Genomic DNA, 144,179 nt, shown 5'->3' with positions numbered 1-144,179 from the left:
GCAATTCAAATCTATCATCCAAGGCTTTCAAGCTGGGGAAGCTCCCATCTATAAATAGATCCCCCATCCTCCTAATTCCTGTCTTTGCCATCTCCAGAACCCACCATCCAGCCTACCTGGTACAAACCGATGATTATTATAAATCGGGGTACAAACCGATGCTCCCTCCACTTTCTTGTATCTCGTCCACTGCCCCCAGATTCTCAGAGCTGCCACCACCACCACCAGACTTGTGGCGTATCGGGCGGGCGAGAACGGAAGAGGTGCCATTATCAGTGCTCCCAAACTTGTGTCTTTACATGACGTTCGCCTCCATCCGCTCCTGCACCGACCCCTCCCCCACTACCCACTTCCTACTCATGGCTATATTAGCCACCCAGTAGTAATTGCAAATGTTCGGCAGCACCAACCCAACTTCCCCCTGACTGCGCTCCAGCAACACTTTCTTCACTCGCGGGGTTTTACTCGCCCATACAAAGCCCAAAATAATCTTATTCACCCGCTTGAAAAAGGCCCTTGGGATGAAGATGGGGAGGCACTGAAAGACAAACAGAAATCTGGGGAGGACCGTCATTTTCAGGGTCTGTGCCCTCCCCGCCAGTGATAGCGGGAGCATTTCCAATCTCTTAAAGTCCTCTTCCATTTGTTCTACCAACCGGGATAGGTTTAACTTGTGCAGTGCCTCCCATTCCAGGGCCACCTGGATTCCCAGGTATCAAAAGCTCTTTCCTACCATTCTAAACGGCAGCTCTCCCAGTCTCTTCTCCTGCCCTCTTTCCTGGATCGCGAACATCTCACTTTTCCCCATGTTCAATTTATACCCCGAAAAAATTACCAAATTCCCCGAAGATCCGCATAACTTCCCCTGCCCCCTCCAACGGGTCTGAAATATACAAGAGCAGTTCATCTGCGTAAAGCGAGACCCGGTGTTGCCTCCCCACCCCCCACCCCCCGAACCAGCCCTTTCCATTTCCTGGAGGCTCTTAAAGCCATGGCAAACAATAGCGGGGAGAGGGGACACCCTTGCCTCGTCCTTCGGTGTAGTTTAAAATACCCCGACCTCAGCCGGTCCGTATGCACACTTGATACTGGCACCTGATAGAGCAACTGCACCCAGTCAATGAAGCCTTCACCAAACCCAAACCTTCCCAGTACCTCCCACAGGTAATCCCATTCCATCCATCGCTACCACCAGCTCCATCTCCCCTCCTGCTGAGGGCATCATAATAACATTTAAAAGCCTCCGAACATTGGCCGTGAGTTGCCTGCCCTTTACAAATCCCGTCTGGTCTTCCCCTATCACCCCCGGACACAATCCTCTATCCTTGTGGCCAGTATCTTCGCCAGCAGTTTGGTGTCCACATTAAGTAGAGAAATTGGCCTGTATGACCCGTATTGCTCCGGATCCATCTCCCGTTTCAGGATCAATGAAATCGAGGCCTGTGACATTGTTGGGGGGAGAACTCACTTCTTCTTGCTTCGTTAAATGTCCTCACCAGCAGTGGGCTCAATATCTTGTTGAATTCCACCGGGTGGCCATCCGGCCCCAGGGCCTTGCCCGACTGCATACCCTCCAGCCCCTCAATTATTTCCTCAGCCCTTCCACCAGATCCTCATCCACCCTCGGGAACCTTAACTCACCCAAAAACTGCCTCATCCCCTCCACCCCAGCCAGGGGTTCCGACTCAGATAATTTGCTGTAAAAGTCCTTAAACACCTCATTCACCCCACTGGGTCGAGGACCGTAATCCCACCTCTACTCTCCCTATCTCCCTGGCCGCCTCCCTTTTTCAAAGCTGATGCGCTATCATTCTGCTTGCCTTTTCCACATACTCATAAATCGCCCCCCTTGCCTTCCTCAGCTGTTCCACCGCATTCCCTGTAGTCAGTAGCCCAAACTCCGCCTGTAACCTCCGCTGCTCCCTCAGTAGCCCCACGTCTGGGGCCTCCGAGTATCTCTTGTCCACCTGGAGTATCTCCTCAACTAACCTATCCCTCTCAGCCCGTTCTGCCTTTTCTCTGTGGGCCCATATTGAGATTAATTCCCTTCTGATTGCTGCCTTCAAAGCTTCCAAAACCGTTGCTGCAGAGACCTCCACCGTATCATTTGTTTTGGTAGTTTTGGATGGACTTGTTCACCTGCCCACAGATCACTTTGTCTGCAAACAACCCCACATCCAGTCTCCACAGCGGGCATTGTCCTCTCTCCAAACTAACTCGTAGATCCACCCAATGCGGGGCATGATCCGACGCTGCGATTGTCGAGTACTCAGTATCCACCATCTTCGGTATTAGAGCCCTGCTCAGAACAAAAGTTGATCCGAGAATATACCTTGTGGACATGGGAGAAAAAAGAAAACTCCTTCGCCCTTGGCCGTGCAAACCTCCATGGGTCTACTCCCCCCATCTGCTCCATAAACCCCTTCAATTCCTTTTCCGTGGCTGGCACCCTCCCTGTCCTGGATTTTGACCGGTCCAATTCCAGATAAATGACTGTGTTAAAATCTCCCCCCATGATCAAGTTATGTGACTTTAAGTCTGGGATCTTACCTAACACCTGCCTCATAAATTCCACATCGTCCCAATTCGGAGCAAATACATTCACGAGTACCACCCGCACTCCCTCCAGCTTCCCACTGACCATTATGTACCTACCCTCCGTGTCTGACACAATTCTCCCTGCCTCGAATGCCACTCGTTTATTGATCAGGATCACTACCCCCTGGTCTTTGAGTCCAGCCCTGAGTGGAATACTTGACCAACCCACCCTTTTCTCAAACTAGTCTGGTCTATAGCCTTTAGGTGTGTCTCTTGTAACATTGACACATCTGCCTTCAGCCCCCTCAAATGCACAAACACACGAGCCCTCTTGGCTGGCCAATTCAACCTTCTAACGTTCCACGTAATCAGCCTGGTCGGGGGGGCTTCCCGCACCTCCCCCCCCCCCCCCCCCCCCCCCGCCGACTAGTCATCACCCTTTTTTTCAGGCCAGCCTCCAGCTCGCGTCCCCGGCCTCCTCTAGCTCCCCCCCTCAGGCATTCGCCGTCCCCGACCTCCCATTTGTCCCCTAGTAACAGTTCCTCCCCTGTCAGCAAAGCAGCTCCCCCCACCCCCTCCCACTCCCTCCCCCCCTGGTAACAGCACAAGAAACCCAACCCCCATATCAAGCTCCAGCTTAACACTTGCTCACCCCCCACTGTGCTTCTGTGAGTCAGCTGACCTAACTGACCTGATAGCTCCCAGCCATTGCACCAAACAGACGGTCTCCCCATTGTTCTCTCCCCTCTCCCCCACTTGGACAAACATATTCAAAGCATCACATTGCCCAGTAAACAAACATCAGAAAAAACAGTGGAAAACAACCACAGAAAAAACAACCACAGAATCACACCCCCCTCCACAGAAACCACCCCCCCCCCCACTCTACCCAGCTCCCAGTAAGACAAAATTAACTTTAGCCATCGAAACAGCCCCTTAATGCACATAACACTACTTATTCAAACCAGCACAAAAGTGGTTGTCAACAAATCGCCACTGCAGTCCTCTCCCCAAGAATTCAGTGTCTTTAGTTCACATCCAGTCTTTTTTCCCTGATGAAAGTCTGGTGTTTCGAAGTAAAAATCCTGTCCCTCATATGTGACCCACAGACGGGCTGGATACAACATCCCGAACTTCACCCCCTTCTTAAAGAGGGCCGCTTTTGCCTGATTTGCCAGCTCGCCTCTTGGCCAAATCCATGCCCAGGTCTTGATAAATGCACAGCTCACAATTCTCCCACTTGCTGCTCCATTCTTTTGTGGCCCACCGCAGAACGTGTTCCTTGTCCAGGAATCAATGCAAACATATCACCATCGCCCTCGGCGGCTCGTTCACTCGGGGCTTCTTCGCGAGGGCTCTGTGCGCTCTATCCACTTCCAGGGGCCGAGGGAACGCCTCAGCCCCCATCAACTTCTCCAGCATGTTCGTCACATAAGCCCTCGTATCCGATCCCTCACTGCCTTCAGGGAGGCCGATGATTCTGAGGTTCTGCCTCCTGGACCTGTTCTCCAAGTCTTCCAGCTTCTCCTGCATTCTTTTCTGGCGGTCATTCATCATCTCCACCTTGGTCTCCAGCACGGTTAGGTATTCCTCATGCTCGGACACCTTTTTCTCCACTTCCTGGATCGCACGTCCGTGGGTTTCTTGATTCTGCACCACCTGACCAATCGAAGCCTTGATCGGGTCCAGCATGTCCTCCTTAAGCTTGGCGAAGCAATCTTCGAAAAACTTCACCAGCTGGTCCGGCGACCACTGTGCCATCTCCCCGCAGCCCTGCTTTCCCACATTGCCAGCTCTGCTTGCGTCTTCCTTGTCGAACTTTGTCTTCTACACGTCCACTCCTGGTCCAATTCTCCAGACACTGGAGGGGGATTTCTCCTCACCGTCTCACTCTTCACTGATTTATCCAATAAAATCCAGAGAAAAACGGGAGAGAAAGGTCCAAAAGTCCATCACAGGCGGGAGCTATCTAATGTGTGACCTACTCCTCCATGGCGCCAATGGAAGTCACAGCTACAATATCTGACCATCTACTCCTTGTGGACAAGCCAGACTGGTTCATATACCTTTTTTAACTTTGATTTCTGGACTCACTTCTCATTTCCACTGTGCGTATATGTATGTTGCGTTTTATTTTTTTCTCTTGCTTTGTATCAACCAATAAACTCACTCTTTCTTTAATTTGGGTGGTACAGTGGCACAGTGGTTAGCATTGCTGCCTTACGGCGCCGAAGACCTGGGTTCAATCCTGGCCCAGGGTCACTCTGTGAGGAGTTTGCACATTCTCCCCGTGTCTACATGGGTCTCATCCCCACAACCCAAAGATGTGGGTAGATGGATTGACTACGCTAAATTGCCCCTTAATTGGGGAAAAAAAGAATTGGGCACTTTAAATTTTAAAAAAAACAAAAGTCTGGTTAAATTTGCTCCTTTTAAAATATTTTAAAATATGTTTGGACTGGGAACAGGTATCCATGAAGGAAGGAATCTGTTTTTAATTAACCTTAAATAAAGGTTAATTAAATTCAGCTTGAAGGGCAGCGAGTGAATCCCTCCTCGATTGAGAGCATAACCATTTCAGGTATCCATTCTGAAATCGTATCAAATTGGGGACCTTGCCCAGGGACCAGTCAGAACAAATTTTAGAGAGATCCATGAAGTTAAGTACCGAGGAATGGAGGTGGAAAAGGAGGTCCCCATACCAGAGTACCTGTACGAGACTTAAGTTATCTTAGCCCCTGCCTGGGTTTAGGTGTATTTTCAATCCTGGAATTCGAGGGATTTTAAAGCCAGGGCTGGCTCGTATATTTAGCATTTTATATTCTTGTTTCTTTACATTGTTCCTGACATTTCATATTTAGTAAGGATGCATTTTACTGCAACCAACACAGCTTGGAAGCTGGGAATCTCTTTTGAACATTTCCTTAACACTGTATGAATTGGATGAGAAGACCAGAGACTGTAGATTGGACCAGATTCTATCCTTGAGATTAATGCCATGCTCCCCTAGATGGGAGGTGAACGGTGTTTTCGGGCCAGGGTGGCTTCAGCCATCTGTTATTAGGTGACTGGAATTGAGTCAGTGTATTGGGAGAGTGAGGGTGAAAGTGGGTGCTGCATCGCCTGCTTTTAGACAGTATGAGACCTTCAAAACACTGAGAAATGGACTTTGAGACGTGTGCACACGTCTCCGAGAGGAGGTCTGCCAAACGCCACTTTGGTTAACATGACCTTTCACCTAACAACTGCTGACAACATACAGAGTAGCAGACTATGACATATGTCAGTGTGAAACACTGATTTAACACAAGCACTGCCATTTTTCAATCCCACACATTCGCCTCCACCCTGTTGTAACCTTGCACAGCAAACACAACCTTAAATGGCATGAGGGACCCACTCCACCATCACCATCGTTATTTAATAGAATAATCAATTATTTCCAGTTTAGTTGCTGGATTATGTCTTCAGAATATTATGTGTGTTTTTGGAGCTTTTGTATGTTTGATTAATGTTTCATTCGTCAACAGGAGTGGTCTAGTTCGTACTGCGGTACATTTTTGTTGATTTAGAAGCTCATGTTGAAACATGCTCCTCCCACATTTGAGAGGCTTCTTAGGCCTGCCAGATGGAATTGAACATGACTGGGAGAATGAAGAGAGGTCAAAGAGAGCAGAACAAGCTGCTGGAAGAAGGGGGAGACCATCTCTGCCAAGGGGCTTTCGGGAGCAATTCTAAACCTCAATGTTGACCAATGTTCAAGGCCCCTTCACTTCATTGTGACTGAAATTTGCCAACTGTCACAGCAAACTCAGAGCACAGCTTGTAAGAGTGACTTCTATGTGTCTAGCTCTACACCGGAGGATAATTCATCTAATTTTCTATTGCCAAAAAGTAGTAGGCAGAGCGAGCGTGAGAATTAAAGGCTGGGTGTCAATGACTGATCGCATATTGCTTTGCATCCCCCTCGTGTGGAGCTCCGCTATTTCCTGAACAAAAAGACATTTCACTCCTTCAAGGTGCAGCTGCTGTGTAACCAAAGGCAGTAAGTACATCATGCAGATGATTGTCTATTATCCTGGCAGAAGTTACAGTACTTTCATTCTGTGCCTTGGAGTCATTATGGCACAGAAGGAGGTAATTTGGTCCACCAAGTCCATGCCAGCTCTCTGTTGTGTAATGCAATCATTACCATTCCCTCATTCTAAACCTGTTGTCCTGCAAGTTTATTTCTTTAAAGTGCCCATCCTGTTTCCTTTCAAAATCATTCATTTTTGCTTCCATTATCCTGATCGTGAGGTGTGTAAAATACAAAATGGTATTTTAAGTAAGACAGGCTGGATGGATAGCGGATTGGCTGACTGGCAGAAGGCAGAGAGTGGGTTAAAGGGGTCTTTTTTAGGATGGCAGCCGGTGACTAGTGATGTGCCTCAGGGGTCGGTGCTGGGACCACAACTTTTCATAATTTTCTTTAACAATCTGAAAGAAGGAACTGAGGGCACTGTTGCTAAGCTTGCAGATGATACAAAGATATTTAGAGGGACATGTAGTATTAAAGAGGACTGCAGAGGACTTGGACAGGCAAGGAGAGTGGGCAAAGAAGTGGCAGATGTTATACAATGTAAAAAAGTGTGAGGTTATGCACTTTGGAAGGAGGAATGGAGGCATAAACTATTTTCTAAATGGGGAAATGCTTAGGAAATCAAAAGCACAAAGGGAGTTCGGAGTCCTTGTTCAAGATTCTCTGAAGGTTAAGGTGCAGGTTCAATCAGCAGTTAGGAAGGCAAATGCAATGTTAGCATTCATGTGGAGACGGCTAGAATACAAGAGCAGGGATGTACTTCTAAGGCTGTATAAGGATCTCCTCAAATTCCATTTGGAGTATTGTGAGCAGTTTTGGGCCCCATATCTAAGGAAGGATGTGCTGGCCTTGGAAAGGGTCCAGAGGAGGTTCACAAGAATGATCCCTGGAATGAAGAGCTTGTCATATGAGGACGGTTGAGGACTCTGGGTCTGCACTCATTGGAGTTTAGAAGGATGAGGGGGGATCTTATTGGAACTCACAGGATTCTGCGAGGCCTAGATAGAGTGGATGTGGAGAGGATCTTTCCACTTGTGGGAAAAACTAGAACCAGATGACACATCTTCAGACTGAAGGGACAATCCTTAAAAACAGAGATGAGGAGGAATTTCTTCAGCCAGGGGGTGGTGAATCTGTGTAACACTTTGCCGCAGAAGGCTGTGGAATCCAAATCACTGAGTGTCGTTTGTTGTGTTATGCTGCTTCGTGTAGCATAAGCTGCTTCCTTGATGTATGCTTTGACAAAGGAAGCTCCAGACTATGAAATAAGTTCAACGTGTTTATTGAACTATTAACACAGTTCTTAAATGAGTTTGACTCTGCTAATCTAGTTGTAGTAACTCAGTCTATCTTTACCACCCTGCGCTAAGCCATGTGCTGGGTGTGATGCTGTAGATCAACCCTGATGTACTCTCTAGATGTCTGTCTGTGGAAAGAGACAGAACATTGGTGCCCTGTCCTTTTATATGGGTTGTGAAGTGCCCCCTTGTGGTAATGCCACCTCTGGGTGTCCTGATTACCCATTGGTTGTGTCCTGTTGTAATGACCCATTGGCTGTATGTCTGCATGTCATGACATCTCTGGTGCTCCCCCTAAGTGGTTACTTAGTTGTAGTGTATTTACATTAACCCCTTGCGTATATACAGTGATGCTTTAAGACAGAGATAGATAGGTTCTTGATTAACGAGAGGATCAAGCTTATGGGGAGAAGGCAGAAAAATGGGGATGAGAAAATATCAGCCATGATTGAATGACGGAGTAGACTCGATGAGCCAAGTGGCTTAATCCTGCTCCTATGTCTTATGGTGATAAAGGGTTAATTGAATGAAGAGCAAATTGAGAACAGCTATTGGGAAGAACATGTTTATAGAAATGGTGAAAACACAAGAAATAGAAGCAGGAGGAATCCATACAGAATCACAGAATAATACAGTGCAGAAGAGTCCCTATGGCCCATCAAGTTGCACTGACGCATGAAAAACACATGACCTGTCTGCCTAATCCCATTTGCCAGCACTTGGCCCACAGCCTTGAATGTTATGACGTGCCAAGTGCTCATCCAGGTACTTTTTTTTTTGCAAAGCATATAGAGAATATAAAAACAGGAACAATCCATAACATCAAACAACAACAAGCACCTCATAACATATTAACAATACACATAACACGATAACAATACAACAGGAGCCCCCAACATATACAAATATGAGGCCAATGCCCTCAATGAGAAAGAAAATAAACATTTTTATTTCTTAGTAAAACAAAATAATGAACCCCCTTAATTGTCAACAAAATTACTATTGCACACTCCCCCCCCCCCCCCCCCCCCCCCCCGCCCCGCCAACCCCTGCTGACGATTTAGTAATTTTCGGAAAAGTTGATGAACAGCTTCCACCTCACGGAGAACCCTTCATCCGAACCTCTAATGGCGAACTTGATCTTCTCCAAATGAAGGAACTCAGCAAGGTCCCGCACCCAGTGCCTGCCGGTTCTGTGTCCCGCCAATTGAGCAAAATTCTCCTTTGTGTCAGTAAGGAGACGAATGTCACGTCGTCGGTCCCCTTACCCACCATGGCACCAGGGTCCTCAAACATACCAAAGATAGCTACCCATGGAGAAGGCATGACCCCCACCACCAGAGACAGTACATCAGTAACACCCTTCCAAAACCCCACTAGTTTTGGACAGGACCAGAACATGTGAATATGTTTCGCTGGGGATTCGGCACATCAAGTACATTGATCAGCCACTTCAGGGAAGAAACAGCACAGCCAAGCCAGTGACATATGTGCTCTGTACACAACCTTAAGCTGTATAAGACTGAACCTAGCACAAGAAGAGGCAGCATTAACCCTACGCAACGCTTTCTCCAAAATCCAGCCCCGCACCTCACCTTGTAACTCTTCTTCCTATCTCTGCCGCATCGAGACTTCCTCTCTACTGGTCAACTCAGCATACACATTGGCTTTCTTACCCCCTCAATCTCAACATCCGAGAGGAGCCTGTCCTGTAGACCCAAGGGCGGTAACACTGGAAATCAAGGCACCTCTTTGCTCAAAAAAGCCCTTACCTGAAGATACCTAAACTCATTATCCCTGGGCATTTGAAAGGCCTCCATCAGCTCAGTTGGGTGCGTAAACTTCCCACCCAAGAACAGGTGCTCAAAGTAGTGGATCCCCAAGCAGTCCCATTCCCTAAACCTGGCATCCAAGCTCGCTGGAATGAATCTGTGGTTGCCACTAATCGGAGCCTTCCTACACATGCCCTTCAAACCAAAATGTAATCGCCACTGGTTCCAAACCCTCAAAGTGGAAACCACCACTGGGTTGATGAATGCCTACCCAGCGGAAAAGGAAGGGAAGCTAAAACCAGTGCCCTTAAGGAAGTCCCTCTACACAAGGCCTGCTGCGCTCTGCACCATAGCGACCCCTGGTCCAACAACCATCTTTGGACCATAACAATCGTAGCAGCCCAGTAGTAATACTGAAAATTGCGAAGGGCCAGGCCACCCTCCCATCTACTCCCCTCCAGACAAACCCTTTTAATACAGGGGACCCTCCCCGCCCACACAAAGCCCAAGACAAGTCTATTATTCTTTCTGAAAAAGGTTTTGGGCAGAAAGAATGGGAGATTCTGAAAAACAAAGAAGAACCTTGGTAGGATCACCATCTTAATAGTATGGACTCTTGTGTTTGTGATTTTGTTGAAATTTGATGTTGAAAATTGTTAAAATTATAAATGCCTCAATAAAATATTTTCTAAAACAAAATAGTCTGGATTCTTCCTGACAAAGATAGAGGCAGACTGTCCCACCATTTGAGCTCCTCTTTCATCCCCTCTACTAAGCATGTCAGATTGAGTTTGTGAAGTTGAGCCCAATCCTGCGCCACTTGAATCCCCAAATAGCGGAAGCTCTTACAAGCCAGGCGAAACGAGAACCCATTCAAACTCCCCTCCCGTCCTCCGGAGCCAATTAAGAATATATCACTCTTTACCTTATTAAGCTTCCAGAGAAGGAGCTGAATTGATTCAGAATTCTTAGGATCTTATCAATAGACTCCAAGGGATTGGAAACATACAGTGGGAGGTCATCCGCATATAAGGAAAACCAATGTTCCACTCCCCCTCTGACCCCATCTACATTCAGGAGGTAAATTGGACAGTAAAATCTGCATTGCTCAGGATCCTTACCCTTTTTGTAGATAAGGAAGATGGAGGGCTGCGACAGCGTAGGGAGGAGCGATCCCCTCTCCAGTGACTCACTGTACATCCATACCATAAATGGGCCCCAGTAGTATACCAAAATGTTTCTAAAACTCGTCTTAGGCCTCCCAAAGTGCCATGGGAGGCCTTGGGACATTCTCCACATGTTTGCGTGGGTTTTGCCCCCACAACCCAAAGATGTGCAGGGTAGGTGGATTGGCCACGCTAAATTGCCCCTTAATTGGAAAAATGAATTGGGTACTCTAAATTTATAAAAAGAAAAAAAGAAAAAAAATCTACACACCTCGTCACATGTTCAAAAAATTCAATCAAATTTGTTAGGCATGACCTCCCTCTGACAAAGCCATGCTGACTCCTGATCAAACTTTGCCTCTCGAAGTGGAGATAGATTCCCTCCTTCAGAATTTTCTCCAATAGTTTCCCTATCACTGACGTGAGTCTGCTCTATCCTTTCTTTGATCCAAAATGGATAACCTCACACTTGCTTACATTGAATTCCATGTGCCACAAATTTGCCCATTCACCTAGTCTATCAATATCTCCTTGCAATTTTATGCTATCATCCAAGCTGTTTACATTACCACCTAACTTTGTATAATCAGCACATTTTGATATATGACTTTCTACAACATCGTCCAAGTTATTAATGAATGTGAATAGAGGCCCCAACATAGTTCCCTGTGGTACACCACTAGTTCCCTCCTGCCAATTAGAGTAATTGTCCATTATCCCTGCTCTCTGTTGCCTGCCACTCAATCAATTTCTATTTTTAATTTATTTATTATTGTCACATGTATTAGTATATAGTGAAAAGTATTGATTCTTGCATGCTGTCCAAACAATGCATACTGTACATAGGGATAGGGAAGGAAGGAGAGGCTGCGGAATATAATGCTACAGTCATAAGAAGGTGTAGAGAACAGATCAACTTAATACGAGGTAGGTCCATTCAAAAGTCTGATGGCAGTAGGAAAGAAGCTGTTCTTGAGTCGGTTGGTACGTGACTTCAAACTTTTGTATCTTTTTCCTGACGGAAGAAGGTGGAATAGAGTGTGTCCGGGGTGCGTGGGGTCCTTAATTATGCTGGCTGCCTTTCTGAGGCAGAGTCAATGGATGGGAGGCTGGTTTGCGTGATGCATTGGGCTACATTCACAACCTTTTGTAGTTTCCTGCGGTCTTGAGCAGGATCCATACCAAGCTGTGATACATCCAGAAAGAATACATTCTATGGTACATCTGTAAAAGTTGGTGAGAGTCGTAGCTGACATGCCAAATTTCATTAGACTTCTGAGAAAGTAGTCGTTGGTGGGCTTTCTTAACTATAGGTCTGCATGGGGGACCAGTACAGGTTGTTAGTGATCTGTGCACCTAAAAACTTGAAGCTCTCGACCTTTTCTACTTTGTTCCCATTGATGTAGACACGGGCAACTACACTTCCTGAAGTCGAAGACAATCTCCTTCGTTGTGTATTTTTTTTCAAAATATTTTATTGAGGCATTTGTAATTTTCACAGTTTAACACATTAACCTTTCTTAAATAACCACACGGGCCGACACATGCAAAACACTGAAACGAACAACAAACAGAAAACAACGCCCTCTACTACCCCTGCCCTACTCATTAATTAATATACTAAGTTCCCTGACCTTATCTAACATTGTCATGCCTTCTGATTTCCTCCCCGCTCCTTCCTCCCCCCTTACTCTGACGCTCAATTTTCCTTGAAGAAATCGATGAACGGCTGCCATCTCCAGGCAAACCCCTGAATTGATCCTCCCAAGGTGAACTTGATTTTTTTCCACTCTGAGAAACCCTGCCATGTCGCTGACCCACACTCCTGAGGTCAAGGACTCCGAGTCCCTCCATCCCAGCAAAATCCGTCTCCGGGTCACCAGGCAGGAGGAGGTCAGGACATTGGCCTCCCTCCCCCACCTTGGCCCCTGGATCTTCCGATACCCCAAATATTGCCAGTTCTGGGCTCGGAGTCACCCTCCCTTCCAGGACTTCTGACATAATGTCCACAAATCCCTGCCAGAATTCCCTCCGTTTCGGACATGCCCAAAACATATGCACATAGTTTGCCGGGCTACCCCCACACTGCCCACATCTGTCCTCCACCTCCTCAAAGAACCTACTCATCCAGGCTGCCATCATGTGGACCCAGTGGACCACCTTGAACTGGATCAAGCTATGTCTGGCACACAACGAGGATGAATTGACTCTCTTCAAGGCTTTTTCCCACAGTTCAATTTCTATCTCTCCTCCCAGCTCCTCTTCACCTCTCTGATAGGGGCCCCTTCCCACTCCATCAACTCCTTGTATATCTCCGAAACCGTCTCCTCTCCAACCCCTGTTTTTGACATCACCTTGTCCTGTAGTCCCTCAGGGAGAGCCAAGGAAAGCTCGGAACCTGCCTCCGTACAAAGTCCCGCACCTGAAGGTACCAGAACCCGTTCCCACCCGGTAACTCAAACTCCTCCTCTAGTGTCTCCAAAGTCAGAAAGCCCTCCTGGATGAATAGGTCCCCAAATCTCTCAATCTCTGCCCGCTGCCATCTCTTAAAGCCCCCATCCAGCCCCTCCGGGGCAAACTGGTGGTTGTCACAAATCGGTGACCACACTGACGCCCCCTCCAATCTCATGTGCTGCCTCCATTGCCTCCACACCCTCAGGGCTGCCAGCACCACAGGGCTTATAGAGTACCAAGCCTGTGAGAACGGCAGAGGTGCCATTAGCAAAGCCTCCAAACCCGTACCCTTGCAGGACTGTCATCTTCACCGTCTGGACCCTCCCCGCTAGCATCAGCGGGAGCATGTCCCATCTGCGGAAGTCCTTATTCATTTGAACGACCGCTTTGCCCAGATTTAACTTATGAAACTGCCCCCAATCCTTAGCCAGTTGAATCCCCAGATATCTAAAACTCTTCTCAGCCACTTTAAAAGGTAACTCCTTCAGTCTCCTTTCCTGCCCCCGTGTCTGGATCACGAACATCTCGCTCTTTCCCATATTTAACTTGTAGCCTGAAAATCGCCCAAATTCTCCTAATATCTCCATGATTTCGGCCATCCCCCCATTGGGCTGTGACATAGAGCAGCAAGTCGTCCACATAGAGAGAAACCCTGTGCCCCCAACCCCACCTCACTATCCCCCGCCAGGCATTCGCTCATCTAAGGACCATTGCTAAGGGCTCTATGGCCAGGGCAAACAGTAATGGGGAGAACGGGTATCCCTGCCTTGTCCCCCTACAGAGACTGAAGTATTCTGACCGGACTCAGTTAGTTCTTACATTTGCCACCGGTGCCTGATACAACAGCCGGACCCAATCCAAAAATCCCTGTCCAATCCCAAGCCTGACTAAAACATTGCATGGGCACTTCCACTCCACCCGGTTGAAAGCATTCCCCACGTCCATGGCTACTGCCACCTCAACATCGTGCCCCTCCGCTGACATCATTATAACATTATGAAGCCGTCTAATATTGGACGTCAGGTGCCTGCCCTTCACAAATCCCGTCTGTTCCTCCCCAATTACCTCCGAGACACGGTGCTCTATTCAGGGGGCCAAGATGTTTTCCAGCAATTTATCATCCACATTCAAAAGGGAAATTGGCCTGTACGATCCACAGCTCTCCAGATCCTTGTCTCGCTTCAGGATGAGAGATTGATGCCTGTGATAACGTTGGGGGAAGCACTCCCAGCTCCTTGGACTCGTTAAAAGCCTTGACCAGAAGTGGCCCCAGTTTCCCAGAAAACGTTTTATAAAATTCCACTGGGAATCCATCAGGTCCAGGGGCCTTGCCCGATTGCATCGCCCCCACTCCGTCTATCACCTCCCCGAGCCCAATTGGGACCCCCAGGACTTCCACCAGCTCCTCATCTACCTTCGAGAACTCTAGCCTCTCCAGGAATTGATTCATACCCTCCTCCCCAACCGGGGGTTCCAAATCATATAGTCAACTGTAGAATTCACGGAACACGTCGTTAACCGCCCCCAGGTCCATCACTACCTTCCCCCTCATGTCCTTTATTTTCCCTATTTCTCTCGCCGCCTCCTGCTTCCTCAGTTGATGTGCCAGCATCCTGCTAGCTTTCTCCCCATATTCATGTATTGCCTCTTCTACTCTCATCTGTTCCTCCACCGTACCTGTGGCAAGGAGCCCAAATTCCATTTGGTGTCTCTGACGCTCCTTTATGAGCCCCTCATCCGGAGACTCCGCATATCTCCTGTCCACCTGTAAGATATCTCCTACCAACCTGTCCAGCTCCGCCCTTTTAGTCTTCTCCCTATGGGCCCGAATCAAAATACATTCCCCTCTAATTTTTTTTTATAAATGTTTTTTATTCAGTTTTCATGTTTTATATTGAACAAATTACAAATTGTTAGAGAGAGAAAAAAAAACACGCAAAAATTAACATATATATTTACAGGTGAGCATCTTCGTAGTAATAACTGTGGCCTCCCCCTCTTTGCCGGCATACATATTTTACATTCCCCAACATGTTTATTGGCATTTATTTAGTTTGGTTTTGGGCCTTAGCTAGCCATCAAACCCCCGTAACGAGCCCGTAGCCCCCCCCCTCCCCGCCGGCTACCTTCCCCCGACTATTCTTCCTCTTGTACGTTGGCCACAAACAGGTCCCGGAACAATTGCATGAATGGCTCCCACGTTCTGTGGAAGCCGTCGTCCGACCCTCGGATGGCGAATTTGATTTTCTCCATTTGGAGAGAATCCGAGAGGTCGGACAGCCAGTCTGCAGCTCTGGGCGGTGCTGCTGACCGCCAGCCAAACAGGATTCTACGGCGGGCGATCAGGGAGGCAAAGGCAAGGGCGTCCGCCCTCCTCCCCAGGAATAGATCTGGCTGGTCTGAAACCCCGAAGACCGCCACTATTGGGCATGGCTCCACCCTCACCCCCACCACTTTGGACATAGCCTCGAAGAAGGCTGTCCAGTACTCCACAAGTCTGGGGCAAGACCAGAACATGTGGGCGTGGTTGGCCGGGCCTCTTTGGCACCGCTCACATCAGTCCTCCACCTCCGGGAAGAACCTACTCATACGGTTTCTCGTTAAGTGGGCTCTATGTACCACTTTTAGTTGCGTCAGGCTGAGCCTTGCGCACGTGGAGGTGGAGTTGACCCTATGCAGTGCTTCGCTCCAGAGTCCCCACCCTATCTCCATCCCCAGGTCGTCCTCCCATTTCCTTCTTGTTGCGTCCAGTACGGTGTCGTCCCTATCTACCAGTCGGCCATACATGTCACTACAGTTCCCTTTCTCTAGGATACTTGCGTCCAGTAGGTCTTCCAGTAGTGTCTGTCGTGGCGGTTGTGGGTACGTCCTTGTCTCCTTTCGTAGGAAGTTTTTGAGCTGCAGGTACCGTAGCACGTTCCCCCTGGCTAGCTGAAATTTCTCTGTCAGTTCGTCCAGTGTTGCGATCCTGTCGTCCGTGTATAGGTCCCTGACTGTCAGTGTCCCCCCGTCCTGTCTCCACCTTTTGAAGGTGGCGTCAGTCAGTGCTGGTTTGAACCTATGGTTGTTGCAGATGGGAGCCTTGTCCGACATTTTGTTCAGGCCAAATTGCTGCCGCAGTTGGTTCCAGGATTGGAGGGTGGCTGTCACCACTGGGCTGCTGGAGTGTTTTTTGGGTGGGGATGGGAGTGCTGCCGTGGCGAGGGCCCGGAGGGAGGTCCCCATGCAGGAGGCCTCCTCCGCACGCACTCACTCGGCTTCTGGCTCCTGGATCCATCCCCTTACTCGCTCGGCTGTTGCCGCCCAGTGGTAGAATTGTAGATTCGGGAGGGCTAGCCCCCCCCTGGATTTTGTTTTCTGTAGGACCTTCTTTGGGATCCTAGCATTTTTACCCCCCCATACGAACGCCATGATAAGTTTGTCCAGCGCTATGAAGAAGGCCTTGGGGATGTAGATCGGAATGGATCTAAACAGGAAGAGGAACCTGGGCAATACGTTCATTTTGATCGTCTGGACTCTTCCTGCGAGGGAGAGTGGGAGTGTTCCATCTTTGCAGGTCCTTTTTTACTTCCTCCGCCAGGCTGGTGAGGTTCCATTTGTGGATCCCTTTCCAGTCATGGGCTATTTGGATCCCCAGGTAGCGGAATTTATGTTGGGCTTGTTTGAACGGCTTGTAGCCCGAGAAGGCTCCAAACTCTTTCAGGAGCGCGATGATTCCGTCCATGCTGCTTTGTGGGTCCGAGATGTAGAGGAGCAGATCGTCTGCATAGAGTGAGACTCCGTGCTCTCTGCCTCCCCTTCGGATCCCCCTCCAATTTTTTGCTGCCCTGAGCGCAATTGCTAGCGGTTCGATTGCTAGTGCGAACAGCAGTGGGGACAGTGGGCATCCTTGTCTGGTGCCCCTGTGCAGCTGGAAGTATTGGGAGTTGGTATTGTTGGTCCGTACACTCGCCATGGGGGCGTTGTATAGGAGTTTTACCCACGCGGTGAACCCTGTTCCAAGCCCGAACCGCTCCAGTACCTCTATGAGGTATTTCCATTCGACTCTGTCGAAGGCCTTTTCTGCGCCCAGGGAGACGATCACCTCTTGTGTTCTCTCCCCGGAGGGGGTCATTATCACGTTCAGCAGGCGCCTGATGTTCGAGATGAGCTGTCTACCTTTGACGAAGCCCGTCTGGTCCTCTGTGACCACCTCAGGTACACAGTCTTCTAGCCTTTTGGCTAGGATTTTGGCCAGTATTTTGGCGTCTGCGTTCAGCAGAGATATGGGTCTGTATGACCCACATTCCGTTGGGTCTTTGTCTTTCTTAGGTATCAGCGAGATTGAGGCCTGTGCTAACGTGGGTGGCAGTGTGCCCCTAGCTAGCGAGTCTGTGAACATCTCCCGCAGGTGCGGGGCCAGCGCTGTCGCAAATTTTTTGTAGAAGTCCGCCGGGAATCCGTCCCGTCCCGGCGCCTTCCCCGTCTGCATGGAGCTGATACTGTCCATGATCTCTCCCAGTGCTAGTGGTGCTTCCAGGTCCCGTTTCCTTTCCATCAAGGAACCGGTTCATCCCAGCCTTCCCCGTTGGGGGCTCTGAGGTGTACAGCTCTTGGTCGAAGGCCTTGAAGGTTTTGTTAATCCTCTCTGGTTCTGTTTCATTCCCCTCTAATAACCGCCTTCAATGCCTCCCACACCAGCCCAGCTGCTGTCTCTCATATGTCGTTGTTCTTTATCTGCCTCGAATGGCTTCCCTCACTCGCTCAGATGTCGTCGTTCGCTAACAGCCCAGCATCTGATCTCCACTGCGGGCGCTGGGACTTTCCCGTGCTTGCCCGTAGGTCTATCCAATGTGGCGCGTGGTCTGACACCACAATTGCTGAATACTCAAGTGTCCTCCACCCACGCTAACACTGTTTTATCCAGTACAAAGAAATCTATCTGGAGTATACCTTGTGCACATGGGAGTAAAATGAATACAGTATTCCTTGCTCCTTGGCCTCCCGAATCTCCATAGATCAACCCCTCCCATGCGCTCCATGAACCCCCGCAGTTCTTTCACCATTGCTGATACCTTCCCTGACCTAGAACTCGACCGCTCCATTCTCGGATCGAGGCCCATGTTGAAGTCACCCCCCCCCATAACTAACCAGTGCAAGTCAAGGTCCGGGATGTTTCTCCTTCATTTTGTTGACATTGAGGGAGAGATTATTGTCATTGCACCAGATTCTCTATCTCATTTCTGTACTCTGTCTCGTCATTGTTTGAGATCCTACCCACTACGGTGGTGTCATCAGCAAATTTGAAAATTGAGTTGGAGGGGAATTTGGCCACACAATCATAGGTGTATAAGGGGTATAGCAGGGGTGTGAGGACACAGCCTTGTGGGGCACTGGTGTTGAGGATGATCATGGACAAGGTGTTGTTGCCTATCTTTTCTGATTGTGGCCTGTGGGTTACAAACCATGTAATTTCCTAACTATGTCAATAATTTGCTCTCAACTCTGTGGGCTTCCACCTTAGTTAACTGTCTCTTCTGTGGGACTTTATCAAATGCCTTCTGGAAATACATATAAATGATATCCATAGACACTCTTGTCGGCTCCTGCTTCCTCAGCTGATGCGCCAGCATCCTGCTGGCTTTCTCACCATGTTCATATATTGCCCCTTTTACTCTCCTCAGCTGTCCCTCCACCTTACCTGTGGAAAGGAGCCCAAATTCCATTTGGAGTCTCTGACATAGATAAAAGGGGCTGTTTAGCACAGGGCTAAATTGTTGGCTTTGAAAGCAGACCCAGCAGCATGGTTCGATTCCCGTAACAGCCTCCCTGAACAGGCGCCGGAATGTGGCGACTAGGGGCTTTTCACAGTAACTTCATTTGAAGCCTATCGTGACAATAAGCAATTTTCATTTTCATTTCATTTTTTCATTTTCATTCCCCTGTTCACTACCTTTGTCACCTCTTCCAAAAATTCCAATAAAACTAGTCAGGCATGATCTTCTCTTCATTAATCCATGCTGGGTCTCCCTGATTGACTGAAATTTTGACATGATCAGCTACCCTATCCCGAATAGATTCAACAATTTCCTCACCACAGATGTTAGGCTAATTGGTCTGCAATTCCCTGGTGGAAGAAAATGTGGGAAACATTTAAGTGGACAAACCTGCCAGATGCGAGTGGAGCGAGATGTGCAGTTTTACAATCCAGAGGGACGATACCTGAATCTAGGGAACCCTGAAAGATTATAGTTAGGGCATCTACAATATGTCCCCTACTTCCTTTTTCATCTTAGAAGGAAGCCATCAGAGATTTCCCAAATCATCCTCTTTCCCCAATTGTATATTTTTATCCCCAGATGACTGTAGCACAGTGGTTAGCACTGTTGCCTCACAGCACCAGGGTCCCGGGTTTAATTCCCACTTGGGTCACTGTCTGTGCGGAGTCTGCACATTCTCCCCGTGTCTGTGTGGGTTTCCTCTGGGTCCTCCGGTTTCCTCCCACAAGTCCCGAAAGACGTGCTTGTTAGGTGAATTGAAAATTCAGAATTCTTCCTCTGTGTACCCGAACAGGCGTCGGAATGTGGTGACATGGGGATTTTCGCAGTAACCTCATGGCAGTGTTAATGTAAGCCCTTCCCAGACACTTTAATCAAAACAAGCTTTATTCTAAGAACTTAGTTGACATTTATATAAGCGCATAGCAAGAATTTTTATCAATTACAAACATAAAGACACCCCACAGCTACAATAATCTATGTATAACACTTAATGAATTCCCCCTTAACTGTTCCAATTCAAAAATAAAATCCCATAAGCCAAAAACCCCCTTTCAAGGGTGTGGCCCAGCTTTCTGCATTCTCACTTGAATAAGACTGGCTTTCCCTGAGAGTCTGATCTCGTCACACCAGCAGGTGTAAATCCTTTTGGAAAGCAAACTGTATCTTTTATGTTACCAAAACAGCAGGTAGCTATAATCAGTGTTTTTTTTACTGGAACAGATATTTAAAATGAAAATATAGAGAGACAGGCCTAAACACTTCTTTCTCCTGTCTGAGTCCATAGCAGTCCAAATGTGAAAGCGAAACCAAAACCAGCTCACAGAGCCGCAGCCTAGCTCCACCCACAAAATGACATCACTGAGGCCATGTGATAAGACAAAAACCTTTCATAAAGAGACACTCCCATGACACAATAATAAAGATTATTATTTTCCTCTCCCACACAACAAAGATTGTGTTCTTTGTTCACTCTCCCCAGTTCTTATAACTTCCTCATCTGGCTGTTTTATTTCCCTCTCTCCTCTTACATGTTTCTACCTGTATCAATTGCAGGGCAGTTTTCTCTCCATCTCTTACTCTCCCTATCCAACCTTCTGCTGCTTTTTCATGCATAGGCTTTATGTCTTGTTCCCCACCTGTTTTTTCTTCCTTTCTCCTTTCCTCTTAATTATTTTCATCTCTCACTCCTTGCTCTTAAACCCACATGTTGCTTTCTGGCAGTTTATTGACCTGCTCGCAGGATGTCTCATTTTCTCCTTCTCTCTCTACTCACCTGTTTTTTATTTCACTGAGGGTTTATCAATCTTGTTCCCTGCCTCTCCGAGCAACTATTTTCTATTCTGTTTAGTTCCCTGGCAGGTTTCTTGCCATTTCGCTCTTCTACTCCCTCACCACCCTCCCGTGCCTATTTCTTTCAAATGTTTTATATCCCCCCCAACCAGATTGTTTACTACTTTTCTCCCCTTTACTTCTTTATGTTTTCTAACTTACTTTTTTTCTCTCTAGCTATTTTCTACCTGTTCTCCCTGATATTTCTACCACTTTTCTGAAGTTCACGTCTCTCTTCCTGCAGTTGTTTTAAGCGTAAGACTTTTTAATTCTTTCATGAGATACAGAGTGTATGGCCCATTGAGCCTGCTACAATATTTAATACAATCATGGCTGATCTTGGGCTTTACCTCAATTTTCCTGCCTGTTCCCCATAACCCTTAATTTCATGAGAGACCGGGGCCGGGATTCTCCCCGACCCAGCGGGACAGGGGGTCCCGACAGGATGGAGTGGCATGAACCACTCCGGCGTCGGGCCTCCCCAAAGGTGCGGATTTCTCCGCACCTTTAGGGGCCAAGCCCTAACCTTGAGGGGCTAGGCCTGTGCCGGAATGGTTGGCGCCCCGCCGGTTGGCGGGAAAGGCCTTTGGCGCCACGCCAGCCGGGGCCGAAGGGACTTCGCCGGCCGGCGGAAGTCCGCGCATGTGCCGAAGAGTCAGTGGCTGCTGACATCATCCCGCATGTGCAGGAGAGGGGGTCGCTTCCGCATCCGCCATCGTGAAGGCTATGGCCAACGCGGAAGGAAAAGAGTGCCCCACGGCACAGGCCTGCCCGCCAATCGGTGGGCCCCGATCCCAGGCCACCGTGGGACACCCCCCCCCCCCGGGGCCAGATCGCCCTGCCCCCACCCCACCAGGACCCCTCCCACGCCGCCAGTCCTGCCGGTAAGGGAGGTGTTTTGAGTCACGCCGGCGGGAGAGGCATTACTGAAGCGGGACTTCGGCCCATCGCGGGCTGGAGAATCACCGGCAGTGCCGGAGACTTCGGGAGCGGGATTCACGCTGCCCCCCGGCGGTTCTCCGACCCCTGCCAGGTCGCAGAATCCAGCCCCAGAAACCTGTCTAACCCAGACTTTAATATATTCAATGATGGAGCATCCACAATTCTGTGGGGCAGAGAATTCTAAACAGACACAACCTTTTGAGTGAAGTAATTTCTCTACATCTCAATCCTAAATGATCTGCTCCTTGTAAGCCAACTTGTGACAATAATAAAGATTATTATTATGCTAAAGCTGTGTCCCTTTGAGCTGAATCCTCAATCAGCACAAACAATCTCTCAGGACATCAAGTAGTTTAGATTTGTCACATTTTAGTCCCTTAATTTTCTCAGATACTTTATTCCTGCTGATATTAATTTCCCTAATTTTCTCATTTTAGCTCACAGCTTACTCTCTACTTCTGGTATGGAACTTGCATCTTCTATTGTGAAGAAAGGCACAAAATATTTGTTCAATGCCACTTCCTCATTCTCCATGGTAATTTCTTCTGCCTCTGCTTCTAAGGTGCGAGCATTTATTTTAGTTACTCCCTTCATTTTTATATACTGAGAAAACCTCTTGCGGTCTGTTTTTATATACCTAGCTGGTTTACCCTCCTATTTTACTTCTTCCCTTTTATCAATGTTTTGGTGATCCTCTGCTGGTTTCTAAAACATTCCCAAACTTCAGACTTGCTACTTTTTTACAACATTATAAGCCTCTTCTTGTAGTCGAACACTATCCTTGACTCACTGAATGAGCCACAGATGGGCCCTTCTTGCTGGGTTTTTGTTCTTCAATAGAATATATTTTTGTTGAACATTCTGAATTCTTTCTTTAAACGTTTCCCACATTTACTTCCATACTTCATAGTCTATTTACCCGATTAATCTTAACCAGCTCTCCCTTTGCTGAAATTTTGAAACTTTGTTTAAGTTTAAGCAATGTTTGGAACAAGCTGTCAGATAAGGTTCAGAATCAAATGCAGTCAAAAGGCAATTGGCTAGTTGCCTGGAAAGTTGACTTGGACAGTCAAATGAGTTTCTCATCCCAGACTGTTCTTCGGGTTGCTGAGCCAGGCTGGTCTAGTCTGTGCTCAGTGAGCCAGGGTGACACACGGATTCTGAAGTTAGTCACAGTGGCTGGAATTCTCCGTTCGTACCGGCGGGATTCTCCGGTCCCGCTGCAGTGGAGTTTCTGGGTGATGGGATGAACTGAGATTGGAGAATCCCCATCCAGGTTTGTCCTACCAGGGAGAGAAAGGTCAGCTCGGGTTCCTGCTCCTACTCACTACCCAGTGACTGGTTGGAACTATATGTATGATGTCACCATGAGACGACATAGACTGTGCCAGACTTTGGGTCTGAGCAGAACAATTGAAAACAAGTCTTACAACACCAGGTTAAAGTCCAACAGGTTTGTTTGGAATCACTAGCTTTCGGAGCGCAGCTCCTTCACCAGGCGACTCACCTGATGAAGGAGCTGTGCCGCGAAAGCTAGTGATTCCAAACAAACCTGTTGGACTTTAACCTGGTGTTGTCAGACTTCTTACTGTGCTCACCCAGTCCAACGCCGGCATCGCCACATCATCAAAAACAACAGCAACTAAAATTTATATAGCACTTTAATGTAGTAAAACATGAACTAAAATTCTTCACAGGAACATTATAAAACAAGATCTCACACCCGAGCCACATAAGGAGATATTAGGTCAGGTGGCCAAAAGCTTGCTCACAGAGGTAGCTTTTAAGAAGGAGGAACGAGAGATAGAAAGGCAGAGAGAGGTTATGGAGGATATTCCAGAGTTTAGGGCCTAGGCAACTGAAGGCATGGTCAAAATGGTGGAGTGATTAAAATTGGGAATGCTCAAGATAAGGGGTTGTCAAATAAGTAATCTGATAACTTAGCAACGGAGAAGATTGTAGTGAGAGATGGTGTCATCAGTAAACATGTAAAGGCTAATGCTATGCCTTTGGATGTAGTCTCCAAAAAGCAGCGTGTAGGTGAGAAATAGGAAGAGGCCAATACCAGATCTTTGGGAGAAGCCTTTGTAAGTGAGTCTCTGGCTATGATTAATTAGATGGGTAAGAATGGAACCAGGGGAGAGCAGTCCCACCCAGCTGGACAACAGTGGAGGAGGGTGGTGTGGTCAAACTGCGTCAGAGGCTACAGACAAGTTGAGAAGGATGAGGAAGGATGGTTTGCCTTTGTCACAGTCATAGAGGATGTCATTTGTGACTTTGGTAAGTGTCATTTCAGAACTCTGCAACTAATAGGTCATGTAAGTGGGCACTCAGTGCTTCCCAGGAGGCCTCCAGTAATGGAGGCTATACTGTACTGTAAAAGTAAACAGTGATGTACCTGGCCTCAGAATATATCATGAGAAGTCTAAAGGGAGCTTTACTTTGTACTTATTTTGACCTGAGAGCGTTCAATGCCAACAATGGGTCCAACAAGTGGGAAAATATTGTATTCTTCACGGCTTGCATTTCTCAAATTATGGACTGAAAAGTTAAAAATAGTGCATTTGTCTATGTAGCCTGGAGAATATCTGAATACATATTTGCAAAATTGTGAAACTGTTCAAAGTGAGACCTGCATAAATATACTTAAATCTGGGGATGCAGGTAGCTGTCTCCCTTTTCCCAATTTCTCAAAATAGATTTGGTCTGGGACTGTCCCTGGTCTTTATTTCTTCACAATATACTCAGGGTAGGACTTGACTAGGCACACATTTTATAATGTGGGAAGGGTAGGACTGTCCCACTGTTATATTTTAATATGAGAAATCAAATATCCTCACAGTGAGTTTTCCTCTATACCTACAAAGAATTATACATTCTCAAATTGTGGTGCAGCATATAACATAAACAGATATCGAGGACGAGATTTTCCACTCGCGGCCACCCCAAGGCCGGATATTCCCACCCAAGGTCAAAGGAATGGTCCATCAAATTTTCAGACCCACCCGCTACAATTCCCACAGGAGTTTCCTCTCGAGTAGTCACAATAAATTTGGCAGATGATTGTCAGAAATCCCATTTACACACTGTAAATAGGGTTTCAGCCAACCTGTCACCAAAGTTAGGGTGGCTAATTGGGAGAATCTCTGAGAACATGAGGGCAGCACGGTAGTATTGTGGATAGCACAATCGCTTCACAGCTCCAGGGTCCCAGGTTCGATTCCGGCTTGGGTCACTGTCTGTGCGGAGTCTGCACATCCTCCCCGTGTGTGCGTGGGTTTCCTCCGGGTGCTCCGGTTTCCTCCCACAGTCACAAAGATGTGCAGGTTAGGTGGATTGGCCATGATAAATTGCCCTTAGTGTCCAAAATTGCCCTTAGTGTTGGGTTGGGTTATGGGGATAGGGTGGAGGTGTTGACCTTGGGTAGGGTGCTCTTTCCAAGAGCCGGTGCAGACTCGATGGGCCGAATGGCCTCCTTCTGCACTGTAAATTCTATGATTCTATGACCAGTTTGAGTATTTTGTGTGATATAATTTGCCAAGATATGTTCCACAGACCCATATCCAAACGAGGGATTATCCATTAAAACAAAAGTAAAATAATGTGAATGCTGGAGATCTGAAATAAAAACGTCTGGAAATAGCACGCCTGGCTGCATCTGTGGCAAGAGAAACAGAGTTTAGGTGCGCGATTCAACTAATTGGGAACAAAGTCCCATAGCGAGCACTTGACAGCATTGTGTAAGGGGCCTCAGCGGGGAACGTGCAGCCGAGGCCGCACATGGCCACGTTTTGTATACTGAAGAGCTCCACTCACCAGAATTTCCTCGTGTAGTGAAAGATCAGGGCACCATTAAAAATGGCCCCCAAAGCTTTGCTCCCATCTCCCACCCCCCAGAGCCCAAATGCACTATGGGAAGGTCTCCAGACCCCCAAGACTCACGAAGGGCACTCCAGCCCGATCACGCATGCACACAACATACCAGCCTGGCACCTTGGCAGCGCCAACCTCGTAGGTCCCAATGCCAACTGAAAGTAACACCTGGGAACCTTGGCAGTACTAGGCTGTCACCCAGGTGGCACCATCAGGGTGCCCAGGTGGCAACAGCAATGCCAGGGCAACACCCTGCCCAAGGGGCATGCAGCTGGGGGGGGGGGGGGGGCTCCGATCCCTGGGCGACCCCCACGAGTGCCATTCCATCTGCTCCCTGGGTAGATCTCGGGAGTGGGGTCTCCCGACTTTTATCGGCCACGCTGCACTGCGGAGAACTGACCTTCAGGTGCAGTGTGGTAATTTGATCGTGCGCAACGTTTCAACTCCAATGTGACTTTTTGACTTGGGATAGGTAATAATAATAGGGATTATTCATTATTAATGTAAATAGATATCTTTATCTGGTTTTGAGAGCATACTCTTGCTTTCCATAACCAATAACAATATGTACTTCACTAAGAGTCAGAAACACAGAATCCAGAGCTGTCACATTTAATCCCGCAACCCGCCTTCTGCTTATATCAAATTGTTTTTTGAATTTACTTCCACCTCTCTTTCAGGCAGTGTATTCCAAATCATAACAAATATCTCAAACGTTTGCACTGCTTGCTGAAGAAAACTGCTGTCTGTGTCTTTGCTCCAATATGTCCAGGCGCATCAGGACATTCATCTCCGACTAGTTGGAATTCTCTGAATCTATTTGTATTAGCTCCACTGAAAAAGGAAGGAAAGAAGGGTCAAAATTGAACGTTGTGTGAGAATGGACACTCAAATACATCACAAAATACCAACTGAATATGCAACGGCACCAATATTAATGGGGAGATGACAAGCTTAATGGGGAGCCCAGTGATGGAAGGACACGGAGGCCCTGTCGGGCCTTACTTAAATAAACACGGAGTAGTCATTTAGTAGTTGGAAGCTGTGGGGATGGTCCCCAGGAGAGGGGTGGGGGTGATGGGTGGAGAAGATTCAGGTCACATGAGTAATCAGGATGGAGAAGGTCTTGGCACTTTCACCTGAAAACCAAAGGTTTCCCTTTGAGGCTCTTGAAAATATTTCTGCTCCTCCAGGCCCTAAGAAACTTCAAAACAGGCTGATTTACAGAATTAACTAGATCTTTTCTTTCCAATTCATTCCTCCTGACATGTTTCTCTTACCTGGCAAGCAACAGCATGAGACTGCACCCACTAGGTGGGTAAGAATGCATGACTGTGATAATGATATTATTAGGCCGTGAATTTGATCCTAATCATAGGTCCCTGCCTGCTTTTAACAAGAGTCTCGTCCAGTGATGGAATTGCTGCTGTGAATTTTACACCAGCTAGGAATGCTGCAGATTGAGGATGTATTACATGATTCCAGTTTTTAAAATATATATATTATTCCAAACAATGCAAAAAAATACACAAACATATAAAAGGGGCTAGTTTAGCACAGAGGGCTAAATAGCTGGTTTGCAATACAGAACAATGCCATCAGCGCAGCTTTGACAAAGAGTCATCGGACTCGAAACGTTAGCTCTTTTCTCTCCCTACAGATGCTGCCAGACTTGCTGGGATTTTCCAGCAAGTTCCCATCAGCGCAGGTTCAATTCGCATACCAGCCTCCCTGAACAGGCGCCGGAATGTGGCAACTAGGGGCTTTTCACAGTCACTTCATTAAAGCCTACTTGTGACAATGAGCAATTCGTATTATTAAATCACTCAGATATATTACAGTTTGTCATTTTTTATTTCTATAAACTAACTAATATAACCCCGAAGTTCCCGGCCCCCAAACCTGTCCCTCCCTCCATCCCGCCCCCCCTTCCCCCACACCCCATCCCCCAATTTCTGCCAACAATTGGAATGACCAGCCTCCACCTTGAGTAAAACCCTTCCTCCGACCCCCTACGGGCCTGTTTGATCTTTTCTAGTCACAGAAATTCTGCCACATCCCCCAGCCATGCAGAGGCCCTGTGTGGCACAACCAACCTCCATCCAGCCAGCACTCATCGCCGGGCAATAGGAGAGGCGCAGGCCAAGGCGTCGGCCCCCTTCCCCTCTGGAAGCTCCGGCAAGTCAGACACCCCAAAAATCGGCACCAGTGGTCAGGGCTCCAACCTCACCTCCACGATTGCTGACATGGTCTCAAAAAATAAGAGCCAGAACTCAACCAATTTTGGGCAGGCCCAGAATACGTGCGAGTGGTTTGCCAGCCCCCTTAAACACCGCTCACACCTATCCTCCTCATCAGGGAAGAACCCACTCATGCTCATTCAGTCATGTGGACCCTCTGGACTACTTCAAATTGTATCAACCTGGTGCAAGAGGATGTAGAGTTTATCCTATATAATATCTCACTACAGGCTCCTTCCTTCCAGCGTCTTCCCACTTCCCGTTTATCTCTTCTAACGGAGCCTTCCCCATCTCCAGAAAACACCCATATATATCCGAGATCTTCCCTTCCCCCAGCTCATCACAAGATAACATCCTATCCAACAGCGTGTGACTCAGCAGCTGGAGGAACGAAGAGAGTTCTTTGCGAACAAAGTCCCGCATATATCTAAACTCGCTCCCCTCGGAAATTGGTATTTTTCCTTCAACTCCTCCAGTCCTGCAAACCTATCCTCCATAAACAGATCCCTAATCCTCTGAGCACCCACCATCTTCCATATCCTGTACGTTGCTTGTATCCCAGATGTGCAAATCTATGGGGCGTAATTCTCCATCCCGCAGCATCGTTTTCTGGTGCGGCGCGATTCCCGTCACGACAGCCAGCCAATGGGGCTTCCCATTGTGGGCAACTCCACACCATTGGGAAATCCACGGGCATAAGTGCACTGTCGGCGAAACAGAGGATCTCGCCGACGGAGCATCCAGCCCATGATTTCCGCAGATTGATGACAGTACTGATATGCCCCCAATCTGAAATATGCTTAAACTAATTCCAGATTTCAAGAGATGCCACCAGTACCGGGTTTGTTGTGAATTTGGCCAGGGAAAACGGAAGAGGGGCAGTAATTAATGCCCCTAAACATGACCCTACACAGGAGGCCTCTTCCATTTTCCCCCACCCTGACCACTCCTTCCCCCCACTACCTTCGCACCTTCTCAATGTTCGCCACCCAATAGTAGAACATTAAGCTTGGTACTTGCTAGCTCTCCCAAATGCCATCCGAGAGCAGAAAGGCTCTCCGAATCCTGGGTGTCTTACCTGCCCACACAAAGGCAGAGATTAACTTGTCCATCCTAACAAAAAAAGAATTGGGGAGAAAGAGCAGGAGGAACTGGAACACAATTAGGAATCTCAGCAGGATTTTCATTTTGACCATTAGCACTCTCCCTGCCAAGGAAAGCGGGAAGGCATCCCGCCTCTTCAAGCCCCTTTCACCCCCTCCACCAGACTGGCCAAGTTCAATTTGTGCAGCAGGGCTCGATTATGAGTCACCTGAATCCCTAGAAAGCTAAATTCCGTCTTGGTCGGCAGCGTACCCAAATCTGTTACCCTACCCAAGGGGTTCACCAGAAATACTTCACTCTGGTTCACATCGTACCCCGAGAAGGTTCCAAACTTCCTCAACAGCCCCACACATGATAGAGTGTCTGAAACGTACAATAGGTCGTCCACATAAAGGGACACCCTATGCTCCTTGCCCCTATCTCAATACCTCTCCACTCATTTGATGACCGACATGCGATGGCCAAAGGTTCAATTGCTAGCACAAACAATGGAGACAATGGACACCCTTGTCTCATGCTCCTATATAGCTGGAAATATCCTGAAGTCACCTCATTAGTCCTGACACTCGCCGTTGGAGCAATATATAAGTCTCACCCAGCAGATAAGCGTTAGCCCAAATCCAAATAGGCCCAGAACCTTGAAGAGGTCTATGTATCTCTCTCTGTATAGAACAAAGAAAATTACAGCACAGGAACTGGCCCTTCGGCCCTCCCAGCCTGCACCGATCCAGATCCTTTATCTAAACCTGTTGCCTATTTTCCAAAGATCTACTTCCCTCTGTTCCCCGCCCGTTCATATATCTGTCTAGATGCATCTTAAATGATGCTATCGTGCCTGCCTCTACCACCTCCGCTGGCAAAGCGTTCCAGGCACCCACCACCCTCTGCGTAAAAAACTTTCCACGCACATCTCCCTTAAACTTTCCCCCTCTCACCGTGAAATTGTGACCACTTGTAATTGACACCCCCACTCTTGGAAAAAGCTTGTTGCTATCCACCCTGTCCATACCTCTCATAATTTTGTAGACCTCAATCAGTTCCCCCCTCAACCTCCGTCTTTCCAATGAAAACAATCCTAATCTACTCAACCTTTCTTCATAGCTAGCACCCTCCATACCAGGCAACATCCTGGTGAACCTCCTCTGCACCCTCTCTAAAGCATCCACATCCTTCTGGTAATGTGACGACCAGAACTGCACGCAGTATTCCAAATAAGGTGCCCTCACTCCACCTGATCGAAGGCTTTCTCTGCATCCATCTGGGAACATGACCACATTCATGAGTTGCCTGATATTGGCCGACAACTGTCGCCCCTTAAGAAACCCAGTCTGGTTCTCGGAGGTGACCTCCGGCAAACAACCCTCCAGGCGCCTCACCAACACTTAGCTAGCACCTTTGCATCAATGTTCAGTAACAAAATAGGCCTATAAGACCCAGAATCAACTGGATCCTGGTCTTTCTTTTGGATCAAGGAGGTCGACGATGCCTGTGCCAACGTGTCCAGCAATTCCCCCGTGACCAAAAGCCATTGTACATCCCCAATAAATGCGGTGCCAGTGGTGCAGCAAACTGCTTGTAAAATTCCACTGGGAAACCATCCTGCCTGGGTTCTTTCCCGATTGCATGGAACTGATGCACTCCATTACTTTTTCGAGTCCCAACGGCATCTCCAACCCGTCCCCTCCCCCTCTCTACCACCGGGGCATCCAGCCCATGTAAGAATTGCTCCATCTCTGAGCTCTCCTCCAGGGGCTCTGACCTATACAGCACCCGATAAAATACCTCAAATGCTTCATTAATTTTGTCCAGAGCCGTCACCAGCCCTTCCCCTTCATCTGCTTTTCAGCTGCTGAGCCAATAGACTGCTGGCCTTCTCCCCATACTCATAGAATGCTCCCCGTGAGTGACGTAGTTGGTTCACCGCCTTCCCACTCGATACCAAATCAAATTCTATCTGTAACATCTTTCTCTCCACTAACAGCTCCTTTGCCGCGGCTGTGGGTTACAGCAGGTCCACTTGGACAACTGAGTCGACCAACCTCTGCCTGTCCACCCTCCCAACCTTGTTCCTATGGGCCTTATATGAAATTACCTCTCTCTGAAATCTGCCTTTAGCACTTCCTAAAACAAAGAGGGCAAGACTTCCCCATTCTGGTTGAACTCTGCACAGTTCCCTATGGCCAAGGCTACCTTCTCACAAAACTCCTTGTCTGCCAGGTGCGCCACATCTAACCTCTGTGGGGGTCGCCGGACTCGACCTGTCTCTAGCCTCACAGCCACATCATGTGGAGCATGATCCGATATCACTATTGCAGTGTACTCAGCCCCCACAACCCCCGGGAGTACCAATTTCCCCACCACAAAAAAGTCTATTCGGGAGTATACCTGATGCACGTGGGAGAAGATGGAAAATTCCCTTTCTCCCGGATGGCCAGACATCTCCGAGTCCACCGATCTGCTCCATAAACACTAACAATTATTTCTCCATCCCCAAAGTTACTGAGGACTTGGAGCTCAACCTGTCCATCCTTGGGTCCAAAACACAGTTGAAATCACCCCCATGATCAACTGATGAGAGTCAAGATCGGGGATGGATGCCAATACCATCTTCATGAAATCCGTGTTGTCCCAATTCGGAGCATATATGTTGACTAAGACTACCTGACTCACCATCACAAATCATACCCCCGGATCCGTCACAATACTGGCTGACATAAAGGCCACCCTCTTGAAAAACAAGATCGCCATCCCTCTCAACTTTGCATCAAAATTTGAATGGAATGCCTGGCCCACCCATTCATCCCATAGTCTCACCTGATCCCTAAACCTCAAATATGTCTCCTACAAGAATATTACATCAGCTTTCAAGCTCTTCAAATGGACAAACACCTGGGATCTTTTGACCAGACCATTTAACACCCTTACGTTCCACATAACCAGCCTGACAGGGGGTCTCTGGAACCCCCTTCTATTAGGATCCACCATATCCCCTTCATGAAGAGATCCAGCCAAATCCAGGTCACCTTGGTTGCAGGCCCACCGATAATGGCCGCCATCACCACCTGCACTCAAATACAACCACAAAGAAATCTGCTTCACGAGCATTCTTCCCCTCCCTCGGCTTCCTATCCACCATCTCTTCCACCGTCACCTCTCCTCTTTGAACAGTCACCCCACCCAACCAACTCCCAAAAACACCCCACCCCCCAACAATAAAATCCCAACCACCCAAGGCATGTTGCCTCCCCTCACCAACTCCTCCCCCACCCCCAAGCTACACGCTGCAGCCCCCTCCCTCACAGTGTTCCCATTTACTAGCATCCCCACGAGCATGATGACTGCCCCCCCCTACTTGGAGAACAACAAAAAAAACCCAACCCAAACAGCTCAAACTGCCCCATCCAAACTAGTGAAACTGGGACAAGCAAACCAATGCCTCTATTAACCCAACTCCCATTGAGAAAAAAAAGCGGAACGCAAAGTATACACAACATCCACCATTGTGAAGAACCAACACATGAACATATGAAACCTCCAAACATTCAAATAACAACAACATAATAACTGTACATAATCACCATCTCCCCCATGGTTCTCCCCAACTATTCTTTCACACAAAGTCGTTCACCTCCTCCAGCATATTAAAAGTGTTCTCTGTTCTTGAACGTGACCCAAAGTTTTGCCAGTTACAACTTTCCAAATAGAACTTTGCTCAAGAGTGTGGTCTTGGCCTTGTTAAAGCCCCTAATGTCCTGGTAGATTTGTATGGAGTTACCCACCCAGCTACAGTCTCACGTGGTCTTTGCTAACTTCAAGATTTGCTCCTTCTCCAAATATTTATGCAACCGAATGATTACCGCCCGTGGCTGATCCTCGCCTCTCAGCTTCTGGTGCAGCAATCTGTGGGCCGGATCCATCTTGGGGGGTTTTGTGAAGACCCCCCTCCCCGACCAGCTTCCCAAACATCTTCACCACATATTTGGTGGCGCTCGTATCTTCGATTCCCTCTGCAAGTCCAAATATCATTTATATGAATAATTTAGATATGAATGTAGGAGAGTTAATCAGTAAGTTTGCAGGTGATACGAAAATTGGTGGGTGGTAAATAGTGAAGGGGACAGCCTTCGATTACAAGAGGATATAGACGGGCTGGTCAGATGGGCTGATCAGTGACAAATGGAATTCAATCCAGGTAAGTGTGTGGTGATGCACTTGGGCAGGACAAACAAAGCAATGGAATACCTGATAAATTGCAGGACCCTGGAAAGCACCGAGGATCAGAGAGACCTGGCTGTGCATGTACACCCGGTCCCTTAAGGTAGTCAGCACGGTGGATACAGTGGTGAAGGTGGCATATGGTATACCTGCCTTTATTAGCCGAGGTATAGAGTTTATGAGCAGGGAGGTTATGCTGGAATTGTATAAAACATTGGTTAGGTCACAGCTAGAGTATTGTGTGCAGTTGTGGAATCCACATTATAGGAGGGATGTGATAGCACTGGAAAGGGTGTAGAGGAGATTTACCGGGATGTTGCCTGGGCTGGAGAGTTTTAGTTATGAAGAGAGATTGGATAGACTTGAATTGTTTTCCTTGGAGCAGAGGAGACTGAGGCGGGGAATGATTGAGATGTATAAAATTGAGGGGGATAGAGAATACAGGAAGAAGCTTTTCTCTTGGTGGAGGGATCAATGACCAGGGACATAGATTTAAAGTAAGGGGCAGGAGGATTAGAGGGGGTGTGAGGAAAAACCTTTTTACCCCAGAGAGTGGTGGGAGTTTGGAACTCACTGTCTGAAAGGGTGTTGGAGGCAGAGACCCACATAACATTTAAGAACTATTTAAATGTGTACCTGCGATCCCAAGGCTATACAAGGCTATGGGCCAAGTGCTGGAAAATGTAATTAAAAGAGTTAGGTGGTTGTTTTTGACTGGCACAGACGTGATGGGCCGAAGAGCCTTTTATGTGCTGTATGATTTTAACCTCAGGTTTTGATCCCTAGATCGATTCCCCTGGTCATTCACGCTGGCCCTCAAAACATGTTGGCCACCAACAGCATTGCTATTTCTCTCTAAAGAGACAATCCAGTCTCTGTGGTCCGAGATCACTCTCTCCACATCCCGAATCATCGCGCTTTGCCACTCCAGCTGCTACTCCATCCTTTCCATTGCCGCATGAAGTGGAGCTACTGCTACCTCAACCGCCTTAGATAGGTCTTCCCGCATCTCCGGCCTGTGCTTCTGGAATTCACCGCCATGTTCCTCTTCACTCCGCCACAAGGGTCCTCTGAATCTGACGCAGGGGCCTTGTTCGAATTTTGCCTCGTGTTATACCCTGAGACATCCAACACCGGAGAAGAAACCAACAAACCCCACTTGCTTTCTCTTTCTTCCCACCGCAACACCTGTCTACCAGGTAAAAAGAGCCAAAAACCAAGTCTCCAAAGCAGGAGCCACCTTGTGTGCGACTGATCAGCTCATGGCCACCAGCAGAAGTTCCACGAGTCCAATATTTTAACCTACCCCACCACTGCCCTGTGTTAAAATTAAAGCCCTACCAACTGACAATAGTTTTCAGACTTCCATCACCTCATGTGTTCATAATGTGGCCACACTGGTAGAGCATTAACATGGAAGTCCTTCCAACATACACCAAAGGCAGGCAGTAAGAGTGGGAGATATTCCTGGTCAGCTGCGTGATGGAAAGAAAACTGGAGACTCTACCATCACTATCCATACCTGCAGGCTACACTATGCATGTAAAAATGGGTGTGGCCACTGTAACTCTGACTCAGGCAGCACGGTGGCACGCTGGTTAGCACTCCTGCCTCACAGTCACTAGATCCCGGTTCAATTCCGTCCTTGGGTGACTGTGTGGAGTTTGCACTTTCTCCCCGTGGCTGCGTGGGTTTCCTCCAGGTGCTCCTGTTCCTCCCACAGTTCAAAGATATACAGGTTAGGTGAATTGGCCATGCTAAATCAGCCCTTAGTGTTGAAAGATGTGCAGGTTAGGTGTGGTTACAGAGATAAGGCAGGGGAGTGGGACTAGGTAGGCTCTTTCAGAGGGTCGATACAGATTCAATGGGCCAAATGGCCTTCTTCTGCACTGTAGACATAGAACATAGAACATAGAACAGTACAGCACATACTATGGTTCCTTAAGGTGCCGATTGGCTCAGTTGGCCTGACAGCCAGTATAGATCGGATTGGTGGCAATAGCACAGCACCATTTCGGCTAAGGTGGATTCCTTGCCCTACCTATGGTGGAGGATGTAGCGCTGTTGGTCAAACCTGCCTTCGGGCAGAGAACCAGAGAAGATGACAATTTTATATAAAAAAGGAATAAAACATTCTGTCTGACATTTAAGACCCCAGTGTTTAAGATATAGAATCATCATGCTCCCTGTTTGTTTTTGCTCTAAAACAGTCATTTATTGCCATTTCAAAAAATGTAACATAATTTCTGCCCCAAAATTTGTATCTTTTTAATTTGAACAGCAAACGTAAAAGCTGCTCCTGTCCTGATATTCATCACATTCCCCATGCAAGGATTGAGATGCACAGTGAACTTATTCAGATGATACTCATGGGGCTGGTTCAGCTCAGTGGGCTAGACAGCTGGTTTGTGATGCAGAACAAGGCCAGCAGCACGGGTTCAATTCCTGTACCAGCTGAGAATTCTGAATTCTCCCTCTGTGTACCCGAACAGGCGCCGGAATGTGGCGACGAGGGGCTTTTCACAGTAACTTCATTGCAGTGTTAATGTAAGCCTACTTGTGCCAGTAAAGATTATTTTATTTATTTATTTTATGCATTGATAACACCTCATCACCAGCCAGCTGTTGCTGAGTGGTATCAGCAGTTTTCTGAGCTGTGGTCACTCAATGAACCATCACTGTGGGAGAGCAAGCAAGGGTATGACAGGGCTCCTCAGCCATCTGAAAATCCACAGCCAACACTGACATTGCACTTCCACCTGGACATCTGCAACGAAGAAGCATACTCGACATGAGGGAATGCCACTGATAATGCTGAACCTGTCAAAAGGGCTCACTCAGAACTTCAGCTGGTGTGCTCAATGCTAATGTTGTGTTCAAAACAACCTGCTCATGCCCTGCACCAGAAATTTACATTGAAAGAAAGAAGTGGAGTTTATCTTGCCCCTTTCACAATCTCGGGCAACCCAATGCACTTCACAAACAAAATGCTAACATTATAACTTTGTAGACACACACTTCAATCAATTTGAAATGAACAGGGTCCAAAAGCAGCTAGCCAGTCAAACGATTAGGGAAACAGCGATTGGTGATATTTATTGAGGAAGGAAGTTTAGCCAGCACACAGAGAACTCTCTGCTCTGCATCACACATCGACAGAGATTCTTTACTAACACTTGATTGGATGATGGGCCCTTGATTTAACATCTAATCTGAAAAAATGTTACTCTTGGCTGCAGCACACCTTCAGGTCCTGCTTCAGATAACATGGTCAAAAACTGGAAGGGGGCTTGAAAACACAAACTTCTAACTTGGAGTGCTACCAGCTGAGACAAACCGGCACACTCATTAGCTCATTGTGGGTATTTCAAATTGTTTCCCCCATAGAGCCAGTCTGCATCATGTTCTTCTATTTTTGCTATCAGACAGCATTGACTTTATACTGTTATTCACATCTACTCTAAACTAATCCTTTGTTTCTTTAAAACTAAAATTACCACTTCCATGACACCTTTGTCATTTACTCTCTTCCACCCTCTCACATATCTTTGACCTTTTCTTTTGCTCCATCTGTCATTCCCCTCCTTTTTCAACAGCATAAAACCCATCACATTCCTATCTCTATTCAGTTTAGAAAAAGAATCGCATTGGACGCAAAACATTGGCTGTAATTCTTTGGCTGTTTGATGGCAGCGGGATTCTTTGGTCCTGTCAGTAAACCCCCCCCCCCCCCCCCCACCCCCCGCACGTGGGTTTCCCGGCAGCGTGGGGTGGTTTGAATGGAAATTTCCATTGACAGCGGCTGGAGCAGAGAATTGTACGGCACGCTGCATCCTGCCACCAAGATACACGTGGTTGGGAGGCCAGTGGATCCCACCCCATTATCTCTATTTCTCTCCAAACAGAAGGTACCAGTTTTCCCAGCTCTTTCTGTTTTTATTTCAGGTCTCCCACGTCTGCAGTATTTTGCTTTTATTTCAGCTCATCGTGGTCAGCTTGGCTCAGTGGATGAACTTTTGTTTGGGTCAGCAAGTATTTTTTAATATAAATTTAGAGTACCCAATTCATTTTTTCCAATTAAGGGGCAATTTAGCATGGCCAATCCACCGATCCTGCACATCTTTGGGTTGTGGGGGCGAAACCCACGCAACACGGGGAGAATGTGCAAACTCCACACAGACAATGACCCAGAGCCGGGATCGAACCTGGGACCGTGGCGCTGTGAGGCAGCAGTGCTATCCACTGCGCCATCATGCTGCCCCTGGGTCAGAAAGTTATCAGTTCAGACTGCATTCCACAAATTCAGGGCACAAGTTATGCCAACACATTGTCAGAGGTGGCAACATCTGGATGAGACATTAAGCTGTCTGGTCTCTGCTGTTCATTCAGTGGACATAAAAGATTCCACCGCACAATTCTATCTTGAGCAGTGAGTTCTCCAGGATCCTGGTCAAAAGCTATCCCTCACCAACACCAACAAAACAACACAACTGGTTATTAATTTCACTTGCTATATGTGGAATCATGCCGTGCAAAAATTGGCTCGTACTCAAATGACAATAATGATTAACTCATCAAACCTAATTCACTGTGGACTTCCGGTGGTGTGTGTGAGCGGAGTGGTCATGCTGGAGAGGGGCTCCCGCTAGTCTGTGGCATTTTGGCGTTTTCCGGGGGTTTCCCCGTGGTTTCGCCAGTTGGGATTTCTTCGGCCGCTGGGGCCTGAGGAACGGACGCCGGGTCGGGCCGGTTTGGAGCCGGTGGGGACCCCTGTGACTGGAGGAGCAGGGGCATCGAGCCCAAAGCAAATGGCGGGGTAGGAGTGTGGCCTGAGGCGAGGCCTGAATCCAGTGCAAAAGTAGAGGGGGAGCAGCGCAGACCAGGCGGCCCCCCGCTGAAAGTGCATGTTTGGGAAGTTTGAACTCTGGTCCCAGGTCAAGAGATATTTTGGACTTTGGTTTTTGGAATTTTTTTAATTTAAAAATAAAATTTTAATGTCATTTTTCAATTTTTCAATTTATTTATTTTATTATTTTATTATTTATATCGAGATTGAAGAAGAAAAATATTAAGTGGTTAAGGGATGCCAAAAACAGCTGTGAAGGAGGGAGGAAACGCAGGTTCGCCGCCAAATGAGAGGACCAGTAAAAGCGCTGACAAGATGGCAGATGCCAGACCGCGTGGTGGGGCCGCACTACTTACAGTGGAAAGGATGACCGAGGTGATGGCTGTGGAGCTGGAGAAGCAGCACATGGAGGTGTTGAGGAAGGAGATGGCGGTCGCACTGAGATCATTGGTGTAGGGGGCAATCGCCCTGGTGAGAGTGGATGTGGCAAAGACATTGGCCGAGGTGAGAGAACAGGGTGAAAAGATGAAGGAAGTGTAGGAGACCATGTTGCAACACAGTGACCAGCTCACCTCAATGGGAGACAAACTACAGAGGGTGGTGGAGGTCAACAGAGGACTCTGAACAAAGTTCGAGGACTTGGAGAACCGCTCGAGGGGACAACATCTGAGAATTGTGGGCTTTCCTGAAGAGGAAGAGGGCTCAAGGCCAACTGAGTGCTTTGCCAAGAGGCTAGCGGAGTTGATGGGGGAGGATGAAGACCCCTCCCGGTATGAACTGGACCGAGCTCATTGGTCGTTAAGGCCGAAACCCAAAGTAAACGAGCCGCCGAGAGCAGTAATTATCTGCTTCCATAAATACCACATGAAGGAGGTGGTGTTAAACTGGGCAAAGCAGAAGTAGGAGGTGCAGTAGGATGGTGCTGGCGTGCGGATTTACCAGGACCATACGGTGGAGTTGGCAAAGAGACGAGCGGCGTTCAGCCGAGTGAAGGCGGCACTGTACAACAAGGGGCTGCGATTTGGTATGGTAGACCCGGCAAAGCTGAGGGTGACATACAATGCCAAAAGTTTTTATTTTGAAACTGCGGAGGCGGCTGAGGCGCTCGTGAAGGCAGAAGGCTTGGGACAGAAGTGAGGAGCGGATCTGGAAGAGAGATCGTAGATTGTGATTGGGGAGCTGGAAAATGTATAAATGTTATAACTTACTTTTTACTGACCTGCATTGTAACTTACTTAGCTTCACATTGTTATAGAGTTTAAGTTTTGTTTGGTTTAATTGGCATTTTTACTCCTTTTTTTGTTGCAATGGCTATATGTTATTTCATTGAATTGCATGGGTTAGATTGTTTTTCTTTTTCTTCTGGGACTGGGTGGGAGGGGACAGTATACTTCTTTGGGGGAGAGAGGGACTACCTGCACTAGCTAACTAAAGTCGCCTAGTGAACGGAGGTGAGGAGAGAGGAGGGCTGCGGACATTGGAGCCTGGTTATCAGGTTTCAATGGGCCTACGAGGCAAGGGGGGGAGGGATCGATACTGGGTGAGGTTTCTTCGAGAGGAAGTACAGGGGGGATTCTGGGAGGGAGGGAGGGGGTTCGATGTTAACAATGGATAGGGGCGGGTCAGGCGCATGGGGCAGGGCCCAGTAGTATGACAATGGTGGATAAGAAAGAGGGGGCGGGGTGAGAGACCCCGAGTTAGGATAGTCACGTGGAATGTGAGGGGGCTGTGAGGCCCAGTTAAGAGGTCAAGGGTGCTTGCACATCTTAAAAGTTTGAAGGCCGACGTAGCAATGCTGCAGGAGATTCACTTGAGGGTGAAGGACCAGGTGAGACTTAAAAAAGGGCTGGGTTAGTCAGGTATTTCACTCTGGACTTGATGGAAGGGCTTGAGGAGTAGCGGTAATGGTCAGTAAAAGGGTACGCTTCCAGATGGAGAAGGTAGTGGCAGATCAGGGAGGTAGATATGTGATTGTGACAGTGGCGCTCGTGACACTGGTAAGTCTATATGGTCCCAATTGGGACGATGTGGGATTCGCAAAGAAGGTGTGAGGGGCCATCCCTGACTTGGACACACATGAACTGATAGTGGGGAGGGTCTGTAATTTGGTGCAGGAGCCAAAATTGGACAGGTCACGGCAGCGCCTGTTGGCCCTGTCCGGGGGGGGGGGGGGGGGCAACAACTCAACTACTTCCACAGGCAGTGCATTCCATGCCCCCACTACTCTCTGGGTAAAGAACCTACCTCTGACACCCCCCTATATCTTCCACCATTTACCTTAAATTTATGTCCCCTTGTAATGGTTTGTTCCACCTGGGGAAAAAGTCTCTGACTGTCTACTCTATCTATTCCCCTGATCATCTTCTAAAGCTCTATCAAGTCGTCCCTCATCCTTCTCCGTTCTAATGAGAAAAGGCCTAGCACCCTCAACCTTTCCTCGTAAGACCTACTCTCCATTCCAGGCAACATCCTGGTAAATCTCCTTTGCACCTTTTCCAAAGCTTCCACGTCCTTCCTAAAATGAGGTGACCAGAACTGCACACAGTACTCCAAATGTGGCCTGACCAAGGTTTTATACAGCTGCATCATCACCTCACGGCTCTTAAATTCAATCCCTCTGCTAATGAACGCTAGCACACCATAGGCCTTCTTCACAGCTCTATCCACTTGAGTGGCAACTTTCAAAGGTCTATGAACATAGACCCCAAGATCTCTCTGCTCCTCTACATTGCAAAGAACCCTACCGTTAACCCTGTATTCCGCATTCATATTTGTCCTTCCAAAATGGACAACCTCACACTAGTCAGGGTTAAACTCCATCTGCCACTTCTCAGCCCAGCTCTGTATCCTATCTATGTCCCTTTGCAGCTGACAACAGCCCTCCTCACTATCCACAACTCCACTAATCTTCGTATCATCTGCAAATTTACTGACCCACCCTTCAACTCCCTCATCCAAGTCGTTAATGAAAATCACAAACAGCAGAGGACCCAGAACTGATCCCTGCGGTACGCCACTGGTAACTGGGCTCCAGGCTGAATATTTGCCATCCACCACCACTCTCTGATTTCTATCGGTTAGCCAGTTCGTTATCCAACTGGCCAAATTTCCCACTATCCCATGCCTCCTTACTTTCTGCATAAGCCTACCATGGGGAACCTTATCAAATGCCTCACTAAAATCCATGTACACTACATCCACTGCTTTACCTTCATCCACATGCTTGGTCACCTCCTCAAAGAAGTCAATAAGACTTGTAAGGCAAGACCTACCCCTCACAAATCCGTGCTGACTATCCCTAATCAAGCAGTGTCTTTCCAGATGCTCAGAAATCCTATCCCTCAGTACCCTTTCCATTACTTTGCATACCACCGAAGTAAGACTAACTGGCCTGCAATTCCCAGGGTTATCCCTATTCCCTTTTTTGAACAGGGGCACGACATTTGCCGCTCTCCAATCCTCTGGTACCACCCCTGTTGACAGCGAGGACGAAAAGATCATTGCCAACGGCTCTGCAATTTCATTTCTTGCTTCCCATAGAATCCTTGGGTATATCCCGTCAGGCCCGGGGGACTTGTCTATCCTCAAGTTTTTCAAAACGCCCAACACATCTTCCTTCCTAACAAGTATCTCCTCGAGCTTACCAGTCTGTTTCACACTGTCCTTTCCAACAATATGGCCCCTCTCGTTTGTAAATACTGAAGAAAAGTACTTGTTCAAGACCTCTCCTATCTCTTCAGACTCAATACACAATCTCCCGCTACTGTCCTTGATCGAACCTACCCTCGCTCTTGTCATTCTCATATTTCTCACATATGTGTAAAAGGACTTGGGGTTTTCCTTGATCCTACCTGCCAAAGATTTTTCATGCCCTCTCTTAGCTCTCCTAATCCCTTTCTTCAGTTCCCTCCTGGCTATCTTGTATCCCTCCAGCGCCCTGTCTGAACCTTGTATCCTCAGCCTTACATAAGTCTCCTTCTTCCTCTTAACAAGACATTCAACCTCTCTTGTCAACCATGGTTCCCTCACTCGACCATCTCTTCCTTGCCTGACAGGGGCATACATATCAAAGACACGCAGAAGCTGTTCCTTGAACAAATTCCACATTTCACTTGTGTCCTTCCCTGACAGCCTATGTTCCCAACTTATGCACTTCAATTCTTGTCTGACAGCATTGTATTTACCCTTCCCCCAATTGTAAACCTTGACCTGTTGCACGCACCTATCCCTCTCCATTACTAAAGTGAAAGTCACAGAATTGTGGTCACTCCCTCCAAAATGCTCCCCCACTAACAAATCTATCACCTGCCCTGGTTCATTACCAAGTACCAAATCCAATATGGCCTCCCCTCTGGTCGGACAATCTACATACTGTGTTAGAAAAGCTTCCTGGACACACTGCACAAACACCACCCCATCCAAACTATTTGATCTAAAGAGTTTCCACTCAATGTTTGGGAAGTTGAAGTCACCCATGACTACTACCTTGTGACTTCTGCACCTTTCCAAAATCTGTTCCTCCACATCTCCATATAGGTGGCCTATAGAAAATTCCCAACAAGGTGACTGCTCCTTTCCTATTTCTGACTTCAACCCATATTACCTCAGTAGGCAGATCCTCCTATAACTGCCTTTTTGCAGCTGTTATACTATCTCTAATTAACAATGCCACCCCCCCCACCCCTTTTACCATCCTCCCTAATCTTGTTGAAACATCTATAACCAGGGACCGCCAACAACCATTTCTGCCCCTCTTCTATCCAAGTTTCCGAGATGGCCACCACATCGTAGTCCCAAGTACCGATCCATGCCTTAATTATTATTGGGCAGTGAATGTGGAGAAGGTACAGAGCTGGGTCAGATGGGTTGACTCCCAATGGGTCAGAATGGAGGGGAATTTAGGTAGGGGGTCAGGATTGAAGGCGCTAGCGACAACGCCGCTCCCGACGGCCCCGGGGAGATACTCAGGGAGTCCGGTAGTAATAGCTTTGTTGAGAATTTGGAGGCAGTTTCAACAGCACTTCGGGTTGGGGGCAGGGTCAAGGGAAATGCCAATTCGGGGGAACCATAGATTTGAGTCAGGGAAGTGGGATGGACATTTTCAGAGATGGGAGGAGAAAGGAATTAGAACATAGAACATAGAACAGTACAGCACAGAACAGGCCCTTCGGCCCTCAATGTTGTGCCGAGCCATGATCACCCCACTCAAACCCACGCAGACTCCACACAGACAGTGACCCAGCCGGGAACCGAACCTGGGACCCTGGAGCTGTGAAGCATTTATGCTAACCACCATGCTACCGTGCTGCCCGTAAACTAAAAGATTTGTTTCTTGTGGGTCATTTTGCGGGATTGAAGGAGCTGGGAGAGAAGTATGGGCTGAAGGAGGGGGAAATATTTAGATACATGCAGGTTCAAGACTTTGCCAGAAAGGAGATACAGGGCTTCGCAGTAGAGCCGGCTTCCACATTGCTGGAGGAGGTGCTGACGACAGACGGACTGGAAAAGGGGGTAGTATCGGCGGTTTACGGGGCTACTTTGGAGAAGGCACCACTAGAAGGGATCAAAGCAAAGTGGGAGGAAGAGTTGGGAGAGTATGGAGGAGGGGTTCTGGTGTGAGGTGCTCCGGAGAGTGAACGCCTCCACCTCGTGTGCGAGGTTGGGGCTGATACAGTTGAAGGTGGTGCATAGAGCGCACCTTACAAGGGCGAGGATGAGTCGGCTCTTTGACGGGGTAGAAGATGTGTGTGAACGTTGCGGGAGAGGTCCCACAAACCACGTTCATATGTTTTGGTCCTGTCCAAAGCTGGAGGATTACTGGAAGGAGGTGTTTAGGGTAATCTCTAAAGTGGTGCACGTGAAACTGGACCCGGGCCCTCGGGAGGCCATATTCGGGGTGTCGGACCAGCCGGGGTTGGAAATGGGCACGGAGGCAGATGTTGTAGACTTCGCCTCGTTGATCGCTCGAAGGCAGATCCTGTTAGGGTGGAGAGATTCTCCACCTTGTGCCCTGGTGTGGCGGGGGGGACCTGCTGGAATTCTTAACGCTTGAAAAGGTGAAATTTGAACTGAGGAGAAGGATGGAAGGGTTCTACAATTCATGGCCGTTATTCATTACGCACTTTCGAGAATTGGATCACATCGAACATTAGGGGGGTTGGGGGCTGGGAGGAGACGGACTGTATTTGTTGATGGTGACTATGGGTGTTCCTGATTCCTTGGAGTCATTTGTTTACGTTAACATGCGGGCCAATGTTTGGGGTTTTGTGGGAAGATGGGATCGTTGTTATTGATATGGGGATTGACATTATATTCGTTACTGATTATTGTTGGGTGTAATTTTGGGAGAAAATGTAAAAAAGGAGAATAAAAAAATACTTTAAAAAAAACCCTAATTCACTGTGTGGTGTATCAAAACATCCTGTGACATGGACTGTTATAAATGTAAGCTCCTTTTTTCATGAAGAAATATTGTAAAAATCACCCAAAAGTAAATAAGATTGGAGGAAAGAATGTGGAATCACTTTATTGATGGTATTTCTAAAAAGGTTAAGAATGTCAGCTTACCTATTGTATCTGGAACAAAGGATTCCGTTTGCTTTCCATCATCCTCGACGCACGAAATGACATTTTCTATGCGAGGGGTAGGGCTGTGGACCCAATAGTTGGAAGAAGTGCTGGAAGTTCCCTCTACACTCTTACCTGCCTCCTCTTTCACACACTGTTTAGTAGGAGGTTGTGTTTCCGTATCTGCATCTCGTTTCCTTTTGTCGCAGCATTTTCGAGAAGTGTGCTCCATGTCCTGAAAAAATAGGCGATTGTTTCAGTGTGTTATGGACAGAACATTCATGTGGAATCAGCAACTTTCCCAGCCCCGTATTGACAGCCAAACCTCACCTTTCCCAGGCCCCGTATTGACAGCCAAACCTCACCTTTTGCCTTTTCCATTTATCATGTCACATTCCTAAAGTCAAAGGCAATATAAAATTTACAAATTATGCGTCATAGTAATGGTTTCAAATCCCAGGGAGCGCAAGTCGAAAATGAGGAAAATGGGAATAAGTAGGGAAGTTCTGGAGGGATGATGGGAGCGGAAAAGAGCAGAACAGGAGGAAAGGGGGTAAAGAGAGGATTGTAAGGGGGGGGGGACCTGCGATGGTGTCTGACCCGCGATCGGGACCCACCGATCGGCGGGCCGGCCTCTTTGGCACCGCGTACGGAGGCTGGAGCGGCATGAACCACTCCCAGCACCATGGTGGCTTATAAAGCAGACCAAGGCAGGCCAGCAGCTTGGTTCAATTCCCGTACCAGCCTCCCTGAACAGGCGCCAGAATGTGGCGACTAGGAGCTTTTCACAGTAACTTCATTTGAAGCCTACTTGTGACAATAAGCGATTTTCATTTTCATCTAATGGTCGCATTCTGGCTCAAACGCGACACAGCGGTAAAACTGCACCCATAGTCACTTTTTTGGGCGCTGGGGGGGTTACTCACTGATTTAACTTACACGTACACTTAGAATTATTTTCATCACTGGGGAGCTGAACTGGGGACTGGCTCCTCAGAGATCAGGCCCACTTTGAAAGGGTGCCCCAATCTCAAAGTGTGTTTGAGAGTCCATGGGGAATGTCACCCACACAAACATGAGCACTGCCCTACACCTCCTAAATGATGGCACCCCACTATGGGGTCGCTGAGGGCACCCCTTTTCAGACCTTCCCACACACTCTTTCGGGTCCCCCCGTTCCAGGAACCCCACCCTTCACCCCTCCACCTTGCAGAGGCCCCTTCATACCGACCCTGCACCCCCTCCCGCCATTCATACCGGCCTCCACCCTCCTTTCATGGGAACAGGCCCCCTCAGGTCCTGACCCTTGGCAGTGCCACTCAGGCACTGACTGGCACCCTGGTCAGTCAGTGACCAGGCTATTTGCAGTGCTATCCAAGCACCTTGGCAGTGCCTGGGTGGTAGTGCCATCGTGTCATTCTAGGAGTGCCAAGGTGCTCACATTCCAGGGGGAGGGCCAGGGCCCACACTGCCCTATCCCTGACCACCAAGGGACCCCCCCGATGGCCCAGGAGACCCCCAGGTGCCATGACGCCTGGTCTACGTTTGTGTGATCCAGTTCTAATCAGAGCCCGCATGATCGCTCTCTGGGGAGCCACTTAGATGATGGGAGGCCATTAGATAGAGGGTCCTCCCTGTTAATGGGATGAAGATTGACTTTAACTGGTGATAGTTGGTTTCCCGCCACGCCGCAGCAGGATGCGGTTCTCGCCAATGGGAGCTGGCTCGTTAGATTGGAAGTCGATCGGCATCTGCCGCGGTTCCCGATTTCAGACTCTACCGCGATCTAACTGACTCGCTCGTATTCATACCGGGCATAACGTAGCCATTAAATCACGCCCTTAGTTTGATAATGCTCCTGTGAAGCAACCTGCAGCATTTCTACGATATAAATACAAGTTGTAATTGTTGTTGAGATCAGCACATTTAAGGATGATCTACAGGGGCGAAGGCGACATAGTCATAATGGACGGATTTTCTGGCCTTCATGCCGGAGGGATTATATGGTCCCGCTTTCAGCGCATCCCCGCTACAGGTTTTGCGGCAACAAGGGGTACAGTTCAACTGGAAACCCTGTTGACAACAGCAGGACAAGATCCTGCCGCCAGCCACTGACAAGCCGCCCTGTGCCGCTGCAGAACACACGGCGGAATGAGAGTTAAATCCAGTCCAATGTCACTGGACTAGTAATCCAGGCTAATGATCTGGGGACACGGGTTCAAGTCCCACCACGCAGCTGGTGAAATTTGAGCTCAGTTAAAAAATCAAATATAAAGCTGGTCTTAGTAATGGTGACCATGGCAACTATTCATTGATTGTTGTAAAAAAACTAACACCAATTAGGAAAGGAAATCTACCATCCTTACCCAGTCTGGCCTACATGTGACTTCAGGCAATGCCATTGACTCTTAACTGCCTATCATGACACTCGGTTAGGGATGGGCAATAATTTCGGGTCTTGTCAACAACACCCATATCCCATGAACAAATATAGAAAACTGGGAGTACAAGACTCTGGGCCAAAATGTCAGTTTCCAGAGAGCCAGCTATGGAGAACCAGCATTTTCTTCCATCAACAATGGGACAGCTAGGTGGCACGGTGGCACAGTGGTAGCACTGTTACCTCACGGTGCCAAGGACCCGGGTTCGATACCGGCCCCGGGTCACTGTCTGTGTGGAGTTTGTGCATTCTCCCCATGTCTGCATGGATCTCACCCCCACAATTTGTGCAAGGTAGGCGGATTGGCAACACAAAATTGCCCCTAAATTGGAGAAAAAATATTTTGATACTCTGAATTTAGAAAAATGGGAAAGCCTTTCCAGGTCAAAGTGCATTGGAGGAGGAGGCAGCGTTAGGGCTTCCCAATTATTGAGAAGTTTTGAAATATTTTGTTTTTCTTCATTTGGTTTGTTTTTCTTCAGTAAGGATTGGGTCCATGTACTGTCTCTGATCACTTCAATCATATTACAAGTTTATGGGGGGGGGGGAAGGAAATCTGCCATCCTTACTTGGTCTGGCTTACATGTGACTCCAGATTCTTAACTGCCCTCTGAAAAGGGTAATTAGTGATGCCAACATCCTATAAAAAATGGCAGATTTCCTTCTCTAAATTGCATTCGTGAACAAGTAGGTTTTTATGACAATTGATGATATGGTCACTATTACTGAGACTAGCTTTCAATAGCAGATTTTATTTGTTAATTGAATTTAAACGCCACCACAGTGGGATTTGGACTTGTGTCTCAGAAAGAGCCTGTGGATTACTATTTCAGCGACAGTGCCACAATGCCATCATCTTGTTTTTTGCTGTTAGAGGCAATCACCAATTTTGCTACTCTTAAATCTATTTTATAAGACCATATTGCAAAATAACATAATATATTCTAATAATGATATATAATCATCTCTTTACCATATTGTGTAACATTGATTTAACATACTCTGTAATAATGATACAGTGGCACAGTGATTTGCACTGCTGCCTCACAACACCAGGGACCTGGGTTTCACTCCGGTCTTGGGTGACTATGTGGAGTTTGTACATTCTCCCCGTGTCTGCGTGCGTTTCCTCCGAGTGCTCCAGTTTCCTCCCACAGTCCAAAGGTGTACAGGTTAGTTGGATTGGACAATGCTAAATTGTCTCTGAATGTCCAAAGATGGTTAGGTTACAGGGTTGCAGGCATAGGGTGGGGGAGTGGTATGTTGTTCTTTTGGAGGGTCAGTGCAGACTTGATGGACAGAATGGCCTCATACTGCGCTTTAGGAATTCTATGATATATATTCAGCTCTTTACCAAACTCTAATAATATTCAGCTCTTCACCAAACTCTGTAATAATGATATATATTCACCTCTTTAACATACAATGTAGGTGTCTTGTGTCCAGACAATCTTATCTTCCCATCTGGAACAGCTTCTGGTCTCACTGGAAAGGAATAGTTTAAACAGATGTATCAATAATATTAATAAATCAAGACAAACACATCAACAAACTGATTAATATCTATTTAATTATATAATTCATTCAAAACCATTCTTGCAATGGACCATGTTACCTAACTGAAGCACAAAGTAAAAACACACAAACATTGGGAGTATAAAGTTTCTTGCACAATAACTATAGATTGAGAATGGATGCACACAGCTGTACTCTTCTCAATTGATCATTAGATTTTTTTCGCCAGCAGATACCTTACTCTTAAGTGTCTATGTTACCTTCAGACTGTAGCCTTAACTGAAAGCCAAACACTATGGATAAGAGGTGAGTGGTTGCTGAGAGACACTGCTCACTCCTGTACAGGGTGGGTGTCTGAGTCATTACCGCAATGGACGGGTGGTGTCTGGGTCATTTTTTGCTGGAATGGACATGGAGATGTCTGGGCCATTTACTGGAATGGACGGGAGTGAGTGTCTGGGTCACTTACTGGAATGGATGGGAGTGAGTAATCTGTGTCACTGGAATTGATGGGGGGATGTGGGTCACTTACAGGAATGGACAGGGCAGAGGTGTCTGAGTCACTTACTGAAATGGACAGGAGTGACTGGGTCACTCACTGGAATGGACAGGGGGGTCATTTACTAAATGGACAAGGAGGCGTCAGGGTCACTTACAAGAATGGAGAGGGGGCTGTCTGGGTCACTTACTGGAATGGACGGAGAGGTTGTCTGGGTCACTTACTGAAGCTGCAAAGATTGAGGTAAATGCTCCTCAAAGGGACATCAGGCCAAGTCATGACTGGCTGTTGGATGATGCCCCAGTCATGTGACCTAAGGGAGTATCCTCCTGACTCTTCCTGTTGGTGACATGGTGGGAGACTCAAAACCAAACGTGTTTTGGACCAGCATCCTCAGCAAATACTCTGTTGAACTCAGGCATATAAATACCTTTAACAACTTTCCAATGAAAGGAAACAGGAGACACATGGGCAATTCAGGGGATTACTCACATTTCGTGATGATCAGGTTGCCCAGCATCTTCTCTGGATAAGTCCAACACTCCTGAAAATCTATCACTGTGTTCGCCATTTGTACATTCAGGGGTTTCTCTTCCCGGAGGCTGGTGAGTGCTGATTTAATGGATCCTTGCAGCTCCAAGACCTCCTGCTCTGTAGCATAGCGAAGCAGCTGGGCCACAAGGCTTTTGCTCGCAGACATTCTTTTTAAAACATTTTCTGTTCTCATCAAATCTTCCTGCAGCTTCTGGATTCTGGCTGAGTGAAGCTCCTTCAGCTCATTCAGTAGCCTGTCCTCCTCCTCCTTCACCTTTTCAATGGCAGCAGTAACCCTTGCTCTGATCAGTTCTTCCATGTTATACTTGCCACTGTTCAGCTTGTCTATGAGCAACTCCAGGTCCCCCTGCGTTTTGCTGAACTTTCTTTCATTCTCTTCTACTGTACCCAGCATCTCTCGGAACTCATTCTTCTGTGCGGCAATCTGTTTCCTGATGCCACAGCAATTGTGGTCCTTGTGTTCCAGCACCAGACACAGGACACACAACCATACTGAGCAGGTGGTGCAGTAGAGACTGAACAGAAAGTAAAATTAAAAGGTCGTTCAGACAATTGCATCCAAACAAAAGATCAATTCACCGTTTGTCTGTTATTACTGTCCTTAGCTGTGGTCCTCTGCATCACATACGTTCCCTCAGTGACGAGCTGGTATGCCCTCAGCCAGGCACATTCCCTCTGCTAGGTACACATTGACCTGACTATGTTTTGTTTAATTGATTATGAGTACCAAATTCTTTTTTTTTTTCGAATTAAGGGGCAATTTATCGTGGCCAATCAATCCACCTACCCTGCACATGTTCGGGTTGCGGGGGTGAGACCCACGCAGACATGGAGAGAATATGCAAATTCCACACGGACAGTGACCCGGGACTGGGATCGAACCCGGGTCCTCGGCACCGTGAGGCAGCAGTGCTAACCACTGTGTCACCGTGCCGCCACTCATGACCTGACTATGTTTAATGATAATTCTACAAAACGATACAGGTAGTCACTCACAGGAGTTCACATTCCCCAAGTGAGGGTCACACCACCGAACACCCAAACTCTCCGAGTGAAGGTCAGTGTGATTCCTCAACACCCAAACTCTCCGAGTGAAGGTCAGTGTGACTCCCTAACACCCAAACTCTCCGAGTGAAGGTCAGTGTGATTCCTCAACACCCAAACTCTCCGAGTGAAGGTCAGTGTGACTCCCTAACACCCAAACTCTCCGAGTGAAGGTCAGTGTGATTCCTCAACACCCAAACTCTCAGACTGAAGATCAGTGTGACTCACTCACATCCAAACTCTCCGAGTGAAGGTCAGTGTGATTCCTCACACCCAAACTCTCCGAGTGAAGGTCAGTGTGACTCACTCACATCCAAACTCTCCGAGTGAAGGTCAGTGTGATTCCTCAACACCCAAACTCTCCACGTGAGGGTCGGGTGACTCCCGAACACCCACACTCTCCGAGTAAGGGTCAGAGTGACCCCCTAACACCCAAACTCTCTGAGTGAGGGTCAATGAGACATAAGCGGGGAGAAGATAACAAAATAACCTTTGAGGGAAACATTGAGGCCATCCTTCAAGAAGCAGCATTACCTGAGTTGCTGGTCATCATGAGTACTGCAAAAAAGATGCTTTGGTCTTCTAAGGATCTTCAAGAACTCGTCAGAATCCAATTTCCTCAATGTGCCCAAGGTCTGAACATACTTCTTATGATCCGTCATTAGCACCTGATGTGTATGGAGGCACTTTGTACACAGGAGCTTATCACACTCCAAGCACATGAACTCAGGAGAAGCACTGTCCTCACAGGAGACACAGCGCAGCTCATTGCTTGCCAGGATTTGCTGCTGTTTTTTCACTTTTTTCTGTAAATTTGCCACAAATACGTTGTCCTTAAGGGTAGTGAGATCTTCATTGGTCATCATTCCACAAATGGGACATTTGACACCTCTCCCGTGATATTCTTTCTGGACACAATCTTCACAAAAGGTGTGAAGACATAGGAGCAGTTTGGGTTTTGTGACTGGTTGGTTGCAAATCAAACACTGAAAATACTCCTCCACTTTAACTTCTGATCCAGTTGCCATAATCTGAAACAAAAAGTAACCTCATAAGACAAATCTATGTTTAAAGGTTTGTGGTCTGTGACTGGCTGGTTCACTAATAGCTAGGAAGAGAATAACGTACTCTTGGAAAGAGGACCTGTTTGGGGATTATCAGGACCTCGGAACAAAATTAAAGAACAGGTCCTCAAGGATTCTAATCTCTGAATTACTGCCCAAGCAAATTGGCATAGGAATGGGAAAACTGGGAAATAAACACGTGGCTAAAGGAGTGATGCGGGAAAGAGGGGATCCACTTCATGGGGCACTAGCCCCAGTATAGGGTCGGGAGGAATCTGTACCGTTGGGACGGTCTCCACCTGAACTGATTTGGGACCTATATTCCGGCAGAAAGAATAAGAGAAGCGCTTATTGTCACAAGTAGGCTTCAATTAAATTACTGTGAAAAGCCCCTAGTCGCCACATTCCGGCGCCTGAACAGGCTGGTCACAAGGACTTTAAACCAGCAAATTGGTGGGTGGGAAGAGGGAGGGAAGGGCAAAACTACAAGAAGTATATTTGCTACTGGGAACCAGAGCAGCAGGAAAGCATATGCAGGGCCGGCCCAAGGTACCGGCAACTCGGGCAGTCGCCCGGGGCGCCATGTGCTTGGGGGCGCCAGAGACTCGGGTCCCGCGCATGCGCAGTTGGGCCTGTGCCAACCAGCGCATGCGCGGTGGCCGCCCTCCCCCAGGGCGGCCCCCCCTCCGTCCGCCCCGCCCCCACTCGGCCCCGCCCCCCCCGCCTCGGCCCCCCCCCCTCGGCCCCCCCTCGGCCCCCCCCGCCCCCCCCCCCCCCGCCTCGCCCCCCCCCCCCCCTCCGCCTCGGCCCCGCCCCCCCCGAAGGGCGCTGAAGTTCAGCTTGCCCGGGGCGCCAGCAACCCTAGGGCCGGCGCTGAGCATATGAGGAGAAGGTAGAGGTTAAAGAATGAACAGACAGGGCCAGTCTAATGATTATGGAGGGGTAAGAAAACATAAAAGATTTAAATTTAAGGTGATTGGGGAGTGAAAGTTGGGGTGAGGTAAGTGTTATCAGAGATTGAAGGAGGTCAGAATATGTGAAAAGCGTAATGCACAATAAAATTCTGCAAGAGAAAGACAAATCAGTAAGACACATTTAAAAACCTTGAACCTAAATGCACGCACTATTCAGAATAAGGTCAATGAGCTGATGGCCCAAATAGAGACAAATGGGTATGACTTTGTGGGGATCACTGAAACACGGTTGTAGGAGGACCGGGACTGGGAGGTAAATGTTAAGGGTACTCAGTATTCCAAAATGACAGACAGAATGGAACAGAAGGTGAAGTTTCTTTATTGGTTACAGCAAGGCTGTATTCAGAAATTATATTGGCACGAAGGGCCAAGGTGGTTGAATCAATAGGGATGGAAATAAGAAACAAGGGAAAAAACTCCTTGCTAGGAGTAATTTACAGCAATACTTCCAAAGTGGGGTATAGTATAAACCAAGAAATAATGAGGGCTTGTGAGAAGGGCACAACGGTAATTATGGATGATTATAACATGTATATTGACTGGATTAATCAAATTGGCAAGGGTAGCCTCAACTGAGATTTCATAGAGTGCATGAGGGATTGTTTCTTAGAGCAATATGTTATGGAACCAACCAGGGAGCTGGCTATTTTAGATTTTGTATTATCTAACAAAGAAGGGTTGATTAATAGTCTTGACATTAAGGATCCTCTAGGAGGGAGTGATCACATCATGCTAAAATTTCAAATTCACATTCAGCGAGAGAGGACAGAGCATGGTTTTATTTTTTTTATAAATTTAGAGTACCCAATTCATTTTTTCCAATTACGGGGCAATTTAGCGTAGCCAATCCACTTACCCTGTACATCTCTGGGTTGTGTGGGCGAAACCCACGCAAGCACGGGGAGAATGTGTAAACTCCACATGGACAATGACCCAGAGCCAGGATCCAACCTGGGACCTCGGCGCCATGAGCCAGCAGTGCTAACCACTGTGTCACCATGCTGCCCTAGAGCATGGTTTTATGAAGGTTAAGTCGTGCTTGACAAACTTGCTAGAGTTTTAGCGTTGGCCAGAAGTAATTATACAGGCCTGAGGAAAGCGTTGGCTCAAGTAGACTGGCACAAATAATTGAGGGTAGGACAGTTGAGGAAAAATGACAGATGCTCAGGGAGATATTAAACACCTCTCAATTAAAGTATATTCCTGAGAGGAAGAGGAATTGTAAAAACATTCTATGGCTAAACAAGGCAGTCATGGAGGACATAAAGGCAAAACCTAGGGCATACCATACTGCAAAAGCTAGTGGTAAACTGGACGATTGGGAGAACATCAGGGGTCAGCAAAAAGCTACTATAAATAGAATCAAAAAGGCTAAAATGAAATACGAAAGGACACCAAGAGCTTCTATAAGTATATAAAGAGGAAGTGAATAGCTAAAGTAAATGTTGGCCCTTTAGAGGCCGATACTGGCAAGGTAATAATGGGGAACACGGAGATGGCGGAGGCACTGAACCAATAGTTTGTCTCTGTCTTCACGGGAGAGGAGGATAATAAAAATGTTCCAAGAACTTCAGTTCATGCAAAGGAACTTAGTGCAATACCCATCACTAGGGAGAAGGTATTGAATAAACTAATGGGACTAGAGGCAGATAAGTCTCTGGGACTGATGGCCTGCAACCTAGGGTATTAAAGGAGGTGGCAGCAGAGATAGTGGATGCATTGGTTATGATATTTCAAAATTCACTGGATTCTGGAAAAGCCCCGGTGGATTGGAAACACACTAATGTAACGCCTTATTCAAAAAGGGAGAGAGGCAAAATGTAACTATTAACCAACTATTAACTAGTGGCCAGGGTGAATAGGCAGTACTGTGCCCCTGGCACCAACCCCCGTCCCACAAACCCGTAACCCCACCCACACCCGGAGGGCAGACAAACTCCCACCCTGCACCAAATGCTGGCACCCATCCGGCCCACATGGCCGGGTCCCTGGCCACTGAAGCCAGCTAACTTACCGTTAGCTGCCAGATTCATAAAGGCCTGGAGAATTTGGCCAGTAAGGGCTAAGTTTAAACCATAGAATTATTCCAGCACAGAAGGGAGTCATTTGGCCTATTGATTCTGTGCCAGCTCTTTGTGTGAACAATTCACCCAGTCCCTCTCCACCATTGCCCCATAATACTTATAGAACATAGAACAGTACAGCACAGAACAGGCCCTTCGGCCCTCAATGTTGTGCCGAGCCATGATCACCCTACTCAAACCCACGTATCCACCCTATACCCCCAACAAACCCCCCCCCCCAACCTTACTTTTATTAGGACACTACGGGCAATTTAGCATGGCCAATCCACCTAACCCGCACATCTTTGGACTGTGGGAGGAAACCGGAGCACCCGGAGGAAACCCACGCGCACTTGTTAATTATGGGGACATAGAACATAAGAATAATAAGAAATAGGATTGTGAGTAGGTCATTCAGCCCATCAGGCTGCTCCATAAGATCATGGCTGATCTGAAGTGGCCATAACTCAATTTTCCTTCCTGAACCCCATAGTCCTTGACTAACTGGCAATCAAAAATCTGTCCAATTCAGCCTTGAATAGATTCAATAACCCAGCCTTAATTTCTTGCTAGGAGAGAATTCCTAAAACTAACGACCCTCTGAGAAGAAATTCCTCTTCATCTCTGTCTTAAATAGGAAACCCCAGACCTTGAAACTGCCCCTCAGTCTAAACCTCTCCACATGAAGAAATATGTCAGTATTTACTCTGTCAAGCCACCCTCGGAATCTTTTATGTTTCAATAAGATCTGATCTCACTCCCATGAATGTAGGCCCAACCGCTCAATGTTTCTTCATATGAGACATGCAGCTTAGTTAGAATATATAAATTGCCGAACTGCTTCCTGTCGGTGGTTTGACCAACAGCTAAATCCAGAAGCGACTGCCGTTCACAATCAGATTTTTAACACTTGAACATCCCACCCAAACCCAAAAAAACTCTCCTGTCCGTCTTTCTGGAATGGGAAGGATTCTCAATCGGCAGTGCGGCTGCTTCTGTGTTTGAAAAGGTGCTCTGATCTCTCAGATCTCTGAAGCAGTACCCAGACAACCCCAGAGCGCTATTTAGCTCGGAATACTTGCAGTTGGATTTGTGGCTGACGGTCCCTGTGACTGTTCCTCACTGCAGCCCGGAGAAGTGAAACTTAGCTGGGTGAAACTAGGCAAGGGGTAGGACTCGGTGACTGTACAGAAAACTGGCTGCTGATTGGCACAGCCCACTGTGTGCCTGACCAGGGCCCAATCCTGTAAATCTCAAAGCAAACAAAGCATTAGATTCAGTGTCAGTTGTGGATGAGTTTCACTTTCCGATATTAATAATGGGGGAGGGAGAGTGTGATACACCCTGAAACTGTAATGTAGGCAGAATGAAGGGACGTATTTTTAATTTATTTTCAGGATAGCTGCTCGACTGGCAAGTGAATTCAAAGCCCCAAGTTCTCACTGTAGGATTTGAATTACTTAATTATCTCTGATGTGCTCTCTCAGACCTCTGTTTTGCAGGTTCATTGTCACACCAACAACGCTACTGTCCGCCGTTAGGATTCACTGAGTAAAGTAGTCCCGGAGAAGTATTTTCTTGTGAAGGATACACTCTGATACACTCTGGCACTGGGCTGTCTGAGGTTTCACTTGAAACAGCACTGACCATTTATTCTGCATGCCCCTTCCAAGGTGCTACAGGGGAGTCAGGCTATACAGGAGGTTTTCCCTCACAGCTCAGTAAGGTAACCTGCACTAGCTCAGCAAGGTAACCTGTACCCACACCCCCCAACCCCACGGTCTATCCATCTCTCTTGACCACAACTTACTTCCCTACAAATACCCCCCACCCCTGACCAGAATCTTGGCTGCCGCCTGTGATCTCTCCGGACAGACACCCCTGCAATCTCTCTCTTTCAAGAACAAAGAAAAGTACAGCACAGGAACAGGCCCTTCGGCCCTCCAAGCCTGCGCTGACCATGTTACCCGTCCAAAGTAAAATCTTCTACACTTCCAGGGTCCGTATCCCTCTATTCCCATCCTATTCATGTATTTGTCAAGATGCACCTTAAATGTCACTATCGTCCCTGCTTCCCCCCCCCCCCCCCCCCCCCCCCCTCCGGCAGCGAGTTCCAGGCACCCACTACTCTCTGTGTAAAAAGACTTGCCTCACACATCTCCTCTAAACTTTGCCCCTTGTACCTTAAACCTATGCCCCCTAGTAATTGACCCCTCTAGCCTGAGAAAAAGTCTCTGACTATCCACTCTGTCTATGCCCCTCATTCTTTTGTAGACCTCTATCAGGTCGCCCCTCAACCTCCATCGTTCCAGTGAGAACAAACCAAGTTTATTCAACCTCTTATCATAGCTAATGCCCTCCAAAGCAGGCAACATCCTGGTAAATCTCTTCTGCGCCCTTCCATTGCTACTCCCTGCCAGTTCTGTATCCATCTTGCCAGCTCACCTCTGACCCCGAGTTACTTCACCTTTTGTGCTAGTCTGCCACGAGGGACCTAGCCAAAGGCCTTACTAAAGTCTATATCGACAACATCCACTGCCCTACCTGCATCAATCATTATGACCCTGTCTAATCAAAATTCCCACCATTCTGGAATTCCTGTCCAAAACTCCTAGCTCTTCGCCCTCCTGCATGTGCATCTCGGGAAATATATAGTTCTGTGACTATCTCAGAGACCCAATGGGGCCCTGGCTCATTCTGACTCTTAAAATAATCTTTTCTAACAGGACCACATCTACCCCTCCACCCTCTTCGCCATTGCTCGTGTCGAGTGAATCTGATTGCATACTTTTTTCTTGCATTTGGTAAAAATTTTTTACTTTCCCACACCATCCCTGACTCCCCCCACTTTACACCATCCCTGACCCCAAATCTTACATCATCCCTGATGCCCAATCTTACACCATCCCTGACCCAGTGGCGTGCAGAGGTCTGGTGATGCCCGGGGCAAATCTTGATTGTATGCCCCAACATAGACATAGAACAGTACAGCACAGAACAGGCCCTTCGGCCCTCGATGTTGTGCCGAGCAATGATCACCCTACTCAAGCCAACGTATCCACCCTATACCAGTAACCCTCCCCCCCCCCCCCCCCCCCCCATTAACATTATTTTTTTAGGACACTAAGGGCAATTTAGCATGGCCAATCCACCTCACCCGCATATCTTTGGACTGTGGGAGGAAACCGGAGCACCCGGAGGAAACCCACGCACACACGGGGAAGACGTGCAGACTCCGCACAGACAGTGACCCAGCCGGGAACCGAACCTGGGACCCTGGAGCTGTGAAGCATTTATGCTAACCACCATGCTACCGTGCTGCCCCAAAATATGGAACGCTTCACGAATTTGTATGTCATCCTTGCGTAGGGGCCATGCTAATCTTCTCTGTATCGTTCCAATTTTAGTATATGTGCTGCCGAAGCGAGCACAAAGACTCAAGTATAAGGCCTAATATACTGAGAAATATTATGAGAAAGGAAAACATTGTGAATATATAAACATGAAATAAACGCTTTATTCGATTTTAATATAAATCAATCAAATTTATTAAGTTCTTTTCCCCAAATGATACCTCCTGTCACAAAACACCTGAACTACTTCACTTTTTACATCAGCAGTGAGAAATTCTTTTTCAATGCTTATTAAAGCCAGGTTGGTCAGTCGCTCCTGTGACATAGAAGGCCTCAGATATGTTTTTATTAATTTCAGTTTTGAAAATGACCTTTCACAGCTTGCGACTGAAAATGTGATTGTAAGCAGTAATCTGTATGAAACACACAGCATCGGAAAGACATCCCTCCCATACTGCAGTAAAGACTCCAGAGCATCTTTAGGATCAGGGGGAACTCTATTCCCTCCAGCTCGAAGGAGCATCACAAAATCAATAATTTCGTCATATAACTGAATTGCAACCACATCATTGTCATAATAATTTGCAAAGTCTGAACATTCCTTTTTTAATTTCTCTCTTTCTTGTTCATCTTCAATCACTACTGAATTCAAGTTCAGAAGAAAAGAAAATCGGTCACTGAGTCTTTGAAGACGGACACTGCGGTCTTCAATTTCAGTTTTTAATCTATTCACAATCTCTACCATTACCCTATTCATTTCTTCTTGTGCCGTCAGTCCACTATCTCTTGCTGACTCTCCAGGCATTATTCTTCTTCTCCTTGTTCGTGCAATTGGTATTCCCCAATTTTCACAATATTCATTGGCTAAATCTATTGCATTGTGGATAATTTCGTCATTCTTCAAATTCAAGATATGAATAAGTCCTCTCAGATCACAAGAAGCTCATGGAACCCCATTTTCGGATCCTACAAACGTTTTGAGACTTTCTCCACTGATGATAAAACTGAGTACCAAAAATTTAATAAAGCTATAAACGGGAACTGTTGAATAGAGTTCAGTAGCGATCCTGCATCAGATTTAGTTTCCCTTGAAAATTCTCCTTCCAGCAGGAGTTGAAGGCTTGCAATAACGTTGTCACACTCTTCGTGGATTACTTGCACAGCATCATGGCTGGAACTCCATCTTGTGTCACACTGTCTTTTCACAGTCCAAGTGACAAATGATTTTAACACTTCCCAACGAGAAGTAGATGAAGAAAAAAAAGTAAAGAGTTTTTCTAGAATGCCGAAAAATGTAACAACAACAGGTTGCACCTCACTTGCATGGACACAGGCCAAATTGAGGCTGTGGTTCTCGCAGTTCACAAACACAGCTTTTGGGTTAACTTCAAGAATTTTTTGTTGAACACCTCCTCTCACTCCAGCCATAACTGCTGCGTTATCATATGCTTGACCACGACAGTCATTCATGGAAATTTTGTCTTCTTCCAATTTTTCCTGAATTTTATTTACCAGGCTGACTGCATCTTTCTTGTTGACTTGAAAAAATCCCAGAAATGTCTCCTTTATTTCTACTTTTCTGTTTTCATCAATATGAACGTAACGCAGAATTTCAGAAACCTGATCTTCATGGGAAATATCTGGAGTTGAATCCAGCATTATGCTAAAATATTTTGCGTCCTTAATTTCGGAAATTATATTTTTCTTGACAGTTTCACCAAGAAGATTGATTATTTTGTTTTGAATTCTGTTGGACAAGTAGGTGACACTTTTTGGTTTCTCTTTCCCTCTCTGCAAGTGTTTTGCTAAGATGTCATCATATTTGGCCAAAAGTCTGATTGTTGCTAGAAAGTTTCCTGTATTTTCACTGACTGTCTCCCCTGGCTCTGATAACCCAGATATTCCTTCTCCTCGATGTCCACGATAGGCCAGATTCTGTTTTGCCAGAAAGGATATAACCTCGACAATCCGTTCAGTTATAGCTTTCCATCTTTTCTTTTCAGCAGACATTTGCTGTTGAAGTTCAGCATCTATCGTAGTTGAATGATGGAGTCGAACTACGAGGTTCAGGTATTCCCTCATGTGAGCTCTATGAGAAGGGCTTTTCTCATGGTCAGGTATTGTTGGATTTAATTTTCTCCAAGTGGAGAAACCGTCTTCCTTTCCAAAGTTTGACACAGACGACAAATGCTCCTTTGAAAACAAAAAGCAAACAAAACAGTAGCATGCTTTCCGATATGGAGAGTATAACAACCATTTTCTCTCCACAATTTCTCCGTTTGTGGAAACTTTATCAAACCACTGTTTGGAAAATGATCTCCCATCCTTCTCAGCAAATGGACGACTTTTATTCTGATATCTTTCAGGGCCATGTTGTAATATTGTCATCTTCAAATGATCTGGAATCGGTTTCTTCAAACAGCCAAAATCGCTTCTTTGCAAAAATATGCTAAAATCTTCTTTATTTTCTTCACATGGATCATCATCCTGACAACGAGACTGAGGAGAGAGAGTATTATGTTCTGACCGAGCTGAATCCGTATCAGAAAAATCCTTCTCCGCACCCACATCATCTTTTACTTCTCCAGGTTCTCCTACTTCTTCTTTACCTCTTTTTATCCATGCATCTAATGCCCCTCTTTGATGGGACTCTTCTTCGACTCTGGCCCTCTTTTTTTTCCTGTTCTGTGCTCCACTCGGTTGTACACGAAATACTCATAACATTTCATTTTCTATCTCAAAAACCGTAAGACGCATGAGAAAATGGGAAGAAAATGGTAAACAATCGGTCAGTTGCAGACGGATAAACCATATTTCATTTCTTTGTTCCTTTGTATCAAATTATTTCACACTGATTCTCCACTGATAATTTTGTGCAATTTATATCATAGACTTGCAAATTAGTGGTATCTGTATTCGAATATTAGCATGTTAAGGAATAAATGTCTCCTATTCCGAGATTAAATGCCATAGCAGTCCTCTGAGCATCCAGGCTTCACTCTTACTACATCCCACGTAAATATTTCATTAAATATCACCAAAAAACCTATAAAAAAACTTGGTTGCACCCGTTCTAGAGCTATTCACTGACCTGAGTAGGTAAAAGAACTAATCTAGATGCACAAAAAGCTGAAGAAAAGACGAGTTATGACTCGAGGAAACGCAGGAACGAACAGCCACGTCTGCTTGTTGCTTTTGATGGTTGCACCACGTACATCATGCACATGCGTGTGGGGGGATGGGGAGAAGCACCATTTTCTCTAGACAGAAAGGGTACACCATGTTAAAGGAATAAAGGGCTAACAACTGCCTCTGCAGTGTGGTGAGCCTCCAAAAATTGATTTATCACCGCTGAAATTTTAAAATTACTATCTTATTTCCTTCTCTGGGGCAGCACGGTGGCCTAGTGGCTAGCACAACCGCCTCACGGAACTGAGGTCCCAGGTTCGATCCCGGCTCTGGGTCACTGTCTGTGTGGAGTTTGCACATTCTCCCCGTGTCTGCGTGGGTTTCGCCCCCACAACCCAAAAAATGTGCAGAGTAGGTGGATTGGCCATGCTAAATTGCCCCTTAATTGAAAAAAATAATTGGGTAATCTAAATTTAAAAAAAAAAATTAAAAGAAAAAAAAAATTATTTCCTTCTCTGATTGGATGCCCCCATCCAATGGATGCCCGGGGCCAACGCCCCATCGCCCCCCCCCCCCCCCCTCTGCACGCCACTGCCCTGACCCCCACGCATCCCACATCATCCTGGACTCCCACCCACCTACACCATTGTTTTTTTTTAAATTTAGAGTACCCAATTCATTTTTTCCAATTAAGGGGCAATTTAGCTTGGCCAATCCACCTACCTACCCTGCACATTTCTTTGGGTTCTTTGGGCGAAACCCACGCAATCACGGGGAGAATATGCAAACTCCACACAGACAGTGACATAGAGCCGGGACCGAACCTGGGACCTTGGCGCCATGAGGCCACAGTGCTAACCCACTGCGCCACCGTGCTGTCCTCACCTACACCATCCTGACTCCCACCCACCCAACCTACACCATCCCTGACCCCCTCCCATTCTACACCATCTCTGATCCCCTCCCACTCTACACCATCCCTGTCCCCCACGCGCCCTACACCATTCCTGTCCCCAGCACCCACCTTAGACCATCCCTGACCCCCACCCACTCAACATTATTCCTGATCTGATATTTACTGCACAGAAGCTACAGTTCCTGATCACTGAATATCCACGAGTTTGTTTTTGTTATTTTAAATAACAGTATTAACAGTTGTTTGACATTACGGAATTTGAATCCTACTAAAAAAAGACATGTTGCTGAATGTTTTTATCTTGCACTCCACATTCTCCCTGTGTCTGCGTAGGTTTCACCCCCAGAACCCAAAGATGTGCAAGTTAGGTGGATTGGCCATATCATTTTATTATCACTGTAAAAAATACATACATGGCCAAACGGTACAGACACTAACAGGGCCCTCTCCCCTCAGTACCAACGTACGGGGCGGGGGGATACTCTTAAAACAGTTCACAACACAGTTGTACAAAAAATAAATGGTACAAGCACTTAACTTTGTGCTAGGTGAATTGGCCATGGTAAATTGCCCCTTAATTGAAAAACAAAATTTGGTACTGCAAATTTAAAACAATCTTGCACTGATCTTGCACTTTTAAAGCAAAAAGTGCAGAGGATACTGGAAGTCTGCAGAGGGATTTGGATAGGTAAGTGAATGGGCTAGGGTCTGGCAGATGGAATACAATGTTGACAAATGTGAGGTTATCCATTTTGGTAGGAATAACAGCAAAAGGGATTATTATTTAAATGACAAAATATTAAAACATGCTGCTGTGCAGATAGACCTGGGTGTGCTAGTGCATGAGTCGTAAAACGTTTGTTTACAGGTGCATCAGGTGATTAAGAAGGCAAATGAAATTTTGTCCTTCATTGCTAGAGGGATGGAGTTTAAGACTAGGGAGGTTATGCTGCAATTGTATAAAGTGTTAGTGAGGCCACACCTGGAGTATTGCGTTCAATTTTGGTCTCCTTACCTGAGAAATAACGTACTGGTGCTGGAGGGTGTGCAGAGGAGATTTACTAGATTAATCCCAGATCTGAAGGGGTTGGATTACGAGGAGAGGTTGAGTAGACTGGGACTGTACTCGTTGGAATTTAGAAGGATAAGGGGAGATCTTCTAGAAACATAAAATTATGAAGGGAATAGATAGGATAGATGCAGGCAGGTTGTTTCCACTGGTGGGTGAAAGCAGAACTAGGGGGCATAGCCTCAAAATAAGGGGAAGTAGATTTAGGACTGAGTTTAGGAGGAACTTCTTTACCCAAAAGGTTGTGAATCTATCGAATTCCTTGCCCAAGGAAGCAGTTGAGGCTCCTTCATTAAATGTTTTTAAGATAAAGATAGATAGTTTTTTGAAGAATAAAGGAATTCAGGGTTATGGTGTTCGGGCCAGAAAGTGGAGCTGAATCCACAAAATATCAGCCATGATCTCATTGAATGGCGGAGCAGGCTTGAGGGGCCAGATGGCCTACTCTTGCTCCTAATTCTTATGTTCTTATGATAGATCGACCATGCAGTTTCAGGAGCACTTTGCAATTACTAGAACTCAGTAGAAATTTAAGTTAAAACTTCTCAGGTGCAAATAAGAATTGTTTATTTGTCTTCTATTGATTACAATTGAAAGTTATTTAAAAGGCAATTCGTAGACAATTTGAAGCTTTCATAGAATCACAGAAATGATCTTCTTGCTTAGGCAAACAGCTTGCAATAACTTTAGAAGTCAAAGTCTGAAAATGAAATAGGAAGACAGGGAGACAGTGAATAGTTCAGATCAAAGTATAGATGATTCATGAAGGAGAGAGAAATCCAGCTAATGATCCAGCTCCAGCTAGAAATGGCCGACCGAAACTTCAGTTATATTGTATATCTGTCTTTAGCCATCTAATCACACCCCAATATAATCCTAATTGGTTTGGGTGATGCACAATCAATGGACACGAAACGTAGGTGAAGTCTGAAACGAAAGGCTTTAATCAGCAAGAAGTGAGTCCCAGCAGCAGACGTACAGAAATGGCCTGGCTGCCGGGGAACACGGGTTCTTATACCCCGCCCCGTAGGCGGAGCCACATCCCTCTTAGCCAATAGGAATACGGAGAAACACGATATCTGGGCCAATGGGCAGCGAGCCCTCTGCATCAATGGCAGCTCACACTCCCAGGTACCGTAATACCCCTAATCATACTACCACATTCACCCCTTGTTCAGAAAGGAACCGGGGTGGGGGGATGTATGGGGAATGCGGACATGGAGAGAGAGGGGAGGGGGAGTCTCGTGCGAGTGGGTAAGAGACTGGTAGTATAAATAGTGATGTCAGATCGTACCTCTTCAACGGTGGCTGCCCACTGGCCCGCAACTATTTACAGGGTCGAGTCAGAACACAGGAACTATATACAGGTTTGAGAAAAAAAAAATGAGAGAACAAGCAAGAACAAGGGTCCATCAACAGTTCACATAGACTCGATCAGCCGATCGGGTGCCTTGGACGTCCTGTGTGACCTGCGGAGCTTCGCTGGAGATGTTGGAGTTGTGGGCGTCCGTGACTCCGGGGACGATGATCCGGTCCTTGTGGCTGCGTCCGTACTCCTAGTCGGAGCTGGCGAGGGCCAGGCCAGGGGAGGGTCGTCCTGTCCACTAAGCAGCGCGAGTAAGGGTGTCGGCGGGATAGGGAGGGGAGCGCCTGCCGGGAGCAGTTGCGGTTGGGGGGTGGTTGGGGGGGCTGGCGCCGGGGGCGGTGGTCTGGATCCAGCGGGTGCCAGGTCCCGTAGGGAGACCGTGGCCTGTCGGCCATCAGGATACTCCACATACGCGTACTGCGGGTTCGCGTGGAGCAGCTGGACCCTCTCGACCAATGGGTCTGACTTGTGCACCTGCACGTGTTTCCGGAGCAAGATGGGCCCGGGGGTAGCCAGCCAGGTCGGGAGAGGGGATCCTGAGGAAGACTTGCTGGGAAAAACAAGAAGGCGTTCGTGAGGCGTTTGATTAGTGGATGTGCAAAGAAGTGACCGAATTGAATGGAGGACGTCTGGGAGGACCTCTTGCCAGCGGGAGACTGGGAGATTTCTGAACCGTAGGGCCAGCAGGACGGTCTTCCAGACCGTACCGTTCTCCCTCTCGACCTGCCCGTTACCCCGGGGGTTGTAGCTGGTCGTCCTGCTGGAGGCGATGCCCCTGCTGAGCAGGAATTGACGCAGTTCGTCACTCATAAAGGAGGACCCCCTATCGCTGTGAATGTAAGCGGGGAATCCGAACAGGGAGCAAATGGTGTGTAGGGCTTTAATGATGGTGGGAGTGGTCATGTCGGGGCAGGGGATGGCGAACGGGAAATGGGAGTACTCGTCAATCACGTTGAGGATGTACGTGTTGCGGTTGGTAGAGGGGAGGGGACCTTTGAATTCCATGCTGAGGCGTTCAAAGGGGCGGGAAGCCTTTATCAGATGCGCTTTTTCAGGGTGGTAGAAGTGTTGCTTGCACTCCGCGCAGATGTGGCAGTCCCTAGTCACTGTCCTGACCTCCTCGATGGAGTAGGGCAGGTTGCGGGTGTTGATAAAGTGAAAAAAGCGGGTGACCCCCAGGTGGCAGAGGTCCGCGTGGAGGGTTCGAAGGCGGTCCACTTGTGCGTTGGCACAGGTGCCGCGGGACAGGGCTTCGGGGGGCTCGTTCAGCTTCCCAGGACGATACAAGATGTCGTAGTTGTAGGTGGACTGTTCGATCCTCCACCGCAAGATCTTGTCGTTCTTTGTCTTGCCCCTCTGTGCGTTGTCGAACATGAAGGCCACTGACCATTGGTCTGTGAGGAGGGTGAACCTCCTGCTGGCCAGATAGTGCCTCCAATATCGCACAGCTTCTACTATGGCCTGTGCTTCCTTCTCGACCGAGGAGTGGCGGATTTCGGAAGCGTGGAGGGTACGGGAGAAGAAGGCCACGGGTCTGCCCGCTTGGTTGAGGGTGGCCGCCAGAGCTACATCGGACGCGTCGCTCTCGACCTGGAAGGGGAGGGACTCATGGATAGCTCGCATCGTGGCCTTTGCAATGTCTGCTTTGATGCGGGTAAAGGCCTGGCGGGCCTCCATCGACAGGGGGAACGTGGCTGATTGGATGAAGGGACAGGCTTTGTCGGCGTAATTGGGGACCCACTGGGCGTAATATGAAAAGAAACCAAGACAGCGCTTGAGGGCTTTGGGGGACTGGGGAAGGGGGGCTCCATCAAGGGGCGCATGCGTTCCGGGTCGGGGCCTATTACTCCGTTATGCACTACGTAGCCGAGGATGCCTAGACGGTCGGTGGTAAACACGCATTTGTCCTTGTTGTAGGTCAGGTCAGGAGTTTTGCGGTTCAGAGGAATTTACGGAGGTTGGTGTCGTGGTCCTGCTGATCGTGGCCGCAGATGGTGACATTGTCGAGATACGGGAAGGTTGCCCGTAAACCGTATTGGTCGACCATTCAGTCCATCTCCCTTTGGAAGATCGAGACCCCGTTTGTGACACCGAAGGGAACCCTTAAAAAGTAGTAGAGCCGCCCGTCCGCTTCGAACGCAGTGTACTTGCGATCACTCACGCAGATGGGAAGCTAGTGGTAGGCGGACTTGAATGTTAGGCTCTGAACTCGGGGAGCAGATAGAGGACGGGACTTGGGCGGATGCCTTGGACAGAGTCAACTCTTCCTCCTCATGTGCGAGGCTTAGTCTCATCCAATTTAAGGTGCTGCACCGAGCCCACATGTCCGGGACTAGGATGAGTAGGTTCTTCGGGGGTGAGGACAGGTGCACCAGATGTTCGGGGAGTCCTGCGAACCACGCCCATATGTTCTGGGCATGCCCAGCACTGGAAGAATTCTGGAAGGGGGTGGCGGGGACGGTGTCGAGGGTGGTTGGATCCAGGGTCAAACCAGGGTGGGGACTCGCGATTTTTGGAGTTGCGGTAGAGCCGGGAGTGCAGGAGGCGAAAGAGGCCGGTGTCCCGGCCTTTGCGTCCCTAGTAGCCCGTCGAAGGATTCTGTTACAATGGAAGGACACAAGGCCCCCAAGTGTGGAGACCTGGATCAGTGACATGGCGGGATTTATAAAATTGGAAAAGGTCAAATTTGCCCTGAGAGGATCAATACAAGGGTTCTATAAACGATGGCAGCCTTTTTTGGACTTCCTGGCTCAGAGATAGGTAACTGGGTCAATAGCAGCAGCAACCCGGGGGGGGGGGGGGGGGGGGGGGGGGTGCATTATTGTAGTGTTTATTCTGTAACTTTATAGTGTGTTAATATGCGTTGTTGTTAAAATGCTGGGTTGTTCATGGGGATGGGGCGAATGTATATGATTGTTAATATTATTGTTATTTTCGGTATTTTACTAAGGTGCGTCAATGTTGTATAAAATCAAAATTTCTCAATAAAATGATTTAAAAAAAAAAAAAAGAATGTTAGGCTCTGGAGGTTACACTGGAAGTCTAACCCCAGGAGTGCTGCCGTGCAGAGGTGAGGGAGGACGAATAGCTTGTAGTTTTTAAATTCCCGACCCCAGACCGTGAGGTCCACTATGCAGCACCCCGTGATCTGTACTGAGTGAGAGCCGGAGGCCAGGGCAATTTTTTGCTTAACCGGGTAGACAGGGAGAGTGCAGCGTCTTACCGTGGCGGGGTGGACGAAACTCTCTGTGCTCCCGGAGTCCAGCAGGCAATTCGTCTCGTGGCCGTTGAGCAGAATCTTTGTGGTCGCTGTGAAGAGGGTACGGGGCCGAGACTGATCCAGTGTGGCTGAAGCGGGTCGTAGCAGATATTCGGAGTCTTCATCAGGCAGGGAGTAGTCACCCGCGGGGTCCTCGGTGCCAATCCAAGATGGCGGCGCCCGTCGGCCGCACATGGTGGGGGGTGGACAAAATGGCGGCGCCCGTTCCCCGCACATGGAGTCGGGGGTCCAAAATGACGGCGCCCGGGGGTCGCACATGGAATCGGGGGCGTAAAATGGTGGCACCCGGGGATCACACGTGGCGTTGGGGGATGGGGGCAGCGAGGTCCGCGGGCCGCACGGAGCCCTTGAAGGGAGCAAGGGGGGAGTCCCGTAGTCACTGCTTGGGACCGCAGCGACTGCCTTTGCCTGGCAAACAGCCACAAAGTGGCCCTTCTTCCCGCAGCCCTTGCAGGTTGCGGAACGGGCCGGGCAGCGCTGACGGGGGTGTTTCCCTGGCCGCAGAAATAGCAGCGGGGCCCCGCGGGTTTTTCGGGACGCCCTGCGATACAGGCCTGGGGGGGTTTGAGTTCGTGGGGGAAAGAGAGGCCGAGTTCCATGCTGCCCAGGGGGCCGCCGCACGGTTGGGGGCGTACGAGTGAGCATTACGGTTCGCGACGTCTAGGGAGGAGGCGAGGGCCCGTACCTCCGTGAGGCTTAAAGTTTCTCTCTCCAACAGTCTTTGGCGGATCTGCGAGGACTGCATACCTGAAACAAAGGCGTCTCGAATCAGGAGTTCGATATTCTCAGCAGCAGACACCTGTGGGCAGCCGCAGTTCCTCCCCAGCACGAGGAGGGCACGGTAAACATCGTCCAGTGACTCACCAGGTATCTGCTGCCTTGTGGCTAGTAAGTGCCAAGCGTAGACTTGGTTTACCGGCTGTATGAAGTGTCCTTTGAGCAGGTCCATAGCCGCGGCGTAGTCTGTCTTGTCCTCTATGAGCGTGTATACGGCGGTGCCGACGTACGAGTGGAGGATGTGCAGTTTCTGCTCCCTCGTCGGGACATTTTCCGCTGTGCTAAGGTAGCTTTGAAGCAAGCCAGCCAATGCTTAAATGCGGCAGTTGCATTCGCTGCCTGAGGGCTGAGTCGAAGACATTCCAGCTTGATGCGGAGCTCCATCCTTTAAAATCTTGCTGATTAAATTGATACACAATCAATGGACACGAAACGTAGGTGAAGTCCGAAACGAAAGGCTTTAATTAGCAAGATGTGAGCCCGGCAGCAGACGTACAGAAATGGCCTGGCAGCTGGGGAACACGGTTTCTTATACCCCGCCTCATAGGCGGAGCTACCTCCCTCTTAGCCAATAGGAATACGGAGAAACACGATACCTGGGCCAATGGGCAGCGAGCCCTCTGCACCAATGGCAGCTCACACTCCCAGGTACTGTAATAAGGTACTGTAATACCCCTAGTCATACTACCACATTGGGTAAGACTCAAACACATGTGATTTGACGGCAAGCTGTCCATCTTTAATATGCAACATTAGTTTTAATTGATTTGTGTCTACATACTTGTGTATGTTAAGGAATGCGATACTGTGCTGTTATCGCGACCAGATTGAACTGGTCTTTTGTTGACTTAGCTGTGATAATAATAGAGCCTTCACGTTACTGTGTTGTTGCTATGCTGGTGAACATAGAATATACAGTGCAGAAGGAGGCCATTCGGCCCATCGAATCTGTACCGACCCACTTAAGCCCTCACTTCCACCCTATCCCTCCAACCCAATAACCCCTCCTAACCTTTTTGGTCACTAAGGGCAATTTATCATTGCCAATCCACCTAACCTGCACGTCTTTGGACTGTGGGAGGAAACCGGAGCACCCGGAGGAAACCCACACAGACACGGGGAGAACGTGCAGACTCCGCACAGACAGTGACTCAGCGGGGAATTGAACCTGGGACCCTGGTGCTGTGAAGCCACAGGTGCTATCCACTTGTGCTGCCCTGGAGCCTGGTTGCTATGGAGCCTGCCCTGTCCTTGGACACTGTCTTGAAAAATGTATTCATTAGTTCAGTTAAAGTGTTTGTTTCAATCTCTACTGCTTTTGCATGTATCAGGTTCTTTTGTGTTTCTGTTGTTTTTAATGTTGTACTGTCTTGCTAGAATAATGGTACTTAGTAAAGTGAATTATGCTGTGTTATGCTGTTTTGCAAGCTGTATGTTTTGAGATGACCTGAGGTTATGAGAGTGTTTAAATCCTTAATTTAAAATGGGTAAAATTGGGGCTTAATATTTATCCTAAATAGCTTTCTTTTACCTATCAGGTGTAATAGGAAATAGTTGACTTCTACAACTCATCAGGATAAACACCAGAACACCAAATTTCAAATAATAACAATTTATACCACCGCTTCATTTACACTTACTGGAAACAACTTCAGTTCATACACAGGGACCTATTAACTGCAAACAAAAGGAATATGTCCAATCCTTGCACCTTTAATTAATTACTGGTGAGCTTGATGAACCTATAGTTCGCCATTACATTCTCCGTGGCAACCCCTCAGCCAATCAGAGTCAACTTGCCGACTAATCAGCACCCCTTTTCTCCAGCGGTATAAATTGTTGTGATTGTGTGAAATTAGGCATTCTTCTCCTCCTGATGACGGCAAGACCAAAAGGTACAGCAATCTTTCTCTTCAGCAATATACAATATGTATTACTGAAAACAACCAGGAAATGCTCGTCAAGATTTGACCCCTGAGCTCGCCATCAGAGAGCATCTGGCGAGGGAGGATTCCTGTTATTGATCACTGATTGATGGCCAATGCTTGGCTCATGTCTGAAATTCGACTATGGTTTGTAACCCATTGGTCAGAATGTAAGGTAGCTCCGCCCATTGAGGCGGGGTATAAGAACCCGTGTTTACCCTGCAGCTGCCTTTTCTGTACTTGAGCTGCTGGGGAAACATCTTGTCGATTAAAGCCTTCAAGTCGGACTACATCCTCGTTTTTGTGGTCATTGATAGTGCATCAACTACCTAAGGCAGGCTGCGTCTGTGGAGCCATGCCTGGACAGGACTATTACCTCTGGCATGTATCAGAGAGTATACTGTATGATCTTCGTGCTTCCAATGGTTGGAAGCCCATCCTACATCAACCAGCCTTAATCCCCCCCCCCCCCCCCCCCCCCACTGCTGTCTGGCAAGAATATTAATGCACTCTCACCATCGGCAAAAGTCTTTCTATTTTTGACCCACTCACACCTCAAGCAAGCCCTGCTGCACTTAGTCATCAAGATGTTCTCCAATTCCTCTCATATACTCACGTTGCACCCAAATTGCTTTTGGTCCAGTGCAATTGGCTCGACAATTAGTTCATGATGGTGAGCAAGGCCAGCAGCGCAGGTTCAATTTCCGTCCCGGCTGAGGTTATTCATGAAGGCCCAGCTTCTCAACCCTGCCCCTCGCCTGAGGTGTGTTGATGCCCAGGTTTAATCACCACCAGTCAGCTCTCCCCCTCAAAAGGGTAAAGCAGCCGATGGTCACCTGGGATTTTACATTTTACCTTACCCATACTGAAGTGAGACAAGTTGCTTAATAACCAAGTCAATTTTTAAAATATTATTTATTGAAGTTTACATGTGACATATTTAAAATCAGCGATGTGGGTTCGAACAATGCAGAGATCTGTAGCAATTAGCAAGTAAGAAAGGCGAGGAAATGCTTTGCCTCTTAGGACTTAGGAAAAGTGTGTATTTGTTGCTTATTGGAAGGAAGATGTGTCAGTGTTATCATCTTCTTATCTGTCCACTGCACGGCAGGTTAACAAAGCAGGACTAAACCAGCAGCCCTTTCATCGACTGAAAAAATTGGAGAGTCTGATGTAGGTGGGCCCTGAGAATCCCAGAGATTGGAGAAGGGTTTTTAGCCCTGATTCAGGATTTTGCTGATGTGTTAACTTCAGCTTTTCAAAATGAACTTCCTGCATCGCAAGTTTATCTGCAAGCTGAAAGAATAGTATTTTATCATCAAGGAAAGGTTGCAGAGATACACGACTTTCAAGCTGAGAGAGAGAAAACTGATTCTTTTGTTTCTGCTCTGGAGTAAATTTAAGAATAGAGTACAGCTCCTGCAAGCTCTTTACATCTTCAATAGCATTGTGCGCTTCATAATCTTTTTTAAGGTAAGCCTTCACTAAATCAGATTGCCTATAGCTGCTGACCTCGGACCTGGGAACAATATCCCTGGCCAGACTGTATGTATCCAGGAATCCAGACACACATTTGTCAAATTGTTCTTTCATGCAGAGCTTTTCCCAAGCTCTCAGGATAATTGGACCATCAAATTTCCAGATGTTGTGGCCTGTTAACAGAGGCCTGTCCAACGACTGCAGGAACTGCAGGAAAGCTGACATAGCATCTTGGAGGGTGCAGGTGAGTTGAGGTTCTCCTTTGTGGTACAAAACTCCATTCATCACCTGGATTCCAGTAATGGCTGCTGCTCCTACCGTCATGGGTTTGCTGGGCATGATGTATTTATCGAAGATCTTCTCACCACTCACTGCCGACAGCTGCACAATATCACAAAATTTTTCTAGAAGACATAGATAATGTTAAAGCACAACCTTTCTTTCCAAACTGAAATTTACAGACTGGGCTGGGAGTGAGACAGGGATAGACTGGGCTGGGAGTGAGACAAGGATAGACTGGGCTGGGAGTGAGACAGGGATAGACTGGGCTGGGAGTGAGACAGGGATAGACTGGGCTGGGAGTGAGACCGGGATAGACTGGGCTGGGAGTGAGACAGGGATAGACTGGGCTGGGAGTGAGACAGGGATAGACTGAGCTGGGAGTGAGACAGGGATAGACTGGGCTGGGAGAGAGACAGGGATAGACTGGGCTGGGGGTGAGACAGGGATAGACTGGGCTGGGAGTGAGACAGGGATAGACTGGGCTGGGAGTGAGACAGGGATAGATTGGACTGGGAGTGAGACAGGGATAGACTGGGCTGGGAGAGAGACAGGGATAGACTGGGCTGGGAGTGAGACAGGGATAGACCGAGCTGGGAGAGAGACAGGGATAGACTGGGCTGGGAGTGAGACAGGGATAGACTGGGCTGGGAGTACGGCATGGATAGACTGGGCTGGGAGTGAGACAGGGATAGACTGGGCTGATAGCGAGACAGGGATAGACTGGGCTGGGAGTGAGACAAGGATAGACTGGGCTGGGAGTGAGACAGGGATAGATTGGGCTGGGAGTGAGTCAGGGATAGATTGGGCTGGGAGTGAGACAGGGATAGACTGGGCTGGGAGTGAGACAGGGATAGACTGGGCTGGGAGAGAGACAGGGATAGACCGGGCTGGGAGAGAGACAGGGATAGACTGGGCTGGGAGTGAGACAGGGATAGACTGGGCTGGGAGTGAGACAGGGATAGACTGGGCTGGGAGTGAGACAGGGATAGACTGGGCTGGGAGTGAGACAGGGATAGACTGGGCTGGGAGTGAGACAGGGATAGACTGGGCTGGGAGTGAGACAGGGATAGACTGGGCTGGGAGTGAGACAGGGATAGACTGGGCTGGGAGTGAGACAGGGATAGACTGGGCTGATAGCGAGACAGGGACAGACTGGGCTTGGAGTACGGCATGGATAGACTGGGCTGAGAGTGAGACAGGGATAGACTGGGCTGGGAGTGAGACAGGGATAGACTGGGCTGGGAGTGAGACAGGGATAGACTGGGCTGGGAGTGAGACAGGGATAGACTGGGCTGGGAGTGAGACAGGGATAGACTGGGCTGGGAGAGAGACAGTGATAGACTGGGCTGGGAGTGAGACAGGGATAGACTGGGCTGGGAGTGCGACAGGGATAGACTGGGCTGATAGCGAGACAGGGATAGACTGGGCTGGGAGTACGGCATGGATAGACTGGGCTGGGAGTGAGACAGGGATAGACTGGGCTGGGAGTGAGACAGGGATAGACTGGGCTGGGAGTACGGCATGGATAGACTGGGCTGGGAGTGAGACAGGGATAGACTGGGCTGGGAGTACGGCATGGATAGACTTGTTCTTCTATTTTTAAAAACATGTTTTTGTATTACCTCTTGCGCATTCTCACTCCAAAATCTTCATACACCCCTTCCTAACTCTTATTTTAGGTGTTGCCCTTCAGCACATCACCTTTCCAATTCTACTAACCCTCTGTTCATGTGTCGCAAGTTACCTTAATTTCATCCTCAGTGGTGTACCTTTGTTTTATTTTGGTGAAATCTCTACACATCTGCAAATTAATGGACACGGCGAACAAACAGACATCACTGTGTGATACAGCCCCCCAGCTCAAAGCAGAGGGAGTCTCACTCAGATCAGAAGATTATTACCTAGGCCTGTGGTTTCCAGGTCAAAGAACACCATGGTCTCCTTGATGCTCACTGGGGGGACACTGTCTTCATCATTGGTTGGTTCAGCAATCAGTACAGCACTGTTGGCATCATTTGGTGCTTTCTCTGTCACTCCATCCTCTGGAAGCTGTGAATTCTAAAGCAAACAGGATTCACTGGCTGAAATAATTCCAACATTTTTACTCATGTAAAATCATACTCCAATTTTGTAGGAGTCATTCTGCGTTCTGTTAAAATCTGGTGATGATCAACTATTTAACTGTAACAGTATCTGCACCAATCACACTCGAACTGCAATCCAGCATGCTCACTTACAAACGTAAATGATGCCTCTGTTTGGCATCTCCAAAAATCAGGGATAAAGTTTAAACCCCAGAGAATAAAGGACCTTTATTTTCTTTCCAAGATTCACTGTGTGCAGAATTTTGAATACCTTGGCAGGACTGATTGTAATTAAAACAAAAAGCAAAATACTGGAGATGCTGGAATCTGAAATAAAAACAGAAAATGCTGGAAAAACTCAGCAGGTCAGACAGCATCTGTGGAAAGAGAGAAGCAGCTATAGTTTCAGGTCAATGATCGTTCATTGGAATGGGTGATAAGCGATATCGACCTGAAACTTTGGATGGGATTTTTTGGAGAGAATGGGAACTGGGAGTATGTCTCCTTATGCGCGATGCTGGGCTTATTAATTATACAAAGTGGTTTCCCAACTATTGCCACAGCAGGGCAGGCAGGATGCCGCACACCCCATCATATGTGGACACCAGATAGTTGCTGTTCTCACTGAAACGGAAAGATCTCTGACTGCTGACTCCCTTGAATGTTCCTGCCTCCACTGATGGGCATCACCAACTGTGTTCACAGCACCAGGGACCCAGGTTCCATTCCCAGCTTGAGTGACTGTCTGTGCGGAGTCTGAACGTTGCCCCGTGTCTGCGTGAGTTTCTTCCGGGTGCTCTGGTTCCCTCCCACAAGTCCTGAAAGATGTGCTGTTAGATGAATTGGACATTCTGAATTCTCCCTCTGTGTACCCGAACAGGCGCCGGAGTGTGGCGATTCGGGGATTTTCACAGTAACTTCATTGAAGTGTTAATCTAAGCCCACTTGTGAAAATAAAGATTATTATGACTATTATTATTGTGCCCCAGAAGCCTGTCCACTAATTGTGGTGATGTGCATCACTGTAAATGCACAAGGGGTTAATATAAATACACATAGACTAGCTAGACACTAGAGGGAGCACCAGAGACATGACACACGGACATTCAACCAATAGGTCAGCAAGATAGGACACGGCCAATGGGCATTCACGATACACACAGAGGTGACTGTACCACAGGAGGGCATTACACCAACCCATATAAATGGACACAGCACACATGATCTTCCTCTTTCTAGTGGAGACACTCAGTGAGTACACAGGGTTGATTAAAACACATCACACCCACCACCTGGATTGTAGCAAACTGGTTCGTCAGCCTGAGTAGCTATAGCAGGGTTAACAGGAGAGTCGAATCCAAGTTGGAGAATTGTTAACAGTTTAATAATCGTGTTAAAGCTATCTCCAAGTCTGAATCTTCCTTTGTCAGAGTGCACATCAAGAAAGCAGCTCATGCTACATCAAGAGCATAACAAAATACTAATGTTGCCAACCAAGGCATGTTTCTGCACTGACGGAAGGTGTGAGTGAAAGCTGTGAAGCCTCGATTATGGTCTCCTCGGAGCTCTCCTCCAAGATGTTCTCTTGGGTGGCAGGGGGTGGGCTGGTGGAAACGACTTCAGATTTATTCTGATTTTTACTCATTAAGCCTGTGCAGATCACCATTTTCAGGGAGATTCCTCAGTCTGGGTATATGTCTCCCACAATCATGCATGTGCAGCAAAGGTATTTGCCAGGGTCCTTGTGAGCCATGTGCAAGAAATCTCACACACACAAACTGAACCTTTGAGCGGAATCATATCAGAATGTGGCAAAGTGTCAGGATCAGACTGAAAGCTGCTGTGTAGTTCTCCAGTTTTCTATCCAGATCTGGAGCCTCTTTAAAGAATGAGTGGGCGGGGTCTTTGCCATCACTCTGATGGGCTGGGGACTGATGGAGCCTGCAACCGGCTCCACAGAGATCAGGGTGCCATCTTTAAAGGGCACCCTGATCAGCACTGAGACCTTAGCAGCCCCCAGCCACCACCACGGAGGTATTGGGGGCTCTGCCCACATCCCCGACAACCATCACCGGCACTCTACACCCCCACCACCACCAAGGCAATCCCACCCCTCTCTCAATGCCCATCCTTCCACCCCCACCACACATAAATGAAACCACCCATGGGCCTTGCACTGGGGCCTGACCCTGGCACTGCTCCCTGCCACATGTTGGAACTGCCAGGTTGGCTCTGTGCCAACCTGACGGTGCCAACCTGTGCTGGGCAGGAGCTAAACTTACCTCTGTGCCACCGGAGGGAACCCCTCGACCTGCCAAACCTGTTGTAAACAGGTGAAAATATTTAGGGCGCGATTCTCCGCAAATGCGGAGAGTCGTAAAGGCTGCCGTGAAACTGGCCATGTTTCACGGCAGCCTCCGCGCCCCCTTCCGGGACCCGATTCTCCCCCCCCCGGTCGGGGCTAGCAGCGCGGCCCCGTGAAGAACGGCATCGCGGGCTTAGCGACGGTCGCTAAGCCCGCGTGCCAAGCGTCACGGCGGCTGACGCGCACGATGGCGTCAGCCGCGCATGCGCGGGTTGGACGGCTCCAACCTGCGCATGCGCGGATGATGTCATCACGCATATGCGTCAAACCCGCGCATGCGCGGGCCGTCATGCCCCTCAGCCGCCCTGCGGACTGATCCTGCGGGGCGGCGGAGGAACAAAGAGTGCGCGGGTATCGGACCCGCTGCCCGCAATCGGTGCCACCGATCGCAGGCCCATGCCACCCTTGGCACGGCCATGGTACGGCCGTGATGCGGCCGTGCCAATCGGTGCCATGGTTGTCCGGGACGGCACTTGGCGGCCGTTTTCACGAACGGTGCGAGCAGGTGTGTTTGTGTTCGTGAAAATGGCCGTAAAGGCCTGGGAACTCGGCCCATCGGCCTGGGGAGAATCGCTGTTTGCCGTAAAAAACGGCAAGAAGCGATTCGTGTCGTGGGGCAGCCGTGGGGGGGGAGGGAGAATAGCGGGAGGTCGGGAAAAATGTCGGGAAGGCCCTCCCGCTATTCTCCGACTCGTCGTGGGCAGCGGAGAATCGCGCCACAGTGTAGGGGAAAATCATGCAGCAGGGAGCCTGTTAATGATATTTAAATACATTAAAATCTCATGGCGTGAACCTCGTGACATCACCGGCAAAGAGGGGGGGAATGGGTAAACCCCAGCTCTCTGGAAAGAATCACATTTCCTAATTCTCTCCGAATTTTCAGCCCGCATCGCCGATCCCATGGAGGGCTAGTGCAGCACAAAATCACTCCCTTCCCCTTCACACTCTCATCAATTTTACGTCCTCGCATCGGAAATACTGTTTGCTGGAGTTCCCGTTCAGTTTTTATTTTATTTTATTAATTTTAAAATGGCCAATTCCTGTTTTCCAATTAAGGGGCAATTTAGTGTGGCCAATCCACCGATCCTGCACTTCTTTGGGTTGTGGGGGTGAAACCCACGCAAACACGGGGAGAATGTGAAAAATCGACACGGACAGTGACCCAGAGTTGGGATCAAATCTGGGACCTCGGCCCCTTGAGGCAGCAGTGCTCTCCACTGCGTCACCGTGCTGCCCTGGAGTTCCCGTTCAGTTTAGATAACTGGCCCCTCTGTCCACCTCCGATGACCCAACTCCCATGCAGCATAGCTGCAAGCGGTTGCAGGCTCCATCAGTCCCCAGCTCGCCAGAGTGACGGCGTAACCCCCGCCCACTCATTATTTTTCTTTAAAGAGGCTCAAGATCTGGATTTAAAGTACCCAAAGTTACCTTGAACCACCACCCCACCATTACTCCCTGTCCAATTCCATGACCTGCAGCATCCCCACTCTCTCCTCTGCCACTCCCAACTTCCCCCACCATCCTCTAGGCCAGGGGTGGGCAAACTACGGCCATTAATTTTTTTTAAAAAAGGTTAATGGGGGGGGGGGGGGGGGGGCTGTTGGGTTACTTACTGGTATAGGGTGGATACGTTGACTTGAGTAGGGTGATCATTGCTCGGCACAACGTCGAGGGCCGAAGGGCCTGTTCTGTGCTGTACTGTTCTATGTTCTATATGAGGCGCCCAGAATCATAACCGGGTGAAGTAATTATTTTACTTAATATACTATGCGGCCCTTTGTGAATTGTGAATTTCTGAATGTGGCCCTTGCACGGAAAAGTTTGCCCACCCCTGCTCTAGGCCGACACACCCAACTCACCTCTTCATTGTTCTCCTCCCTGTCTAATGCCACCAACCCCAGCACAAAACATTACCGCCCATCAGTAGCTCATTCAGCCACCCACGCAGTTCGAGTTTTCGCCTTGTGGCCACCTAAAATGGCGTCCAGCAAGAGATGCTGGGAAAATGGTCAAGGGTATGGTCAAGCAGGCTGCAGGCAGAGCAAATAAAGCTACAGGAAAAGGCTTTTCAGACAACAAACAATTTTGCAGCTTGATATGATTAACATAAGTAAAGGGCTACCTCCAGGCCACCAACAGGACTGCCCTGTTAATCACAATTCTTTACCAGACACAAGGGCACCTAACTTCCTTATTTGGAAGGGCCTACATGTTTCCAACACCCTCAAGTATGGCCACTGAGTGCCCACCCCAAAATTGATGTGGCAGCCCCTGATTGGACTTCATTGATCAGGCTGATCGAGCCCTGATCAATTGATTGACAAATAACCCAGAGATCGCCCACCAAAAGAGTCACAAATTTCAAACAGCGTAAGAGTTACTGCACGGATTTATTCTTTCTCTTGAGCAGCAGTAACTAACAACGGTGACTTCCATCGGCCGACGAAGGAGACCATCACACTACCAACAGAAGGAAGACCAGAGCCAGAAGAGAACGAGATTGATAACCGACTAACAGAGGACTGACTACAAGACCGGAACTACAGATAACAGGCCTGTATCTGCTCAGTACTTGTCGGTCACTGCTAAGTTTAGTTAAGATCTTGGAACAGAGTGTAACCTATGATTGGGAGGGCAGGATTCTCCGATCCTGGTGTTAAGTGTTGACGCCGTCATAAACGCCAGAGTGTTTTACGACGGCTGGTTTAGCTAGGGGCTGGTTTAGCTCACCAGGCTAAATCGCTGGCTTTTAAAGCAGACCAAGCAGGCCAGCAGCACGGTTCGATTCCCGTACCAGCCTCCCCGGACAGGCGCCGGAATGTGGCGACTAGGGGCTTTTCACAGTAACTTCATTGAAGCCTACTCGTGACAATAAGCGATTTTCATTTCATTTCATTTTCTGGCCCCCAGCATGGCACTGGAGAGCCTCATGCTGCTCCAGCTGCCAGCATGGGCGGCGCAAATCAGTGCATTCGCCGGAGCCATGGCTAGCGTGAGTTCGCGCATTCGCGCCACGGCCGGTGCAAAGCTCACGCATGCCTTCTCCGTGCCGGGCCCGATACAACATGGCGGAGACCTACAGAGGCCCGGCACGGAGGAACATAGGCCCCCACCGGGATAAGCCCATCCGCCAATCGGCGTGCCCTGATCGTGGGCCAGGTCACCTTGGAGCCCCCCCCCCCCCTTCCCCGGTCCGGACCCACCCTTCCCCCCCCCCCCCCCCCCCCAATCAGGCCGCCCACCCCGCAGCATGAACGAAGAGGTCCCGCCGGGTAGGACCAGACGAGACCGACGCTGGTGGGACTCGGCCGAACTCAGCGGGCACTCGGCCCATCGAGCGGGAAGAAAATGCAGACCGGCGTCAGAGCGGCGTTGCATGATTCGTGGTCTCTCCCCCCCCCCCCCCCCCCCCCCCCCCCCCCCCCCCCCCCCCCCCCCCCCCCGCCGATTCTCCGACCCGACGCGGGATCAGAGAATCCCACCCGGAGTGTGTGATTGAATAACCATAACCATTGTGTGCGCGTGAATAGATATTGGGCGGCCCCCTCCGGCGATTCTCCGGCCCGCAGTCCCGCTGCTGTCATGCCGGTCCCGCCGGCAGGGATCAAACCACCTCCCTCACTGGCGGGACCCGGGGTCCTGGGGGGGCGCAGGGCGATCTGGCCCCGGGGGGGTGCCCCCACGGTGGCCTGGCCGGCGATCAGGGCCCACCAATCGGCGGGCAGGCCTGTGCCGTGGGGGCACTCTTTTCCTTCTGCCTTTGCCATAGTCTTCACGGAGGCGGAAGTGGCCCCTCCCCAAAGCATGCGCGGGGATGACGTCAGCAGCCGCTGACGCTCCGGCACATGCGCGGACTTCCTCCAGTCGGCGAAGTCCCTTTGGCCCCGGCTGGCGTGGCGCGGGCGCCTTTGGGGCGGCCCAACGCCGGAGTGGTTCACGCCACTCCATCCTGTCGGGACCCCCCACCCTGCCGGGTAGGGGAGAATCTCGCCCATTGTTCTGTTTTATAAACCTAGTCTCAGTCATTTGTCTACTGTGTACGGGTTAAGACACACTGTGGTTTAGAAAGGGCAACATTTTGTTACCACCAGATGGAACACAATTAGCAGTCATGGTTGTTGCTCTGAAAGTCCCCACAAACCTAATTAGAATCAGAATCCACAGGTGCATGCAAATTGCTCATTTTGGGCTGTACTAATTGCAAGCGTTATTAACAGGGAGAATAGGGTAAACTCTGAAGCAAATCAGCAGGTGTTAATTAAAGTAACAAATGCTTTAAAGTAATTTAAAGTAAAAAAGGAGATAGCAAAGCTGCAGGTCGAGATGAAATTAAAAGAGGAACAGTACACAGAGATAAAAAGATTACAAAAGGAGCAGCAGGAGAGGTTTGATCAAATGAGAGCTGCAAAAGACAGGGAGATTAGTGATCTAAAACGTTCAAACCAGGCTCACCTGGTGCATTTAGGCAGCTTTCAAACACAATGTGAAAAAGCTTACCAAGACACCCAACGGGCTGTCGTGGAAGAGATGAAGCCGAGCAGAAGGTCACCCGCTTAGAAGCGAAGTGCACCAATCAGCAGGCAGCATTAAAAGCGCTCCATCAGACCAGTCAGGAGCAGGGACAAGTGACCGCTGACCATTATAAGTGCCAGCGTGAAATTAATAAATTAAAATCATTACTTTTGGTCCAAGATGGTTTTATGTGTTTTTCGGGACAGTTGACGTAGGAAAGGAAGAGAGGGCAGATTGGGTAGAGCTTCATGAAAGGGCAAAAATGTACGTCATGAAGACCGAGAGTTGGGACCTGCCACTGCAAGCCCCAGAAATAACCATACCGAACGCACCACCACTAACCACAGAGAAAGTTACACCACCGGATTCACCCCCACTGCCAATGCACCCATCACCACCGAGAGGGTAGGGGGTAGCCTCAGCTGAGCAAATACCTATAAAACTCTGCTTACAGTGACCCAATTGAGTGATGCCTGTAGTAAAATCACCACTTTTGAGCCTACTGCAGACCCACACTGCTTCTTTGAGGACATTAGACATTAGAAAATAATGTATGGGCTAGACGAAAGGGAGGAAGTAAAACTCATAGTAATGTGCCTTGTCAGTCAGGTCAGCTTTACCATCAGCCCAAAACGTGGGACAAGGAACTTTAGAGGACATGAAAGAGGCCATATTAACAGCAGTAGGATCCAATAAGGGGGATCCCGTAGATGATTTAAACAAATGTAGGCAAAGGAAAGGGGAACATCCGACCGCCTTTGTGGGTTGGCTTTAGATTCATTTTTAAGGGGTGCCTGGAGACTTTCAACGCTCCGCATTAGATGACTCCGACTCCTCCAAATGGGCAAGGACGTTAGTATCCCACGCTACCTAGGCAGGCATAAATTTTGACCCCGCCGATCTCATGCAGAATGAAGCATGGGTTCTTCGGTGCTTATCCAGAGTTTGGAAACAGTCAGTTCAGGAACACCCTGATGGACCATCAATTCACACGAGTCGTGTTGTGGTAGAGGACAGTGGTTTTAATAAGCTAGAAGGTATGCCAGCCTGCTGCTGTTCCCGTACTGAGAGCTGGCCACAGGTCTGCCAATTATATACCACCCTCAAGGGGCGGAGCCACAGGCAGAGCCAACAGAAGCATCAACACAACAATAGTAAGTAACAGTGAATAAGAACAACAGTGACCACATATACAGTGGTGGATAACAGTAGGACGAATAACGGTAAATATATATATAGTAGCAATACGTGGTTCACCACATTCACCCCCAGTTTAAAAAAAGTCCAGCAGGGGTGAAGTGGACTTACAGGTTGGGTCTGACGGGAGCCTTGATCTTCCGTCGTGATCGCCTCAGCCCCCCCCCCCCCCTGCAGTGCGGGCACAGGTGTCGGGACCATCGACTCCGGGAGCGTGTCGTCTGCAGCTTCATCGCAATGTGTTGATGGAGAGGGAGACGGTGTAGGGGCGGGGGCAGTGGTAATGGCCCCAGGGAGGGCTGCCGGTGCCAAGTCCCGCCACATTTGAGTGATGGTGATAGGCGGTGTAGGGGTGGGCGCGTTGTTGGTGATGGTTGCTGGGGAACCTGCGGGTGCCAAATCCCGGAGGGAGACTGTATCCTGCCATGCGTCGTGGTGTGCCACGTATGCATACTGAGGGTTTGCATGGAGGAGCTGAACCCTCTCAACCAGGAGGTCGGACTTATGGCTCCTCGCATGCTTCCTGAGGAGGACAGGCCCTGGTGTTGTCAGCCAGGACGGAAGTGAGACCCCAGGGATGGACTTCCTGGCGAAGACAAACGTTTGTGAGGGGTCTCGTTAGTGGCGGTGCAGAGAAGCGACCGGATGGAGTGGATTGCATCGGGATTGAACTCCTGCCAGCGGGAGACAGGGAGACTTCTTGACCATCGGGCAAGAAGGATGGCCTTCCAGACCATCGCATTCTCCCTCTCCACCTGCCCATTTCCCCGGGAGTTGTAGCTGGTAGTCCTGCTTGAGGCGATGCTCTTACTAAGCAGGAACTGATGCAGCTCATCGCTCATAAAAGAGGAGCCCCGATCGCTGTGGATGTAGGTGGGGAAACCGAACAGTGTGAAGATGCTGTGTAGGGCCTTGATGACAGTGGCCGAGGTCATGTCGGGGCATGGGATGGCAAAGAGAAAACAGGAGTACTCGTCAACGATGTTGAGGAAGTACACGTTGTGATCAGTGGAGGGGAGGGGCCCTTTGAAATTGATGCTGAGGTGTTCAAAGGGGCGGGAGGCCTTCACCAAGTGAGCCCTGTCTGGCCGATAGAAGTGCGGCTTGCACTACGTGCAGACTTGGCAGTCCCTGGTAATGGTCCTTACCTCCTCGGTGGAGGAGGGCAGGTTGCGGGCCTTGATGAAATAGAGAAGCCGTGTGACCCCCGGGTGACAGAGGTCATTGTGGATGGCCCGAAGTCGGTCTTTTGCGCGCTGGCGCATGTACTGCGGGACAGGGCATCTGGGGGCTCATTGAGCTTCCTAGGATGATACAAGATATCATAGTTATAGGTGGAGAGTTCAATCCTCCACCTTAAGATCTTGTAATTCTTGATCTTGCCCCGCTGTGTGTTATTAAGCATGAAGGCAGCCGACCGTTGGTCAGTGAGGAGAGTGAATCTCCTGCTGGCCAAGTAATGCCTCCAATGTCGCACAGCTTCCACAATGGCTTGAGCTTCCTTCTCGACAGAGGAATGTCGCAGCTCGGAGGCATGGAGGGGACAGCCGTCAGGGGAAAAATTGTGGATTTGATAAGTGGGCGGGCCTTGTCCACATAATTGGGGACCCACTGCATAGTTGGAAAAGAACCCCAGGCATCTCTTCAGGGCCTTGGGCAGTGGGGGAGAGGTAGTTGCAGGAGGGGCGCATGCGATCGGGGTCGGGCTCTAGGATTCCGCTTTCCATGACATAGCCAAGGATGGCTAGTCGGGTTGTGCAGAAAACGCATTTCTCCTTGTTATAGGTCAAATTAAGGAGTTGGGTGGTGTGGAGGAAATTCTTAAGGTTAATGTCGTGGTCCTGCTGATCATGGCCCAGATGGTGACATTATCCAAATACGGGAACGTGGCCCGCAGCCCGTACTGGTCAACCATTCGGTCCATCGTTCGTTGGAAGACCGAGACCCCATTGGTGGCGCCGAAGGGAACCCTGAGGAAGTGGTAGAGGTGGCCGTCTGCCTTGAAGGCAGTGTAGTGGCGGTCCTCCAGGCGGATAGGGAGCTGGTGGTACACAGACTTCAAGTCTACCATGGAGAAGACTCAGTAGTGCGCAATCTGGTTGACCATGTCAGATATGCGGGGGAGAGGGTACGCATCGAGCTGCGTGTACCGGTTGATCGTCTGACTATAGTCGACGACCATCCGATTCTTCTCCCCGGTCCTGACGACCACCACTTGGGCTCTCCAGGGGCTGTTACTGGCCTCAATGATCCCTTCCCGCAAGAGTCGCTAGACCTCCGACCTGATAAAGGCCTTGTCCTGAGCACTGTACCATCTGCTCCTGGTGGTGACAGGCTTACAGTCGGGGGTGAGGTTCACAAAGAGTGAGGGAGGGGTGACCTTAAGGGTCACGAGGCTACAGACGGTGAGAGGGGGCAGGGGTCCACTGAACTTCAAGGTAAGACTTCAGAGGTTACACTGGAAATCCAGTCCTAATAAGAGGGGAGTGCAGAGATGGGGGAGGACATAGAGTTTAAAGTTGGCGTACTCAACGCCCTGTATCACAAGGTTTGCGACACATTACCCTGGATCTGCATGGAATGTGATCCGGAAGCAAGGGAGATTTTTTTGGGACATGGGGAAACTCCGGAGGGAGCAGCGCCTTACCGTATCCGGATGGACAAAGCTATCCGTGCTCCCGGAGTCGAAGAGGCAGGACGTCTCATGCCCGTTGACCCGGATGGTCATCACAGAGTTCTTGAGGTGATGTGGCCGGGACTGGTGGAGTGTAACAGAGGTGAGCTGCGGATGACTGGTCTGGTCGGCGGACTGCACAAGGTGGGTGACGAGTCAGAAGGGGCGGTACCGGCAGGCACGATGCCACACTGCGGGATCTATGAGCTTCAGGTCAGGCCTGGCAGGCTTTCGATTTGGGAACTTTAGGTCGGGCCAGGAAGACTTTGGCAAAATGTACCTTCTTACCGCACTCGTTGCAGGTCATGTTCCGGACTGGCCAACGCTGCCTGGGGTGCTGGCCCTGGCCGCAGAAGTAGCAGAACGGCCCCCTCGGAGTTGGCGGGCAGCCACATGGAACACGCCTGGGTCGGGTGATGGCCGCGTCTCCGACGTCCACGTGGATGCTGCGTGGTCAGGCGTGAAGGCATCCAAACTCTGGAATGCTGCCTCTATCGAGGTAGATAGCTGTACCATGTCCTTGAGGTCGAGGGCACCCCTTTCGAGCAGTCGTTGCTGGATATAACTGGACCGGACATCGGCCAGATGGGTGTCCTGGATCATAAGTTCCATGTGTTGCACTGCCATAACTGCCTGGCAGTTACAATTCCTGGTGAGTACCCTCAGGCCACGCAGGAATTCTGCCAACGATTCACCGGGGTGCTGATGCCACGTGGTAAGAAGATGTCGAGCAAACACCTCATTCACCGGCCTCACAAACTGTCTTTTCAACAATGCAATCGCCTCTTCGTACGAGGCCGCGTCTCTGATTAATAGGAAAATTTGTGGCTCACCCGAGGAGACGCAGCTTGTGCGCCCCGGAGACGTCGTCGGTCGAGGAATCGAGGGAGGCCTCGAAACAACTTGGCCAATGCTCAAAGATTGCAGTGGATTCAGCTGCCTGCGGGTCGAGTTCAAGTCGGTCAGGCTTAAGGATGGCGTCCATTGTGATATCCCAGTTTATTAAATTGATGGACCATCAATTCATACGAGTCGAGTTGTAGAAGAGAACAGTGGTTTTAATAAGCTAGGAAATATGCAGCCTGCTGCTGCTCCCGCACTGAGAGCTGGCCACTGGTCTGCCAATTATATACCTCCTCTGAGGGGCGGAGTCACAGGCGGAGCCAACAGAAGCATCAACACAACAACAGTAAGTAACAGTGAATAAGAACAACAGTGAACATATATTCAGTGGTGGATAACTGTAGGACGAATAACGGTAAATATATATATAGTAGCAATACGTGGTTCATCACACACCCACCAGCAAGAACCAATAAGGAGACAACTATGCATCCTATGAGGGATAACCAGGTTCCTGCATGGAGAAATGAGGGGAGAGAACCCCAGTACCTAAGGGATCCAGCCTCACCATACATAGCCCAAGGAAGGGATAGGGGAGTATGTTTTAATTGTAGACAATCATACGTGTGTATGATGCAGGAGTCACCCAGCATCATACACACGTTCCCGAGACCACCGTCCCCTTTCCTATATCAAACCCCAGGTATGAAAGAGAACACCACCCACAGCAGCTAGAATGTCCCAGCTGCCCCATGCACACTGAGAGTACTTACCCGCCACTCCTCATGGCAGGGACGCCTCAGCAATGCCACTTCATTTTTTTTCTCTCTTTCTTCCTCTCGTCTTCAGTCACACTACACCAAATCCATATGCTATTTACACCTCAGGCCAAATGTTATTGCGGCTAACAAACATGTAAAACAGGCTGCCCTAATTTAAAAGAAGGTCACGCTCCGACCACACTAAGCCTCAACCGCAATTGGTTGTGTACGATAAGTGCCTTGTCTCCTTTGGTTTATTAAAAGAAAACGGTACCAGATTTTATTTGTTAATTGAATTTAAACGCCACCACAGTGGGATTTGGACTTGTGTCTCAGAAAGAGCCTGTGGATTACTATTTCAGCGACAGTGCCACAATGCCATCATCTTGTTTTTTGCTGTTAGAGGCAATCACCAATTTTGCTACTCTTAAATCTATTTTATAAGATCATATTGCAAAATAACAAAATATACTCTAATAATGATATATAATGATCTCTTTACCATATTGTGTAACATTGATACCTATTCCCCTCTATAACATACTCTGTAATAATGAAACGGTGGCACAGTGGTTAGCACTGCTGCCTCTCAACTCCGGTCTTGGGTGACTATGTGGAGTTTGTACATTCTCCCCATGTCTGCGTGCGTTTCCTCCGAGTGCTCCAGTTTCCTCCCACAGTCCAAAGATGTACAGGTTAGTTGGATTGGCCAATGCTAAATTGTCCCTGAATGTCCAAAGATGGTTAGGTTACAGGGTTGCAGGCATAGGGTGGGGGAGTGGTATGTTGTTCTTTGGAGGGTCAGTGCAGACTTGATGGACAGAATGGCCTCATACTGCGCTTTAGGAATTCTATGATATGTATTCAGCTCTTTACCAAACTCTAATAATATTCAGCTCTTCACCAAACTCTGTAATAATGATATATATTCACCTCTTTAACATACAATGTAGGTGTCTTGTGTCCAGACAATCTTAACATCCCATCTGGAACAGCTTCTGGTCTCACTGGAAAGGAATAGTTTAAACAGATGTATCAATAATATAAATCAAGGCAAACACATCAACAAACTCATTAATATCTATTTAATTATATAATTCATTCAAAACTGTTCTTGCAGTGGACCATGTTACCTAACTGAAGCACAAAGTAGAAACACACAAACATCGGGAATACAAAGTTTCTTGCACAATAACTATAGATTGAGAATGGATGCACTGTAGGAAGGGAATAATTGGGAACGGGCCCTGCCGGCAATATTGTTGCGACAAAGAGCCACCCCTGCCTGGGGAACAGGTCTAACCCTTTTTGAGTTAATGACAGGGAGAGCAATGTGCCTCCCGGAGGAGGTGATAACTGGAGGGGCGGAACTGGAGATAAGCAAAGGAACTGTACTCCAATGTGTGCAAGATCTGGTGAACCGCCCGCATGTCCTTAAGGGTCACGTAATTGCACAGCAACAACATAGAGATTGGGCCACACTGACTGGAAAGGATACCCCAAAACTACCAACACCAGCGGATCGGGTCATGGTTAAACTCATGACAGGTAAAAAGGGACCAGGGGTTTGATGGGAGGGACCCTATGCTGTAATCATCGCTGGACAAATATGTGCCTTAATAGATGAGAAACTCAGTCCGCGGTGGCAGCACTGGACGCAGTTGAAATCATATCCTCATGAGTCATCCCATAGTTACAAGGATTGAGAGAACCCTCCGGTGAGTCGGCTAACCCAAGGAGCCGTGGCATTGGCAGCTGCGGCACTTGTAATGGGACTTATCTGGATTTGTAGATGGGCCACCAGAGTGGCTCAGGATATGGGACAAAGGTACGGAGAAGATGTATACGAGGAAGGAGTGGCGATGATGCAAATGATATAATACTAATTGAGCGCCGGAAGGTGTTTGTTTATTCCTATAGGATTTTATTGCTAGCACACCTCAGGATCCCATCTCATCTCTGATTGCAGCCATCAACATGGACCACCTCGCCAGGGACACGGATGGAGCCGGACATTGCTGAAACAAAGTCCAGTGATCGCATGTATACTAATGTCACGCGGGTGCATCGGGATGCTGTTAATGTTATGAGAGATGCAAAGGGGAGGAGTGGTATAGGTTTTTATTATGTTGGGACTCTATTGGCGGGATTCCCCAACCATCCGCCGGGCCAGAGAATCGCTGGGAGGCGGCTGAATCCCACCCCGACGCCGGCTGCCAAATTCTCCGCCGCCGGTTTTTTGGCAGGGGTGGGAATCGCACCGCACCGGTTGGGGGCCATTGGCAGTGACCGCCGTGCGGTGATTCTCCACTCCGCGATGGGCCAAGCGGCCGCCTGTTTTCAGCCAGTCCCGCCGGCGAAAATTACGCAAAGTTCTTAGCAGCGGGACCTGGCTCTGCGGGTGGCCTGCGGAGTCCTCGGGGGCACACGGGGGGGGGGGGGGGGGGGGGGGATTTGGCCGCGGGGGGGTGGTGGGGGGGGCTACGGTGGCCTGGCCCACGATCGGGGCCCACCGATCTGCGGGCGGGCCTGTGCCATGGGGGCACTTTTTCCCTCCGCGCCGGCCGCTGTAAAGCTCCGCCATGGCCGGCGCGGAGTAGATCCCCCATTGGGCGCGTGCTGGGATCACGCTGGATCTTCCTGGCGCTCCCGCACATGAGCCAACAGGCTGCCTGCCGGCAGAGGCCCTTCGGCACCGGTAGGCGCGGCGCCAACCCCACCGGCGCCGGCCTAGCCCCCGAAGGTGCGGAGGATTCCACACCTTCTGGGCAGCCCGACGCCGGAGTGTTTCACGCCACTCCTCAGCGCCGGTACGGCCCACCCCACCGAATACCGGAGTATTCCGGCCCATATGTCCATGCGGGGCAGCTTATACGAATTACCTGCAATTCCAAAATACCTGGGCCCTATATCAGTTGGGAACCCAGGATCATGGGAGTTACAGCTGGACCTTTGCCCCCAGGCAGGATGACATTGTTTTTAAAATGACCGATCGGGGAATGCTACATGCCATCGATGGGCCAAATCACCCGATTGGGAACTAGTAAGTTATGGGGGACCATCTGGTAATTCACTGTATGGATCCCTGCCAGGCACCTAACTGTACTGACAATTATGAGATGATATGTGACAGATTAACAGCTTTGCATTGGGGAAGTGAGGTAGGCAGCCAGTCAGCGCAGGAGTCCGGGAATCGGGTGAGATATTGTCGGAAGCATGGACTCCACGGGGTACGAGTGGGGACCAGGCCGAAGCCTACCACCATCACTATGACATCGGCGAGCTCTGGCTCGATTACAACCACGATTCCAAGGACAACCCCCAACCCGAATGTGATGAGCATATCTGGCCACACTGTGGGACATGGGTTAGTTCTGACCCTCACTGATGAATCAGTAATGATGATGAATCAGTGACAAGTATCAGGATATGGACATGTAAGAGTTATGATTGATGTCGCCAATCTACACTTAGCAGTCTATTACTGTGGTCTAGGATTGTTTGTGGCCTTGTAGAGGGAGATTGTGGACGGGAGCTGATGGAAAATACATAAGCAACAACAGAGAGACATAGTGGAACCGAACGCCCTTGATATTGTGGAGATAAGGGCAAATGAGAGCTGCAATTCATGATATATACCAGGATGCCGAAACGGCTACAGCCCTTAACCAGCAATTCAATCAGCTTGTGTGGAAGGCACGTAAACAGTTGTAGCCATATCAGACAACAATTAATGAGTTACGTTGTATAACAACTATACCAAGCGAGGCATTGTGGGAATTGCCTGGGCATAATGTTGTTCTAACCAATTTATCTGACTGTATTACCATTGGCCGACATGAACATGGACACATCCCTGACTCTACACAGGGATGTGTCCATCGTGGATGAGGATGACCTCGAGCGAACTTACGATGACCAGCGGATTCGGCGACATGTCCAGAAGGGACTTCCACGCATCCCGCACTTGCGGGCCGATTGGGAAGGACTTCGGGAGGAGGCAACGCCAATTGACCACCTCTGGAACAAGGAGCGGGAGCTCATCCAGACTCGCGCTGAGAAGGCCGCGGAACTGTTACAGTCGCAGAACTTCTCTACAATATGGAATTGGGGACTGAATGCCAATATCCATCCATGGATACGTATTATATCGCACATTTTTGTACTTTTGCGGCTGTTTATATTGGTTGTCTTTTTATTACGCACTGTTGCCTCAGACACCACATTAGGAAATGGCAGACAGACTGTGGCCCCCTAGTTAAAGAGGAACTGTTACAGCTCTTACCTGTTGAATATTCCACACATCAGCCGCACTCCAATAAATTCAGTATGTCTCTTTAATGGCCTATTCTTGGACTAGCCAATGGCCAAAAGGGGGGATTGAAGGGGGGATTCAGCGATAATACCTCTTAAAATTGAATCGCTGGCATGCCACTAGAGTAGTTTTACATCAGTTATTTTATTAAGGATTGAGATGAATTATAGGACAGAGTAATCATTATTAACCATTAAACATGTATTTTTAGGACATAGCAGTAGTAAGTAACCAAATGGGATTTAGGATAGTTAACTTGACCAAAAGGACATTACTTCTGACACCTTGGGCGTGAACCACTCCGGCGTCGGCCCGCCCCAAAGGTGCAGAATCCTCCACACCTTCAGGGGCTAGGCCGGCGCCGGAGTGGTTCGCGCCCCGCTGGCCGGCGTGGAAGTCCTTTGGCGCCGTGCCAGACGAGGGCCGAAGGGACTCCGCTGGCCGATGCGGGTCTGTGCATGCAAGGGAGCGTCAGCGGCTGCCGACATCATCACCATGGGGGGGGGGGGGGGGGTTCACCTATGTGTCAGCCATCGCGGAGGCTGACATGGCTGGCCCGTAGGAAAAGAGTGCCCCCATGGCACTGGCCCGCCCGCAGATCGGTGAGCCCCGATTGTGGACCAGGCCACCGTGGGGGCACCCCCTGGGGCCAGATCGCCCTGCATCCCCCCCAGGACCCCGGAACCCGCCCGCGCCGCCAGGTCCCGCCGGTAAGGGACCTAGTCTAATTTACGCCGGCAGGACTGGCAAAGAACGGGCAGTACTCCAGCCCATCGCGGGCCCAGCCCATGCCGCCCCCCCGCCGATTCTCCGACCCAAGGAGAATCCCGCTCCTTGTCTTTGTGAAATAATTCAGTTTGCTGGATCTGTTGTTCTGTTTCTCACAAACAGTCAGTGCAAGCAGCTGTCAGGATGAGGATCAATCATGCGCTGCTTGCGATTCTATTGGGAGAAGTTTAAACACTGCTTGCAATTCTATTGGGTAAATTTAAAAGTAGCAGCTTCAGGGATTGGATTGCGTCCAACTGGGGTGGGTTATTGATTTTTGAACGTTTTATAATCACCATGTTCAGCCTTTGTTCAGCAGAACAGGTCTTGGCCGATATCCATTCTGTTCTCCGTGTACACATAACAAGCTTGATTAAATAAGCCATCTTGTCCAGGTTGTGGTGTTTTGTTCCTTTCTGTACTGAGCTGAGCCACAGGGAATAACTCCACGTGGAAGCTGACTCAATACACAGGTCTTGAGACCGCTCCTACAGGTGTCTGGGTCACTCACTGGAATGCACAGGGGGTGTCTGGGTCACTTACTGGAATGGACAGGAGTGTCTGGGTCATTCACTGGAATGGACAGGGCAGAGGTGTCTGGGTCAGTTACTGAAATGGATAGGGGTGTCTGAGTCACTTACTGAAATGGACAGGAGTGACTGGGTCACTCACTGGAATGGACAGGGGGGTCATTTACTAAATGGGCAAGGAGGTGTCAGGGTCACTTACAAGAATGGAGAGGGTGTTGTCTGGGTCACTTACTGGAATGGGCGGAGAGGTTGTCTGGGTTGTCTGTTGGATGATGCTCCAGTCATGTGACCTAAGGGAGCATCCTCCTGACTCTTCCTGTTGGTGACATGGTGGGAGACTCAAAACCAAACGTGTTTTGGACCAGCATCCTCAGCAAATACTCTGTTGAATTCAGGCATATAAATACCTTTAACAACTTTCCAATGAAAGGAAACAGGAGACACATGGGCAATTCAGGGGATTTACTCACGTTTCGTGATGATCAGGTTGCCCAGCATCTTCTCTGGATAAACCCAACACTCCTGAAAATCTATCACTGTGTTCGCCATTTGTACATTCAGGGGTTTCTCTTCCCGGAGGCTGGTGAGTGCTGATTTAATGGATCCTTGCAGCTCCAAGACCTCCTGCTCTGTAGCATAGCGAAGCAGCTGGGCCACAAGGCTTTTGCTCGCAGACATTCTTTTAAACACATTTTCTGTTCTCATCAAATCTTCCTGCAGCTTCTGGATTCTGGCTGAGTGAAGCTCCTTCAGCTCATTCAGTAGCCTGTCCTCCTCCTCCTTCACCTTTTCAATGGCAGCAGTAACCCTTGCTCTGATCAGTTCTTCCATGTTATACTTGCCACTGTTCAGCTTGTCTATGAGCAACTCCAGGTCCCCCTGCGTTTTGCTGAACTTTCTTTCATTCTCTTCTACTGTACCCAGCATCTCTCGGAACTCATTCTTCTGTGCGGCAATCTGTTTCCTGATGCCACAGCAATTGTGGTCCTTGTGTTCCAGCACCAGACACAGGACACACAACCATACTGAGCAGGTGATGCAGTAGAGACTGAACAGAAAGTAAAATTAAAAGGTCGTTCAGACAATTGCATCCAAACAAAAGATCAATTCATCGTTTGTCTGTTATTACTGTCCTTAGCTGTGGTCCTCTACATCACATACGTTCCCTCAGTGACGAGCTGGTATGCCCTCAGCCAGGCACATTCCCTCAGCTAGGTACACATTGACCTGACTATGTTTTGTTTAATTGATTATGAGTACCAAATTCTTTTATTTTTCCGAATTAAGGGGCAATTTATCGTGGCCAATCAATCCACCTTCCCTGCACATCTTCGGGATGCGGGGGTGAGACCCACGCAGACATGGAGAGAATATGCAAATTCCACACAGACAGTGACCCGGGACTGGGATCGAACCCGGGTCCTCGGCACCGTGAGGCAGCAGTGCTAACCACTGTGTCACCGTGCCGCCACTCATGACCTGACTATGTTTAATGATAATTCTACAAAACGATACAGGTAGTCACTCACAGGAGTTCACATTCCCCAAGTGAGGGTCACACCACCGAACACCCAAACTCTCCGACTGAAGGTCAGTGTGATTCCTCAACACCCAAACTCTCCGAGTGAAGGTCAGTGTGATTCCTGAACACCCAAACTCTCCGAGTGAAGGTCAGTGTGACTCCCTCACACCCAAACTCTCCGAGTTAAGGTCAGTGTGACTCCCTCACACCCAAACTCTCCGAGTGAAGGTCAGTGTGATTCCTCAACACCCAAACTCTCCGAGTGAAGGTCAGTGTGATTCCTCAACACCCAAACTCTCCGAGTGAAGGTCAGTGTGACTCCCTCACACCCAAACTCTCCGAGTGAAGGTCAGTGTGACTCCCTCACACCCAAACTCTCCGAGTGAAGGTCAGTGTGACTCCCTCACACCCAAACTCTCCGAGTGAAGGTCAGTGTGATTCCTCACACCCAAACTCTCCGAGTGAAGGTCAGTGTGACTCCCTCACACCCAAACTCTCCGAGTGAAGGTCAGTGTGATTCCTCAACACTCAAACTCTCCGAGTGAAGGTCAGTGTGATTCCTCAACACCCAAACTCTCCGAGTGAAGGTCAGTGTGATTCCTCAACACCCAAACTCTCCGAGTGAAGTTCAGGGTGATTCCTCAACACCCAAACTCTCCACGTGAGGGTCAGAGTGACTCCCTCACACCCACACTCTCTGACTGAGGGTCAGGGTGACTCCCTAACACCCAAACTCTCCGTGTGAAGGTCAGTGTGATTCCTCAACACCCAAACTCTCCGAGTGAAGGTCAGTGTGACTCCCTAACACCCAAACTCTTCGAGTGAAGGCCAGGGTGACTCCCTCACGCCCAAACTCTCCGAGTGAAGGTCAGTGTGACTCCCTAACACCCAAACTCTCTGAGTGAAGGTCAGGGTGATTCCTCAACACCCAAACTCTCCGAGTGAAGGTCAGTGTGATTCCTCAACAACCAAACTCTCCGAGTGAAGGTCAGTGTGACTCCCTCACACCCAAACTCTCCGAGTGAGGGTCAGTGTGATTCCTCAACAACCAATCTCTCTGAGTGAAGGTCAGGGTGACTCCCTAACACCCAAACTCTCTGAGTGAAGGTCAGTGTGATTCCTCAACACTCAAACTCTCCGAGTGAAGGTCAGTGTGATTCCTCAACACCCAAACTCTCCGAGTGAAGGTCAGTGTGACTCCCTAACACCCAAACTCTCTGTGTGAAGGTCAGTGTGACTCCCTCACACCCAAACTCTCCAAGTGAAGGTCAGGGTGACTGCCTAACACCAAAACTCTTTGAGTGAAGGTCAGGGTGACTTCCTAAAACCCAATCTCTCCGAGTGAAGGTCAGGATGACTCCCTAACACCCAAACTCTCCGAGTGAAGGTCAGTGTGATTCCTCAACACTCAAACTCTCCGAGTGAAGGTCAGTGTGATTCCTCAACACCCAAACTCTCCGAGTGAAGGTCAGTGTGACTCCCTAACACCCAAACTCTCCGAGTGAAGGTCAGTGTGATTCCTCAACACCTAAACTCTCCGAGTGAAGGTCAGTGTGATTCCTCAACACCCAAACTCTCCATGTGAGGGTCAGAGTGACTCCCTCACACCCACACTCTCTGAGTGAGGGTCAGAGTGACTCCCTCAAACCCACACTCTCCGACTGAAGGTCAATGTGATTCCTCAACACCCAAACTCTCTGAGTGAAGGTCAGTGTGATTCCTCAACACCCAAACTCTGAGTGAAGGTCAATGTGATTCCTCAACACCCAAACTCTCCATGTGAGGGTCAGAGTGACTCCCTCACACCCACACTCTCTGAGTGAGGGTCAGAGTGACTCCCTCAAACCCACACTCTCCGACTGAAGGTCAATGTGATTCCTCAACACCCAAACTCTCTGAGTGAAGGTCAGTGTGATTCCTCAACACCCAAACTCTCCGAGTGAAGGTCAGTGTGATTCCTCAACACCCAAACTCTCCGAGTGAAGGTCAGGGTGACTCCCTCACACCCAAACTCTCCGCGTGAAGGTCAGTGTGACTCCCTAACACCCAAACTCTCCAAGTGAAGGTCAGGGTGACTCCCTCATGCCCAAACTCTCCGAGTGAAGGTCAGTGTGATTCCTTAACACCCAAACTCTCCGAGTGAAGGTCAGGGTGACTCCCTCACGCCCAAACTCTCCGAGTGAAGGTCAGTGTGACTTCCTAACATCCAAACTCTCCGAGTGAAGGTCAGTGTGATTCCTCAACACCCAAACTCTCCAAGTGAGGGTCAGTGTGACTTCCTAACACCCAAACTCTCTGAGTGAAGGTCAGTGTGATTCCTCAACACTCAAACTCTCCGAGTGAGGGTCAGAGTGACCCCCTAACACCCAAATTCTCTGAGTGAGGGTCAATGAGACAAAAGTGGGGAGAAGATAATAAAATAATCTTTGAAGGAAACATTGAGGCCATCATTCAAGAAGCAGCATTACCTGAGTTGCTGGTCATCATGAGTACTGCAAAAAAGATGCTTTGGTCTTCTAAGGATCTTCAAGAACTCGTCAGAATCCAATTTCCTCAATGTGCCCAAGGTCTGAACATACTTCTTATGATCCGTCATTAGCACCTGATGTGTATGGAGGCACTTTGTACACAGGAGCTTATCACACTCCAAGCACATGAACTCAGGAGAAGCACTGTCCTCACAGGAGACACAGCGCAGCTCATTGCTTGCCAGGATTTGCTGCTGTTTTTTCACTTTTTTCTGTAAATTTGCCACAAATACGTTGTCCTTAAGGCAAGTGAGATCTCCATTGGTCATCATTCCACAAATGGGACATTTGACACCTCTCCCGTGATATTCTTTCTGGACACAATCTTCACAAAAGGTGTGAAGACATAGGAGCAGTTTGGGTTTTGTGACTGGTTGGTTGCAAATCAAACACTGAAAATACTCCTCCACTTTAACTTCTGATCCAGTTGCCATAATCTGAAACAAAAAGTAATCTCATAAGACAAATCTATGTTTAAAGGTTTGTGGTCTGTGACTGGCTGGTTCACTAATAGCTAGGAAGAGAATAACGTACTCTTGGAAAGAGGACCTGTTTGGGGATTATCAGGACCTCGGAACAAAATTAAAGAACAGGTCCTCAAGGATTCTAATCTCTGGATTACTGCCCAAGCAAATTGGCATAGGAATGGGAAAACTGGGAAATAAACACATGGCTAAAGGAGTGATGCGGGAAAGAGGGGATCCACTTCATGGGGCACTAGCCCCAGTACCCCAGTATAGGGTCGGGAGGAATCTGTACCGTTGGGACGGTCTCCACCTGAACTGATTTGGGACCTATATTCCGGCAGAAAGAATAAGAGAAGCGCTTATTGTCACAAGTAGGCTTCAATTAAATTACTGTGAAAAGCCCCTAGTCGCCACATTCCGGCGCCTGAACAGGGTGGTCACAAGGACTTTAAACCAGCAAATTGGTGGGTGGGAAGAGGGAGGGAAGGGCAAAACTACAAGAAGTATATTTGCTACTGGGAACCAGAGCAGCAGGAAAGCATATGCAGGGCCGGCCCAAGGTACCGGCAACTCGGGCAGTCGCCCGGGGCGCCATGTGCTTGGGGGCGCCAGAGACTCGGGTCCCGCGCATGCGCAGTTGGGCCTGTGCCAACCAGCGCATGCGCGGTGGCCGCCCTCCCCCAGGGCGGCCCCCCCTCCGTCCGCCCCCCTCGGCCCCGCCCCCCCTCGGCCCCGCCCCCCCCCGCCTTGGCCCCCCCCCCCTCGGCCCCGCCTCGGCCCCCCCCCCCCCCCCCCCCCCCCCCCCCCCCCCCCCCCCCCACCTCACCCCCCCCTCCGCCTCGGCCCTGCCCCCCCCGAAGGGCGCTGAAGTTCAGCTTGCCCGGGGCGCCAGCAACCCTAGGGCCGGCGCTGAGCATATGAGGAGAAGGTAGAGGTTAAAGAATGAACAGACAGGGCCAGTCTAATGATTATGGAGGGGTAAGAAAACATAAAAGATTTAAATTTAAGGTGATTGGGGAGTGAAAGTTGGGGATGAGGTAAGTGTTATCAGAGATTGAAGGAGGTCAGAATATGTGAAAAGCGTAATGCACAATAAAATTCTGCAAGAGAAAGACAAATCAGTAAGACACATTTAAAAACCTTGAACCTAAATGCACGCACTATTCAGAATAAGGTCAATGAGCTGATGGAACAAATAGAGACAAATGGGTATGACTTGGTGGGGATCACTGAAACACGGTTGTAGGAGGACCGGGACTGGGAGGTAAATGTTAAGGGTACTCAGTATTCCAAAATGACAGACAGAATGGAACAGAAGGTGAAGTTGCTTTATTGGTTACATCAAGGCTGTATTAAGAAATTATATTGGTACGAAGGGCCAAGGTGTTGAATCAATAGGGATGGAAACATAATACAAGGGAAAAAGCTCCTTGCTAGGAGTAATTTACAGCAATACTTCCAAAGTGGGGTATAGTATAAAGCAAGAAATAATGAGGGCTTGTGAGAAGGGCACAACGGTAATTATGGATGATTATAACATGTATATTGACTCGATTAATCAAATTGGCAAGGGTAGCCTCAACTGAGATTTCATAGAGTGCATGAGGGATTGTTTCTTAGAGCAGTTTGTTATGGAACCAACCAGGGAGCTGGCTATTTTAGATTTTGTATTATCTAACAAAGAAGGGTTGATAAATAGTCTTGACATTAAGGATCCTCTAGGAGGGAGTGATCACAGCATGCTAGAATTTCAAATTCATATTGAGCGAGAGAGGACAGAGCATGGTTTTATTTTTTTTATAAATTTGAAAATGAAATGCAATTTAGCGTACCCAATCCACCTACCCTGCACATCTCTGGGTTGTGAGGGTGAAACCCACGCAAGCACGGGGAGAATGTGTAAACTCCACATGGACAATGACCCAGAGCCAGTATATAAAGAGGAAGTGAATAGCTAAAGTAAATGTTGGCCCTTTAGAGGCCGATACTGGCAAGGTAATAATGGGGAACATGGAGATGGCGGAGGCACTGAACCAATAATTTGTCTCTGTCTTCACGGGAGAGGAGGATAATAAAAATGTTCCAAGTACTTCAGTTCATGCAAAGGAACTTAGTGCAATACCCATCATTAGGGAGAGGGTATTGAATAAAGTAATGGGACTAGAGCAGGGGTGGGCAAACTTTTCCGTGCAAGGGCCACATTCAGAAATTCACAATTCACAAAGGGCCGCATAGTATATTAAGTAAAATAATTACTTCACCCGGTTATGATTCTGGGCGCCTCATATAGAAACATAGAACAGTACAGCACAGAACAGGCCCTTCGGCTCTCGACGTTGTGCCGAGCAATGATCACCCTACTCAAGTCAACGTATCCACCCTATACCAGTAAGTAACCCAACAGCCCCCCCCCATTAACCTTAAGAAAAATTAAAAAAAAAAAAAAAAAAAATTAAAAAAAAAAAAAAAAAATTTTTTTTTGCCCACCCCTGGACTAGAGGCAGATAAGTCTCTGGGGCCTGATGGCCTGCAACCTAGGGTATTAAAGGAGGTGGCAGCAGAGATAGTGGATGCATTGGTTATGATATTTCAGAATTCCCTGGATTCTGGAAAAGCCCCGGTGCATTGGAAACACACTAATGTGACTCCTTATTCAAAAAGGGAGAGAGGCAACAAGTAGGAAACTATAGACCGGTTAGCTTGACCTCTGTGATGCGGATGTTACTGGGTCAATCATTAAGGAGGAGATGACTGAACATTTGAAAAGACCAAGTACAATCCATCATTGTCAGCATGGTTTTATGAAGGGTAAGTCATGCTTGACAAACTTGCTTGATTTCTTTGAGGACCTGGATTCGCCAGGTTCGCAATTGACACTCAGGAGACTGACGAGTTGCAGCGGCATACACACACTTCACTTCCCCCACACACCATCCCAGCCAACAAGATGGCAGCGAGGCACCCCATTTCACAGACACTCAGCTCGAGACCCTGCGAGACGCCATGGAGGAGAGACGGGCGACCCTGTGCGTTCGCCGTGCCTGGACTGAGATGGTCAGTGCCATGGGCAATCTAGCTGTGCAGGAAGAAACTGCACAACTCCCTCAGGGTGGCCAGGGTGAATAGGCAGTACTGTGCCCCTGGCACCAACCCCCGTCCAGATTTATAAAGGCCTGGAAAATTTGGCCAGTAAGGGCTAAGTTTAAACCATAGAATTATTCCAGCACAGAAGGGAGCCATTTGGCCTATTGATTCTGTGCCAGCTCTTTGTGTGAACAATTCACCCAGTCCCTCTCCACCATTGCCCCATAATACTTGTTAATTATGGGGACATAGAACATAAGAATTATAAGAAATAGGATTGTGAGTAGGCCATTCAGCCCATCAGGCCTGCTCCATAAGATCATGGCTGATCTGAAGTGGCCATAAATCCATTTTCCTTCCTGAACCCCATAGTCCTTGACTAACTGGCAATCAAAAATCTGTCCAATTCAGCCTTGAATAGATTCAATAACCCAGCCTTAATTTCTTGCTAGGAAAGAATTCCTAAGACTAACAACCCTCTGAGAAGAAATTCCTCTTCATCTCTGTCTTAAATAGGAAACCCCAGACCTTGAAACTGCCCCTCAGTCTAAACCTCTCCACATGAAGAAATATGTCAGTATTTACTCTGTCAAGCCACCCTCGGAATCTTTTATGTTTCAATAAGATCTGATCTCACTCCCATGAATGTAGGCCCAACCGCTCAATGTTTCTTCATATGAGACATGCAGCTTAGTTAGAATATATAAATTGCCGAACTGCTTCCTGTCAGTGGTTTGACCAACAGCTAAATCCGGAAGCGACTGCCGTTCACAATCAGATTTTTAACACTTGAACATCCCACCCAAACCCAAAAAAACTCTCCTGTCCGTCTTTCTGGAATGGGAAGGATTCTCAATCGGCAGTGCGGCTGCTTCTGTGTTTGAAAAGGTGCTCTGATCTCTCAGATCTCTGAAGCAGTACCCAGACAAACCCAGAGCGCTATTTAGCTCGGAATACTTGCAGTTGGATTTGTGGCTGACGGTCCCTGTGACTGTTCCTCACTGCAGCTCGAAGAAGTGAAACTTAGCTGGGTGAAACTAGGCAAGGGGTAGGACTCGGTGACTGTACAGAAAACTGGCTGCTGATCGGCACAGCCCATTGTGTGCCTGACCAGGGCCCAATCCTGTAAATCTCAAAGCAAACAAAGCATTAGATTCAGTGGCAGTTGTGGATGAGTTTCACTTACCGATATTAATAATGGGGGAGGGAGAGTGTGACACACCCTGAAACTGTAATGTAGGCAGAATGAAGGGATGTATTATTTGTCTTGTTATGCTCTTGGAGTAGCATAAGCGGCTTCCTTAATGTGCACTCTGACAAAGAAAGGTTCAGACGTGGAGATAACTACGACACGTTTATTGAACTATTTACAATTCTCCTACTCGGATTCGCCACTACTGTTAATCCTCTTATAGCTACTCAGACTGACAAGCCAGTCTGCTACAATCCACGTGGTGGGTGTGATATTGACTCAACCCTGTGTCTCTACTCACTGAGTGTCTCCACTGGAAAGAGGAAGACCATGTGTGCTGTGTCCTTTATATATGGGTTGGTGTAATGCCCCCCTGTGGTAGTGTCACCTCTGTGTGTATCGTGAATGCCCATTGGTCGTGTCCTATCTTACTGACCTATTGGTTGAGTGTCTGTGTGTCATGTCTCTGGTGCCCCCTCTAGTGTCTAGCTAGTCTATGTGTACTTACATTAACCCCTTGTGTATCTACAGTGATGCATATCACCACATCCCCTCTTTTATCGTGTTATATATTTTCTGTACACTTAAAGAAAATTGAACCAAAAAAAGCAGGTAGATAAGCGATGCTCTGTACAAGTTCGATAACAGTGATCACTAAACAATAAGTCCAAATCATATGTGTGAGTCCAAAACCCATCAATTATCATGGTCGAATGTCTTTCTTGTTGGGTTGGTGAGTTGGTGATGTTGATGGTGGCATGTCCTTGTGAACGCCTTCAGTGTCCCTGTGCATCAGGAACTAAGAAGTGGTCAAATCACTTTGCTGTCTGATTTGGAGTCTTTTTTTCTTCTGATGCTTGTGATAGCGATGTTGGATGGCATCTGTCCTGAAGGCCAGGTTGCCTGTTGGTAGTGCAGCACATGTGAATTGGGAAGATGTATCGTCCTGCCATGGTATGTACTGAGCTGAGCAGTAACAGTGTCCCTTATGGGCAGAGTTGTACCATGTCATACCAGTCGTAGTTCCATTGGTGTAGTCTTTGTCGTGCTTGCTATTGACGATGTTGCCTTTGGTACGCGTCGTGTTGTCTTTGATATGGTTTTCATAGGTTGTGATGTTGTGTTGGATGGTTCTGTTGTTGTGTTCGCTGTGCTCAAGGACCACACTCTGTGGATAATACGAGTCGTTCACACAGTTTTTTAAAAATAAATTTAATGTACCCAATTAATTTTTTTCAATTAAGGGCCAATTTCGCGTGGCCAATCCACCTCGCCTGCACATCTTTGGTCTGTGGGGGCGAAATCCACGCAAGCACAGGGAGAATGTGCAAACTCCACACGGACAGAGACCCAGAGCCGGGATCGAACCTGGGACCTCAGCGCCGTGAGGCTGCAGGGCTAACCCACTGCTCCACCATGCTGCCCAAGTCATTCACACAGTTACTCGTGTCAGCGTGCTTTGTGGCATCTGCTGTTTCCGTGAGCGTGCCGTCACTGAGTTCGCAGCGTTCCCCGTCTGGAGTCATGTCCGGCTTACTTGAATCAGCTCTGGCTTGTTGATTCTCCCCATCTTGAGTCTTGTCTTTTGCACCTGAGTCAGTGCTGGTTTGTCGATGCTCCCTGTCTGGAGTCTGGTCTGTGTCACCTGAGTCAGTTTTGGTTTGTCGTTGCTCCCCGTCCGGAGTCATTTCAGATTCACTTGAGTCAGCTGAGATTTCTTGATGCTCCATGTCTGGAGTCAAAACATTCAGGAATTCATTTGCTTGTGGAGAGGCTCGAGCGAATGAGGTTTGAAGTAACGTGGTGTTACCGGAGTCACCAGTAGTCTCACTGTGATCGTCGAGTGCCTCTGTACACACTAGCTGAGGTCTGTCATATTGCACATCTTGTATGGGAAGTGGGATGCTGTTGTCACTTGTCTCACATACAGTGGGTAGAGCCTCAGTAGCTTCTTGTTGTTCACTTGAGCTGGGTAGACTGTCAGAGTCTTCTTCTGGTGGCTCAAATAATGTGGGTGTACTGTCGTAGTCGCTTTGTTGTTCACTGGAGCGTGGTAGCCTGTCACAGTCGTCTTGCTGTTCACTGGAGTGTGGTAGACTGTCATAGTCATCTTGCTGTGCACTTGAGCGTGGCAGACTGTCATAGTCTTTCTGTTGTTCACTCGAGCGTGGCAGACTTGCATCGTCTGCTGCTGGTTGCTCAGAGGAGGTTGCTAGACCCTCATGGTCTTGTTCATGCAAGGACTGTGCTTTGGAGTCTTGCGTTGCTTATATCGTGGAGGCTGTCCACGAGCTCGCTGTGGAGGCTTGTGTCACTGAGTCACTTCTTGTTCATGTAAGGACTGCGGTGTGGAGTCTTGTGTTTCTTCTATCGTGGAGTCTGTTCACGAGCTCGCCGTGGAGGCTTGTACCGCTCTCTGTGTCTTGGTGTCTGGCCACAGCATAATCCTGCACTCACAAGTCGGGATGTCGTATATGCTGGGCTGAAGATCCTCAAATCCGAAGAACTCGTCATCGGGGTCTTGAATGTACAACACGTCTAGTTGTGGTTCGGATTTGGTACTGGGGTAGCCTCCCAAGGTGAAAGCTTTGTCTGAGTCGTAGTCTTCTAGGACCATATCATCACTCTTTGTGTTGGAGCTGGCCTTGGGCTCGTGACGTCCAAAGAAGAAGTCAAGGTCTGAGTCATATTCTTCAAGGACTGCATCATCTCTTAGGGAGGTGCTAACTGCTTGTTGCAGGGTTCTGCGGAGGTTACTTTCAGCTACTGGTCGAGTGTCAGGCATTGTGCTGTCATTCCAGGTGAAAGAATCTTGTTTTACGGCTTTAAATCTTTCCCCCCTGTTTTGGGACATTTCCCCTTTAAGTGGGCGTGGTCTGGGGCATCTGACGTCATGACGCATGTGACATAGATCGTAGGAAGCGACTGAGCATGCTCAGATCGCTGTTCCTTTACTTGGGGCCTTTTTCTCCACAGCGCATGTGCAGCACCTTTACCAAGATGTCTGCAATTCAAAACTGTAGATTTCTGCTGCAAGCCTACCTGGTGCTGAGTTTTGGTGCTTCTTTTACCGGTTTTTCTTATATTCTCCTCGCAGAATTCTTGGAATTTGTCCAGGACTGCCTGGAAATCGCTCGTGTTTTGCCCCTTTGAGTATTTGAAGGTCTGGAAGATTTCAGCTGCTTCTGGACCTGCGATGGTGAGTAGAAGCTTTATTTCTCTGCATCAGCCACACCATCTAGGTCAGACGCTACCAGGTAGATCTCGAATCTCTGCCTGAACCAACACCAGTTTTCACTGAGATTGCCTTGCGGAACTGGAATCCTGAACATCGTGTTGCCTGGCTGTTGTTGCTGGTTGTCATTGTTTGCTGAGTTGTAACTATATGGATTGAAACAGCCACTCCTGTGGTACCATGTCTTGTTATGCTCTTGGCGTAGCATAAACGGCTTCCTTGATGTGCACTCTGACAAAGGAAGGTTCAGACGTGGAGATAGCTTCAACACGTCCTATCTTACTGACCTATTGGTTGAGTGTCTGTGTGTGTCATGTCTCTGGTGCTCCCTCTGGTGTCTAGCTAGTCTGCGTATACTTACATTAACCCCTTGTGTATCTACAGTGATGCACATCACCACATTATTTTAAATTTATTTTCAGGATAGCTGCTCGACTGGCAAGTGAATTCAAAGCCCCAAGTTCTCACTTTAGGATTTGAATTAATTAATTATCTCTGATGAGCTCTCTCAGACCTCTGTTTTGCAGGTTCATTGTCATACCAACAACGCTACTGTCCGCCGTTAGGATTCACTGAGTAAAGTAGTCCCGGAGAAGTATTTTCTTGTGAAGGATACACTGCCGACTACATCCAGCACTGGCACTGGACTGTCTGACGTTTAACTTGAAACAGCACTGACCATTTATTCTGCAGGCCCCTTCCAAGGTGCTACAGGGGAGTCAGGCTATTCAGGAGGTTTTCCCTCACAGCTCAGTAAGGTAACCTGTACCAGCTCAGCAAGGTAACCTGTACCCACACCCCCCAACTCCACAATCTATCCATCTCTCCTGACCACATCTTACTTCCCTACAGCAGGGTAGCATGGTGGTTAGCATCAATGCTTCACAGCTCCAGGGTCCCAGGTTCGATTCCCGGCTGGGTCACTGTCTGTGTGGAGTCTGCACGTCCTCCCCCTGTGTGCGTGGGTTTCCTCCGGGTGCTCCGGTTTCCTCCCACAGTCCAAAGATGTGCGGGTTAGGTGGATTGGCCATGCTAAATTGCCCGTAGTGTCCTAATAAAAGTAAGGTTAAGGGGAGGGAGGAGGGGGGGGGGGGGGGGGGGTTTTGGGTTACTGGTATAGGGTGGATACGTGGGTTTGAGTAGGGTGATCATGGCTCGGCACAACATTGAGGGCCGAAGGGCCTGTTCTGTGCTGTACTGTTCTATGTTCTATGTTCTAAATGCCCCCCACCCCTTGAAGTGTTGGCTAGTGTAGACTTGAGAGATGGACAGACACTTCCAACACTGATGAAGGTTCAACTCAATTTTATTAACTACTTCTAACTAACTAACTAACACACGATGACTGTGGGTCTAAATGATGCTAACTTAAACTAGAGACCTAAGTCTTGTCCGAACTAGTTGATTCTCTCAGCACGTGGTGTGAGTCTGTCCTGGGCTGGATGAGTTCTTGTTACACTCAGAGGCAGCACCCAGAATGAGCGGGAACCGTGGTGCCCTCTGCCTTTGTAGTGTGTGTATTCTAACTGGTGATTGGCTGTGGTGTTTGTACATGTTGATTGGTCCCTGTGTGTGTCCATCAGTGTCTGTCTGCACCATGATATACTGGTGTATATTATGACACCCCTGACCAGAATCGTGGATGCCCCCTGTGATCTCTCCGGACAGACACCCCTGCAATCTCTCTGTTTCAAGAACAAAGAACAAAGAAAAGTACAGCACAGGACCAGGCCCTTCGGCCCTCCAAGCCTGCGCCGACCATGCTACCCGTCTGAACTAAAATCTTCTACACTTCCAGGGTCCGTATCCCTCTATTCCCATCCTATTCATGTATTTGTCAAGATGCCCCTTAAATGTCACAATTGTCCCTGCTTCCCCCCCCCCCCCCCCCCAGCAACGAGTTCCAGGCACCAACTAAGGTTCTATGCAGCTGCAACATGACTTGCCAATTCTTATACTCAATGCCCCGGCCAATGAAGGGAAGCATGCCATATGCCTTCTTGACTACCTTCTCCACCTGTGTTGCCCCTTTCAGTGACCTGTGGACCTGCACACCTAAATCTCTCTGACTGTCAATACTCTTGAGGGTTCTACCATTCACTGTATATTCCCTACCTGTATTAGACCTTCCAAAATGCATTACCTCACATTTGTCCGGATTAAACTCCATCTGCCATCTCTCCACCCAAGACGCCAAACTATCTAAACCCTGCTGTATCCTGACAGTCCTCATCACTATCCGCAATTCCAACACCCTTTATGTCGTCTGCAAACTTATTAATCAGACCAGTTATCTTTTCCTCCAAATCATTTCTATATACTATGAACAGCAACGGTCCCAGCACTGATTCCTGCGGAACACCACTAGTCACAGCCCTCCAATCAGAAAAGCACCCTTCCATTGCTACTCCCTGCCAGTTCTGTATCCATCTTGCCAGCTCACCTCTGACCCCGAGTGACTTCAGCTTTTGTGCCAGTCTGCCATGAGGGACCTTGCCAAAAGCCTTACTGAAGTCCATATCGACAACATCCACTGCCCTACCTGCATCAATCATCTTTGTGACCCTGTCTAATCAAAATTCCCATCATTCTGGAATTCCTGTCCAGAACTCCTACCTCTTCGCCCTCCTGCATGTGCATCTCGGAAAATATATAATTCTGTGACTATCTCAGAGACCCAATGGGGCCCTGGCTCATTCTGACTCTTAAAATAACCTTTGCCAACAGGGCCACATCTACCCCTCCACCCTCTTCTCCATTGCTCGTGTCTAGTGAATCTGATAGCATACTTTTTTCCTGCAGATAGTACATTTTTTAAACTTTCGTAAATCAGTTTGTCATTGCACCTCAAAGGTAGTTTCTCCTCATTTTTAAGAATAAATTTAGAGCACCCAATTATTTATTTCTCCAATTAAGGGGCAATTTAGCCTGGCCAGTTCATCTACCCTGCACATCTTTGGGTTGTGGGGGTGAGACCCACGCAAACATGGGCAGAATGTGCAAACTCCACACAGACAGTGACCCGGGGTCGCACTGAGGCAGCAGTGCTAACCACTGCACCACCGTTCCGCCCCAGCATCTCCTGATTGACCATAATTAGAGAAGGTATGTGTGTTGCTCTTTGGGGCCACAACTCCCAATATTTCTAGTGAGATGGGCTTGATTTAATTCTTCCCCTAGTGTTTCCCGTTGGTGACATTACAAGCAGAATGACACCCCGCCATCCCTGACCCCCTACCCACTTTACACCATCCCTGACCCCCCCCCCAACACTACACCATCCCTGACCCCCAACCCACATCATAGTTGGCCCATCCCTGACCCCCCATCCCTCACCATCCCTGACCCCCAATCTTACATCATCCCTGACGCCCAATCGTACACCATCCCTGACCCACATCATCCTGGACTCCCACCCATCTACACCATTGTTTTTTTCTTAATTTAGAGTACCCAATTCATTTTTTCCAATTAAGGGCAATAAAGCGTGGTCAATCCTACCCTGCACATTTCTTTGGGTTGTGGGGACGAAACCCATGCAATCATGTGGAGAATGTGCAAACTCCACACGGACAATGACACAGAGCCGGGATCGAACCTGGGACATTGGCCTCGTGAGGCCACAGTGCTAACCCACTGCGCAACCGTGCTGCCCTCACCCACACCATCCTGACTACCAAACTACACCATCCCTGACCCCCTCCCATTCTACACCATTCCTGATCCCCTCTCACTCTACACCATCCCTGTCCCCCATGCGCCCTACACCATTCCTGTCCCTAGCACCCACCTGAGACCATCCCTGACCCCCACCCACTCAACATTATTCCTGATCTGACATTTACTTCACAGAAGCTACAGTTCCTGATCACTGAATATCCATGAGTTTGTTTTTGTTATTTTAAATAAATAGGTATTAACAGTTGTTTGGCATTACAGAATTTGAATCCTACTAAAAAGAGACATGTTGCTGAATGTTTTTATCTTGCACTCCACATTCTCCCTGTGTCTGCGTAGGTTTCACCCCCAGAACCCAAAGATGTGCAAGTTAGGTGGATTGGCCATATCATTTTATTAACACCGTAAAAAATACGTACAAGGCCAAACGGTACAAACACTAACAGGGTCCTCTCCCCTCAGTACCAACGTACGGGGCGGGGGGATACTCTTAAAACAGTTCACAACACAGTTGTACAAAAAACAAACGGTACAAGCACTTAACTTTGTGCTAGGTGAATTGGCCATGCTAAAATGCCCCTTAATGGAAAAAAAAAATTGGGTACTGCAAATTTAAAACAATCTTGCACTGACCTTGCACTTTTAAAGCAAAAAGTGCAGACGATACTGGAAGTCTGCAGAGGGATTTGGATAGGTTAAGTGAATGGGCTAGGGTCTGGCAGATGGAATACAATGTTGACAAGTGTGAGGTTATCCATTTTGGTAGGAATAACAGCAAAAGGGATTATTATTTAAATGGCAAAATATTATGCTGCTGTGCAGATAGACCTGGGTGTGCTAGTGCATGAGTCGCAAAAAGTTGGTTTCCAGGTGCAACAGGTGATTAAGAAGGCAAATGGAATTTTGTCCTTCATTGCTAGAGTGATGGAGTTTAAGACTAGGGAGGTTATGCTGCAATTGTATACGGTGTTAGTGAGGCCACACCTGGAGTATTGCGTTCAGTTTTGGTCTCCTTACCTGAGAAAGGACGTACTGGCGCTGGAGGGTGTGCAGAGGAGATTTACTAGGTTAATCCCAGATCTGAAGGGGTTGGATTACGAGGAGAGGTTGAGTAGACTGGGACTCTGCTCGTTGGAATTTAGAAGGATAACGGGGGATCTTATAGAAACATATAAAATTATGAAGGGAATAGATAGGATAGATGCAGGCAGGTTGTTTCCATTGGTGGGTGAAAGCAGAACTAGGGGGCATAGCCTCAAAATAAGGGGAAGTAGATTTAGGACTGAGTTTAGGCGGAACTTCTTTACCCAAAGGGTTGTGAATCTATGGAATTCCTTGCCCAAGGAAGCAGTTGAGGCTCCTTCATTACATGTTTTTAAGATAAAGATAGATAGTTTTTTGAAGAATAAAGGGATTAAGGGTTATGGTGTTCGGGCCAGAAAGTGGAGCTGAATCCACAAAAGATCACCCATGATCTCATTGAATGGCGGAGCAGGCTCGAGGGGCCTGATGGCCTACTCCTGCTCCTAGTTCTTATGTTCTTATGATAGATCGACCATGCAGTTTCAGGAGCACTTTGCAATTACTAGAACTCAGTAGAAATTTAAGTTAAAACTTCTCAGGTACAAATAAGAATTGTTTATTTGTCTTCTATTGATTACAATTGAAAGTCATTTAAAAGGCAATTAGTAGACAATTTGAAGCTTTCAAAGAATCACAGAAATGATCTTCTTGCTTAGGCAAACAGCTCGCAATAACTTTATAAGCCAAAGTCTGAAAATGAAATAGGAAGACAGGGAGACAGTGAATAGTTCAGATCAAAGTATAGATGATTCATGAAGGAGAGAGAAATCCAGCTAATGATCCAGCTCCAGCTAGAAATGGCCGACCGAAACTCCAGTTATATTGTATATCTGTCTTTAGCCATCTAATTACACCCCAATATAATCCTAATTGGTTTGGGTAAGATTCAAACGACATCTGATTTCCCGGCAAGCCGTCCATCTTTAATATGCAACATTAGTTTTAATTGTTTTGTGTCTACATACTTGTGTATGTTAAGGAATGCGATATTGTGCTGTTATCGCGACCAGCTTGAACTGGTCTTTTGCTGACTTAGCTGTGATAACACTAGAGCCTTCATGTTACTGTGTCGTTGCTATGCTGGTGAACATAGAATATACAGTGCAGAAGGAGACCACTCGGCCCATCGAATCTGCACTGACCCACTTAAGCCCTAGCCCTGTAACCCAATAATCCCTCCTAAACTTTTTGGTCACTAAGGGCAATTTATCATGGCCAATCCACCTACCCTGCATGTCTTTGGACTGTGGGAGGAAACCGGAGCACCCGGAGGAAACCCACGCAGACACGGGGAGAACGTGCAGACTCCGCACAGACAGTGACTCAGCGGGGAATCGAACCTGGGACCCTGGTGCTGTGAAGCCACAGGTGCTATCCACTTGTGCTGCCCTGGAGCCTGGTTGCTATGGAGCCTGCCCTGTCCTTGGACACTGTCTTGAAAAATGTATTCATTAGTTCAGTTAAAGTGTTTGTTTCAATCTCTACTGCTTTTGCATGTATCAGGTTATTTTGTGTTTCTGTTGTTTTTATGTTGTACTGTCTTGCTAGAATAATGGTACTTAGTAAAGTGAATTATGCTGTGTTATGCTGTATTGCAAGCTGTATGTTTTGAGATGACCTGAGGTTATGAGAGTGTTTAAATCCTTAATTTAAAATGGGTAAAATTGGGGCTTAATATTTATCCTAAATAGCTTTCTTTTACCTATCAGGTGTAATAGGAAATAGTTGACTTCTACAACTCATCAGGATAAACACCAGAACACCAAATTTCAAATAATAACAATTTACACCACCGCTTCATTTACACTTACTGGAAACAACTTCAGTTCATACACAGGGACCTATTAACTGCAAACAAAAGGAATATGTCCAATCCTTGCACCTTTAATTAATTACTGGTGAGCTTGAGGAACCTATAGTTCACCATTACATTCTCTGTGGCAACCCCTCAGCCAATCAGAGTCAACTTGCCGACTAATCAGCACCCCTTTCCTCCAGCAGTATAAATTGTTGTGATTGTGTGAAATTAGGCATTTTTCTTCTCCTGATGAGGGCAAGACCAAAAGCTCCAGCAATCTCTCTCTTCAGCAATATACAATATGTATTACTGAAAATAACCAGGAAATGCTCGTCAGGATTTGACCCCTGAGCTCACCACCAGGGAGCATCTGGTGAGGGAGGATTCCTGTTATTGATCACTGATTGATGGCCAATGCTTGGCTCATGTCTGAAATTCAACTATTGTGGTAGTATGACTGGAGGTACTACGGCACCTGGGAGTGCTGAGCCACCATTGGTGGAGAAGGCTCGCTGCTCATTGGTCCAATGGTTTGTAACCCATTGGTCAGAATGTAAGGTAGCTCCACCCATTGAGGCGGGGTATAAGAACCCGTGTTTCCCCTGCAGCTGCCTTTTCTGTACTTGAGCTGCTGGGGAAACATCTTGTCGATTAAAGCCTTCAATTCGGACTACATTCTCGTTTCTGTGGTCATTGATAGTGCATCAACTACCTAAGGCAGGCTGCGTCTGTGGAGCCATGCCTGGACAGGACTATTACCTCCGGCATGTATCAGAGAGTATACTGTATGATCTTCGTGCTTCCAAAGGTTGGAAGCCCATCCTACATCAGCCAGCCTTAATCCCCCCCCCCCCACCCACTGCTGTCTGGCAAGAATATTAATGCACTCTCACCATCGGCAAAAGTCTTTCTATTTTTGACCCACTCACACCTCAAGCAAGCCCTGCTGCACTTAGTCATCAAGATGTTCTCCAATTCCTCTCATATACTCACGTTGCACCCAAAGTGCTTTTGGTCCAGTGCAATTGGCTAGACAATTAGTTCATGATGGTGAGCAAGGCCAGCAGCGCAGGTTCAATTTCCGTCCCGGCTGAGGTTATTCATGAAGGCCCAGCTTCTCAACCCTGCCCCTCGCCTGAGGTGTGTTGATGCCCAGGTTTAATCACCACCAGTCAGCTCTCCCCCTCAAAAGGGTAAAGCAGCCGATGGTCACCTGGGATTTTACATTTTACCTTACCCATACTGAAGTGAGACAAGTTGCTTAATAACCAACAAGTCAATTTTTAAAATATTATTTATTGAAGTTTACATGTGACATATTTAAAATCAGCGATGTGGGTTCGAACAATGCAGAGATCTGTAGCAATTAGCAAGTAAGAAAGGCGAGGAAATGCTTTGCCTCTTAGGACTTAGGAAAAGTGTGAATTTGTTGCTTATTGGAAGGAAGATGTGTCAGTGTTATCATCTTCTTATCTGTCCACTGCACGGCAGGTTAACAAAGCAGGACTAAACCAGCAGCCCTTTCATCGACTGAAAAAATTGGAGAGTCTGATGTAGGTGGGCCCTGAGAATCCCAGAGATTGGAGAAGGGTTTTTAGCCCTGATTCAGGATTTTGCTGATGTGTTAACTTCAGCTTTTCAAAATTAACTTCCTGCATCGCAAGTTTATCTGCAAGCTGAAAGAATAGTATTTTATCATCAAGGAAAGGTTGCAGAGATACACGACTTTCAAGCTGAGAGAGAGAAAACTGATTCTTTTGTTTCTGCTCCGGAGTAAATTTAAGAATAGAGTACAGCTCCTGCAAGCTCTTTACATCTTCAATAGCATTGTGCGCTTCATAATCTTTTTTAAGGTAAGCCTTCACTAAATCAGATTGCCTATAGCTGCTGACCTCGGACCTGGGAACAATATCCCTGGCCAGACTGTATGTATCCAGGAATCCAGACACACATTTGTCAAATTGTTCTTTCATGCAGAGCTTTTCCCAAGCTCTCAGGATAATTGGACCATCAAATTTCCAGATGTTGTGGCCTGTTAACAGAGGCCTGTCCAACGACTGCAGGAACTGCAGGAAAGCTGACATAGCCTCTTGGAGGGTGCAGGTGAGTTGAGGTTCTCCTTTGTGGTACAAAACTCCATCCATCACCTGGATTCCAGTAATGGCTGCTGCTCCTACCGTCATGGGATTGCTGGGCATGATGTATTTATCGAAGATCTTCTCACCACTCACTGCCGACAGCTGCACAATATCACAAAATTTTTCTAGAAGACATAGATAATGTTAAAGCACAACCTTTCTTTCCAAACTGAAATTTACAGACTAACCAATTCTGCCATGTTTGGTTGAACTCAGAACGGAGTGAGACAGGGATAGACTGAGCTGGGAGTGAGACAGGGATAGACTGGGCTGGGAGTGAGACAGGGATAGACTGAGCTGGGAGTGAGACAGGGATAGACTGGGCTGGGAGTGAGACAGGGATAGACTGAGCTGGGAGTGAGTTAGGAATAGACTGGGCTGGGAGTGAGACAGGGATAGACCGAGCTGGGAGTGAGACAGGGATAGACTTGGCTGGGAGTGAGACAGGGATAGACTTGGCTGGGAGTGAGACAGGGATAGACTTGGCTGGGAGTGAGACCGGGATAGACTGGGCTGGGAGTGAGACCGGGATAGACTGGGCTGGGAGTGAGACAGGGATAGACTGGGCTGGGAGTGAGACAGGGATAGACTGGGCTGGGAGTGAGACAGGGATAGACTGGGCTGGGAGTGAGACAGGGATAGACTGGGCTGGGAGTGAGACAGGGATAGACTGGGCTGGGAGTGAGACAGGGATAGACTGGGCTGGGAGTGAGACAGAGATAGACTGGGCTGGGAGTGAGGCAGGGATAGACTGGGCTGGGAGTGAGACAGGGATAGACTGGGCTGGGAGTGAGACAGGGATAGACTGGGCTGGGAGAGAGACAGGGATAGACTGGGCTGGGAGTGAGACAGGGATAGACTGGGCTGGGAGTGAGACAGGGATAGACTGGGCTGGGAGTGAGACAGGGATAGACTGGGCTGGGAGTGAGACAGGGATAGACTGGGCTGGGAGTGAGACAGGGATAGACTGGGCTAGGAGTGAGACAGGGATAGACTGGGCTAGGAGTGAGACAGGGATATACTGGGCTGGGAGTGAGACAGGGATAGACTGGGCTGGGAGTGAGACAGGGATAGACTGGGCTGGGAGTGAGACAGGGATAGACTGAGCTGGGAGTGAGACAGGGATAGACTGGGCTGGGAGTGAGACAGGGATAGACTGAGCTGGGAGTGAGTTAGGAATAGACTGGGCTGGGAGTGAGACAGGGATAGACTGGGCTGGGAGTGAGACAGGGATAGACAGAGCTGGGAGTGAGTTAGGAATAGACTGGGCTGGGAGTGAGACAGGGATAGACCGAGCTGGGAGTGAGACAGGGATAGACTGGGCTGGGAGTGAGACAGGGATAGACTGGGCTGGGAGTAAGACAGGGATAGACTGGGCTGGGAGTGAGACAGAGATAGACAGAGCTGGGAGTGAGTTAGGAATAGACTGGGCTGGGAGTGAGACAGGGATAGACCGAGCTGGGAGTGAGACAGGGATAGACTGGGCTGGGAGTGAGACAGGGATAGACTGGGCTGGGAGTGAGACAGAGATAGACAGAGCTGGGAGTGAGTTAGGAATAGACTGGGCTGGGAGTGAGACAGGGATAGACCGAACTGGGAGTGAGACAGGGATAGACCGGGCTGGGAGTGAGACAGGGATAGACCGGGCTGGGAGTGAGACAGGGATAGACCGGGCTGGGAGTGAGACAGGGATAGACCTGGGCTGGGAGTGAGACAGGGATAGACTGGGCTGGGAGTGAGACAGGGATAGACTGGGCTGGGAGTGAGACAGGGATAGACTGGGCTGGGAGTGAGACAGGGATAGACTGGGCTGGGAGTGAGACAGGGATAGACTGGGCTGGGAGTGAGACAGGGATAGACTGGGCTGGGAGTGAGACAGTGATAGACTGGGCTGGGAGTGAGACAGGGATAGACTGGGCTGGGAGTGAGACAGGGATAGACTGGGCTGGGAGTGAGACAGGGATAGACTGGGCTGGGAGTGAGACAGGGATAGACTGGGCTCGGAGTGAGACAGAGATAGACTGGGCTGGGAGTGAGACAGGGATAGACTGGGCTGGGAGTGAGACAGGGATAGACTGGGCTGGGAGTGAGACAGGGATAGACTGGGCTGGGAGTGAGTTAGGGATAGACTGGGCTGGGAGTGAGACAGGGATAGACTGAGCTGGGAGTGAGACAGGGATAGACTGGGCTGGGAGTGAGACAGGGATAGACTGGGCTGGGAGTGAGGCAGGGATAGACTGGGCTGGGAGTGAGACAGGGATAGACTGGGCTGGGAGAGAGACAGGGATAGACTGGGCTGGGAGTGAGACAGGGATAGACTGGGCTGGGAGTGAGACAGGGATAGACTGGGCTGGGAGTGAGACAGGGATAGACTGGGCTGGGAGTGAGACAGGGATAGACTGGGCTGGGAGTGAGACAGGGATAGACTGGGCTGGGAGTGAGACAGGGATAGACAGAGCTGGGAGTGAGTTAGGAATAGACTGGGCTGGGAGTGAGACAGGGATAGACCGAGCTGGGAGTGAGACAGGGATAGACTGGGCTGGGAGTGAGACAGGGATAGACTGGGCTGGGAGTAAGACAGGGATAGACTGGGCTGGGAGTGAGACAGAGATAGACAGAGCTGGGAGTGAGTTAGGAATAGACTGGGCTGGGAGTGAGACAGGGATAGACCGAGCTGGGAGTGAGACAGGGATAGACTGAGCTGGGAGTGAGACAGGGATAGACTGGGCTGGGAGTGAGACAGAGATAGACAGAGCTGGGAGTGAGTTAGGAATAGACTGGGCTGGGAGTGAGACAGGGATAGACCGAACTGGGAGTGAGACAGGGATAGACCGGGCTGGGAGTGAGACAGGGATAGACCGGGCTGGGAGTGAGACAGGGATAGACCGGGCTGGGAGTGAGACAGGGATAGACTGGGCTGGGAGTGAGACAGGGATAGACTGGGCTGGGAGTGAGACAGGGATAGACTGGGCTGGGAGTGAGACAGGGATAGACTGGGCTGGGAGTGAGACAGGGATAGACTGGGCTGGGAGTGAGACAGGGATAGACTGGGCTGGGAGTGAGACAGGGATAGACTGGGCTGGGAGTGAGACAGTGATAGACTGGGCTGGGAGTGAGACAGGGATAGACTGGGCTGGGAGTGAGACAGGGATAGACTGGGCTCGGAGTGAGACAGAGATAGACTGGGCTGGGAGTGAGACAGGGATAGACTGGGCTGGGAGTGAGACAGGGATAGACTGGGCTGGGAGTGAGACAGGGATAGACTGGGCTGGGAGTGAGTTAGGGATAGACTGGGCTGGGAGTGAGACAGGGATAGACTGAGCTGGGAGTGAGACAGGGATAGACTGGGCTGGGAGTGAGACAGGGATAGACTGGGCTGGGAGAGAGACAGGGATAGACTGGGCTTGGAGTACGGCATGGATAGACTTTGTAATTCTATTTTTAAAAACATGGTTTTGTATTACTTCTTGCACATTCTCACTCCAAATTCTTCATACACCCCTTACTAACTCTCATTTTAGGTGTTGCCCTTCAGCTCATCACCTTTCCAATTCTACTATCCCTCTGTTCATGTGTCGCAAGTTACCTTAATTTCATCCTCAGTGGTGTACCTTTGTTTTATTTTGGTGAAATCTCTACACATCTGCAAATTAATGGACACGGCGAACGAACAGACATCACTGTGTGATACAGCCCCCCAGCTCAAAGCAGAGGGAGTCTCACTCAGATCAGAAGATTATTACCTAGGCCTGTGGTTTCCAGGTCAAAGAACACCATGGTCTCCTTGATGCTCACTGGGGGGACACTGTCTTCATCATTGGTTGGTTCAGCAATGAGTACAGCACTGTTGGCATCATTTGGTGCTTTCTCTGTCACTCCATCCTCTGGAAGCTGTGAATTCTAAAGCAAACAGGATTCACTGGCTGAAATAATTCCAACATTTCTACTCATGTAAAATCATACTCCAATTTTGTAGGAGTCATTCTGCGTTCTGTTAAGATCTGGTGATGTTCAACTATTTAACTGTAACAGTATCTGCACCAATCACACTCGAACTGCAATCCAGCATGCTCACTTACAAACGTAAATGATTCCTCTGTTTGGCATCTCCAAAAATCAGGGATAAAGTTTTTAAATCCCAGAGAATAAAGGACCTTTATTTTCTTTCCAAGATTCACTGTGTGCAGAATTTTGAATACCTTGGCAGGACTGATTGTAATTAAAACAAAAAGCAAAATATTGGAGATGCTGGAATCTGAAATAAAAACAGAAAATGCTGGAAAAACTCAGCAGGTCAGACAGCATCTGTGGAAAGAGAGAAAGAGTTATCGTTTCAGGTCAATGATCGTTGATCAGAATGGGTGATAAGCGATATCGACATGAAATTTTGGATGGGATTTTCCACCCCAGACTTAAGTTCCTTGGAGAGAATGGGAACTGGGAGTATAAGAACATAAGAACTAGGAGCAGGAGTAGGCCATCTGGCCCCTCGTGCCTGCTCCGCCATTGAATGAGGTCATGGCTGATCTTTTGTGGACCTTTAGCCCCATTAGCTTGCCCATCACTACCTCCTTAGTGATAACAATCCTCTCAAGGTCCTCACCTGTCATAGCCTCATTTCTATCAGTCGCTGGCATGTTATTTGTGTCTTCCACTGTGAAGACAGACCCAAAAAACCTGTTCAGTTCCTCAGCCATTTCCTCATCTCCCATTATTAAAACTCCCTTCTCATCTTCTAAAGGACCAATATTTACCTTAGCCACTCTTTTTTGTTTTATATATTTGTAAAACTTTTACTGTCTATTTTCATATTCTGAGCAAGTTTACTCTCATACTCTATCTTACTCTTCTTTATAGCTTTCTGTTGCCCCCTAAAGATTTCCCAGTCCTCTAGTCTCCCACCAATCTTTACCACTTTATATGCGTATGTCTCCTTATGCGTGATGCTGGGCTTATTAATTATACAAAGTGGTTTCCCAACTATTTACACAGCAGGGCAGGCAGGATGCTGCACACCCCATCATATGTGGACACCAGATAGTTGCTGCTCTCACTGAAACGGAAAGATCTCTGACTGCTGACTCCCTTGAATGTTCCTGCCTCCACTGATGGGCATCACCAACTGTGTTCACAGCACCAGGGACCCATATTTAGTGCCCGGTCCTTGGAGGTACTGCGGAATGTAGTAGAGCAGGGAGGCCCTGTAGGGATTGAAGGATGAAGATAACCCGATTCACCAACCCTATGTGGGATTTTGTCGCGCACAAAATAGATGGCTGACCTGATCCACTCCGTCAGGGTAAGGGAATCCTCTGCCGTTCTAACTTGCCTCACAGAGGTGATGGGCTTCAGTGGCCATGAGACCATTGGTGCTGTCCATGCCTAAAAGGCCTCTCAATGTGAAGCGTTGAGACCTCATAGTCACACTGCCATCCATCTAGTCCACAGGTACAGAGGAGCCCTCTGTGTGGTAGGGTTAGTGACCCACAGTCACCTCTATTTACAGGTGCAACGGGTGATTAAGAAGGCAAATGGAATTTTGTCCTTCATTGCTAGAGGGATAGAGTTTAAGACTAGGGAGGTTATGTTGCAATTGTATAAGGTGTTAGTGAGGCCACACCTGGAGTATTGTGTTCAGTTTTGGTCTCCTTACTTGAGATATGCTGTTAGGTGAATTGGACATTCTGAATTCTCCCTCTGTATACCCGAACAGGCGCCGGAGTGTGGCGATTAGGGGATTTTCACAGTAACTTTATTGAAGTGTTAATGTAAGCCTACTTGTGACAATAAAGATTATTATGACTATTATTATTGTGCTCCAGAAGCCTGTTCACTAATGTTGCCAACCGAGGCGTTTCTGCAGTGACGGAAGGTGTGAGTGAAAGCTGTGAAGCCTCGATTATGGTCTCCTCGGAGCTCTCCTCCAAGATGTTCTCTTGGGTGGCAGGGGGTGGGCTGGTGGAAACGACTTCAGATTTATTCTGATTTTTACTCATTAAGCCTGTGCAGATCACCATTTTCAGGGAGATTCCTCAGTCTGGGTATATGTCTGCCACAATCATGCATGTGCAGTAAAGGTATTTGCCAGGGTCCTTGTGAGCCATGTGCAAGAAATCTCACACACACACACACACACACACACAAACTGAACCTTTGAGCGGAATCATATCAGAATGTGGCAAAGTGTCAGGATCAGACTGAAAGCTGCTGTGTAGTTCTCCAGTTTTCTATCCAGATCTGGAGCCTCTTTAAAGAATGAGTGGGCGGGGTCTTTGCCATCACTCTGACGGGCTGGGGACTGATGGAGCCTGCAACCGGCTCCACAGAGATCAGGGTGCCATCTTTAAAGGGCACCCTGATCAGCACTGAGACCTTAGCAGCCCCCAGCCACCACCACGGAGGTATTGGGGGCTCTGCCCACATCCCCGACAACCATCACCGGCACTCTACACCCCCACCACCACCAAGGCAATCCCACCCCTCTCTCAATGCCCATCCTTCCACCCCCACCACACATAAATGAAACCACCCATGGGCCTTCCACTGGGGCCTGACCCTGGCACTGCTCCCTGCCACATGTTGGAACTGCCAGGTTGGCTCTGTGCCAACCTGACGGTGCCAACCTGTGCTGGGCAGGAGCTAAACTTACCTCTGTGCCACCGGAGGGAACACCTCGACCTGCCAAACCTGTTGTAAACAGGTGAAAATATTTAGTGTTGGGGAAATCATGCAGCGGGGAGGCTGTTAATGATATTTAAATACATTAAAATCTCATGGCGTGAATCTCGTGACATCACCGGCAAAGAGGGGGGAAATGGGTAAACCCCAGCTCTCTGGAGAGAATCACATTTCCTAATTCTCTCCGGATTTTCAGCCCGCATCGCCGATCCCATGGAGGGCTAGTGCAGCACAAAATCACTCCCTTCCCCTTCACACTCTCATCTATTTTACGCCCGAGCATCGGAAATACTGTTTGCTGGAGTTCCCGTTCAGTTTTTATTTTGTTTTATAAATTTAGAGTGCCCAATTCCTGTTTTCCAATTAAGGGGCAATTTAGCGTGGCCAATCCACCTATCCTGCACATCTTTGTGTTATGAGGGGGAAACCCACGCAAAGACGGGGAGAATGTGAAAAATCGACAGACAGTGACCCAGAGTCGGGATCGAACCAGGGACGTCGGCGCCGTGAGGCAGCAGTGCTAACCACTGCGCCACTCTGCTGCCCTGGAGTTCCCGTTCAGTTTAGATAACTGGCACCTGTGTCCACCTCCGATGACCCAACTCCCATGCAGCATAGCTGCAAGCCGTCGCAGGCTCCATCAGTCCCCAGCTCGCCAGAGTGACGGCGTAACCCCCGCCCACTCATTATTTTTCTTTAAAGAGGTTCAAGATCTGGATTTAAAGTTCCCAAAGTTACCTTGAACCACCACCCACCATTACTCCCTGTCCAATTCCATGACCTGCAGCATCCCCACTCTCTCCCCTGCCACTCCCAACCTCCCCCACCATCCTCTAGGCCGACATACCCAACTCACCAACCCCAGCACATAACATCACCACCCATCAGTAGCTCATTCAGCCACCCACCTGCAGTTCGAGCATTCACCTTGTAGCCACCTAAAATGGCATCCAGCAAGGGATGTTGGGAAAAATGGTCAAGGGTATGGTCAAGCAGGCTGCAGGCAGAGCAAATAAAGCTACAGGAAAAGGCTTTGCATACTTCAAACAATTTCACAGCTTGATGCGAATAACATAAGTAAAGGGCTACCTCCAGGGCACCAACAGGATCAATAGAGCTGTCTTGTTAATCACAATTGTTTACCAGACACAACGGCACCTAACTTCCTTATTTGGATTTATGTTTTATTGTGTCTTATTATGTTTCCAACACCTTCAAGTATGGCCACTGAGTGCCCACCCCAAAATTGATGTGGCAGCCCCTGATTGGACTTTATTGATCAGGCTGATCGAGCCCTGATCAATTGATTGACAAATAACCCAGAGATCGCCCACCAAAAGAGTCACAAAATTCAAAAAGCATAAGAGTTACTGCACGGATTTATTCTTTCTCTTGAGCAGCAGTAACTAACAACGGTGACTTCCACCGGCCGACGAAGGAGACCATCACACTACCAACAGAAGGAAGACCAGAGCCAGAAGAGAACGAGATTGATAACCGACTAACAGAGGACTGACTACAAGACCGGAACTACAGATAACAGGCCTGTATCTGCTGAGCACTTGTTAGTTTAGTTAAGTTGCCAAGTTTAGTTAAGATCATGAAACTATTGGTGTATAGTGTAACCTATGATTGCGAGTGTGTGGTTGAATAACCATAACCATTTTGTGCGCGTGAATAAATATTGTTCTGTTTTATAAACTGAGTCTCAAGTCATTTGTCCACTGTGTACGAGTTAAGACACACTGTGGTTTAGAAAGGGCAACAACCTGATCCTCCGGGGTCTATGGTCGCTGGAAGCTTCCATCTCTTCCAAGCCCAGTAAGCTGCCCTGGGCACCCATAGTCCCGGCATATACACCACATCCGACATGTTGTGGACTAGCATGAAATCACAGGGGCCAGGGGTTGGTTGGACAGTGAGGGGAATATTCCAATGAGGGCTTTATTCTCACCATGATAATGGGATGCAAAAGGGCTACCCACAGCCTCTGGTGTGCTTGCCAGAAGCTTGCCATGACAGGCGGGACAGCAAGTTCCTGCCATCGGGAACTGGCTTTACAGGCATGGTCCTCCGGACAATCTGCACCGGAAAAACAGCTCGCCGTAGCACACCGTGGCCAATGAAAGCTGGGGGACCCCGTTCCATATTCTCGCTAGACGTTGCAAGGGGAAACCCGCCCACAATGGGTGGGATCAGTTTTTAGCAAAATCTGCATATAAGAGCGAGGCAGTAAGCCTTACTCTAATGTGCAGATTCCCGAGGTACCTGAGGCTTTGGGATTTAATCCCTTCGCCTCGGATGGGTGCCGTTTGGTCCTGGTTCACACAAATGGGGACTAGACGGAATGACACTTGTGGGGGTCTCCATGGGGATTGGAGATAGGGTAGTGCTTTGGCACTGCTGGTGCAAGCCTGGCACTGCCCAGGTGGTGCTGGCATTTTGTGCATGTGTGTGATCGGGCTGGGGTTGCCAGGTATGGATTGGAGGGTGGGGGGGGTGTGGTGAATGTATTGCTGTAACAATTCACCCTGTGCTTATCTGTACTGTATTACGCTGTTGCCCATGTGGGCTCCACCTATGGACCATTGTATGGTATTACCTATAATGTAGCATGTTGGGGCTTGTGTGGGCTCCGCCCCTGGCTCCACCCCTTGAGGGGAGGTATAAAGAGCTGTCGCCCTACAGGCGGCTCCCACTAACAGATCAGTCGCAGGCAGGCACTGTTCTAGTTCATTAAAGCCACGGTTTATTTCTACTCTGGTTTCTTGTGAATTGATGGTCGGATCAGGGGGATGCCAGTGGACCCTCCCATGTTGTGCTCAGCAGGGAGCTGGGGAGGGAGAGGGGACTCTTTTCGGGGCCTTGGAGATCGGGATGCCATTTCGAAATGGTGTCCTTATCTCTAGTTACAACAGGGACTTCCGGTGAGCAGAGCTCCCCATTGTAAAAAACTATGGCCTCGGCCGCGTGTTCCCCGTTTAGGCCCCTTATTCAAAACAAGTCGCATTGAATAGCCATGTGTTTCTCAGCAGTCTTAGTGCCCTGAAACACGCGCTTAAACGCGCTCACTCATGGACTTTGTTCCCTTTTGGGAATATCACGGCCATACCCACGGAATTGTCTGGCCTCGCCTCCCCCCACAACTCCAGCCGATGGCGGGGGGATTATTCTGCAAGAGGATTATTTGCCTGGTATCTCTGCTTCTCTCCACAGCTGCAGCCTTACTTCCTGAGTGTTTCCAGTGCTTTCTGATTGTGCACCAAGCAAAGTTCCTTTGACTACAATATTTTGCAACAACCACAACTGGTTTGAAATGAGACATTGGTTTTGAAATTTCCCGGGTTTCCCCCCAAACTCCAGCTGGAAGCATGAGGATAAACTGTGTAAAGGACTGTTTTTCCACGACCACTGATCCACCCGCCCATCAGAGTCATGCAACTTACCAATAGAAATCCCAGTGTTTCTGGCTCCTTCCATTCAGTGTCAGTTCCATCCGCAACTGGCCTGGGCCCTCTCTAGTTTTGATTGATCCTTTACAATACAGATTTTTATCCCTGTATTCAAGCCTGGGTCTCAGATGAATGGACAGTTATTGGCACCTATGCATCATTTGTGTCTACTGATACAAATCTGCAGAACTGGTTTGAGAATATTCTATCTGTGGTGTGCCCAGAACCAATTTTATATATTTCCCAAACTTAGAGACCATGAGCAGAATTTCACAGCCCTGTCGCGGCAAGGATGGGGTAATAAAATGGGCAAACTATCCAAATGTCCATTGACTCATGCAGATCCATCAAATCTTGTCAGCGTAAAATCTCCCCCCATGTATACAGGAGCTTCTCCAAATGCTTACCCCAGGGGACGCCATCTCGTACCCGTCACCAAATCAGGCTGCAAGACCTATAACAAAAAACAACTCATGTTCAGAGTCAACCATTTTGGCATAAACCCCATTATTCCGCATATGCTAACCCATTACCATTACACTGATCTGCAGCTCACACCAGCGTCTGGTTGCCATGGTTTGTCACCTAGGTTCATCATCTCAAGTCTTAGTTAATCTTCGCTCTACTTCCCAGTAGCTGTTTTCCTATTTGGCTAAACTTTGAATTGGTTTTCATCCACGGCACTGTCCTCCCATGTCAGTGTGCTTGGTGTATATCTGTTTCTCAGCACTGCTGTCCCTCAGCCTCACTTCAGCAACCTGAAGTGAAACTATCTGCACTCATAAGGAATAGGAATCATACAGTGAACAGACAGGAGAGATTTTCCTTCCATTGAGCTGGGCTGAGGGCAGACAGACAGACAGGAGAGATTTTCCTTCCATTGAGCTGGGCTGAGGGCAGACAGACAGACAGGAGAGATTTTCCTTCCATTGAGCTGGGCAGAGGGCAGACAGACAGACAGAAAGACAGACAGGAGAAACTTTCCTTCCATTGAGCTGGGCTGGGGACAGACAGAAAGACAGACAGGAGAAACTTTCCTTCCATTGAGCTGGGCTGGGGACAGACAGACAGACAGGAGAAACTTTCCTTCTATTGAGCTGGGCTGAGGGCAGACAGACAGACAGACAGGAGAAACTTTCCTTCCATCCAGCTGGGCTGGGGACAGACAGACAGACAGGAGAAACTTTCCTTCCATTGAGCTGGGCTAGGGACAGACAGACAGACAGGAGAAACTTTCCTTCCATTGAGCTGGGCTGGGGACAGACAGACAGACAGACAGACAGGAGAAACTTACCTTCCATTGAGCTGGGCTGGGGGCAGACAGACAGACAGACAGGAGAAACGTTCCTTCCTTTGAGCTGGGCTGGGGACAGACAGACAGGAGAAACTTTCCTTCCATCCAGCTGGGCTGGGGACAGACAGACAGACAGACAGACAGACAGGAGAAACGTTCCTTCCATCCAGCTGGGCTGGGGACAGACAGACAGACAGACAGGAGAAACTTTCCTTCCATTGAGCTGGGCTGGGGACAGACAGACAGGAGAAACTTTCCTTCCATCCAGCTGGGCTGGGGACAGACAGACAGACAGACAGGAGAAACTTTCCTTCCATCCAGCTGGGCTGGGGACAGACAGACAGACACAGACAGGAGAAACTTTCCTTCCATCCAGCTGGGCTGGGGACAGACAGACAGACGGACAGGAGAAACTTTCCTTCCATCCAGCTGGGCTGAGGGCAGACAGACAGACAGCCAGGAGAAACTTTCCTTCCATTGAGCTGGGCTGAGGGTGGACAGACAGACAGACAGACAAAACTTTCCTTCCATTGAGCTGGGCTGGGGACAGACAGACAGGAGAAACTTTCCTTCCATCCAGCTGGGCTGAGGGCAGACAGACAGACAGACAGGAGAAACTTTCCTTCCATTGAGCTGGGCTGAGGGTGGACAGACAGACAGACAGGAGAAACTTTCCTTCCATCCAGCTGGGCTGGGGACAGACAGACAGACACAGACAGGAGAAACTTTCCTTCCATCCAGCTGGGCTGGGGACAGACAGACAGACGGACAGGAGAAACTTTCCTTCCATCCAGCTGGGCTGAGGGCAGACAGACAGACAGCCAGGAGAAACTTTCCTTCCATTGAGCTGGGCTGAGGGCAGACAGACAGACAGACAGACGAAACTTTCCTTCCATTGAGCTGGGCTGGGGACAGACAGACAGGAGAAACTTTCCTTCCATTGAGCTGGGCTGAGGGCAGACAGACAGGAGAAACTTTCCTTCCATCCAGCTGGGCTGGGGACAGACAGACAGACAGGAGAAACTTTCCTTCCATTGAGCTGGGCTGGGGACAGACAGACAGACAGACAGGAGAAACTTTCCTTCCATCCAGCTGGGCTGGGGACAGACAGACAGACAGACACAGACAGGAGAAACTTTCCTTCCATTGATCTGGGCTGAGGGCAGACAGACAGGAGAAACTTTCCTTCCATTGAGCTGGGCTGGGGACAGACAGACAGACGGAACTTTCCTTCCATTGAGCGGGGCTGAGGGCAGACAGACAGACAGACAGGAGAAACTTTCCTTCCATCCAGCTGGGCTGGGGACAGACAGACAGACAGGAGAAACTTTCCTTCCATTGAGCTGGGCTGGGGACAGACAGACAGACAGACAGACGGAACTTTCCTTCCATTGAGCGGGGCTGAGGGCAGACAGACAGACAGACAGGAGAAACTTTCCTTCCATCCAGCTGGGCTGGGGACAGACAGACAGACAGGAGAAACTTTCCTTCCATTGAGCGGGGCTGAGGGCAGACAGACAGACAGACAGGAGAAACTTTCCTTCCATCCAGCTGGGCTGGGGACAGACAGACAGGAGAAACTTTCCTTCCATCCAGCTGGGCTGGGGACAGACAGACAGACAGGAGAAACTTTCCTTCCATTGAGCTGGGCTGGGGACAGACAGACAGACAGACAGACAGACAGGAGAAACTTTCCTTCCATCCAGCTGGGCTGGGAGCAGACAGACAGGAGAAACTTTCCTTCCATTGAGCTGGGCTGGGGACAGACAGACAGACAGACAGGAGAAACTTTCCTTCCATTGAGCTGGGCTGGGGACAGACAGACAGACGGACAGGAGAAACTTTCCTTCCATTGAGCTGGGCTGGGGACAGATAGACAGACGGACAGGAGAAACTTTCCTTCCATTGAGCTGGGCTGGGGACAGACAGACAGACAGACAGGCGAAACTTTCCTTCCATCCAGCTGGGCTGGGAGCAGACAGACAGACAGACAGGAGAAACTTTCCTTCCATTGAGCTGGGCTGAGAGCAGACAGACAGACAGGAGAAACTTTCCTTCCATTGAGCTGGGCTGGGGGCAGACAGACAGACGGACAGGAGAAACTTTCCTTCCATTGAGCTGGGCTGGGGACAGACAGACAGACAGACAGGAGAAACTTTCCTTCCATCCAGCTGGGCTGGGAACAGACAGACAGACAGACAGACAGGAGAAACTTTCCTTCCATTGAGCTGGGCTGGGGACAGACAGACAGACAGGAGAAACTTGCCTTCCATCCAGCTGGGCTGGGGACAGACAGACAGACAGGAGAAACTTTCCTTCCATCCAGCTGGGCTGGGGACAGACAGACAGACAGACAGACAGGAGAAACGTTCCTTCCATTGAGCTGGGCTGAGGGCAGACAGTCAGACAGACAGACAGGAGAAACTTGCCTTCCATTGAGCTGGGCTGGGGACAGACAGACAGACAGGAGAAACTTTCCTTCCATCCAGCTTTGCTGGGGACAGACAGGAGAAACTTTCCTTCCATCCAGCTGGGCTGGGGACAGACAGACAGACAGGAGAAACTTTCCTTCCATCCAGCTGGGCTGGGGACAGACAGACAGGAGAAACTTTCCTTCCATCCAGCTGGGCTGGGGACAGACAGACAGACAGGAGAAACTTTCCTTCCATTGAGCTGGGCTAGGGACAGACAGACAGACAGGAGAAACTTTCCTTCCATTGAGCTGGGCTGGGGACAGACAGACAGACAGACAGACAGGAGAAACTTACCTTCCATTGAGCTGGGCTGGGGGCAGACAGACAGACAGACAGGAGAAACGTTCCTTCCTTTGAGCTGGGCTGGGGACAGACAGACAGGAGAAACTTTCCTTCCATCCAGCTGGGCTGGGGACAGACAGACAGACAGACAGACAGACAGGAGAAACGTTCCTTCCATCCAGCTGGGCTGGGGACAGACAGACAGACAGACAGGAGAAACTTTCCTTCCATTGAGCTGGGCTGGGGACAGACAGACAGGAGAAACTTTCCTTCCATCCAGCTGGGCTGGGGACAGACAGACAGACAGACAGGAGAAACTTTCCTTCCATCCAGCTGGGCTGGGGACAGACAGACAGACACAGACAGGAGAAACTTTCCTTCCATCCAGCTGGGCTGGGGACAGACAGACAGACGGACAGGAGAAACTTTCCTTCCATCCAGCTGGGCTGAGGGCAGACAGACAGACAGCCAGGAGAAACTTTCCTTCCATTGAGCTGGGCTGAGGGTGGACAGACAGACAGACAGACAAAACTTTCCTTCCATTGAGCTGGGCTGGGGACAGACAGACAGGAGAAACTTTCCTTCCATCCAGCTGGGCTGAGGGCAGACAGACAGACAGACAGGAGAAACTTTCCTTCCATTGAGCTGGGCTGAGGGTGGACAGACAGACAGACAGGAGAAACTTTCCTTCCATCCAGCTGGGCTGGGGACAGACAGACAGACACAGACAGGAGAAACTTTCCTTCCATCCAGCTGGGCTGGGGACAGACAGACAGACGGACAGGAGAAACTTTCCTTCCATCCAGCTGGGCTGAGGGCAGACAGACAGACAGCCAGGAGAAACTTTCCTTCCATTGAGCTGGGCTGAGGGCAGACAGACAGACAGACAGACGAAACTTTCCTTCCATTGAGCTGGGCTGGGGACAGACAGACAGGAGAAACTTTCCTTCCATTGAGCTGGGCTGAGGGCAGACAGACAGGAGAAACTTTCCTTCCATCCAGCTGGGCTGGGGACAGACAGACAGACAGGAGAAACTTTCCTTCCATTGAGCTGGGCTGGGGACAGACAGACAGACAGACAGGAGAAACTTTCCTTCCATCCAGCTGGGCTGGGGACAGACAGACAGACAGACACAGACAGGAGAAACTTTCCTTCCATTGATCTGGGCTGAGGGCAGACAGACAGACAGGAGAAACTTTCCTTCCATTGAGCTGGGCTGGGGACAGACAGACAGACAGACGGAACTTTCCTTCCATTGAGCGGGGCTGAGGGCAGACAGACAGACAGACAGGAGAAACTTTCCTTCCATCCAGCTGGGCTGGGGACAGACAGACAGACAGACAGGAGAAACTTTCCTTCCATTGAGCTGGGCTGGGGACAGACAGACAGACAGACAGACGGAACTTTCCTTCCATTGAGCGGGGCTGAGGGCAGACAGACAGACAGACAGGAGAAACTTTCCTTCCATCCAGCTGGGCTGGGGACAGACAGACAGACAGGAGAAACTTTCCTTCCATTGAGCGGGGCTGAGGGCAGACAGACAGACAGACAGGAGAAACTTTCCTTCCATCCAGCTGGGCTGGGGACAGACAGACAGGAGAAACTTTCCTTCCATCCAGCTGGGCTGGGGACAGACAGACAGACAGGAGAAACTTTCCTTCCATTGAGCTGGGCTGGGGACAGACAGACAGACAGACAGACAGACAGGAGAAACTTTCCTTCCATCCAGCTGGGCTGGGAGCAGACAGACAGGAGAAACTTTCCTTCCATTGAGCTGGGCTGGGGACAGACAGACAGACAGACAGGAGAAACTTTCCTTCCATTGAGCTGGGCTGGGGACAGACAGACAGACGGACAGGAGAAACTTTCCTTCCATTGAGCTGGGCTGGGGACAGATAGACAGACGGACAGGAGAAACGTTCCTTCCATTGAGCTGGGCTGGGGACAGACAGACAGACAGACAGGCGAAACTTTCCTTCCATCCAGCTGGGCTGGGAGCAGACAGACAGACAGACAGGAGAAACTTTCCTTCCATTGAGCTGGGCTGAGAGCAGACAGACAGACAGGAGAAACTTTCCTTCCATTGAGCTGGGCTGGGGGCAGACAGACAGACGGACAGGAGAAACTTTCCTTCCATTGAGCTGGGCTGGGGACAGACAAACAGACAGACAGGAGAAACTTTCCTTCCATCCAGCTGGGCTGGGAACAGACAGACAGACAGACAGACAGGAGAAACTTTCCTTCCATTGAGCTGGGCTGGGGACAGACAGACAGACAGGAGAAACTTGCCTTCCATCCAGCTGGGCTGGGGACAGACAGACAGACAGGAGAAACTTTCCTTCCATCCAGCTGGGCTGGGGACAGACAGACAGACAGACAGACAGGAGAAACGTTCCTTCCATTGAGCTGGGCTGAGGGCAGACAGTCAGACAGACAGACAGGAGAAACTTGCCTTCCATTGAGCTGGGCTGGGGACAGACAGACAGACAGGAGAAACTTTCCTTCCATCCAGCTTTGCTGGGGACAGACAGGAGAAACTTTCCTTCCATCCAGCTGGGCTGGGGACAGACAGACAGACAGGAGAAACTTTCCTTCCATCCAGCTGGGCTGGGGACAGACAGACAGGAGAAACTTTCCTTCCATCCAGCTGGGCTGGGGACAGACAGACAGACAGGAGAAACTTTCCTTCCATTGAGCTGGGCTGGGGACAGACAGACAGACAGACAGACAGGAGAAACTTTTCTTCCATCCAGCTGGGCTGAGGACAGACAGACAGGAGAAGCATTCCTTCCATTGAGCTGGACTGAGGGCAGACAGACAGACAGGAGAAACTTTCCTTCCATTGAGCTGGGCTGGGGACAGACAGACAGACAGACAGACAGACAGGAGAAACTTTCCTTCCATTGAGCTGGGCTGAGGGCAGACAGACAGACAGACAGGAGAAACTTTCCTTCCATCCAGCTGGGCTGGGGACAGACAGACAGACAGGAGAAACTTTCCTTCCATTGAGCTGGGCTGGGGACAGACAGACAGACAGGAGAAACTTTCCTTCCATCCAGCTGGGCTGGGGACAGACAGACAGGAGAAACTTTCCTTCCATTGAGCTGGGCTGGGGACAGACAGACAGACAGACAGGAGAAACGTTCCTTCCATTGAGCTGGGCTGGGGACAGACATACAGACAGGAGAAACTTTCCTTCCATTGAGCTGGGCTGGGGACAGACAGACAGACAGGAGAAACTTTCCTTCCATCCAGCTGGGCTGGGGACAGACAGACAGACAGGAGAAACTTTCCTTCCATCCAGCTGGGCTGGGGACAGACAGACAGGAGAAACTTTCCTTCCATTGAGCTGGGCTGAGGGCAGACAGACAGACAGACAGGAGAAACTTTCCTTCCATCCAGCTGGGCTGGGGACAGACAGACAGGAGAAACTTTCCTTCCATCCAGCTTGGCTGGGGACAGACAGACAGACAGGAGAAACTTTCCTTCCATTGAGCTGGGCTGGGGACAGACAGACAGACAGACAGACAGGAGAAACTTTTCTTCCATCCAGCTGGGCTGGGGACAGACAGACAGGAGAAGCGTTCCTTCCATTGAGCTGGACTGAGGGCAGACAGACAGACAGGAGAAACTTTCCTTCCATTGAGCTGGGCTGGGGACAGACGGACAGGAGAAACTTTCCTTCCATTGAGCTGGGCTGGGGACAGACGGACAGACAGGAGAAACTTTCCTTCCATCCAGCTTTGCTGGGGACAGACAGGAGAAACTTTCCTTCCATCCAGCTGGGCTGGGGGCAGAGCTGCTGCCAAATTTCTCCTGTGTCTGGCTGGTGGATCACAAGCCAGACTCGGCCGTGCTGACAAACCTTTAGCTTTTCCTCTTCGAGATCGTGAATTCCAAACTCAAGGCTGACATTAATTTGAAGAAGAACAGGAAAGTTATTCCCTGCATCCTCTCCAAAACCTAGCCGCTATATAAATGCAAATCTATTTCCTAGTCACAGATGAAGAGTAACCATTACTGCGGAGTATGGTTAAATCCACATCACAGGTGGACTTGCTCCACACACTGAGCTGCATGTTCTAGAAGTAAATGCAAGACACGCCCTGTCCCAGCAATCCAAGGCGATACTGATGTGGGTTAACCCCTCGTGGACCTTAGGCCCACTGTCACTGCCCCTCAGCTGTCCCCCTGCTCACAGGGCATGACTCCAGCTAAATAGTACCTGTGGAGGTACCTGGGAATGGGTAGAAACAGAACAGGAACTGAGAAATGACAGAGAAAAAAAGAGACACAAATAAGAGAGCAGACACGACGATTTATGTCCTGTTTAAACTGGAACAGCAGTTCAAATTCCCTAGTAAATGGAACGATCCTAATCTTATAGAAAGCAGTTACCCCTAACCCGGGCCCCTGTCAATTACCTGTCAGTAAGAAGTCTTACAACATCAGGTTAAAGTCCTTTGTTTCAAATCACTAGCTTTCGGAGCACTGCTCCTTCCTCAGCAGTGCTCAGCCTAGTCCAACGCCGGCATCTTCACGTCATAATTACCTGTCAGTTTCACTTTGTGCGAAAACAGTTTGTCACTTTCTGCTGGCGTGTTCGAAGTTGCATCAACATGTAGTCTCAATTTAGGCGCGGTTCCAAACCTTCTCCCAAATCTGTCTAAGACAGGGGAATGTTTCCCGATTAAGCAGGGAGTGACACCCCGTTGCACTTTCCAACACTTGGACTGACAGGACTCAGGGTTGAACAGCAGCCCGGATGAAATCTGTGATCTGAGTGAAGGCTGGGGGATTGAGGCCGTCCCTTTCCCCCACCCAAACCCCTGCTAATGCTGGTCACTTGAAACAAAACACAGAAATGCTGGAATAACTCGACAGGTCCGGCAGCAGAGAGGGGGAAAGATGACGTTTCCGAGTCCAATTTGAAAAGTGAACTTTGCTTTTCTGTCTGCGGCCAGACCTGCCGAGTTATTCCCGCATTTTCTGTTTCGATTATAACGTTTCTGATGTTAATTTACAACTCAAGCAATTCAATAACCACAAATCCCACTCGGAGCTCCCACTCCCTACAGTTTAACTGGAAAACAGCATTGAGCCCCCTCCCCTCAATCCAGCTCCTGGCTCCACCACACATCTGACCCTCTTTGTGAAGCAACCACAAGCCGTGCAATTTGTGTATTAACATCCCCGTACGGCACACCCTGAAAGGACCCCACATATCAGGAGCACTCACAGCTTTCTCTCCGTTCCCGAGCTCCTAGTGACTCCGATCTGCTGGCCCCCTGCTGTGTTCTCATGTAGAAAGTTAAACTGAGTGAGGTAATGGTTCTGTCAGGTTTCCAGTGATTGGTTTAGCAACCCGTGTCCTCACCGGAACAAGCCGGGGCATGTTCTGTGCAGTATAATAGCGACAAAACCTCGCAGGCACCACTCCCCTGTGTGGCATCCTCCAACATGCTGTCGGCCACTCCCCACTGCTGACTGAGTAAGAAGTCTTACAACACCAGGTTAAAGTCCAACAGGTTTGTTTCAAACGCGAGCTTTCGGAGCACTGCATTCAGGTGAATGATTCACCTGAGGAAGGAGCAGTGCTCCGAAAGCTCGTGTTTGAAACAAACCTGTTGGACTTTAACCTGGTGTTGTAAGACTTCTTACTGTGCTCAGTCCAACGCCGGCATCTCCACATCATGACTGCTGACTGAAGTCGATTGTAGTTGTGGGTCTTTATACTGGACAGCCTGGAGGGACAGACTTTACAGTGTCACATTGGGAGCAAAGAGATGCAGGGAACATCTGATCTCTGCTGGCTTTATTTTAGTTTAATAATAGTTCCTTTGCACAAAAACAAAGCACAATACAAACCAATAGACAATGAAGTTACCAACATTCCACCTTTTTAGCGGAGACCAACCGGAGTGATATGCATCATTGTAAATACACAAGGGGTTAATGTAAATACACTACAACTAAGTAAACACTAGAGGGAGCACCAGAGACATCATGGCATGCAGACATACAGCTAATGAACACATAGAATAGGACACGACCAATGGGCAGTCAAGACACCCAGAGGTGACACTACCACAGGGGGGAATCACACAACCCATATATAAGGACAGGGTACACATGCTCTGTCGCTTTCCACAGGCAACACTTAAGAGAGTAGGACAGGGGCAGATCAGAAGCATCACACCCACCACGTGGCTTAGAGCAGACTGGTTAGTTAGACTGAGTTACTACAGCAAGATTAACAGGAGAGTCGAACTCATAGAGAACTGTGTTAATGGTTCAATAAATCACATTGAACTGACTTCAAAGTCTGGAGTATCTTTTGGTCAAAGCTGCATCGAGTTGCAGCCTGTGTTATCCCAAAGTACATAACACAACACAGAGAACAAAGCAGCGAGCATCACACAGCGTCCGTGATAGCCGTGACCTCTGCTGGGAGTAGAGGTACCATTAAACATTTAAACCAATGAAAGGATCTTCAAATAGAGTCCTACATTATTGTGGAGCATAAATCCTGCAGTAATGATGTAAAATCTTGTTTTGGAATGTTACATATTTTAGTATTACTGCCTAGGGAATTCATTTAAATATGTCTAATTTTACAGCACTGTACAACATCACATTTCATACAGATATGGGCTTGCTTTGTTTGACAAAAAGACCTAAGTTTTCTCATAAGGCGTAATCAGTCAAACATCTCTGAGAAGTCACTGACATTTTAAACAAACCTTATCTGTAATTAAGACATGTATCATAATAATTATAGATGGACCTGTGGCACAGTTGGCAGCGTCTGCCTCTCAGTCAAAAGTTCTGGGTTGGAATCCCACCCCAGGACTCTATGGCCATGTTTGTAATGTGGCCAAAAATGTTACAACCAGCTCCAGGTGAGGATCCCCAAAAGTTGTTCATCTGGGTGAGACCCATAAATTTGGCACCATCCAGCTAGGATACCCCCAAAATGGGCAGCACTGTGGGTAGCACTGTTGCTTCACAGCTCCAGGGTCTCAGGTTCGATTCCCGGCTTGGGTCACTGTCTGTGCGGAGACAGTACGTTCTCCCTGTGTCTGCATGGGTTTCCTACATGGGCTGGTTTAGCACAGTGGGCTAAACAGCTGACTTGTAATGCAGAACAAGGCTAGCAGCGCGGGTTCAATTCCCGTACTGACCTCCCCGAACAGACGCCGGAATGTGGCGACTATGGGCTTTTCACGGTAACTTCATTGAAGCCTGCTTGTCACAATAAGCTATTATTAAATTACATGGTACTCCTGTTTCCTCCCACAAGTCCAGAAAGACATGCTATTAGGTAATTTGGACATTCTGAATTCTCCCTCTGTGTACCCGAACAAACACCGGAATATGGCGACTAAGGGCGTTTCACAGTAACTTCATTGCAGTGTTAATGTAAGCCTACTTGTGACAATAAATATTATTTAAAGAAAATCATACAATGCCAGGTAAGGAGAGATGATTGGCTTTATTCAGCTCAATCTTTACTGGCAGCAACAAAGTTTAATCTGACATGGTTGCCTTCCCCTTGGATACCTTTTCCAGATTCAATAGTTGTGTTTAAAAAAAGAATGTTTTGTTTTTCTAAATTTAGAGTACCCAATTTTTTTTCCCAATAAAGGGGCAATTTAGCGTGGCCAATTCACCTACCTTGCACATCTTTGGTTGTGGGATGAAACCCACACAGACACGGGGAAAATGTGCAAATTTCACACGGACAGTGTCCCGGGGCCAAACCTGGGACCTCGGCGCCGTGATGCAGCAATGCTAACCACTATGCCACCGTGCCACCCTAAAAGGGAGTGAATTTAACCAGATTTTCTTGAGTTAAGATAGAGTAATTTATCAACTTATTAAATTTATTAAAGGTAAGGACAAATGATAAAACAGAACAGTGATGACGATAGATGATGAGCATTGCAGTCGATGCAGTTTTATTTCAGTTGTTGACTTCAGCAGGCGAATAGTTGATTCTTTGGTTCAGGTGTTCTGTGAGAGATTTCAGTTCTTTTTCCAGCTGCAATCCTTCTACTGGTGAATCAACTTTCACCATCAGGAGAGGTTTTGACCTTGTTTGTTGGTTGGAAGTAGGGAAAAGGGGATTCTGGTGGAGGGGCTCCCTCGCTAGCAAGCTGCAGTTCGCTAGTGAATGGGAGCAAGATGGAGGAAGACCTGCAATTCAATGAACCTGTTTTGGCGGGTTTTGGTGTGCCTAGGAGGTATGGATGGTGGGGGGGGGGGGGGGGGGGGGGGGGGGGGGGGGGATAGTGGGGAATGAAGCAGTTTCAAAAGGAAGTGGGTAGGGGGGTTTCTGGGAAGGGGTGGCTGACAGTGGCTGGAGGTGAGAGGTGGGACCACCCTGTGGCTGTGGCCAGGCACCATCTTAGGAGGGCTTCAGGACATAGAATTTGGGGGGGATGGGAGCATCCCCCAGAAGGGGGATGGCTGAGAACAGGGTGGTGGGAGTGAGAGCCCCCTGATCCAGCTGGTGAGATGGAATATCCGAAGGTTGAGAGGCCCGGTGAAATGGGTGAGAGTTTTGCGCACTTAAAATTTAGACCAGGATGAGATCAGCCATGAGGCAGAGGAGACTCGATGGGCCAAATGACCTAATTCTGCTCCTGTATCTTATGAACTTATAAAGGGTTTGACGGCCAATGTGGTGCTGTTGCAGGAGACCCATTTATGAGTGATGGACCAGATGAGGCTGCGTAAACGTTGGGTAAGTCAGGTGTTCCACTTAGGCTTTGATAGCAAGGCTCGAGGGGTGGCAGTCTTGAAAAGTAAGAGAATTTAGTTCCAGGTGGAGAAGGTGGTAGCGGACTGGAGGGGAAGGTACGTTATGGTGAAGGGTAAATCTATTGCTTTGGCGAGCATTTATGCCCCGAATATACCTACGCATTAGGGGCTGCAGCAGTTCAAGAAGGTAACTCACAACCAGGGATGGGCAATAAATGCTGGCTGAGTCAGCGACACCCATATCCGTTAAATGATTCTTTTTTAAATTGAGGTAACGTGGATTTTATGAAGAGGATGGTGGCAGCTATTCCGGGCATGGAGGATGGAGAGGTGGTAAGGAATGCAGAGTATTCAGCGATTGCGATTTCCGACCACGCTCCACACCTGGTTGATGTGGTGTTGGAGAGGGGTCCGGCCTAGCTGCTGGTTTGGAGTTTAGATGTTGGGCTGCTTGTGGACCTGGTATTTCTGTAAAGATGGCCAATGTGATGGATGAGTATGTAGAGTTTAATAAGAATTGGGAGGTCTCACCCTCGGTGCTATGGGAAGTTCTGAAGGCGGTGGTGTGGGGTGTGGTAAGTGATTGCTTACAGGGTGCAAGTGGATAGGGAAGCAAGAGGAGCGGCAGCGGCTGGTGATTGAGATATTGGAGATGGATGGGAAATATTTGGAGGACCCGATGACTCCAGATCTTTTGGCCAGCAGTAAGCTGCTGCCGGGACAGTTTGATCTGGTGTCCACGGATAAGGCGGGCAGCTGAGGTGGGCAAATGGGTTAGTTTATGGGTATGGGAAAGAGGCAAGCTGCCTGTTGGCGTGCTAGTTGAGGTGGCAGGCGAGGTCCTGTGAAATTGTTGAGGCTTGGTGAGGGAGGGGGAGCTGTTGTCGGGGAGCTCACCCGATTTGTCCGTACATTCGCTACTGGCTCCCTATAGAACAAATGGACCCAGTCCACAAACCCCTGACCCCACCGCCCCCATCGCCCCCACCGCCCCCACTGCCCCCACCGCCCCCACCGTCCCCACCGCCCCCCACCGCCCCCACCCCCCCACCGCCCCCACCGCCCCCACCGCCCCCACCGCCCCACCGCCCCCACCGGCCCCCACCGCCCCCACCGCCCCCACCGCTCCCACCGCCCCCACCGCCCCCACCGCCCCCACCGCTCCCACCGCCCCCACCGCTCCCACCGCCCCCACCGCTCCCACCGCCCCCACCGCCCCCCCCCACCGCCCCCACCGCCCCCACCGCTCCCACCGCTCCCACCGCCCCCCACCGCTCCCACCGCTCCCACCGCCCCCACCGCCCCCACCGCTCCCACCGCCCCCACCGCCCCCCACCGCCCCCACCGCCCCACCGCCCCCCACCGTCCCCACCGCCCCCACCGCCCCCACCCCCCCCCCCCCCATCGCCCCCACCGCCCCCACCGCCTCCACCGTCCCCACCGCCCCCACCTCCCCCACCGCCTCCACCCGCCCCCACCGCCCCCACCTCCCCCACCGCCTCCACCGCTCCCCACCGCCTCCACCGCCCCCACCGCCCCCACCGCTCCCACCGCCCCCCACCGCCCCCACCGCCCCCACCGCCCCCCACCGCCCCCACCGCCCCCACCGCCTCCACCGTCCCCACCGCCCCCACCGCCCCCACCGCCCCCACCGCCCTCACCGCCCCCACCGCCCTCACCGCCCCCCACCGCCCTCACCGCCCCCACCGCCCCCACCGCCCCCCACCGCTCCCACCCCCCCCACCGCCCCCATCGCCCCCACCGCCCCCACCGCCCCCACCGTCTCCACCGCCCCCATCGCCCCCACCGCCCCCACACCGCCCCCCCCCCCCCCCACCGCCCCCACCGTCTCCACCGCCCCCACCGTCTCCACCCCCCCCCCACCGCCCCCACCGTCCCCACCGCCCCCACCGTCCCCACTGCTCCCACCCCCCCCCACCGCCCCCACCGTCCCCACCGCCCCCCACCGCCCCCACCGTCCCCACCGCCCCCACCGCCCCCCACTGCCCTCACCAAAACCTCTTGGCTCACCACAAAAAAATCAATTCTGGAGTATACTTTGTACACGTACGAGAAAAAGGAATACTCTCCTCCCTGGTTCTTCAACCTCCACGGTCCACCATACCCATCCTTTCCATAAGCTCTCCCAGCTCCTTCACCATCCTCAACCTTCCTATTGACTTGGGACTTGAACTGTCCACCCTTGGGTCCAGCATGCAATTGAAGTCCCCTCCCATAATCAGCTGATGTATATCCTGGGCTGAGATCACTGCCAGCAACCCCCTCACAAACACCATGTTGTCCCAATTCGGTGTATATACATTTACTAACACCACCAGCACCCCACTCACCATCACCCATCTCCTCCCTGGATCCCGCATTTCCCTAGCCATCACAAACCCTGTCCTTTTGCTCAGCAGGGTGGCCAACCCCCGTGACTTTGAATCAAACCCTGAGTGGAATACCTGGCCCAGCCATCCCATTCTCAAGCTAACTTGATCGCTCATCCGGTGCTGCATCTCCTGCAGAAAGGCCACCACCACCTTCAAACTCCTCAAGTGTGCAAAGACCCGAGATCTCTTCACCGGCTTGTTCAGTCCCCGCACATTCTATGTTATGATCCTTACCGGCGGTTTGCGCCTCAACTCCGCATTACCGTCCGCCATCCTCCCCTACCGATTCTGTCCTCTACAATTTCACCCTAAACCGGGCTCATCCAAGATGGCCCCCTTCTTCATCCATGACCACACTCCCTCCTCCCACACTGCCACGTTGCACCCCCTCACCCATCCCCATCCCCTCTCCCCTCGCCCCCTCCCCACTTGGCCAACCCCTGTGGCCATCTCTCCCACCTCACTTCCATTCACCAGCTTTACCTGCCAGCATGGCAGCTCCTGCCCGTAGGCTCCTCTTATCTACCCCTTCTCCATTTCCTCCCTGGTCTGTACAAATGACTCCCTGTGACCTTCCACTCCCTCACCCAAACAAAGACACATCCAAAGCCACAGATCACCTCCTCCAAAAAATAAACACCATCACAGGCGGTGTGGGGGGCAGTTGCCCCCTTACAAACTTATTGTCCCTTGTTACGTTCTAGTGCAATGATTGAGTCAGTGCACCAAAGAACATCTGATTTGTGACTAGTTAAGATTTATCAAATTACATAACATGGGTAGGAAAATAGTTTTTAGAAAATATTTTATTGAAGCATTTATAATTTTCACAATTTAACATATTGACATTTCTAAAACAAACGCACGGGCCAACGCACATCAAAACCCATAAAAGAATAACAAACAATAAACCACGTACCCCACTTCTCCCGCCCTATCCCCAATTACCCGTATACTACATTCCCTGTCCTTATTTAACATTACCATGCCTCCTACCCCCTATACTATTCCTACCCCCCCTTTTCCCTTTCCCCCCCTTACTGCTTTCGTTCAATTTTTCTTAAAGAAATTGATGAACGGCTGCCAACTCCGGATGAATCCATGTATTGATCCTCTCAGAGCGAACTTGATTTTCTCCAGACTGAGCAACCCTACCATATCGCTGACCCACACTCCTAACTTCGGGGGCTCCGAGTCCCTCCATCTCAGCAAGATCCGCCTCTGGAACACCAGGGAGGAGAATGCCAGGATATCGGCCTCCCCCCACTCCACCTCCTTTGCCCCCGGATCCTCTGCCACCCCAAATATTGCTAATTCTGGACTCGGAGTTACCCTACCTTCCAGGACTTCTGACATAACATCCGCAAATCCCTGACAGAATTCCCTCAGTTTCAGACATGCCCAAAACATATGAACATGGTTGCCGGGCTACCCCCAAACCGCCCACATCTGTCCTCCACCTCCTCAAACAACCTACTCATCCGGGCTACCGTTATGTGGGCCCAGTGGACTAACTTAAACTGAATCAAACTAAGTCCAGCACAGGACGAGGATGCATTTACTCTTTTCAAGGCTTTTTCCCACGGTTCAGTTTCCAGCTCCCGTCCTAGCTCCTCTTCCCAATTCCTCTTCACCTCTCTGATAGGGCCCCCTTCCCACTCTAACAATTCCCTGTATATCTCCGAAACCCTCCCACCTCCAACCCCTGTTTTTGAAAGCATTTTATCCTGTAGTCCCCTCAGGGGGAGGTGAGAAAAGCTTGGAACCTGCTTCCGTACGAAGTCCCGAATTTGAAGGTACCGAAACCCCATTTCCACCCGGCAAATCAAACTCCTCCTCTAATGTCTCCAAGATCGGAAAGCTCTCCTGGATGAATAGATCCCCAAACCTCTCAATCCCTGTCCGTTGCCATATCCCGCCACCCCAGTGCAAACCGGTGATTGTCACAGATCGGTGACCACACTGACACTTCCTCCAATCTCATGTGCTGCCTCCATTGCCCCCACACCCTCAGGACTGCCACCAGCACCGGACTTGTAGAGTACCGAGCCAGCGAGAACTGCAGGGGCGCCGTCAGTAAAGCCTCCAAACTCGTACCTCTGCAGGATGCCACCTCCATCTGCTCCCAGACTGACCCCTCCCCCACTACCCACTTCCTGACCATTGATATGTTGGCCGCCCAATAATAGTTAATAAAGCTCGGGAGAGCCAATCCCGCTTCCCCGCGGGCCCGTTCCAGGAGTCCCCTCTTTACTCTCGGGATTTTTCCGCCCATACAAACCTTGACCAGGGTTCAATCCACCCCGGATCACTGTCCGTGTGGAGTTTGCACATTCTCCCTGCGTCTGCGTGGGTTTCTTTTTTTTTGGGGAAATTCTTTGTGATGGCTTTATTTCAAATGATTTTACACATCACCAACCAGCTCCTCTCACGTCTGCAGGAGCACTCAGTTTAACTGTGCGTTAATGGTGAGTGCTGGTGTGGCTGCCTTTTCAGAATGGTGCCAGCCACCCATCCCCCCGGTTCATTTCTGTTAATAGGTGGCTGACACTTGCGGTGGGAGGATTCAGCCCCATCAGCGGTGGGCAGCATTGAGGGCAGAATGGAAAAATTCTCCAAATTTCCCATCCCACCCGCAATGATGCCTGCGGAGGGACCGGGAAAATTCCAGCCTTGATTGCATTCGGACCACAAGATACTTACGCCAGATTGTATCCACCCTCCCAATGCACTGTCTTCATTCACTCACAGGATGTGAGTGTCACTGGCAAGGCCAGCATGTGTAGTCTATCCCTGAGTACTTTTGAGGAGGTAGCGGTGAGTCACCTCCTGACAACTGAGTGGCTCACTGGGACCATTTCAGGGGACAGTTAAAAGTCAACCACATGGTTGTGGGTCTGGAGTCACATATAGACCAGAACAGGATGGGCCAAATGGCCTACTTCTGAACTGTAGGGATTCTATGATTTCTTCCCTGAAGGACATCAGCAGACCAGTTGGGATTTTACGACAATCCTGTAGTCTTGTGGTCATCATTGCCTAGACTAACCTTTTATTTCTTATTTACTTTAATGAACTGAATTTATATTCTCCACTGCATGGCGGGATTCTAAATCAGAAATTAGCAGTCAAGGCCTGTGGATTAATGGTCCAGTAACATAGTCACAGTGCCACTCGCGGCGCTAACCATCAATACTGGTCATCAAGGATGTATTAAACATGACTGAGCTCTTTCTGCCAATATCGCAAATGGATTAATCCATTGCTTGGTTGAGTTACATAGATCAGGACAGGAAAGATCTGGCTTTAATTCCCAATATGTTTTGAGCATACTGGTAATAGGAGATCTATAATTGGCTTCAGTGTCCTACAAAATGATGACCACAAAAATGGGTGGCTCTGTATTCCATCCTCCAGCCTTCCTTTTCCAATCATTAGTTTTGAAAGCATGCATGTACAAATATTGGACGAACAGACTGTTGGATAAATAGTATTCGGGTGTGGTGTTGGAGTGTTGACGGTTGCTGCAGAACCACACCCACCTTGAGTCAGCATTTGCAAAGCAGGAGCAGGGAATGAAACCAGTTTAAATTATTAAACAAATTGGGAGGGAAGCGTTACTTTAGCAGGATGAGATGTTCAGATTAGGTGGATTGGCCATGCTAAATTGCCTCTTGCTGTCTAAAGGGTAGATGGGATTATGGGGATAGGGTGGGGGAGTTAGACTTCTTTCGGAGGGTCGGTGCAGTCTCGATGGGCCAAAAGGCCTCCTTCTGCACTGTGTAGATTATATAACTTGTTTCTGCAGGTAAACAGAAAGTGACTACTGGCTGAGAATTTGAAACTGGTATGCAATTGACAAACGGGCAGAGGGAACAGAATCTGATCTTCACATGTCACTTCTGTAAGATAACTTTCTGTTCCTATTGAATGCACTGAAAAATGTAACCCATGTTTGTGCAAATGTGAGTAACAATTGTGTGTATCCCTTTCATGCTCTTTATTCAGGAAGAGTGCAAGGAGAATTCCACTGGAAATCTTTTCTGCAACAACAACCACTTAGAGATGTAGAAAACCTTTTTAATTTCTTTAGGAATACAAATCACTGTGCTGGGGATCGAAATGCCCATTTCTACTGAACTGCTTCAGCACCTGGTCTTCATCACAGTTTCACTACAAGAACCTTTTTTACCTTTGACTTTAAATCTAGTTTTAACGCCTGCATTAGCTCCTCTTTACACCAATTCCAGCTATCTCCTGTAATCTTGTTTGAACGCAGTTTATTTCACAGATTATTGGTTGAGAGGCGGTAGATTTAAAACTAAGATAAGGAGTAAGTACTTCTTGCAGAAGGTGGTGAATTTGTGGAATTCGCTGCCCTGTAGGGGGGTGGAGTCGGAATCATTAAATAGTTTCAAGAAGGAGATAGATGTATTTCTTTACTTTTCCTTTGTTTTTATAAATTTAGAGAACCCAATTCTTTTTTATTCCAGGAAGGCTGCATGCATCCTCAGACTCTTGAGACGGATGAGGACTCTCGATCTCTTCAGCAGCCCGTGGAGGCTTCTTACGTTCCATGTTACAATCCGGATTGGGGGGGGGGGGGGGGGGGGAGGGTTGGCCCCACCTTCCAGTGGTGTCAACCATACTCATCCTGTGGGCCTGGCCCTGTTCGTTCGGGCCTGCCCTTGCTCACAGGCCATTCAAGATGGCCGCCAACTACTTCCTCATTTTGTCAGCACCACGTGCAAGCTGTTGCAACCAGCGTTCTACCCTCCCCCTCTGCTTCTTCCCCTGTGCCCCCTAACCCTTGTACACCACTCCAAACCCGATTCCACTCCTGAATAGTTTTTCCCTAATTTACCGCTTAACGGTTTCCATCATCACCCTGCCCTGTTCCTCAAAAAGCTTCACAAACTGTTTTTCAAACTCCTGCGCCATCGCCCCAGTCAATGTTTTCACTGTGATATGAGCAGCCACAGCCAAGGCCGGGTCTGCCGCCTTCCCTCCTCCTGAGCTTTCTGGGTTTGTCGAAGGATTACTCCCTGTAATCTTGCTACCAACCTTCTTCATAGATTTTGATATGTTTGCGCCAACAAATTCTTTATCCCATACAATGGGTCGGTTTTGGTAACAACAATCCCCAGGAACCGGCTTAAAAAGTCCAAAAAACAAAAACCACGGTGGGAGATAACGTATGTGCAACCTTCTCCTACCCATCGCCACTGGAAGCCCCCGGATTCTGGGAGTCTCACCCACCCAAATAAAAGAAGACATCAGTTTGTTGACCTTAACAAAAAAGAATTTGGGGAGAAAAATGGGGAGACATTGAAAGAGAAATGAAATCTCGGGAGCACGTTCATTTTAATAGTCTGAGCCCTACCTGCCAAGGATAGGGGAAGGTTGTCCCATAAGACATAGGAGCAGAATTAGGCCACACGGCCCATCGAGTCTGCTCTGCCATTCAATCATGGCTGATATTTTTCATATCCCCATTCTCCTGCCTTCTCCCCATAACCCCTGATCCCCTTTTTAATCAAGAACATATCTATCCCTGTCTTAAAGACGCTCAGTGATTTGGCCTCCACAGCCTTCTGCAACAAAGAGCTCCACAGATTCACCACCCTCTGGCTGAAAAAAATCCTCCTCA

The 144,179-nt window shown here is 48.9% G+C and overlaps 3 protein-coding genes, 1 long non-coding RNA gene and 1 other non-coding gene across 6 annotated transcripts; 1 reads left to right on the top strand and 4 right to left on the bottom strand.

Annotated features, from left to right (window-relative positions):
- Positions 1-26,214: 26,214 nt before the first annotated feature.
- On the bottom strand, positions 26,215-56,027 carry LOC119964261 (protein PML-like). Its single transcript, XM_038793541.1, has 7 exons — positions 55,922-56,027; positions 51,273-51,769; positions 49,632-50,209; positions 48,537-48,610; positions 44,686-44,920; positions 32,915-33,064; positions 26,215-26,547 (listed from the first exon to the last, which is right to left on the bottom strand). The coding sequence occupies exons 2-7, from the start codon at positions 51,764-51,766 to the stop codon at positions 26,510-26,512; spliced, it is 1,569 nt and encodes a 522-aa protein (XP_038649469.1). The 5' UTR covers positions 51,767-51,769; positions 55,922-56,027; the 3' UTR covers positions 26,215-26,509.
- Positions 56,028-58,163: 2,136 nt separating this feature from the next.
- On the bottom strand, positions 58,164-58,270 carry LOC119978599. The gene has a single exon (XR_005463506.1). It is a non-coding gene; the product is annotated as a U6 spliceosomal RNA (small nuclear RNA).
- Positions 58,271-71,550: 13,280 nt separating this feature from the next.
- LOC119964244 (tripartite motif-containing protein 55-like) lies at positions 71,551-101,496 on the bottom strand. 2 transcript variants are annotated; one of them, XM_038793532.1, is made up of 6 exons: positions 101,252-101,496; positions 96,455-96,951; positions 92,935-93,512; positions 87,785-87,858; positions 74,317-74,473; positions 71,551-72,537 (listed from the first exon to the last, which is right to left on the bottom strand). In XM_038793532.1, exons 2-6 carry the CDS (start codon positions 96,946-96,948, stop codon positions 71,798-71,800), a joined length of 2,043 nt encoding a protein of 680 aa, XP_038649460.1. In that variant the 5' UTR covers positions 96,949-96,951; positions 101,252-101,496; the 3' UTR covers positions 71,551-71,797. The 2 variants fall into 2 exon arrangements, with proteins under 2 accessions (XP_038649460.1, XP_038649455.1); XM_038793527.1 differs by lacking the exon at positions 101,252-101,496 and adding an exon at positions 101,027-101,227.
- Positions 101,497-104,203: 2,707 nt separating this feature from the next.
- LOC119964236 lies at positions 104,204-121,568 on the top strand. The gene is made up of 2 exons (XR_005460284.1): positions 104,204-104,456; positions 121,268-121,568. It is a non-coding gene; the product is annotated as an uncharacterized LOC119964236 (long non-coding RNA).
- On the bottom strand, positions 112,328-132,815 carry LOC119964209 (maternal protein exuperantia-like). The gene is made up of 4 exons (XM_038793497.1): positions 132,610-132,815; positions 123,727-123,773; positions 116,933-117,089; positions 112,328-113,314 (listed from the first exon to the last, which is right to left on the bottom strand). The coding sequence occupies exons 2-4, from the start codon at positions 123,739-123,741 to the stop codon at positions 112,575-112,577; spliced, it is 912 nt and encodes a 303-aa protein (XP_038649425.1). The 5' UTR covers positions 123,742-123,773; positions 132,610-132,815; the 3' UTR covers positions 112,328-112,574.
- Between the last annotated feature and the right edge of the window lie 11,364 nt (positions 132,816-144,179).

The sequence above is a fragment of the Scyliorhinus canicula genome, chromosome 1, assembly GCF_902713615.1.
Source record: "Scyliorhinus canicula chromosome 1, sScyCan1.1, whole genome shotgun sequence".
In the NCBI taxonomy this organism is placed as follows: Eukaryota; Metazoa; Chordata; class Chondrichthyes; order Carcharhiniformes; family Scyliorhinidae; genus Scyliorhinus; species Scyliorhinus canicula.
The sequence above is the reverse complement of the archived record's forward strand: the minus strand, read 5'-3'. Positions and strand labels throughout refer to the sequence as shown.

Bases quoted from the DNA above. Each gene is read 5' to 3' on its own strand.
- LOC119964261 (XM_038793541.1), bottom strand. From the start codon at position 51,766: ATGGCAACTGGATCAGAAGTTAAAGTGGAGGAGTATTTTCAGTGTTTG. The intron at 48,611-49,631 runs GTGAGTAATCCC...ATTCCTTTCCAG, and splicing joins CAACCTGATCATCACGAAAT to TGAGACCAGAAGCTGTTCCA. The intron at 44,921-48,536 runs GTGAATATATAT...CTATTTTTTCAG, and splicing joins CTACATTGTATGTTAAAGAG to GACATGGAGCACACTTCTCG.
- LOC119964244 (XM_038793527.1), bottom strand. From the start codon at position 101,164: ATGGGCTGTGCCGATCAGCAGCCAGTTTTCTGTACAGTCACCGAGTCC. The intron at 96,952-101,026 runs GCAAGTATTCCG...TTTTTGTTTCAG, and splicing joins CGTCAGCCACAAATCCAACT to ATTATGGCAACTGGATCAGA. The intron at 87,859-92,934 runs GTGAGTAAATCC...ATTCCTTTCCAG, and splicing joins CAACCTGATCATCACGAAAC to TGAGACCAGAAGCTGTTCCA.
- LOC119964209 (XM_038793497.1), bottom strand. The intron at 113,315-116,932 runs GTAATAATCTTC...TATGTCTTCTAG, and splicing joins CCTGGAAACCACAGGCCTAG to AAAAATTTTGTGATATTGTG.